This window comes from Mesoplodon bidens, assembly GCF_964165515.1.
Source record: "Mesoplodon bidens genome assembly, chromosome: 18".
Classification (NCBI taxonomy): Eukaryota; Metazoa; Chordata; class Mammalia; order Artiodactyla; family Ziphiidae; genus Mesoplodon; species Mesoplodon bidens.
The window spans coordinates 53,181,671-53,320,467 of NC_138175.1; the positions used below are offsets into that span (position 1 = coordinate 53,181,671).

At 52.9% G+C, this 138,797-nt stretch overlaps 9 protein-coding genes across 22 annotated transcripts in view; 3 read left to right on the forward strand and 6 right to left on the reverse strand.

Moving 5' to 3' along the window:
- Positions 1–7,225, reverse strand: part of LMTK3 (lemur tyrosine kinase 3) — a gene marked incomplete at its 5' end in the record, with an annotated part of 18,181 nt that extends 10,956 nt beyond the window's left edge. Inside the window, 11 exons of the mRNA XM_081216823.1 lie at positions 1–389; positions 901–1,050; positions 1,206–1,327; positions 1,412–1,496; positions 1,888–2,036; positions 2,368–2,455; positions 4,525–4,643; positions 5,128–5,204; positions 5,714–5,864; positions 6,128–6,261; positions 7,150–7,225. The exon at positions 1–389 is cut by the window's left edge and continues 2,133 nt beyond it. Coding sequence (XP_081072949.1) covers positions 1–389; positions 901–1,050; positions 1,206–1,327; positions 1,412–1,496; positions 1,888–2,036; positions 2,368–2,455; positions 4,525–4,643; positions 5,128–5,204; positions 5,714–5,864; positions 6,128–6,261; positions 7,150–7,225 — 1,540 coding nt within the window. The remainder of the gene's footprint in view (positions 390–900; positions 1,051–1,205; positions 1,328–1,411; positions 1,497–1,887; positions 2,037–2,367; positions 2,456–4,524; positions 4,644–5,127; positions 5,205–5,713; positions 5,865–6,127; positions 6,262–7,149) is intronic.
- A 26,527-nt stretch (positions 7,226–33,752) lies between these two features.
- Positions 33,753–67,905, forward strand: SULT2B1 (sulfotransferase family 2B member 1; the record flags this gene model as incomplete). Its single annotated transcript, XM_081216805.1, has 7 exons — positions 33,753–33,823; positions 53,348–53,487; positions 59,737–59,945; positions 62,239–62,365; positions 62,589–62,683; positions 65,526–65,706; positions 67,712–67,905. 7 exons carry the CDS (start codon positions 33,753–33,755, stop codon positions 67,903–67,905), a joined length of 1,017 nt encoding a protein of 338 aa, XP_081072931.1.
- Positions 67,906–68,960: 1,055 nt separating this feature from the next.
- On the reverse strand, positions 68,961–77,376 carry FAM83E (family with sequence similarity 83 member E; the record flags this gene model as incomplete). The annotated part of the gene is made up of 5 exons (XM_081215207.1): positions 68,961–69,236; positions 70,697–71,144; positions 74,817–74,941; positions 75,296–75,463; positions 76,903–77,376. The coding sequence occupies 5 exons, from the start codon at positions 77,374–77,376 to the stop codon at positions 68,961–68,963; spliced, it is 1,491 nt and encodes a 496-aa protein (XP_081071333.1).
- Positions 72,394–72,774, forward strand: SPACA4 (sperm acrosome associated 4; the record flags this gene model as incomplete). The annotated part of the gene is made up of 1 exon (XM_081216849.1): positions 72,394–72,774. The coding sequence occupies one exon, from the start codon at positions 72,394–72,396 to the stop codon at positions 72,772–72,774; it is 381 nt and encodes a 126-aa protein (XP_081072975.1).
- Positions 77,377–79,385: 2,009 nt separating the features above from the next.
- On the reverse strand, positions 79,386–83,442 carry RPL18 (ribosomal protein L18). Its single transcript, XM_081217922.1, has 7 exons — positions 83,350–83,442; positions 82,065–82,151; positions 81,578–81,685; positions 80,947–81,045; positions 80,287–80,410; positions 80,056–80,125; positions 79,386–79,503 (listed from the first exon to the last, which is right to left on the reverse strand). Exons 1-7 carry the CDS (start codon positions 83,350–83,352, stop codon positions 79,428–79,430), a joined length of 567 nt encoding a protein of 188 aa, XP_081074048.1. The 5' UTR covers positions 83,353–83,442; the 3' UTR covers positions 79,386–79,427.
- A 91-nt stretch (positions 83,443–83,533) lies between these two features.
- Positions 83,534–91,820, forward strand: SPHK2 (sphingosine kinase 2). 9 transcript variants are annotated; one of them, XM_081217909.1, is made up of 8 exons: positions 83,534–83,766; positions 83,975–84,104; positions 84,648–84,794; positions 87,857–88,331; positions 89,168–89,317; positions 89,434–89,528; positions 89,620–89,735; positions 90,144–91,820. In XM_081217909.1, the coding sequence occupies exons 4-8, from the start codon at positions 87,926–87,928 to the stop codon at positions 91,234–91,236; spliced, it is 1,860 nt and encodes a 619-aa protein (XP_081074035.1). In that variant the 5' UTR covers positions 83,534–83,766; positions 83,975–84,104; positions 84,648–84,794; positions 87,857–87,925; the 3' UTR covers positions 91,237–91,820. The 9 variants fall into 9 exon arrangements, with proteins under 9 accessions (XP_081074035.1, XP_081074033.1, XP_081074034.1 ...); XM_081217907.1 differs by lacking the exon at positions 83,975–84,104; XM_081217908.1 differs by lacking the exons at positions 83,534–83,766; positions 83,975–84,104 and adding an exon at positions 83,799–83,880.
- Positions 91,821–92,038: 218 nt separating this feature from the next.
- DBP (D-box binding PAR bZIP transcription factor) lies at positions 92,039–97,343 on the reverse strand (the record flags this gene model as incomplete). 2 transcript variants are annotated; one of them, XM_081217920.1, is made up of 4 exons in its annotated part: positions 92,039–92,503; positions 94,093–94,304; positions 95,923–96,333; positions 97,205–97,343. In XM_081217920.1, the coding sequence occupies 4 exons, from the start codon at positions 97,341–97,343 to the stop codon at positions 92,288–92,290; spliced, it is 978 nt and encodes a 325-aa protein (XP_081074046.1). In that variant the 3' UTR covers positions 92,039–92,287. The 2 variants fall into 2 exon arrangements, with proteins under 2 accessions (XP_081074046.1, XP_081074047.1); XM_081217921.1 differs by lacking the exons at positions 95,923–96,333; positions 97,205–97,343 and adding an exon at positions 95,312–95,365.
- A 60-nt stretch (positions 97,344–97,403) lies between these two features.
- CA11 (carbonic anhydrase 11) lies at positions 97,404–104,022 on the reverse strand (the record flags this gene model as incomplete). 5 transcript variants are annotated; one of them, XM_081217918.1, is made up of 9 exons in its annotated part: positions 103,470–104,022; positions 103,308–103,382; positions 102,435–102,577; positions 100,475–100,660; positions 100,148–100,243; positions 99,919–99,991; positions 99,660–99,814; positions 99,237–99,402; positions 97,404–97,495 (listed from the first exon to the last, which is right to left on the reverse strand). In XM_081217918.1, the coding sequence occupies exons 1-9, from the start codon at positions 103,534–103,536 to the stop codon at positions 97,404–97,406; spliced, it is 1,053 nt and encodes a 350-aa protein (XP_081074044.1). In that variant the 5' UTR covers positions 103,537–104,022. The 5 variants fall into 5 exon arrangements, with proteins under 5 accessions (XP_081074044.1, XP_081074041.1, XP_081074043.1 ...); XM_081217915.1 differs by lacking the exon at positions 97,404–97,495 and adding an exon at positions 97,523–97,984; XM_081217919.1 differs by lacking the exon at positions 97,404–97,495 and adding an exon at positions 97,991–98,484.
- Positions 104,023–113,750: 9,728 nt separating this feature from the next.
- NTN5 (netrin 5) lies at positions 113,751–120,546 on the reverse strand (the record flags this gene model as incomplete). The annotated part of the gene is made up of 6 exons (XM_081215208.1): positions 113,751–114,115; positions 115,440–115,520; positions 115,739–115,792; positions 116,219–116,368; positions 116,770–116,958; positions 119,916–120,546. 6 exons carry the CDS (start codon positions 120,544–120,546, stop codon positions 113,751–113,753), a joined length of 1,470 nt encoding a protein of 489 aa, XP_081071334.1.
- Positions 120,547–138,797: the final 18,251 nt, after the last annotated feature.

Here is a 138,797-nt window from a genome sequence, read left to right on the forward strand (position 1 = left end):
AGGGGTTGGAGGGGTTGGCGTGGGGGGCCGGGGGTGCGGACGCTGGCTGCCAGGTTGGTGCCCCCCCGCCCCGACCGGCCCCCCGCCGCGCCTTCTCCCACAGGCACTCAAGGTTGAGGCCACGGCTACTCTCGGTGACCGTGAGCACGTCGTCCGGGTCAGCCCCAGGGAAGCCATCCAGAAGGGGGAACGGAGAGGACAGGGTCCCCGGGCGGGGCACGCTGTGCTGCGGGGGCCAGGGCCAGGGGAAGGGACCATCTCGAGGGGGCGGCGGCGGCGGCGGGGGCCTTGGGGGCCGCTCAGAGAGCAGGTAGGTGAGCTGCAGTTGCAGATCAGAGGCCGAGGGGCGCTGGGCAGGCGGCCGCCAGCAGGACTGCAGGATGTCGTACCTGGGGGAGGGGGAGGAGGCAAGAGTGAGGAGGGCAGAGTCCTGGGGGCAGGGGGGTCACCGGGGGTGGGCAGAGACCAGGAGAAAGTGGGGGGCAGAGACCCAGGGAGAAGAGGACCGAGACCCAGAGAGAGGGGGGGAACAGAAACCAGAGAGAGGGAGACAGACCTAGAAGAAGAGAGGACAGCAAGGCGCATGTGCGGAAATGACGGTTAAGGTGGCCTTCGCGTTTGGGTTACAAGTTTTGGAATCAGAGACAAGCAAGCAGCAGGGCTCTTCTAGGGCTGGAGAAACTAGGTTCAAACACCAGCTGTCACTCCATGCCTCAGTTTCCCTGCTCCAAGTAGCAGATGCTGGCGGAAGGGGTGGGGACGTCCCCACTCCATTCTAGCGCTGGCAGCAAGTGGTGCAGTTGTGGAGGGGGGAGAGTGTGAAATGAGGCGGGGGATTCTGGGATCATCCTGGGGTGGGAAGTGGAAGGTCAGGGGTCCGGGGTCAGGCCCCGCCCTCACCAGTAGTCCCCGTAGGGCAGCTTGAGCCTCGGCCTGGCCAGCTTGACGTGCTGCTGACGCACGACGAAGGCGAGGACCTCCTCGTCTGATAGGTGGCGGTAGGGCTGTGCCCCAAACTCAAACAGCTCCCATAGGGTCACCCCTAGGGACCTGAGGGGAGCAGAGGGCAGAGGAAGGTCAGAGCCCTGCCCTAACGGGCCAGGGGGCCCTTCCAGGCCTCAGTTTCCCCAACCGTAGAACCTGTGAGCCTTCCGCCTTCCTTGCCCTCCTCGGCCGCCACCCCCCCCCCGGCCCGGGCCCCTCACCAGATGTTGCTCTCGCGGCTCTGGTCCACCACCATGAAGGTCCCGTGCAGCTCCCCGAGGAGCTCGGGCGCTGCCCAGCGCAGCGGGATCCACAGGCGCTCGGGGGTCAGGTAGTAGTCCTCCTGGGTGTGGGCGGCACGGGGCGCGGTCAAGCAGGCCGGGGCGCCCCCCGCCCCCTCCCAGCTCTGATGGAGGCCAGCCCTCACCTTGTAGTTGCTGTGCGCCAGCCCATAGTCTCCGATGCGCACGGTGAGGTCAGAGGTCAGCAGGCAGTTGCGCAGGGCCAGGTCGCTGGGGGCGGGCGAGGGGGGCGAGGTAAGAAGCTGGTAGCTTGGGGAAGCCCGCCCCCCTTCCTAGACCCCGCCCACTTTCCCTCACTGCTCCCCTTCCCTCTTCTATTCCTCCCTCCTCCTCTCCTCCCTTGACTCCTCCCCCTCCACTGACTCCTCCCTCTCTTCTGTGACCCCTCCTCCCTTCCTGACTCCTCCCCTACTCTCCTGACTCCGCCTCTTCCCCCTGACCCTCCTGGGCTTTCCCCCCTTTTTGTGTCTCCCACTCAGGCCTCCTTCCATCCTTAAACCCCTCCCCTGTGGCCTCACCTCCCACCCCCGGAGCCTGGCCTCTTTCCCCTAAGTAGTCCCCTCTCCCCCGCAATTCCTCCCGGTGGCTCTCGGGCTGCCACCTGTGCACATAGTTGTGGGAGTGGAGATGTGCCAGCCCGCGGGCGATCTCCAGGCCCATCCTCTGCAGTGTCCGCAGGTCTCGAGGGGGCAGCTCAGGGGACAGGCCCTCGGGGGGCCTCTGGGCCCGGAGGTAACGCTTCAGGTCCCCCTGGGAGAGAGGGCAGGGAGGGGTCAGCACCACCGCCCCCTCCCAGGCACCCACACCAGGCAATCCGAGGCGAGGATGGGACGACCTCTGCCCTCAGTGGGCAGCCCCCTCTGGGCCTCAGTTTCCCCTGCTGCTGAGAAGCGCACAGGAACAGCACCCACCCACCTCATGCGCTAGTTCAGGGCGCACCACCTGGGGAGTGAGTGCTCATCTACAGAGATGGCAGTGCTTGTCACAGGTCTTGCTATGATGATGATGATGATGATGATGATGTCATTGCTGCAGATCCCTAGGAACTGCCCTGAGCCCTCACCCCGCCCCAGACCCTCACCAGTTGACAGAACTCCATAATCAGCAGAAAGGGCAGTGTCTCCACGCAGACGCCCAGGCACTGGAGGACGTTGGGGTGCTGCAGGCTCCTGCGAGGGGAAGGGGGTTGCCTGGGTCAGGAAACAGCCCCTTCCATCCCACCCCAGCCCTGTGTCCCACCCCAACCTCCCAGCAAAACCAACCTGTTGCTTCAACCTCTTTGGTCTCAGTTTCCTTACTCCTTCCCCACATCCCGACCTCAGGACCACCCCACTGTCTCCCAGTCCCTGAGCCAAACTCCCAGGCACCTCCTTGCCCCTCCTTCTGGCTCACCACCCCCTCAGCCTTTCTTCCTGCCCCCTGACTCTTCCCCCTCCCCTGCCCTCCCTACAGCCCCAGATCAAGCCTCCTCCTCACCTCCTGGACTCTTCTCAGCCTCCTGCCGGCCTCCCTGCCTCCAGTCTCTCCCTTCCAGTCTGTCCCTGACCTGATGCCCACCTGCTCACGACCCTCCATGGCTCCCCGGTACCCTGGGACAGAGCCTGGCTCACTCCTCGGTCTTTCCTGCCCCTCTGCCTTCCCCAGCATCATTCTTCATGCCCGTGTACCTCTCTCCAGACTCACAGGTGCCTGCTTAGGCTCCAAGCCTTTTGCATGTACACTTCTTTCTGTGGAGAACACTCTCCTCTCATCAAAGTCCTCCTCATCCCTTAGTTTCAACATCATTTCCTCAAGAAATGTCACTGTCCCCTCCAACACTGGGGGATGCCCCTCTTTTATCCTCACATTGTGGATGAGGGTCAGGCTTGGGGGTCTGAATCCTGTCTCCATCTTTCCCAAGTGTGTAACCTCACAGAAGTCATTTCACCTCTAGATCTGATCTAACACGGGAGCCACCGGCCATATGTGACAACTGAGCTCTCAAAATGTGGCAGAGGTAGCTGAGGAAAGACATTTTGAACTTGATTGCATTTTATTTAAGGTGAATTTAAATAGCCATATGTGGCTAGTGCTTGCCAGCACAGGCCTAGAGAGAGACAGGCAAGGAAGCAAGTAAAAGGATGAAATAATGACAAACTAGGATACGTGTTACTCAGAAAATACACAAGTTGATGTGATGGAGCATCCCAGGGTCCTCCTTAGGTGGGAGAGGGAGAGAGAAAGACAGAGAGAGAGAGTGTGTGTGTGTGTGTGTGTGTGTGAGTGTGTATGTGTGAGGGAAGGCCTTTCTGATCTGGGACCCAGGAAGGGCAAGGGTTCCCACCTGAAACTGGGGCTGGGTGAGGCAGGAGTGATATTCTAGACAGAGGGAACAGCAAGGACGGCGGTCCTGCGGCAGGAAAGAAGCCGGCGTGTGGGAGGGTCAGTGGGGAGACCGGGTGGCAGGGGCGAGAGGGCTGGTGGCAGGAAGGGAACAGGGCTTGTGGGCTGTAGGGACCACTGGGACTTTGTCCTCTGGGCCACAGAAAACCATGGGAGGTTTCAGAGGAAGGGGCTGATAAAATCTCTGGGCAAAGCTCACTTTTACAACCCTCTGACAAGAGGTCCCCGTGTATGCACCCTTTCCATGACAGGGCGCTCACTACCCCACAGGGCATTCATGGAACAAATGTTTATTTAATTCTTGTCTAGAAGCCCTTAGAGTGGAGGGGAGACCAGGCAGGGGAGGGACAGGGTCCTGCCTTCCCAGACTTCCCAGTCCAATGGGGGCAGTGGTGGGAGGACCCTGGTCTGTGATTCTGATTCTGTCCTTCCTCACGCACAAGCAGGGGCCTGAGGAAGGGAACCACCTTGAGGTACCCAGTGCCTGACACAGGGTCACCTCGCATCCTCTCAGCTGCCTTCTGCATGAGGCTGCTCAGACTTCCTGGACTCACTTTCCAGAGGAAGATACTGAGGTTCAGAGTGGAGAGGGGCAGGTCTCCGGCTCAGCTTCTATGCCGTCCCCTCGCCTTCATCACACTGCCTTCATTTCCCTGGCTCTGTCCCCAGGAAGAACCTGAGGCTCAGGGAGGGAAATTCTCTGGACTGAGGGGCACAGCCCGGAAAACGTAGATGGAGGATTCGAATCCAGATCTGACCCCACACTGCACTCCCACTTCCAACTGTTACCTCCCTGAGGCACAAACTCAGATATTTGGGCCTTCCGAGCCCCACGTCCACCGAGAAGCCCCCATACCTGTACGGCTGTGCTTCTGAGATGAACTTGCGCTGCTCCAGGGGCCCTGCGCTGGCTCGGAGCTCCTTTACCACCACCTGGGCTGGGGTGTAGTCCGAGAAAATCTCTCCCAGGATCACCTGATCAAGGGGGACCCAGGAGGCAGCGCCTGTGGTTTCCCCAGCCCCATCCCAGGGACCACCCTCCACCCCACCGTATGGCTCCCATCTTCCCCCTCTTTCCAGCCTCTTCCTTCCAATCCCACCACCCTCGTACTCCCACCAGACGCGGGGCTAGAGACTCACAGGCCCAGAGTCCGATGGACGCAGGGACGGGTGGAAGGATGGACAGACGGACGCGTGGAGAGCCGGATGGCGAGGCGGAGTGGTCAATGGAGTGAGGAGGGAGGCGCTGACCGACAGGTGGCGGGGGGATGGAGTGGACGGGAGTGGGTGAGAGGTGAACAGAGGGGAGGGCAATGGGTGGGCTGAGGGGGGCAGGGGGACGAGGCAGGGGGCAGATGAGAAGTGGTGTGGTGGGAGCAGGGGGGATGGACACAGAACAGGAGCATCGCCCTGGATTGTACGCACCCTCCACCGCCCACCCCCAGCCCCACTTACTTACCTTCCCGAACCAGCCACTCCCAATCTCCTGCAGGTAGCTGAGGTGCTGGCGGCTAAGGCCCAGGGGGGTGGTCATGTCTGGTGGGGGGGCAAAAGGGAGAGGCACCTGAGCCTCTCTGCCCTCCCAAGTGCCATCAACACCCCTTAATCCAGTGGGAACTGGGGTCAAAGCAGACACAGCAAATCTGTTTTCATTGGCTGCCCCAACATTCCACGATGGGATCTCTGCCTCCTCATTGGCCGCCCACAAGGTTCCAACGTCCAATCTGTTCTTCCCTTTGGCATCCCAAGATCCTATGACATGACTTCAGCATGCCATTGGCTACCTCTGACATTAAGATCTAGGCTGACGTTACCATTCAGTGCCCCACAAGAATCCCCAAATCTGGTTGTGGATGAAGCAATGGCTTCTACCAAGCTGTTCTCTGACTTCCTTCAAGCTGCTTCCAAGATTCCGGGGCTCCCACCTCCGCCTCTCCCCTTGGCTGCCTTGGGCCTCTGCGCCCTGTTCCCTGAGGGAAAACTCTCAGGGGCTTCCACCCTGTCCCGTGGGGCCACGAGGCCCTAGTCAGGGTGCGGGGCAGTACCTGAGTGTGATGGCTGCGGGGCAGGCATCGGCAGGGAGACCTCGGCCAGAGGGAGAATGTAGACATCAGGCAGCGACTGTGAAGAGGAGGTCTCTTCTGCGGGGGGAGTGTACTCCCCGGAGCAATCCTCCCCTTCTGGGTTCTCAAACTCCTGGGGCCGGGAGCGGGGAGGGGTGGGAGAACACAGGGCTGAGACATGCCATGGTCCTTCTCATCAATACTATCCCCGTCTTTCTCACAACTGTCCCCCAATCCCAGTCCAATTCCCATCCCAAGGCTCTAGACCTTGCCATAACTTCAGGCCTGAAGGGCTCTCAGACTCACTACGCCGCTCCCCCTCCTACCACCTGGACTGAGGGGAAAAGGACTTGCTGGCGTCTTCCTCCCGACCTTGAATCCCCTCATGCACCTCACCTTGAAGCCGACATCGCCCCGTTTGCAGCACAGACAGGTGAGGAGGAGGAAGATGAAGGCCAGCAGGCCAGAGCAGGAAATGAGGACCACGGCATAGGGAGGAGCCAGAGGGGCCCGGCCCTGGGCGAATCCATCTGTGGGCACAGGACTGGGCTGGGGTCCCGGCTTCAAGGCCCTGGCTCCCGGATTCCTTGCCCCTCCTCGTCCAGCTAGTCTTCACTACGACTCCCATGATGCTCTGCAACCAGGGGCCCCTTGGCAGAGGAGCCGGATGGCCCAGGGCATTGTGGGAGTTGTAGTTTGGGGCCTTCTCAAGTGGTTGGGTTGGGGGTGGGGTCCCTCCTCTCGCCCCAAGCTGGGACGCCCCCCATCACCTCACCCCCAGGCTTGGATGAATTTCAGTGAGGACTGAGGGAAGGAGGAGTAATAGTGGAGCCTGGAGCTCTCAGAATTTAAAATACGCTCCCACGACAGCCTTCTTACCCCCTGTTTGGGGAAGAGGATGAGCCCCCAAATGCAGGCTGGGAGAATATTCTTGCCCCATGCTGGAACCTCCTAGTTACGGGGGTTGAGGCTTGTTTCGTTTAGGGACGCTTGGGGCACACACATGTCCTCTGTTCCCAGCCCAAGTCCCTGAGAAGGCAGCTCCGCAAGCCATGGGTCTCCCCCAAAGCTAGAGACAGCCTCCAATGCTGTGTCCCCCTTAGAAACAGTATTCCTCTCCTCTGTCCCCAATTCTCCCAGAGGCCTTGTCCTTCCCCGGCTCCCTACACACACCTGCACACACACATGCGTGTGCACACACACATGTTGCCCGAACGGACCCCCTCCCCACCCAGCCCCCAGCCTTCCTCCCACAGGCCCTGCTAACACAGGCACCGTCCCCGCGGCTCCCCAGGCCCTGGCTCGCTGCGGGAAGACGCCACACAGGTGATGGAGCCAGAGCCCCGCAGACAGACCTCCAAGGCAGGCCGGGGTTGGGGTGGGGGCCGCTGGACAGCCGGATGGCCGGACAGACTTACCTGGGTGGGCCGGGGACGCCAGGCAGCCAGAGGTGGAGACGGCCGCAAGGAGGATGAGGGCGCCGGGGGCAGGCATCTTGTCGAGGATGGAAGGGAGGTGGAGGTGGTGGCGGCTGGGGAGGAGGGGGGGGCGGGCCCTCAGCCCCCAGCCATGGGGACCCGCGCGACCCTGGCCTCCCCCCAGCCCAGGAGAGGGGCAGGAGACTCAGGACAGGGGGAGGGAGGGGCTGCTTACTGGCTCAGGTACCCCCCTCCCCCTCCTTGAAGGGACAGACAGATGAAGGGATGGAGAGGCGGACAGAGGAGAGGAGCTGGGGAGCCGGGGTTGCTGGGGGGGGAGAGGGTAGGATGGGGGGGAGAATGAGGGCCCCGCCCCCGAGGGCAGCCGGGATTGGGGGAGCAGAGAGCCTGTCAGAGGAAGGGTGGGAGGAGGGAGGATGGAGGGAGGATGGAGCGTCGTCATGGCAACTGGCTCCCCAGTAGCATTGGCTGCCAGGAGGGAGGGGAGGGGGAGGGACAGACAGGGACCAGCAGACCCTTGTGGGGGGGGGGGACACAGGGCCCACAGTGCCTGGCCTGGACACTGCTGTGACATGCTACCAGCAGGGACACGTGTGCTCCGCGCCACGATGCAGATGTCAGGCAGGCACACGCAACCCACACATGGCTGACACATGTCGCAGAGACCCTCATAGACAAGCACATCACATACAAAGGTGGACAGCTATCGGCAGACGGGGACACGTACACGTCACACACAAAGACGCAGGGATGATAGGCTGCAGTAAGAACGCACAGGCAGGCCGGCCCCCTGCACAGATGCACCCGGCCACGCAGGAACGTCAAATGCATCACAAAGACCCACACATGCCACAGACAAAGTAAAGCCCCAAATCCACAGACACACACGCCACAGACAAAGATCCACACAGACATCACGGTGACGTGTCAAGGTACAAAGTCTCGAACACAGACATTCCTCAGACAAATGGGCAAAAAAGAAGACCCACAGACACACGCATCACATACACAGATAAACACAGACATGCACATCATACAGATATGCAGACATCACTTGCACAGAGACATACACATGACACACACTAACACAGACACAAGTATACCATGCACGAATATACACAGACACACAGCGGATACATGGAGAGACCAGCACATCACACATGCAACTACATACACACAACACACACACATATGTAGATACAGATACATCAAAGGTACACACGTCTCACACAGACCCATTTCACTCACATGAATACACAGAGACACATGTCACACACCCAGATACACATGTACAAGCACAACTCACACATGGATATAGATGCACGGCACATTCAAAGACTATACAAAGCTACAAAAGTCACCTACAAAAATACACATAAATATATTACACTGATACATACACATATACACAGTCACACACATTTTACATACAAGAAACACGCAGACACACACAACACAGCACACACATTGAACACACAGATACACCATTGCATACCTAAACATACCTGGGCACACACATCACAGATGTACGTACACACATTTCACACAAGGTTACAAAGACACAGTACCCCACCGTAGTCACATATCACATACACAAATACACACAGGCATACAGAACACATACAAAGATACACACGGACACACGCATCACAAATACCCACATTTGCTATGAGGTTACATAGCCATTACACAACATAGGCACTTGCCTCATACAAAAGATACATGATCATAGTTTATTTATTTATTTTATGAGCATATACTGCGCGCCAGGCATTGTTCTCAGCGTTTCACACATATTACTTTTAAATCCTGACATCTGCCTCAGAGACAGGTTCTTTTATCGTTCCCATCGTACAGATGAGGAAACAGGCACAGCCGAGGAGCAGACATCTGCCCCAAGGCACACAGCCGGGAAGTGGCAGACTGGGGACTGGAACTCGGTCCGTCAGGGACACAGACAAAACAGACAAGGACGCACACATCACGTGCCAGGCCGCCGCCGTCTCGGGGTCACCCTCCCCCACCCCCGCCCCCGCAGAGCACCCCGAGCTGCAGACACACCGGAAGTACGGACGCCCACCCTGCGCGCGGACGTCTCTGTAGTCAGTGAGCCCCTGCGATGCGTCCCTCCCGGCTGAGGCTGGGCGGGAGCTGCGCATCTCAGGCGCAGTCTCACTACACACAGCGGAGGCGACCCAGACACCCCCTCCCCAGAAGGCCCACCCCCGCCCCCCAGTAGGGGTCGAGGACCCACCGGGTCCAAAACGCGCAGCCGGCGCGCTCAGAACAGGCGACCCGAGGGGAGGGGGAGGGAGAGAGGTTCAGTGAGGCTCATTGGAGAAACTGAGGCAGGTTCATCAAGCCAGGAGGGGTGGTAGGGAGGGGGTGCCGGCACCAGGGCTGCAGGGTGGACTGACCATATGCAGGTAGAGAGTACGGAAGTGGGGGCTGGGGGATAAGGAAAGATGCAATTATCTGCCAGGGTGGCTGAAGGGCACAGACCCTGGAGAAAGCAGAGACTCATGGGAAATGTAGTCCCATCCCTGAGACTTGTGGGAAATGGAGTTCTGGTTCATCCAGAAGGGAGGCTCGGGTTAATCGTCACCTTCCCCCGCCCGCGCCCCCACCCCGAGGAAGCGGAGGGTGGGTGAAGGTAGCAGGAGGCGGGGCACAGCTGCCTGAGTCTTTGGAAATGACGTGGGCAGAACTCTTGAGTCCTAGGGAACGGCACAGGTGGGGTTGCGGTCCTAACTCTGTCCCTGGTTTGCTGTTAGTTCATTTATTCACTCAACAGACGTTCATTAAACCCACTGTGCTCAGCCAGGCCCTATGCCAGAATTTGGGGGTGCAGCACAGAACAAGTCAACCCCTTCCCTGCGTTGACTTTGGGTGTGGGTAGGTGCATGTCACAGGGACTTGTAGAAAGTCCTCTAGAGTTTTTCAAACTAAGAACAGTGAGCCATTACCGAGGGCTGGCATCAAGTTTGGGGGTTGTGACCAGAGTTTATGAAAAATAAGATAGAATAATCTAGAACATCCGGAGGAAATATATATATATTCCTCCCGCCCCCCTTCCACCCGCCCCTCCATGGGTCACAGTAAAAGAAACAAGAGAGTACACGGTAATAGCTGAAATACCATCTGAGAGAAAGTGACATGAAACTGAGGCCCGTGGGAATGAGCCAGAGAACAGGAGAGGGAACAGTGTGTTTGGGCAGAGGGAACTGCACGTGCAAAGAGGAAGGTAGGAGGTGGCTGTTGGGGAGGGGGAGGAATGAGCACAAATATTTAGTTAGTTCTCATCGCAGGCCAGGCACTGACGCACACCCACCCTCACCGGCCCCTTCCTAAGATGGAGGCAGCCACTGGGCAAACTGGAACACAGACATGCAACTTCTAACAGTGCTAAATGCAATAAGAAAGAGGATGGGAGGGGTGTAATTTAGGTTGGGGGAGGAGTCAGGGGAGGCTTTCCTTGAAAGGTGACAGTAAAGCCCAGATCTGTGAGGGGAAGGAAAGAGGTAGGAGGAGAGCAAGGCGAAGAGTACTAGGGCAGAGGGAATAGCACTGGGGGTGGCTCTGAGGCTGGACAGCCCTTGGGGCCTCAAGAAGTGAATAGGAGGCTGGTGTGTTTGGGTCTGAATGGGCAGGAAGTGGGGACATGAGTAATGTCACTGGAGAGAGAGATGGGCCGAGCCTGATGAGGAATTTGAATTTATTCTCAGCCATTGAGGAGCTATCCAAGAGTTCTAAGCTGGGGAGGGATGGGATCTGCCCTTGGTGCTAACAGGCTCTCTCTGCCTGTGGTGTGGGCAGAGACTGAGTGCAGAAGCTGGGAGTCCAGGGAGGAGGTGACTTCCATGGTCCAGGTAAGAGATGGAGGTGGAGGCAGAGAGGAGCAAATCGCTTCAGGACAATAACAAGTGTTGACAAGGATGTGGGGAACTTAGAACCGTTATACACTTCTGGTGGGAAAAGTGCGGGCACCTTAGAAAACGGTCTGGCACTTCCTTAAACAGGTAAACACAGAATTACCATGTGGCTCAGGAATTCTGCTGCTAGGCATCTCCTCAAAGAAATGAAAACACATGTTCACACAAACATTTGTATGTGAATGTGCATAGCAGCCTTGTTCATAATAACCAAAACGCGGGAGCAACCCAAATGTCCGTCAACTGATGAATGGATAAACAAAACAGGTGACATTCATACAGTGGAATATTATTCAGCCACCAAAAGGAATGAATTAGTGGTAGATGCCACAACATGGATGAACTCAGCTTGTGGGATCTTAGTTCCCTGAACCCTAACCCTAATCCGACCAGGGATTGAACCCGGGCCCTTGCAGTGAGAGTGCAGAGTCCTAACCACTGGACCACCAGAGAATTCCCTGAACTGTACAATTTATTTACTTATTTTTATTTTTTTAATTTTAAAATTTTTTATAAATTTATTTATTTATTTTTGGCTGCATTGTGTCTTCGCTGCTGTGTGCGGGCTTTCTCTAGTTGTGGCGAGCGGGGGCTACTCTTCGTTGTAGTTCACGGGCTTCTCATTGCGGTGGCTTCTCTTGTTGCTGAGCACGGGCTCTAGGCGCACAGGCTTCAGTAGTTGTGGCGTGCAGCCTTCAGTAGTTGTGGCACGCGGACTTAGTTGCTCCGCAGCATGTGGGATCTTCCCGCACCAGGGCTCGTGATTCTTAATCACTGCACCACCAGGGAAGTCCATGAACTGTACAATTTAAATGGGTGATTGCATGGTATGTGAATTTTGTCTCAATAAAGCTGTTGAAAATTGCTTCAGAGGGCTTCCCTGGTGGCGCAGTGGTTGAGAATCTGCCTGCTAATGCAGGGGACATGGGTTCGAGCCCTGGTCTGGGAAGATCCCACATGCCGCGGAGCAACTAGGCCCGTGAGCCACAACTACTGAGCCTGCGCATCCGGAGCCTGTGCTCCTCAACGGGAGAGGCCACAACAGCAAGAGGTCCGCGTACCGCAAAAAAAAAAAAAAAAAAAAAAATGTATTTGGCTGCATGGGGTCTTAGTTGCGGCACGCAGGATCTTTGCTGAGGCACGGGGGATCTTTCCACGGGGGATATTTCATTGTGGCGGGCACGAGGGTTCTTCCTTGCAGCGGGTAGGCTAGGCTTCTCTCTAGTTGTGGCGCATGGGCTCTAGAGCGTGGGCTCAGTAGTTGTGGCATGCAAGCTTAGTTGCCCCCCACAGCCCAACCCCAGCATGTGGGATCCTAGTTTCCCGAACAGGGATCGAACCAGCGTCCCCTGCATTGGAAGGCAAATTCTTAACCACTGGACCACCAGGGAAGGCCTTTTTTATAAATAAAGTTTTATTGAAACACAGCCACGTCAATTCCTTTATGTATCGTCTATGGCTCTTTTTTTTCTTTTTTTTTAAATAGAAATATAGTTAATTTACAATGTTGTGTAACTATATGCATATATATATATATTTTTTGTACATATGTACATATATATATTCTTTTTCAGATTCTTTTCCATGACAGGTTACAAGATATTGAGTATAGTTCCCTGTGCTATACAGTAGTTCCTTGTTGTTTATCTATTTTACATACAGTAGTGTGTATATGTTAATCCCAAACTCCTAATTTATCTCCCCCCCGCCCCATGGCTCTTCATGCACTTCAAGAACAGAGTTGAGTGGTAATACAGACCATATGGCCACGAAACCTAAAATATTTATCTGACCCTTTACAGAAAAAAATTTGCCTCCCTACCCCTGGAATGTCAGGAGACCCTTACGTGGGCTTCTTAGTGCCCTAGGGCTGCACTGTCCACTATGGTTACCTCCAGTCGCTTAGTCATTTAAATGTAATGTAGTTGTGTAGGAACACTAGGGACAGGGATTCTTGGGGGCCGTCTTGGAGGCTGCCTGCTGCAATCTGGGACCAATATCACATAGGGTGCAAATGACTGAATACTATCCAGCCCTGTTTGTCTGTGACACTCAGCTTTCAGACCTATGGCTGAAATGTTCCCAGTGGCCAGTGACACTCCTGACAACCCCTGGGGGACCTGCTCTTTTCCCGTGACCTTGATGCCCTTTCTACATCCATCTGGCTGTCCCCATGTCATCTGGCTTTGAGCTTGTGTGTTTTCACGTCTGCTATTAATTTACATGAGGCAGAGTCTACCCTCTGAATGCAGAGAATGAAAAGTTGTGGGGTTTATCGTACCTTTAGCATAAAGGGAAAAGAGTGACTGCCTACGATGCTCCATTGGTCTGACAAAGGCATCTCATCAAGTATGCCTTTGAGGAATTCAGAGCTAGCAGTTAAAACATGATTAGCAGCAGAGAGGAGACTTCATAGGCATGATTACATTGCTGGGTGGGGCTGCAGGGCAAAAGGGCCGGGGTTTTGTTTTGTTCTGTTTAAACCTGGTGCTGGCTAATTGGTGTGTGTACTTAGAATTAAGTCATGAAACTGTTCACTTCTGAAATGTGCTCTCTTAACATATGTACTTGGTAGTCCAAACTTTATAAAAAATTTTATTGCCAGGGAAGCAAATTATCGAATAAGATAACTCATTAGTGTCTCAAGCTTTTTAGAAACAGAAGTGCCTGGTGGATATGTGAAGCAATGATACTCCAGTAAGGATGTTTAAAAAAAAAAAGAAGTGTCTGGTGGTTAAGAGCCTGGGCTGTCTGCCTTTGGATCCCTGCTGTGCCACCAAGGCTGTGTGGCTTTGGGCAAGTTACTTAACCTCTCTGACCCTTAATTTGTACATCTATAAAATGAAGATAATGCCTTTCAGGCAAAATTGCCTGAGATAAAGAGAGGAAAGCATTTAGTAGAATAGCTGTCACAGAGCAGATGTTGAATACACGATACCACTGTTGTGTTTGTCATAGTTGTGATAAGCGGGTAAAGAGATGGAAAATGCAGAACCACTATGCCAATCAAAAATGGTCAAAGGACATGAACGGAAAAGTCACAAGGCAGAAATACAGTGGATTACAAGCCTGTGGAAAAGCATTTACCCTCGGTATTCATTGTCTTAATGGTACGTATTGCTTTCTGAAATGCCCTATCCACTTAGTTATTTACTTATTTACTGTTCATTCATCTCCCCTCACTTCATCCACTAGAACGAGTCTGTTTTGTTCATTGCTGCCTCTCCAATGCCCAGAACTCTGCCAGCCTTGTAGCAAGTGGTCAATAAATATTTACTGACTCAATGAATGAATATAGAAATGAAAGCAAGATTTAACTTTCTCTGACCAATAGTCAAACTCTAATAAAATTATAACATTCAATAGGGAGGATGTGGTGACACAGACTCTGCCTTACTGTGCTTATTGTAAACAAGTGGAAATTATTTTAATCTTTCTAGAAACTGAGTTGGCACTCGTACCCAGTAATTCCATTTCTGGGTCTCTGTGGGAAGGAAATAATGTAAGATCTGCACAAGAGTTTGTGCACAAAGATTTTCTCTGTTGCATTATTTGTATCAGTAAAAAAAATGAGGTACAAAAGATATGTATAATAAGTTTATATATTTATAATAGAGGAAAGGCTGTAAATCATGGAATAGCAATGTTATGGAATATTATGCAATCATTTTAAATGAAAGGGAAACATGTTTTGTGATATATTAAGTAAAAATAAGCAGAAAGTGGAAGTGCTGTGTAATGTATTCTCAACAAGAAATGGAAGAAAATGTTTCAATTTTAAATTATTGGAAGTCTCCATAGCCAATAATGGGGTCAGAATCACCAGTGGTTTTGCTTTTCCATCTTTCGCTTATCTGTAGTTTCCAAATTTTCTACACAAACATGGATGCGATTTTTTTGGTAGCCACAAAGAAAGAAAATCATTTTCAGAGAGACGTCTTTACTTCCTCTGACCAGTCAGGGATTCAGTTCTGGTGATGGTGGAAGGAATCCAAAATGCAGAAACAGCGCTGGACACAAACATAATTATCCCAGAGAAAACTTGGCAAGGAACCAAATGTCCAACAAGAGGGAGTTGAGGAAGTAAATCATAATCCACCCAGAGAAACCTAGGCAGGCATTAAAAGTTATGTTTATGAAGAGCCTGAAGCTCCATGGCAAATATTTGTGTTGAAAACCGTGTGTAAAATAGCAAGATATAAAATGACACATGCAAAAAAGAAAAAAATGACATATGTAGTATCATCCTCTCTGTGTGTTTGTATATACACTTATGTGTGTATATATATATATATATGTATATATATATACACATATATATATATATATATATACACATATATATATATACACATACCCACACACATGTATACATACATAGAGAGTATTTTTTATATATATACGCACACATACATAACATAGAGGCACAGAGGGGATTTTATATATACACATACAGAGGGGAATGAACATATATATATAATGTAAACATAAATGTATATACATTTATATTATAAATTTATATTATATTATTATCATACAAATTTATATTATAAGTTTATATTAAATGTTTGTAAATTTATATTAAATTATATTATAAATTTTATATTTATATAAAATATTCATATGTATATATGAAATTAGGAGACAAAAACATGATGTTAACAATATAATTTTACAAAGATAAAAGCTTTAAAAATAAATATGTCAGAAAACGACTCCTGGTTATTTCTTGGTGGAGGACCCCTGGGGGTTAATCTTGCCTCTTCAACTTTATAGAGTAAGTCCCTTGGCCACTCCACGTCTGTCCTGTCTTTCCTGGGGGACCAACACTTTTTTCAAAAAATAAATTTATTTATTTATTTATGGCTGCGTTGGGTCTTTGTTGCTGCCCCCGGGCTTTCTCTAGTTGTGGAGAGCGGGGGCCACTCTCCGTTGTGGCGCGTGGGCTTCTCATTGCAGTGGCTTCTCTTGTCGCAGAGCATGAGCTCTAGGCGCACAAGCTTCAGTAGTTGTGGTGCACGGGCTTGGTTGCTCCGCAGCACATGGGGTCTTCCCGGACCAGGGCTTGAACCCAAGTTCCCTGCACTGGCAGGCAGATTCTTAACCACTGCGCCACCAGGGAAGTCCCTCCAGGGGGACCAATTCTTGGCTGTAGGATCAACCGTCTCCTCACGGTTTTTTTCCCCCCAGGTACTTCCCACATGTTTAAATCTTCATAAATATACGTTTTTGTAGGTTTTTTTCCACCTAAACATTGTATAGCGTCCTGGATGAATTGTCCTGCAACTTGCTTTTATCACTTAATAAGCCTCAGAGAACTTAATCTATCACCAGCACCATCTTGTGATTTTAACCTGCTGCATCGCATTTCATAGAAGGGCGAGTATCGGTTTATTTGATTATTCCCTTATCGGCAGCACCTGGGCGGTTTCAAATGCTTTTGCTGTGACCCGGCAACGGCACAGTTAACATACTTGCACATCCTGCCGTGGGTTAATGTTCAAGTAGGTCTCTAGGGAGGTTCCAAGAAATGAAAATGCAGGTTGGAGGGGCATGAAACATGAAAAGGTTCAGGGGCCATACCAGCGGCCCTCCAGAAACACTGCCCTTTCCTCTTCCTCCTTTTTTGTAATGGTCCGATTTTCCATTTCGAGCCTGTGTCTTCATGAAAACGAAAATAAGGTGTGATTGGGAAGAATGCAATTTGCACTCCATTTTCTGGGAACCAGTCGAGGACATCCCTAGGCTGATGGACAAAGTTCCTCTATCCCCCTCTGGTGAGGCCCCAGTGTGTTCAGTGTGATCTGGTCCTGTCTCAGGTCTGAGGAGGGGGATTCAGGTCCCAGACACGCTGCCCCTACACCACCCACAGAGAGGCTCAGAGCAGAGTCTCAGGAAGCTGAGATGCGGCTGGGGCTGTGTCTCTCCTTAGGTTCCAGGACTGGAGTCCCTCAACCACATTGCAGAGGGCAGTAGATGAGGGGACAGGATATTTGATTCTAGAGTCTGGGAATATCATAATGAAGCCTGGTCTCCCCAACCCATTGCTGGTTCCCTGCTTCTCACTCAGTCCTGAAAAAGACCAGCTGTATTAGTTTCCTATTCCTGCTGTGACAAATCATCTCACACTAAGTGACTTAAAACAACACACATCTATTCTCTTAAGAGTTCTGGAGGCCAGAACCTGAGGAGAGGGTCATGGGAACCCCTGATTTATAGCTGGCTGGTCGGAAGTACAGGTGACTTGGAATTGGTGTCTGAAGTCAGGCCAGTCTTGTGGGACTGAGCCCTTAACCTGTGGGGTCTGTGCTGACTCTGCGTAGTTGGTGTCAGAATTGAATTGAATTGTTGAACACCCAGTTGGTGTCTGTAGAACTGGTTGGTGTGGGGGTGGGGGTAGGAATATATATTTGGTTCAGAAGTATGAGTAGAGAACGTTTTCCCTTACCCCTTTTTTACTCACATTAATATAAAATATTTCAAAGTCAGAAAAATCAAAAGGATTATACACTGAATATTCCATACCCACCCTTTATATTCATTGTAGAATTTTCACTCCATTTGCTTTATGGCTTATCTTTCCACCCACTTTTTTTTTTTTAATTTATTTTTGGCTGCATTGGGTTCTTCATTGCTGTGCGCGGGCTTTCTCTAGTTGCAGTGAGCGGGGGCTACCCTTTGCTGCAGTGCATGGGCTTCTCATTGCGGTGTCTTCTCTTGTTGTGGAGCATGGGCTGTAGGCACGTGGGCTTCAGTAGTTGTAGCTCTTGGGCTCTAGAGCTCAGGCTCAGTAGTTGTGGAGCATGGGCTTTGTTGCTCCGTAGCATGTGGGACCTTCCCAGACCAGGGCTCGAACCTGTGTCCCCTGCATTGGCAGGTGGATTCTTAACCACTACACCACCAGGAAAGTCCCTCCATCCACTTTTTTAAAAAATTAATTAGTTTATTTATTTATTTATTTATTTTTGGCTGTGTTGGGTCTTCATTGCTGGGTGCGGGCTTCCTCTAGTTGCGGCAAGCGGGGGCTACTCTTGGTTGCGGTGCACTGGCTTCTCATTGTCTGTGGCTTCTCTTGTTGCGCAACACGGGCTCTAGGCGTGCAGCCTTCAGTAGTTGTGGCGCACGGGCTCACTAGTTGTGGCTTGCGGGCTCTAGAGCTCAGGCTCAGTAGCTGTGGTGTACGGGCTTAGTTGCTCCGCGGCATGTGGGATCTTCCCAGGCCAGGGCTCGAACCCGTGTCCCCTGCATTGGCAGGCAGATTCTTTTTTTTTTTTTTTTTTTTGCGGTATGTGGGGCTTTCACTGTTGTGGCCTCTCCCGTTGCCAAGTACAGGCTCCGGACACGCAGGCTCAGCGGCCATGGCTCACATGCCCAGCCGCTCCGCGGCATGTGGGATCTTCCCGGACCGGGGCACGAATCCATGTCCCCTGCATCGGCAGGTGGATTCTTAACCACTGCGCCACCAGGGAGGCCCCCTCCATCCACTTTTTAAACTGAGATATAATTGACATATAACATTGTGTAAGTTAAGGTGTACAATATGATGATTTGATACATTTATATGTTGCAATATGATTACCACTGTAGCGCTAGCTAACATCTCTATCATGCCACTTGATTATCATTTCTTTTTTGTGGTGGGAACAATTAAAATCCAGTCTCTTAGGAGCTTTGAAGTTGATAATCCAGTATCTTTGTCTGTAATCACTATGCTCTACATTAGAGCTCCAGGACTTATTTATCTACTAGTTGCAATCATTTGTTTCAAGTCAGATTTACTGAGGTATAATTTATGTAATAATCATACAATTCCATACAATAAAACACGCCCTCTTAAATTACATGGTTAAACATTTAAAGTATACAGTTGAATGAGTTTGTTCCCATTTATTTACTTACAGCTTAATTGATGTATAACTAACATACAGTAAACTGCACATATTTGAAAATGCACAATTTGGTAAGTTTTGACATACGTGTACCCCTGTGAAGCCATCACCACAGGCAAGATAGTGAACACATCATCACCCCAAAAGTTTCCTGTGCCCCTCTGGAATTCCTCCTTCCTACCCCACACCCCCATCCCCAGGCACCCATTGACCCGCTTCCTGTCACTGTAGATTAGTCTGCATTTTCTAGACTTCTATATAAATGGAATCATACAGAATGTTCTATTTTTCGTCTGGCTGTTTTCACTCAGCAGAATTATTTTGAGATTTGTCCACATTTTTGTGTGCTTCAGAAGTTCATTCCTTTTTATTGTTGAGCAGTGTTCCATGGTCTGGCTGTGCTACACTTTGCTTGTTCATTTGCCTGTTGATGAACATTTGGATTGCTTCTCGTATTTGCTTATAATAAATAAAGCTGCTATGACCATTCATGTCTGGGTCTTCCTATGGACATGTGCTTTTATTTCTCTTGGGTAAAGACCTAGGAGTGTAACTGCTGGGTCATGTGATAAATGTAAATTTAACTTAATAAGAGCAGGAAGGAAAAAAAGTTCCTCTATCCTAGGTTCTTTTGGCTGGTCCAATAATTAAATTCAATTAACACAAATCAACAGGAGAAAAACAAATTTAATTCTGTGTGTACGGGAGCCTCACATAGACAGGACAGGCTCAAAAGCAGTCAGGCAATTGAAGCTTATGTGCCATCCGGAGCTAAGGAGAAGGGGTAGGGGCCTGAGGCTTCAAAGGGAAGGAAAACAATTCACGGGAAGATGGGAGATGTTTGGTTAACATGTTTGGAAAGACAATGGGATACAGAGAGGAATTTGAACAAACAGGCCCTGGCCAGCTCCCCACAGCTTCCATACTTACTCTTACTTTTTGTAGTTATCTCTGGTGATAGTTTTCTTCCTGGACCAGGCTCCCTATCTGAATTCTTTTAGACAGTTAAGGAAGAGGTAAAAAGCATTTCTTGGGTCTGTTGGGCCTTGATTTTCTTCAGCTGAAAATAATCTACATACCTAAGTGGCACATTCTGGGGCAGCCTGCCCTGAAACCCAGCAGTCCCCTCCTCTGAAACTTCCTTGGAAATTTCACATACAAAAAGCTGCACTGGTAGATCATTCCATGATTTCATTGAATTAATCTTTTAGTCTTGAAAACAGGTCAGTTCAGTTAAACAGTTGTATCTCGTTTTTAGGAGGTGGTGGTACAGCTGGGCTCCCGAAGTTAGGCCTCTACTGCATGAGAAATTGGGTATTTAATAAGGTGTTTCTATGGAAACAAAAGAAAAACCATGGTTAATGATTGGAGAAGATTATAATCCCTGTTTCTGAGTTCTGAAGTCAGACAGTTGAGAAGATCTCTACACGTTGGGCTCAAAGTATCTTCAGTTGGAGTGGGGACAGGCCGTGGCAATCTGACAGGTTTTCTGGTTTGTAGTTTGAATGTCTCTGGTGATCTTTCTGTGTGGTCACATTGCAACAGGCCTGAAGAGTGTCCATACATGAGCTGTTGTGGTTTTTATATCAAGTTGTCCAACTGTAGTTTGCATGGCTTTGGGAAGAGGACAGTTTTAGTCTTCAGTGATTCCAAGTCAGAAGGGTGGGAAGAAAATTGGAAATGTTAGTGTGGAGAGTAGTCAAATATTGGAGGAAACTAGATGAGTTCAGGCTCTAGTTCAGTGTACAGGTAGAAAACAAAATATCAAAGACAATTAACAGAGCTAGAATCTAATATCTACACTTGTGTATTATAGTGTCTACTGAAATATAATTTTTCTCTCTACAATCTCTCTCATTTCTATCAAAGATAACCATAGTGAGGCCTTCCCTGGTGGTCCAATGGCTAAGACTCCCAATGCTCCCAATGCAGGGGATCTGGGTTCAATCCCTGGTCAGGGAATTAGATCCCACATGTTGCAACTAAGAGTTTGCATGCCACAACTAAATGATCCCTCATGCAGCACCTAAAGATCCCGCATGCCGCAACTAAGACCCAGTGCAGCCAAATAAATAAATAAACAAACAAATAAATATTTACCAAAAAAATAACCATAGTGAGACAAATTAAGTCTAGTTTAAAAAAACTTGGCTTACTTACATAAGTGCAGCAAGAACAGCGATTGACCCTATAGAATCTTTTAATCTGCTTTGCTTGAACTTTTTCTAAGGAATCTCATATTGGACTTTTAAAAGCCTCTCAAGGCTAGGAAGTCAAGCCAAAGACTTACCATCAGACTTTGCCTGCCAAACTTATAGGGTCCCCAGAATATCCTGAGGTTCCTGCCCTTGCCAGGAAGTGACCTTCCTTACTCAAGGCAATACCAGCTAGAGGTAGAAAATACCACACTTTTACAACACATATATATAGACACACATGACCATGCAGACAGATGCAGAGACCTCATAGTTTCTATTTTAAAGTTTTAATCCTGAGATGGGTATTTGTGGAGAAGATATTTAAGGTTTTGTTACCAAACCAGGTTTGTCTGCCTGACGCAGAGCAAGACAAAATGCTGAGATGCTGAGACTTCCATCAGAGAAAGAATTTATTCACGAGGCAGCCAAGCGAGGAGACAGGAGAACAAGTCTCAGACCCACCTCCCCAAAGGTGAGGGGCTTGAGATATTTATGGAATAAAGGAGCAGGGTGGTCTTGGGAGTGGGGAAGTTTACTGGAGATAGAGAAGAGGTGAGATAACTGGTGTTCTGTGCAGGCATATCTGAGTCACACGCTCCTTCATGGGATGTATGTTAAAAAATGGAAGTGCTTAGCACGATCTGAGGGTGGAGTTTTTGGCTCTCTGATGCCAAAAAGTCATTCATCAGACACCTGCATAGGCCCAGTTTTAGGGTCAATGGTCCCAACCAGCTGGCTCCAGGTCGAACTAGACACAGTTGACTCCAAGTTACTGGAAAACAACTCCAACAAACATCTTATTGTTTAAGCTACGTGAAGCTTAGAGGGTATGTAATTTGTAACAAAATAATTAAGGCAAGCTTGCTCAGTGAAGGTGGGCTACAAGCAAAGGGGTGTTTAGCAAGCTGTAAGAAAATCTCAAGAATGTCTGCTAATACCTAACTGTGTTAGCACACATGTTCAGGATGGATTATTTAACTCTATGGGGCATGGGTTTAGTTTGGCTTTTTGTTTGCTTGTTTTTGTTTTGAATCCTAGGTAAGAATTCCTGGAGAAGACTGGGTAAGACATTTACATCTCAAAGGCACAGAGGGGGAATGCAAGCACTTCCTAGAAGGGCTCTTGTTCCCTTAAGGCCAGAATTTTTACAATATTTATAAGCCTATTGAGATAAATGGGGAGACTTGGGGAGTGATAAAATGGGTAAGTGGTCTTTGAGTTGTGCCTGGAGCCTCACCTCTGATACCGTAAAGACTAGATTTGTAAAACATGGACAGTTTTTTTTAAATCCCTTGAAGAATTCTGTTGCTGCCAAAATGACATCAAAGAACTGATAAACCCCTTCACCTATGTTGGAATGTCTTTCTCTCTGGAAACATTTAGCTTAGGGGAAATGGCCTAAAAAGATTCTATCAGGTACTGAATGGCAGCTTCCAATTTGACCAAATTTCTGATCATAGAGTTATTAAATCCTTGTCAGGTTTCATCTGGGACAAACAGTAAATAATTGTGGCAGTATTTTTATTTATTTATTTATTTATTTAATTTATTTTTGTCTGCACTGGGTCTTTGTTGCTGTGCGTGGGCTTTCTCTAGTTGTGGTGGGGGGGCTGCTCTTCGCTGCAGTGCGCGGGCTTCTCATTGCAGTGGCTTCTCATTGCAGTGGCTTCTCTTGTTGCAGAGCTTGGGCTCTAGGCGCAGGCTCAGGAGTTGTGGTGCACGGGGCTATGTGCTCCACGGCATGTGGGATCTTCCCGGACCAGGGCTCAAACCCGTGTCCCCTGCATTGGCAGGCGGATTCTTAACCACTGTGGCACCAAGGAAGCCCCTCTGTGGCAGTATTGAAACTGTGCAACTCAGGTGGGACTCGAACCCAGCCAAAACCCAGATTGGGACTTGAACCCATGGTTTTCTTAATTGAAATCACACACCTGGTCTCAAGACTTAAAATGAAGCTCAGGTTCTTGATGTCTCCTTGCAGAAAGAATTCAGTGAGAGACAAAGTGATAGGCAAGAAGTGGATTTATTTAGAGAGATACACATTTTATAGACAGAATGTGGTCCATCTCAAAAGGCAAGAGGCCCCGAAATATGGGGTGGTTAGTTTTTACGTGCTGGGTAATTTCATAGGCTAATGAGTGGGAGGATTATTTAAGCTATTTCAGGGAAGGGGTGGGTCACCACCCATTTTTTGGCCTTTTATGATTAACCTCTGAACTGTCATGGTGCTGGTGGGTGTGTCATTCAGCATATGCTAATGTATTACAATGAGCATATAATGAGGCTCAAGGTGTACTGGAAGTTGAATCTTCCTCCATCTTGGACCTAGTTGGTTCTAACCAGTTTACATCATGTCCTATGGCTATGTCATTCATTTAAAGGTTGTGCCCTGCCCCCTTCCCTCCTGTTTCAGTATAAAACAACCCATGGACTCAAGAGGCATCCTCAAAGAGTATGTAAAAGGTAATACCTTCGGGGCTTCCCTGGTGGCACAGTGGTTGAGAGTCTGCCTGCTGATGAGGGGGACACGGGTTCGTGCCGCGGTCCGGGAAGATCCCACATGCCACGGAGCGGCTAGGCCCATGAGCCATGGCCGCTGAGCCTGCGTGTCCGGAGCCTGTGCTCCACAACGGGAGAGGTCTGGAGCCTGTGCTCCACAACGGGAGAGGCCACAACAGTGAGAGGCCCGCATACCGCAAAAAAAAAAAAAAAAAAGAATGTAACTCAGGAAGAGCCACATGGAAGAGATGCATCAGGCAAGGTATGGGAAAAGGGCATGAGGCTTCCAAACTCTCTGTGAGTGCATCACTCTTCACAAACCTCCGTGTATTCACCAACCCTGAAGTTCTCCAAAGTCCATCCTTTTGGGTTTTTATGGAGGCTTCTTTACATAGGGGTGATTGATTCAACCATTGGCCACTGGTCATTGAACTCAACCTCCAGCCGCTGTCTCCTCCCACGAGGTAAGGGCTTGGATGAAAGTTCCAACCTTTCAGTCACATGATTGGTTGCCCTGGCAACCAGCCTCCATCCTTAGGTGCTTTCCAAAAGTCACCTTATTAACATAAACTCTGGTGTGGTAGAAAGAGGTTTCTTATGAGTATCAAGACAACTTTATCATTCTTATCACTTAGGAAATTCCAAGGGTTTTGGGAGCTCTGTGCTGGTAACAGGGACAAAGTGCATATTTCTTATTATAAATCATAATATCAAGGTATATGATAATTTTTTTTTTTTTTTTTTTTTTTTTTTTGCGGTACGCGGGCCTCTCACTGTCGTGGCCTCTCCCATTGCGGAGCACAGGCTCCGGACGCGCAGGCTCAGTGGCCATGGCTCACGGACCCTGCCGCTCCGCGGCACGTGGGATCCTCCCGGACCGGGGCACGAACCTGCGTCCCCTGCATCGGCAGGCGGACTCTCAACCACTGCGCCACCAGGGAAGCCCTATGATAATTTTTTGATGCATTTCAGAGTTGCAGAAAAGAGTACACTCACATCTAACCCTTCAACAAGTATATCATTAACTAGGGCTCAGTGTTCACAGTTGTTATTTTTCAGAACAGGGTGAAATTTACATAATATGAAATGGACAAAACTTAACTGGAGTTTCAAGAAAAATTTAACTTGTGTGACTCTTCCTTTTTGCCGATCCCGATCTGAGGCACTGAAGAGCCTGGCATATTGTCCTGTTTGGGACATCCCACCTCCCGGATTTATCTCTCTCCTTGTAGATTTCTTTAGCTTGGACCCTCCCACTACCGCCACCAGTTTTGGGGGGAAAACTGGAAGTTGTGTCTGGAGCAGGGCTTCTCACCTTGACACTGCTGACATTTGGAGCTGGATGATTCCTTGTTGCAGGGCCACATGTGCACTGTTGAATGTTTAGCAGCATCCTTGGCCTTGACCCGTTAATCCCAGTAGTATCTCCTTCTCCAGTTGTGACAACCAAAAATATCTCCAGACGTTGCCAAATGTCCTCTGGAGGGAACAAAATTGTCCCCGGTTGAGCACCACCGGGCTCAACATTTGTGCTGTGAATTCTTCCTAGTTTGTTCTGAGAAGAGCTGTGGGTTCCTGGTGGTGAGGGCGGTGGACAGATTCCCTCCTGCAGGGACCGCCAACCAGCCAACAGGAGAGACAGACAGTTACACTAGGATTCTGGATCTTCTGACTTAGCCTGGGGAGTGGCTTTTAAAAAGTGTCCAGAGGATTTTGATGGGCAGCCAGGAGGAGAACTGGTGACCCCGAGCTACTATTGATTCAGCATTGATTGTGGGCCAGGAAATGTACAAAAACGTTTTTCTCCTCCAGCCCCGTTCATGCCTTAAGGTAACAGCACGCGCTGCCAGATTCGAATCCAAGCTGGACAAGTGATGTTAGCCCTCTGTGTCTCGGTTTCCTCATCTGTAAAATGGGCTTAATAATAATGCCGGCCGGGGGACTTCCCTGGTGGTCCAGTGGGTAAGACTCTGCACTCCCAATGCAGGGGACCCAGGTTCGATCCCTGGTCATGTAACTAGATCCCACATGCCTGCCACAACTAAGAGGTCACATGCTGCAACGAAGATCCTGCATGCCGCAACTAAGACCCCGCACAACCTAAATAAATAAGTAAATAAAGAAATATTGGCTTGGCCAAAACGTTCGTTTGGGTTTTTCTGTAACATCTTACGGAAAAAACCCAAACAAATGTTTTGGCCAACCCAATAAATAAAAGTGCCGGCCACCTAAGTCATCACGAGGATTAAATGAGAAGCTGTGTAGATCTCTTGGCTCTGCGCCAGGCACTAAGTGCCACAGAAGGGTTTGACAGATACATTAAAACTATGACTGTGTATCTTGGTATCACAAGGGTGTCCTTGTGCCTTGGCAAGGTGTGTTGGTTTCCCTGAGCTGGGAGAGAACCTGCCACATCACAGGGGACCCAGCTCCCTCCATCTCTCCATTCTGCTTGAGGGGCACTGTCCCACCTCCGAAGCTTTGCCCTTGCTGTCCTCTTCGTCTTTTCTTCCCTTTTCTCTTCTAAGTGCTTGCTCAGATGTCACCATCTGGGTTTAAAATTGCAATTCAACTCAATGCCCACCCCCGGTCTCCTAGCCCCCCCCACCCCCGCTTTCGTTTCTTCCATAGCACTCTACTGACATGTTTATTGGACAGCTCTCCTTGCAGGGCAACCACATACCATTATTAAGACTGTTCAGTAATATATTAATATTCTTAAAAATTCATTTGAGAAAGGGAGATGTGTCTTTTTCTAATTGACACAAATAGAAATTAGATGCAGGGGACACAGGTTCGAGCCCTGGTCTGGGCAGATCCCACATGCCGCAGAGCAACTAAGCCCGTGTGCCACAACTACTGAGCCTGCTCTCTAGAGCCCACGAGCCACAACTACTGAGCCCGCACGCCACAACTACTGAAGCCGGCACGCCTCGAGCCCGTGTTCTGCAACAAGAGAAGCCATTGCAATGAGAAGCCCGCACACCGCAACGAAGAGTAGCCCCCGCTCGCCACAACTAGAGAAAGCTCCCACACATCAACGAAGACCCAACGCAGCCAAATATAAATAAATAAATGTATTTTTAAAAATGGGTCTTCCTAAGCTAAAATCAAGGTTGTTTTTTTCTGGAGGCCCTAGAGGAGAATACGTTCCTTTGCCTTTTCCAAATTCCTGAGGCCGCCTGCATTGCTTGGCTTGTGGCCCCTTCCTCCATCTCCAAAGCCAGAAGCATAGTGACTTCAGTCTTTCTCTAACTCTGACCCTCCTGCCTCTCTCTGTCACTTGTAAAGACCCTTGTGATTACACTGGGCCCACCCAAATTACCCAGGGCCGTCTCCCCATCTCAAGACCCTTAACTTGATCACACCTGAAAAGTGCCTTTTGCTGTCTGAGGTCACATATTTTGGGTTTTGTTTTGTTTTGGCCATGCTGGGTGGCTTGGGCTTGTGGGATCTTAGTTCCCTGACCAGGGATGGAACCCAGGCCCCTGGCAGTGAAACCGCCAAGTCCTAACCATGGGACCGCCAGGGAATTCCCGACATATTCTGGGATTAGGAGGTAGGGTCACTGTTCAGTTTTTGTTCCCACTGTATCCCCAGTGCCTGGAACAGCACCTGGCACAGAATAGGCCTCTGTAGGAACTGCTGAATGAATGAATGGGACAGAAAGAGCAGGAAGGGCAGGACGGATGTTTGGTGGAGCGGGTTTTGTGGGGACTGAGGGTCAAGGAGGAGGTGCCAACCTCAGAAGGGAGTAGGGGCAGTGCCTGTTGCCCAGAGCAGGATGGTGGAAGGAGCAGGGATAAGCTGGACAAGCAGGGCAGGCAGGGCAGGAAGGAGGCGGAGAAATGAAACAGCCACTGGGGCGTCCTGTTCTCCAGGACTTGAGCCTGCCTTCCATCCACCTACCCACCATCCTCTCCCTGGAGCTGGGCCCAGGCCTCCCTGGGGCCATCTTAGGGAAGGGAGAGAATGTGGGGAGTGGGTCACGGGGATGCCCAACTGGCACAGCTGGTTTGGCCGGTCCTGGCATCTCAGCAGAAGAGAGCCCTGGGGACAGGGGAGGATGTTGCTAGGAGCGTCCACCAAAAGTCGCGGGGGAGGGGCCGCTCCTTTGTTCTTGGATCCATCCCTGTGGACCCCAGACTCCTATACCTAACACCCCCACCCCAGGAGGCTCACTTGGCACTGTCCCCGTCCCAGCCTCAAGGACCAGGAACCTAACCTCTCCATCCCTAAACTCCTCCTCCCCCAGACCCAGGAGTCCAGACCCCCGGCCCCTTCCCCCTCAGACCCAGGAGTCCAGACCCCCGGCCCCTCCTCCCTCAGACCCAGGAGTCCAGGCCCCCGGCCCCTCCCCCCTCAGACCCAGAAGTCCAGGCCCCCGGCCCCTCCCCCCTCAGACCCAGGAGTCCAGACCCCCGGCCCCTTCCCCCTCAGACCCAGGAGTCCAGACCCCAGCCCGAGCATCCTCCCCAGTCTCTGTCCACCTCCAGGACCTCAAAGTCAGGGTCCCCAGCCGTCTACTCCCCGGAGAAGGCCAGGTGTGACTCCGCCCCCGCCAGTCCGGGCTCCAGGAGCAGGGTGGGCGGGGCGCCTGCGTGCGTGCGTGGGGTGGAGCTGGGTCTACGGTATCTACCCCGGGGCAGGCTCCTCCACCGGGATGGAGTAATCGGGGTGCGGAGCAGAGAAGGAGGTTTCTGCAACGCTGCACACCCCTAGATGGAGCCACTGATTAGAGGGCTGGGGGGAGGGAGCCGTGCCGGCTTTGAGGTGTCAGCTGCCCTCTTCCCACCCCACCCAGCATGATGCTTCGTTTCCTTCTCAGAGGGGCCCTTGGTAGCCCTGGGGACAAGGGCACCCCCCGCCATCCATGACCCACCCCTCCCCCAGGTCCAGATGTCTAGGTGTCCCAGTTTCATCTCGGTCTGGGTCACAGGAATCCCAGCCCCCATCCCTTCCTCCTCCAGGACCCAGGAGTCCAGGCCCCCAGCCCCTGTACTGTCCTCCTTCCTCATCCCATTCAAAGTCCTTGTTCCCAGCTCCAGGATTTGGGGGCCCTACCTCCAGCCTCTACCTTCTGGGGAACCCAGCCTATAAGCGCCCTCGCTGGCCTGTCCTCAGCTTTCCCAGAATTCCCAGCAATTACTAGCTTTTCAAGGAAAGGTCGAGCTCTGGAGGTGACAATGGCCCCGACTCTGTGGAAACATGACCTCGTGACCCAGTGACCTCGCTTTGCCCATGTCTGAGCTCCAGGAGCAAAACGACACATCTTGGGGCTTCCTGGAGCGCAAGTGGGAAGCTTGGGGGGAGGCCAGGGAATTGGCATGGGGGGCCCAGGACTGGGGTAGTGGTGGCACACTTGAGAGCTCCCCATCTCTGCTCTCGGCTCTCAGCCCCAGCGGGGGGAGACCAGTTTCTGCTACCCTTTCACGTTCAGTCCCTGAGGCTGCGGCAGAAGGGGGCCTACGTGTTCAGTGACACATGCGGATGACGTGTTCATCTTCCTGGGGGCTCCCAGGAGCGGAGGGCATGTCCTGACCAGCCCAGCCCAGCCCTACCTGGCGTTGCTCCCTGCGCCCTTAAGCCCCCAGGGATGGGTGTGAGTTCCCACCCATGGACCCAGGAATGCGTCCTATCCCCGGATGTCCCCTCTTTGGACTAGAAGGAATACCTCCCATCTGTCTTCCCAGCCTCTATGCCTTTGCCCCACCAGGCCCTCCATCTGGATGCTTTCTTCACTCAGGTCACTCACCTGGTGTGTTCCCCTACTGGGGCAGCCTTGCCCCTGGGAAACCATCCTCTTCCTCCCCAAGAGACCCGTATCTACAGGCAAGATACCAAGCAGACAATGTCCCCCAGGCCAGCAGAATCAATTCAACTATTATGCTAGCCACGTGTGTCATTTTAAACTTTCCAGTAACCTCATTAAAAAAAAAAAAAGAGATTAATTTTAGAAATATGTTTCATTTGATCCAATATATCCAAAATATCATCATTTCAACGTCATCAATACAGAAATTACCTGTGAGGTATTTTACATGCTTCATCTCAATTCCGACGCTCCGTTTCCAAGGGTTAAGTGAAATACAGTCTTCCCAAAGCATTCATGTTGTATTTAAGAGGAATTACATTGCTTCTGTTTTTAAAGTTAAATTTAAGTTGATTAAAATGAAATGAAATTGGAAATGTTCATTTCCTCAGTTACAGGTGTCACATTTCTAGTGCTCAATGGCCACATGTGGCCAGTGGCTTCTGTGTTGGACAGCACAGCTCTAAGCTGTTTCCACCTACCTGTCTCATTTGTGGATGCAGTGCTAGGTCCTGACCTAGAGGAGGCTTCTCCAAATATTAGTCAGAGGGGTGGATGGATGGATGTTTGGAGGACAGACAGACAAATGGATGCTGAGTGGAGGGAGAGATGGATGGAAGGAAGGACAGCTGGATGAATGGATAGATGGATGGATGATGACTGGATAGAGGGTGGATGGTCAGGTGGATGGTCAGATTGATGGATGGACAGCTGGATGGATGGATGGGTGGATGCATGGAGTGATAGATGGACAGTTGGGTGGACAGTTGGATAGATGGATGGATAGATAGACAGAGGGATGGATAGACAGGGGAATGGATGATTGTACAATCCCTGCTCCTCCCAGAACCTACCCACCCCCGTGGCGGCTGGCACTGGGTTTCCCACTCTCTCCTTCCCAACCCTTCTAATTCTCTTCCCTGTCCCCAGATGCCTAGGTTCCCCCCGCCAGATCCATTTCTGTGGGGTCAGTGGTCTCCATTACTGTCCCTCCCCTCCTGTCTCCGGGTAAGATGCTACTCTGGTGCCTTCTGGTTCCTCTTGCCACCTCCTTAGGAGTCTGGGCCCCTTTCCATCTATAATCAGGCTTTGCATCTCCCCATCCCCACCCCCATGTTCTGAAGAGACTCAGCCAACTCCTCCATCACCACTGCTACCTGTCACTCATTCCCCATCACCTGTGACGATTCACGCATTCTGTCAGCAGTGTTTATGGAACAGCTACCACATTCCAGGAGCTCCGCCAGGCACTTCCCTTGGGATACAATGGGAGACAAACAGATAACAAGCCCTGTCTTCATGGGGTTGACAGTCTGATGAGGAGACAGTCAACAAGACCAAAGATTAAAACATTGAGAATGTCAGATGGTGATGAGCGCTACTGGAAAAAACACAACAGGAAAGGTGGGAGGAGAGGTTGGTGGGCAAGCTCAGAGGAGGTGAGACAGGGTAGACTTGGATAAGGGGAGACAGTGAAGCTCACAGGTGTCTGGGAAGAGCATGTCAGACAGGGGGACAGCAAGTGCGAAGGCCCTGGGGTGGGAGCATTTTGTATCTGGGCCCCCTTGTTTTCTGGTCCCTTGCCCACTCTGGCACAGCCTCCAGGCCTGCCTTCTCCCTTAAACATCTTCCGTAAAATTCTCATTGGGTCTCCCTGGATCTCCTTGTTCCCCAGGGCTGCATCCCCAAGTTCCCCCCCACCCCCAGTCTCCCTCAAGGATCTAGGCATTCTCTTCCCCCTAGACTCTCCCTCTCCTCTGGAACTTGAGGCTTCTGGCTGGCACACGTGCTCTTCCCCTCTGGTTCTGTGGGGCCCCTGGGGACGGGGTTCAGGAGAGGTTCACAGGAGGGACAGGGCAAGGTTGTCACCTCCTCAGAGCTAGGAACAAAGGGTCACTGAAGGCAGAACAAAGGCCAGGCAGTCCAGGACGGAAGGCCAGGCGGGGTGTCTCGCTCAACCTCCCACAACCCCAACCTGGGAAATCCACTCAGCCCCAGACAGAGAGAGCTGGCCCTCTTGATTTTCCCCCTCCCTGTGAGGGAGCCCTTTTCACAGATGGGAACATCAAGGCTAATACTGAAAGTGGCTGAGGCATGGGAACTCCCTCGCGGTCCAGCGGTTAGGACTCTGCGCTTTCACTGCCGAGGGCACGGGTTCCGTACCTGGTGGAGAACTAAGATCGCACAAGTCATGCAGTGTGGTCTGCCCCCAACCCCGCCAAAAAAAAGTGGCCAAGGCAGAATTCGAACTCAGTTGTGGTGGTGTGAGGTACGGGGGGGCTCCTCATATCACAACATCCTAGAGAAGGGCCTTTGGGCGGATAAACTGAGGGAGCGTGACACCCCAGGACATTTGTCTTCTGCCTGTTTTCAGAGTGAGGGTGGGCAATGCTCTGTGACCTTGGGCAAGTCACTCTACGTCTCTGAGCCCCCTTCTGCATTGATTACGTGAGTCTGACATGCCCCACCCCCCTCACCTACACAACATGGCAAACTGTTAATTGGTCAGTAAATAAGGGTTTTTTTTTTTTCTTTTTAAACAAACTTTTAATTTTAGAGTAGTTTTGTTTGTTTGTTTGTTTTTGTATAAGCCCATTTATATGAAGATCAAAAGCCAGCAAAACTAATTTGTGGTTATAAAGGTCAGGATAGTATTAGCTTTGGGGGAAATATTGATTAGGAGGGCGTAACGGAGCCTCCTAAATAGAGGTGGTTTTTAAAAATTTAATTTTATTTATTTTTTATGCAGCAGGTTCTTAGTAGTTATCTATTTTATACATATTAGTGTATACATGTCAATCCCGATCTCCCAATTCATCCCACCACCACCACCCCCCGCCACTTCCCCCCCGCTTTTTGTGTCCATACATTTGTTCTCTACATCTGTGTCTCTACTAAATAGAGTTTTAAATGATGATATTTTTGCATTTATTTATCCAACCGAAATTTCTCTGGCACATAGTAGAAAGATGAGAAGTTTCTAGAAAGAGTCTGCCAAAGCGTGTGTTTATCTCTGTGGGTAGAAGGCGGGTCCCAGGGATGCTTATTTCCTTTCTGGACTTATCAGCTCAGATAATTTTTTTTTTAAAACAAGGTACGCACATTCTTTGTCCTATAAAAAGCAGTCATTTCTGGTGAGGAGATTGGGTATGGGGACCAGATGCCAAGTGTCTGAAGGATCAGGAGACCAGCAGGTGGGGAGGAGCTGGGTTTGGGTGGGGGAGAGAGCAGAAGGGGACGTGGGCTTTGCGGAGCCTCCTGTGTGTCAGATTCTCCGCCAAGCATCTGAGAAACGTCTCATCCGGTCCTCACAACAGCCCGATGACGTGGGTACCATTTACAAGAGGAACTGAGGCCCGGGGGCTGATGGGACTAGTTTCAGGCCGCACAGCTGGGAGGTGCCGGAGCTGGGACTCAGACCAGGCACTGTGAGCTTCAAAGTCCCACACCAACCAGCTCTGGCCCTTATCAATTGCATCTCTGTATTTCTTTGTGTCTCTCAATGTCTCTCACTGTCTCTGACCCTCAGTGTTTCTCGCATTCCCTCAGCTTCTCCGCGTCTCTGTCGCTCTGCATGTTTCTCTGTCTCTTCCGCGTTCTCTCTGTGTTTCTTGCTGTCTCTGACCCTCTCTCAGTGGCCCCCTCTCTCCTGTTTGTGTCCCTGTGCCCCTGGCTGCGTCTGTCCCCGTCTCTCAATCTGTTTCGACGCGTGCCCCTTACAAGTGTCAGCCCGCCAGGGCAGTTTCTGTCGGTCTGGTTCCCAGCAGCGTTCCAACCCTTAGAACAGCGCCTGGCAGACAGGAGGCGCTCAATCAATATTTCTTGAATGGATAAAGGCATGAATGAATGAATGAATGAACTCTCTGAGACGGGACTAGCTCCTTGATCAGATGAGCAAACTGAGGCTCCAGATGGGCACAGACATGCCCACAGCCACCCACACGGAACGTTCCGGTGTGGGATTGTCTCCGACCCCCTGGACTGTGTCCCCAGCCACTGGCAAGATGCCCAGGAGGTGCCCATCACCCCTCTTCTACACCCTCAGAGAAGGGTGGCTCCCTCCTGGCCTCTCCCCACTGTCGGAGGCGTGGGTAGCAGCTGGGAGAACCGGCTGGATGCTGCCCCTCCCCTTGGGCGTGGAGGTAGGCACCTGGCGGGCTCCCTGCGTGGTAGACGCCACCGCCACACACACCTGCTCCCTGTGCCATCTGCTCCCAGCGCGTCCTCCTCTCCCCACCCTCGCCCTCCTGCCATGGATGAGCCTGCCGAGCGCGGAAACCAGGCTGCGTGGGACCCCTATGAGAAAAACATCTCGGAGATCAGGTGAGGCCCAGACCTGGGCACGTGCCGGCAGCGCCCCTGGAGGAGGTGGCCTGGGGGAAGAGCCAGGGGCCTCTGCAAAGGTGGCCCCCGGCCTCCTGCAGCCTCAGAACTGGCTGGGCTGGGCTGGCTCGTCCACCCTGGAGTGCAGATCCTTCCTGCGAAGGGATTCGAGGACCCGGGCTGTGCTGAGTCACCAGTTGGGATGCTTGGCGTGTCTTGTCCGTCTCAGGGCCTTAGTCTCTCTGTCCATCTAAGGGGTCCAGAAGCAGTTTGTCTGCCTGATGTAGGACTGGATGAGAGCAGGGGCTTGGTGCATGGTAGTTGCCCGGGAAACAGGAGGGCCTTTTGTACCCTCTTTCCTCCCAGACACGACCAAAAGCCCTACAGATGGGGGTGCTTGCCCTCAAGGGGCTTCTGTTCTGTTTGGGGTGGGGGAGGATGGGAGAGCAGAGGTGGACTGGGTTTGGGATACAGATGAGTCTCAGAGTCAGAGTCTGTGGCCCTGGAGGACTTGGGGACCCAAAGTATGGGTCCCCAAGACAGAGCTTTCCCCGCCTCAGAAGTGTGACTCCTTTGTTCCTAGGAATGAGTCAGGCACTTTTATAGTACCCACTTTCCAGATGGGGAAACTGAGACTGAGAGGAAAAGTGATGGGACCATGATTACACAGCCAGAAGCAAATCTGAACCCTGTCCACCTGACCCCAAAGTCTGTGTTTACCCCTCTCTTCAGTGATACCCTCTCCCCACGGCTCCATTTCTCAGAGGAGAAAGTGCAGGCTCAGAGAGAGCAGGCAGCCTGCCCAAGATCACACAGTGAGCTGTTTAGATGATCCCAACCCTCCATATCTTGCATTCTGCCAGGCAAGTCTCTCCTGGCTTCCTGAGCTCTTCCAGCCACCCCTGACTGTACTGTTTCAGGCTCACCCCTCCCCTCCCTCACCCTCATGCCCCAGACTCCAGAGACGAGCAGTTGAATTCTGAGTGCTGTGTGACATAGACAAGCCTCCTGGGTCTCTGGGCCTCTCAGGATGAGGGTGGCTACCAGGCCGATCCCAGCTCTGTTTGAAGAAACTCCCAGCATTCTCTCTTTAGCATTCTTTTCTCTGGGCCTCTGGGTTCTGCCATTTCTCCCTCCTGAGATAACCTGGTTCCCTTCCTGGGTTCCCACATCTAGGAAGACTTTTCTTCCCACCAGGCCCTGGGAGCCTCCCTCTTCTTTGCTCCCGCACAGCCAGTTGGCCATAAAATCCCCAGCCCTTGCTCAGTGCGTGACCTTGATTCAGTCATTTGTCCTCTCCCAGCCTCAGTTTCCTCATCTGAAAAATGGGAGTAAATAACCCTCACCTATAAGACACTTCTGGACAGAAATTCTGCAGCCCCCGGGGAGGTGGCTTAAAATCTTTTCCATGAGCTTCTGGAATCCCCTGGACCCAGAAGGATGCCTCTCATGAGGGCCCTTAACATCCCTTTTGGACTCTCTGCTGCAGGCCCCTCAGACACATAATGTCCCCAGCGCTGTGTGGGAACTCATTGGCTCCCCAGAATTATTCCTCCTCCCAGGTTACCATCTCAGGGATGGCCCCATCAGTCACCAGGTCAGAACCCACCCCCCGCAATTGTCTTTGTCCCTTCCTTCCTCTCCCTCCACTGTCACTCCTTCCACTGTCACTCCCCAACCCCACTCTCCTGACCCCTGACTCTCTCCATTCTCATGGTCTCAGCTCAGGCTTCATCTTTGCCCTTGGAGCCTCTCCCTGGCCTCCACGCCTCCAGTCTTTCCCAGAGCTGCCCCTGCCCTCCTCCCAATCCAGAGGCCCTCCAGGCCCTGGCACCCTGGCTTCTCCAGGTCAATCCCCTCCCTTACCTGCATTCCATCTACCCCAGCACTTCAAATTCCCTGGTTATACCTCACTATTCCCTGCCTCAGTGCCTTTGCATACATGGTTTCCTCTGAAGGGATTCCCAGAGAAGTCTTTTCTAAATCTTTAAATCTGTCCCTGGCCACCCCCATGCTCAAGTCCCTTCCATGGCTCCCCAGCACCCACAGCAGTGGTTTCCAAAACGTTTTTAAGACACAGATTCCTTTGTCCAGGAGAAATCTTACATCCAAACAGAAATACATAATAGAGATCAAAACAGAGCTGCTCTGGTTTAAAATGGGGGAGCGGGCCTAGGGTCCTGCTGCTGGCCCTGCTCCCTCTGTGGGAGCACCTCTCTGCCCCCCAAGCCCCCTCCCCACCTTCCTTGCTCCATGGGCCCCACCTGGCTGCTTCCGCATCCCCTCCAGCCCAGATCTCACACCTTGAAGGCTTTGCACCTGGAATGACCTCTCTCCTTCACCTGGAGAACTCCTTCTCACACAATTTAAGATTCTTGGCCACCACAGGTAGGTCCCTGATCACACTTCTGCCTTCAAACCTGTGCCGTGGTACCAGAAGGCGGAACCATTCACAGACAGGGACAGAGTCGGGACCACCTCTGCAGTCCTCGGCTCGGGGAACCTGTGAAGGCTCTGAGAATGATGTCAAGGAATGAATGGAGGAGAGATTAGGCAAGCTTTGAGCTGGAACTTGCAGGGTGAGTCAGGGCTGGAAGACAAGTGAGGAGGGGCAGGGCATGCAGGGGAGGAGCCAGTAGAGGAAAAGGACAGCGGCTGCTGGAAGTGACATGAATGAGTCCTAATGTCAAGGGCAAGAAGTGATTCCCAGGACACTAATTGCAGCCCGATTCCATTTTTAAGCTCCCCGCCTCCCCCAAAACAAGAAAAGCTAAGCAATATATCATTTTTAAAATACAAGCATAGGGACCTCCCTGGCGGTCCAGTGGTTAAAACTTCGCCTTCCAATGCAGGGGGTGCAGGTGAGCTAAGATCCCACACGCCTCAGGGCCAAAAAACCAAAAAAAAGCAATACTGTAACAAGTTCAAAAAAGACTTTAAAAATGGTCCACATCCAAAAAAAATCTTAAAAAATTTTTTAAAAACAACAAACTGTCTTTTTAAAAAAACAAGTGACTGACAGGGATTTAATTTGGATGGTGGGGAGGGGGAGAGACCAATGGGACAAGAAGGAACCCAGAGGCACCCGAGAGACATATCGCTTAGGAATGTTCTAGTTCATTAGCTCATAATTTGTTACAAATTATGGTTTCGAAATGTTAAATGTGTTCCATGGAGACTTGTATGTATCCAAAGGACTAAAAAGGGATCTTAAGGGCAAAACCAAAATTTTAAGAGGAAAAAGTTAGAAGCAGGAGGTAAGCAGGACCCAGGCAGTTATACTAAGTTTCAGGAGGCAGAGGTGACACAGAGACAAGCCCAGAAGATGTTAATCCCTAGAGAATCTTTTTAATGCTCACCTTGATTAGCGTCTTCCACCTATTACCTCATTTAATCCTCACAACAACTGTTCGAGATTAAGCCACGAGAATGATTAACTATTATCATTCTACTTATGACGAAAGCCACTGAGGCCCAGAGAGGTTGAGTGAGTTGTCCAAAGTCACACAGCTGTCAAGTGAGCTGTAGTCAGGATGTGAACCAGGACAGCCTGACTCTATCATAGCCTGGAAAGGGTGGGCAGATGTGGAAGGAATTTGGGGATAAGCAAGATGAGGGGTAGGAGGATCAGGAGGGAACCCTGCCCAGACAGGAGGCTTAGTAGGTATCTTGTGTTCTGCCGCATTTCCTGGAATACCCCGTGCACTGGGCTGCGCCTTGACCAGCCCTTTCTGGAGAAGGTCAAGGCCAGGAGAAGCCTAGCCAGCATTTGGACCTGTGGTTGCTCCTCCTCCCCTACCTCTGATCTTGGACAACCCCAAACAAGGTCTTTTCAGATCTCACCGTTTTTATGGCTGAAGTCACCGACCCTGGTTTTACAGCCCTGGCTCCTCCTTCCCTGGGGAGGCCAAGCTACTTGGATGATTTTGTGGCTATAGTCCTGCCAGTCACAGAGCTGCTTTTCCCAAGGGGAAGGGGGCTGCTAATAAAAAGGCAATAAATAAATAATTAGACCTTGGACCTCTTGCCTGCGTGGAATTTGGGCAGGCAGAGAGGAGGTGGGGCTCTGGACCTCTACTGATAAATCAGGTGCCCTGGTGAGGATTAGAAACAGATGCTCCCAGCCCCACCTTCCCTTCTCCCCACCACTGGTCTCCCTGCAAGGGACCCAGGCTTGGAGAGTGAAGGGAAGGATGTGTTTTGGTTCCCTCGCTCTCTAGAGGCCGGTGGGGGGCGCGGTAGGATGTGTGCCCACATCCCACTTATGCCTGCGGCCCTGCATAGGGATCAGGAAGTGGGAACATCCAGGACACACTTGGAAAGAACCAGAGCAGCCCAGTTTGCCGAAGGCAGGCTCTGGGGGATGCAGAGCGGGACCCAGCGGACCATCAGTGGCATCGAATGCTGAGGCAAGAAGGGAGACCCTGGTCTCGCTGGGAGGCCTGAACCAGAGACCCCAAGAGTGGCGTGGCCTGCTACTCGCAGGGGGACCTGGACCAGAGCCCCCGAGGTCTCTGCCACTGCAGACAAGAAGGCCCACATCACGAGTCAAGAAACCCACAGGAAGTCAACCCTGTGTTCAAATCCCACCCATGTCACCGGCCAAATGGGACCCGCCAACTGGGGCCTGCCGAGCAGACAGGGTCCGGCAGATAGCTGTGCATCAGTGAAATGGGTGTGGTGGGTGATGCCCCAGGACATGTCAGACTTGCTGTTCTCTGCTGAGTCAGGGATCACACAGTTTTCCTTCCTCCTTCTCTAATTCCCGTGACCACTCCTGAGCCAGGAACCCAGGTGCCAGGAAGGGTGGGGACGGGGTGAAAGATGGTAATAATTACGACTTTCCTGAGCGTTGGCCACGCACCAGGCTTGTGCTCGGAGCTTTGTGTGGCTGAACCCCTTCCGTCTCCACAACAGTCCTGTGAGGGTGATGATGTTAGGATTCCCATTTTACAGACGGGAAAGCTGAGGCCCAGAGAGGACTCGTACACCTGGGATTTGCTCCAGAGACCCCTCTCTTTACCTCCATGCTAGAGAAAGGGATCAGATAGGGGCCTGGAGCTACAGGGAGGGGCTGCCCCTCTGTGGCCCCATCACCTTCATGGAGGGGGGGTGGGAGCTGGTCACCCCAAATGGGATCAATGAGTCTGTGGCCTGTCCACCCTCCAGACCAACAATGCCCCATAGATACATAACCCGAGCCCCCTAGGTAAACATTTTCTTAGTCCCATTAAACAAAAAGTAAAAGAAACAGTTGAAATTAATTTTAATTAGATGTTTTATTTAACCCGTTATATCTGAAATATTCTTTCAACCTATAATCGATAGAAAAAAATTATTAATAAGATATTTTAGTCTTTTCATACTAAGGCTCTGAACACAGTGTGCACTTTCTCAAATCAGGTGCTAACCTTACATCAGAAAGATCTGATTTGGGGCTTCCCTGGTGGCGCAGTGGTTGAGAGTCCACCTGCCGATGCAGGGGACACAGGTTAGTGCCCCGGTCCGGGAGGATCCCACATGCTGCAGAGCGGCTGGGCCCGTGAGCCATGGCCACTGAGCTTGCGCGTCCGGAGCCTGTGCTTCGCAGCGGGAGGGGCCACAGCAGTGAGAGGCCCGTGTACTGCAAGAAAAAAAAAAGAAAGAAAAAGAAAGGTCTGATTTGCATTCAGTTCTCATCACCGTTACAGCTGACAAAAGTTGATTCTCAGGCCTGAGCTTTTCCAAACCTGCATAAAAAAGTATTCCAATAATTGAATTGAGTATCAGTGTTTCAGTTGAAATCAATAATAATTCAATAAAATTAAAAGTTGTGCCCTGCTCCAGGTTGCATGGGTCACATTTCAAGGACTCAGTAGCTACATGAGGCCAGTGGCCGCCATGGTACAGAATGGTACATTTCCATCATCAGAGGAAGTTCTATTGGATGACATGGCTCCAGGCTGCAAAGGCCTCAAGGGTGGGGAGAGGTACATAGTACGGGCTTAATAAATATATGTTGGAAGGGAGAGAGAGAGAGAGCGTAAGGGAAGAGAGAAAAGTCGAGAAGAGCCTTCAGGCTAAAGGCACAGCGCATGCAGAGTTCCAAAGGTGTGGTGGAGCATGGTGTGTGCAGGGAACAAGTTGAACTTGACAGTGGGAACGGAACAACACTGGCTGTACTAGCATGGGGATCAAGGGGAGGTGGGGCAGTGCAGGCCACTGGGCCCACAAAGAATCTGCTGGGCTTTGAGGGACAGAGCCAGGGGCGCAGTACAAAGAACCCTGAGAATTTGAAGAGAGTGATTCATTTCTTTAGCTAGATTGTTCTCTATCATCATCATCATCATCATCAAACTAATAAATCAAAAAATCATTTAAAAGTGTGTATAGATTTTAAATGTGCAAGAATAGCCAGGGAAGAAAAAAAAATGGGGAGGGAGAATTGACCCTATCAGAACTTAAAATCTATAAAGTTACTATAATCCAAACAGTATGACATCCTACCCTATGACCCTGCAATTCCAATGCTACTTATTTGTCCAAGAGAAATGATCATGTAGTTTCCACACGAAGACAAGTATGGTCACAGTGGGTTTATGCATATTAGCGGCACCCGGAAACAGCCATGAACAGGACAATGGGTCAACACACCGTAATCTATTCATACAGTCGAATTCTACTCAGACATAAAAAGGAACAAACTCTATAATGCACACACAAACGTGGGTGCATGTCAAGAGTATTATGCTAAGCAAACGAAGGCAGATGCCAAAGAGTACCTTCTATAAGTTGACAGCTCTAGAAGGCCCAAGACCAGCCAAGTCAATTTATGATGGAAAAACTCAGAACAGTGGTAGCCTCAGGGTGGAGGTGGGAGCTAATTGGGAAGAAGCACCAGGAAATGTTCTGGGGTGATCGACTATTTTATATTATGATAGGGGTTTGGATTGCATGGAGGTATTATGCATTTGTCAAAATTCACTTAAAATTAGGAGGCTTTGAGAAATAAAGTTCTAGCTGGCTATCCACCTATCTCTATATCATGGTCATTTCTATGTGGGGGAATTGCAGGTGATATTTATTATCTTCTCTATTATTTTTTGTATCTTCCAAATGTTCTATATGTAATTTTTCATAAGCAGAAAAATAATGATTCTAAAACTTTAGGTGATAATAATTTCCATCTGTTATTAAAATAATTGAAAACACGAAAAAAAAAATGAGGACGTTTCCTCAACAGGAAAATAATGTTCAAGATGGAAATGGGATATCTCGCAGCTATTAAAAAAATTTTTTTATTGAATGAAAGATTCTTTAAATTCTATAGTGCTTTAAAGTTTTCAAAAATTTCACACACATGATTTCATATAATCCCATAATAACCCTTTTAAAAAATCCCCTACCCCTATGTTGTTCCTCCCCCCTTCCCTCTCCCCACTGGTAACCACTAGTTTGTTCTCTATATCTGTGAGTCTGCTTCTTTTTTGTTTTATTCACTAGTTTGTTGTGTTTTGGGGATTACACATATAAGAGATATCATGCAGTATTTGTCTTTCTCTGTCTGACTTATTTCACTTAGCATAATGCCCTCCAAGTCCATCCATGTTGCTGCAAATGGAAAAATTTCCTTCCTTTTTATGACTGAGTAATATTCTATTATATATATGTATATATATCACTTTTTTTTTTTAAGTTGCAGCATGCGGGATCTTTTAGTTGCAGCATGCGGACTTTTTAGTTGCGGCATACAGGCGGGCTCTAGTTCCCCGAGCAGGGACCGAGCCCCAGCCCCCTGCACTGGGAGTGCAGAGCCTTACCCTCTGGACCACCACGGAAGTCCTTATCACATCTTCTTTAGCCATTCATCTGTTAATGGACACTTAGGTTTCTTCCATACCATGGCAATTGTCAATAACGCTCTGGCAGCTTTTTTTAAAAACCAGGATTGTAAATCAACTATACTCTAATAAAAATTAATTTAAAAAATAAATAAGATAAGATAAAAACAAGGAGACAGCTGCAGATTTGAAAAGACTGCCATAGTAGAGTAACTAAAAAATAAGCAAGATGCAGAGTAAGGTCTGATATCAATATTGCTTAGAAGGAGGATGGGGACTTCCCTGGTGGTCCAGTGGGTAAGACTCCGCACTCCCAATGCAGGGGCCCAGGCTCCATCCCTGGTCGGGGAACTAGATCCCACATGCATGTGGCAACTAGCTTGGAGCAGCCTAAATAAATAAATAAATAATAATTAAAAAAAAAAAAAAGCCGGACATGCAGGAGTAGAGAAGGAAGCTGAGTGCCCACACTGTGCTCGCATGTACTTCTACAAGTGCGGTTAAGGTACGCACCAAGCTGGTAGTTTGGGCATCCCCAGAAGCTGGCATGGCCGTGCTGGGGGAGACCATTAACCTGTTAACAAGCCCAGATGATAATAAATACATATAACATTAATAAACCCAGATGATTAATAGATACAGAGATACAATCCAATAATTTGTTATTTTCCCTTTTTAAAAAAAATATTTTTTGGTCCTGCCGTGCAGCTTGTTGGATCTTAGTTCCCCAACCAGGGATTGAACCTGGGTCACGGCAGTGAAAGCACCGAGTCCTAACCAATGGACCTCCAGGGAATCCCTGTTATTTTCTTAATTAGATTTTCTAAAAAGAAGGAAAGGTACACATGTCCCGTATTAAGGCAGTCTAGCAGGTGTAAAAAACATCCCCTCACTTCTGGATCTTAACACGGTAGAGGTTCATTTCAAACTCACATCCCAGCCCCACGTGGGCTCTCCTGGTGATGTGATGCCAGGCCCGGCTCTGCCATCCTCCACCCGTGACTCCCAAGTCCCCAGAGAAACCTCTCTGGTCCCACCAGCAATGGGGGCAAAGGGTGAGCACATGGCAGTCACTGCCACTGTGTTCACAATTCAGAATTCAAGATGTGCAGAAGGGCATAAAATGGAAAATTCTGGTTCTCACAAACACCCCAGACCCATCCCCAGAGTAACCACTTCTAATGCTTGCCTGCCAGAAAATTTTTCTCTATGTGTGTATCTTGTTTTTACTTACTTATTTTTTAAACATAAGTAAGATACTACTTTATATCTGGCTCTGCCCCTTGTCTTTTCGCTCTCTGTAATATCTCAGACATCTTCCCAAATAAATGCTACCTCCTTACCCCTCCGACCTTTTCGAATTTTCATAATGAAAATTCCAAGACACAGAAAAACGTTGGAGGAATTATTCAGCACGCACCCCCTCTATACCCACTACTCCTAAAATTTTATTATACTTGTTTTATCGTATATCTGTACATCTTTCTATCCATCCAGCGATCTGTATTGGTGATGCATTTCAAAGGAGTGATTTGCAACCATCAGAACATTTCACCTTAAACATTCCAGGCTGCATATTATGAAATAGACTTCAACACTTGTTTATGGGCTTTTTTTTTTAATAGATGATGTTTATGTACAGGGCACTGCCCAAACTTATTAAGTGTGCCATTTTGAGAAATACATGTGTAACCCCAATCCCTATCAAACATAAACGCCTCCTTTTGAATGGCTGGATTCCAAGGTTTGCAGGCGGTGTTTTATTCTTCCAGTCCTGATTTATTTAACCAGTTCTCTGTTGTTCAGGTCCCTCTTACGATGTTGCAATTAGCATGGTGGTACATATATCACCGGGCACTTCCTCAAGGGCACCCATCCCATAAATTTCTGGAGGTCAAGTTCATTTGTGCCTCCAGCAGATATAATGGACTGCTGCTGCCTGCCTGTCTGATGCTGGTTCTTGGAGGTGGGACATGGGAGAAGCAGAATTTCTGTTCCCTTGTAGCTACTACTAGTGGGGAAGATTGATTTCAAGAAGTCAATAGACAAAGAAAGTAGTTACTAAGTATCAAAAGGGCTATAAAAGAAAAGAACAGAATGCTGAGAGGGGTAAAAATGTGCATGGACCGGGTGTCCTCTGCTTGAGTGGAGGTGGCCTGTATAACTTAAAATGTTGCCAAGTGATCTCCCAAAGAGGTTATTCTAATCAGTCTCCTTGGCCGGCGCAGATGAGAGCAGGAGAGTGAACGAGTCCAATTCTCTGCGCTCTGGCCAAGGCGTGAGTCATTCCACTGAGGTGGAGGTGGCCAGAGGAGGTAGGGACGCTTGAGGAGATGGGGACGCTTGCCCAGATGGGCTCCAGGCGGAGGAATTTCAGGAGGTGAAGGAAGGCACTCCTGCAGGTGAGAGCAGCTCAGGCAAAGGAGGGCGGCCGCCACTGCACAAGGTGCCCTGGGAATAAGGCGCACTGAACCCAGCTCAGGCTTGAGGAGCCTTGAAAATGCGCTCCTGAGAAAGGCAGGCGAGTTGACCACAGGCACCCGCTGTGAGTCAGCAGGACAGCGGGGCTGCAGAAAAACTCCTCATGCGGCCGGATCACATGCATGGACAGGCGGAGCCCTCTCAGAGGAGTGGGGGTCAGTAGTTTCAGTCCCACAAGACCCCTGAATGCCAGCAGCCTGCCCTCTCCCCCTCCTTTGTACACACTATTCCCTCTGATACGCACACACGGCTCTTCCCTCACCTCCTTCCGGTCTGCTCAAATATCACCTCCTCGGAGGGCCCTCCCCTGACTCCATCGATCTCAAATTGCAAACCCTCCCAACCCCAGCTTCATTTTTTCTATCACCATCCAATACACTACATTTTAAACATTCTGTGTTAATTTTATTGTTCATTCAAACATAAACTGCAATAGGGTTTTTTGTTTTGTTCTGTTGTTTTTTTGTTTTGTTGTGTTTTTTGTCAGTTGCACTCACTTTCCTATCCCCCAGGGCCTGGGACATAGTAGGGGCTCAATAAATATCTGTGGGCCAAATGAATGAATTTGCCCCATCTCAGGCAAGATGGCCCAAAGCTCCTGGAATGGGGAGCTCTCTTTGAACAGCAGACTGGCAGGTCCCTGGAAAAGAGGTCCCTGGTCCCTGCCCGCCCATCACTGCTCGTTCATCACATGAGACCAGAGAGGTTTTGAGAGTGACCTCAGGTTACACGGCAAATCAAAGGCAGGCCTGTAATACAGGCAGGTGTTGCTTCTCTGCACAACCCTGGGTAGCCAAGAGGGACGCTGGCCAATAGGATGTCTTGTTATAATAATGGTTAATGGGCGTTAAGTATTGACATTTATACGAATGAGGTGTTTTTTTTTTAAATCAATCAGTAAAATTGATTTGTGTGTGGGGGGTGTGTGTATAGCTTTATGAATTCTAGCACATGTATAGATTTGTGTAACCATCACCACAATCAGAATACAAAACTGCACCATCAGCCCTTTGTAGTCACACCCTCCCCCATCCCTAGCTGCCCTCTCCCCTCCCACCCCTCATCCCCACAGCTACTGATCTATCCTCCGTCCATATACTTTTGTCTTTTGCCAAAAATGACATATTAGTTTCCTATTGCTGCTGCAGCAAATGACCACAAACTGAGTGGCTTAATGCAATACAAATTTGTGCTCATACGTTTCTGGAGGTCAGAAGTCTGAAATCAGTGTTGCTGGGCTAAAATCAAAGTGTCATCAGGGAGGCACTCTTCCCGCTCCCTTCTGTGCCTTTTCCAGCTCCTAGAGGCCCTGCATCCTTTGGCCCGTGGCCCCTTCTTCTATCTCTTCAAAGCCAGCTGCATAGCCTCTTCCGACCTCTCTCCTCTCTGACCTCTGCTTCCATTATTATATCTTCTCTCTCTGATTCTAACCCTCCTGTCTCCCTTTTACAAGGACCCTTGTGGTTGCATTTAGGGCCCACTGAGTTCTCTCCCCATCTCAAAATCCCTTTTATGGTGCAATGGATCATATTCACAGTTTCTGGAGATTGAGACATGGACATCTTTGGGGGGTGGTCATCATTCCACCCACCACAGTCATTCAGTGGAATTGTATAGACGGTGATCTCCTGATTCACTCCACCCAATGCCTTTGGGACCCATCTGTGCAGTGGTGGGTATCAAAGGTTTGCTTCTTGTCCTTGCTGAGTAGTACCGTGTGGTGTACATGTCCCACTGTTTATCCACGCACCTGCTGACGGACGTTTGCGTTGTTCCCAGTTTGGGGCGATTATGAATAGGGCAGCTATAAACATGCGAGTACAGACGTTGGTGTGAAAAGGAGTTTTTGTTTCTCTTGGGTGAACTCCCAGGAGAAGGAGAAACTCTGCTTTAAAATCTGTGCTTATCTTAAGATATTTCATTGAGGTCTATCAATATACAATATAGAATATAATACAATATAATGATAATAATTATAATACACACCTAGGAGTTGAATATTCCTGTGACCAAGGGGAAGGAGGTGGACACTGAGACTCAGAGAGGTCATGTAAGCTGCCTGAGGTCAAACCTATGTCTTCCTGACTGCCCCCCACCCCCAAGACCCCAGAGCCCCTGCCCAGAATGAGCACACCTGAGGACAACGGTATGACGATTGGCAAGGCGCTACCCCATGGCACTGGGTGGCTAGGGGTGCAAACTCTGGGGCTACACTGCCTGGGTTCAAACCCCAGCTCTGCCGTCTGCCGCTGTGTGATATTAGCCAAGTGACTTTGCCTCTCTGTGCCTCTACTTCCTCATTTGTAACGCGGGGATAGAAATACTATAGCGTGTGGCCTCCTAGGGTTGTTGAGGAAATAAACGAACTAAGGCACATAATGTAGTGAGGAGTGGGCACTGTGAGTGTTATTTATATTTCTTCATAAATGTGGATGGAGGCCCTCCGTGTTTCGATATGCTGGCAATCCAGACAGAACACCCCCGCAACCCCGCCCAGGCTACGGAGGGCCTTGAGCTCTGGGGCATGTGGGGGATGAACAGGAAGGAGAAACTGGAGGCCAAGAGACTGGGGAGGAGGCTGCGTTGAGGGTCCAGGGGGGCGAGGAGGAGACCTGAGCTGGACAGGGGTAGTGGGGACAGAGAAGAAGAGCTAAGGCCTGGTGGACTGGGGGGCGGGGGATGGGAGGAAGGAGGGTCACCAGGTTGGGCCATTCTTAGAGTTTCATGTCCTGGGGTCTCCCTAGCAGGGCAGGCCAGGCCCCTTCGAGGAGGCTAAGTACGTCCTTGGCCCGTTGCCCATCATGTGGGCTGTAGCTCTGTCTGCTGTTCCTCCTGCGGCTGGTCTCTGCCCCAGCCCAATTGTCACCTTCATTCCTCTGCTCTAACCAAGCAAAATAGCTGCATGCCAGGCCCTGGACCTGGCATGGGAAAAGAATGGGCTTGGAGCCCAGGGAGAGGAAAGGTCACTCCGGGGCCAGATTTAATTTACAAGGTGGGGAGAGAAGACGCACAGCACCTGTTTGGGGACACACAGTAAGATTCAGCCAAGCAGGAATCCAAGTGGGGTCCCCCCTCTCCAGCCTCCTGGCAGGAGGAACAGCTGATACAAGGCCAGAGGCTGGAATAGTGCTCGGTGCTCTGGGGGGTTTTGACTGGAGTGGGGGGACGTGGGGAAGGAGGGCCTGGAACAGAACTGTCTACGGGGCTGAGGTTCAAATCTCAGCTCTGCTCGGTACTTGCCGCATGGCCTTGGCCAAATCGCTTCCCCTCCCTCAACCTCCATTTTCTCACCTGTCGCCTCATAACATGCAGGGAGATCCCAGCTCTCCCCCAGTCATGTCTCGATTATTTATTAAACATTGATGCTCAGTCATTTACTGAGCAAATAGTTGTTCTGGGCCCAGAGGGCGCATGACAAGGTCTGGACACTGTTGACCTGGAATGAGGCCAGGCTGTGGAAGTTTCTAAAGTCCCCAGAGGGGATTCTAAAATGCCCAGGGCTGAGAACCACGGAGGCAGGTGAAAGGAGGTAACAAGTGCTCTTTGCGTTTCCTTAACGTTTTTCCTGGTAACCCCCTTCATTCATTCGCCCATTTATTCATTCAAACGTTCATTCATCACACATTCGTTCAACCACACATTCATTCATCACACATTCATTTATTCACAATTCATTCAACGTTCATTCATTCACACGTTCATTCCTTCAGTCAAATACTGGTTGGGCACCAACAACGTGTCAGCACCGTGGATTCCACCCTGGCCTCCACCCTGGACCCCCAGTTTGGAGACTGTAAGTGCTGAGGGGGGTGGCGGGACACCCTCATATTTATTCATGTACGCATTCAGTGACTATTTCAGGGACTCCTGAAGGGCACAGTATCTTTTCCTGGTTGGCAACTCCGTTTTCCTCTCCGGTAAGCTGGGGAGGACATTTCTCCTTCAAGGACCTGTTGGTGAGATCAAAGACAAAAATAGCGCTGTACGCTCAAGGGAGCTTCAGTGTCCTGAGCATTTATTAGGAGCCGGGGGCTTAATGTATATTATCCCTTTTAATCTTTAGGTAGGATTAAAACCTTGAGGTTGAGATTACTGTTATCTTCATGTGTCAGAAGAGGAAACTGAGGCTCAAAGAGGTGAGATCTGCTGCCCAGGGCACAGAGAGAGCACATGTGACCCACCAGAGCCAAGACCCAGGCACTTAGCAGCTAATCTGCCTAGTGACTGATGGCCTCACAGCCCCGCCCACTGGCCTCAATCCGCCTGGCAACTAGTGACATCACTAATTCTGCTGCCTGCGCTCAACCTATGACATCACTGAACAATAAAGTAATTACAATAAGCTGAGGGCCTACTGTGTGCCAAAGGAGGTGCCAAGCAGCCCCTCCTCTGGGCTCACACGATGCCCGGTGTTGCCTCTATTACTAAGTGTAATAATAATAATTTTAGCCTGGATTTATCGAATGCAGACCACAAGCCAGGCTCTATTTTAATCACCTTTATTTCTATGTGTGCGGTAAACCCTCCCACTATCTCTATTTTTAAAAAATTAAGAAACAGGGCTTCCCTGGTGGTGCAGTGGTTGAGGGTCCGCCTGCCGATGCAGGGGACACGGGTTCGTGCCCCGGTCCAGGAAGATCCCACGTGCCGTGGAGCGGCTGGGCCCGTGAGCCATGGCCGCTGAGCCTGTGTGTCCGGAGCCTGTGCTCCGCAACGGGAGAGGCCACAACAGTGAGAGGCCCGCGTACCGCAAAAAAAAAAAAATTAAGAAATATTTATATAGTGCATATTCCTATGTCAGGCCCAGTTCTAAGCACTTTTTACATGCTCACGACCATCCTATGAGGTAATGTTTACTTATTATCCCCATTTTATGGATGAAAGGACTGAAGCACAGAGAGGGTGAATGACTTGCCCACAGCCACATGACTGGAGAGAGGTAGGATTCAGACTCATGTATTCTAGCTCCAGGGTTTATGCCGTTAACCAAGACACCATGCTACTTCTCCTATCCCCATTTTACAGTTGAGGAAACTGAGGCCTAGAGAGATTAAGCCCCAGGCCTCAGCTCGGCTAGAGAGTGCCAAAGCCAGACTCTGTGCCTGCAATGTCCAGCTCCAGAACCACACTCTTTCTCACATCTGTCCTACTTAGGTTACTTAGAAGCAGGGCCTGCAAAGCCCCTGCTACCACCCCTCTGAGGTGACCAGCCCTTCCTTCCTGGTCCCCTCGGGAACACCCCCCAGCCAGGAACAAAGGGGGCCTTTTCCAATAGACCCTAGCCCACGTGCCAGCTTCCTCCATAGCCTCCTCCCGGCCCTGCCTTGGGACACTGCCCTTTGGAAACCCTGGCTGGGCTGAGCCTTACCCGGGCTCCCCAGAGCCCTCCTTCGACCCCAGGCAGAGGAAACAATTCTCTAGCTTTTGTCCTTCTCCTGCAAGCCTGAGCCTGGTGCCAAGCCTTGGAGAAATTCCCCATCCCTCAAATCTCTGAAGCTGGTGGAGGCCTTCAGGAAAGACACTGGGAGATCCCTGGGCAAGTCACAGCCTTCAATGGGCCTCAGTTTCCTCATCTGTCAACTGGGCGCACGAGGGAAAACTATCAGAAAAGGCCTGTGCAAGACAGCTGGGGTTTCACCTTCACTGGGCCCAGCACCTCGTCTCCATTTTTTTTTCCCCTCACCTCATTTTTATTAAAAACAATTGTTTTAGTGGGAAGCGTAATTTTTTCCCTTTAATGTTTTATTCATTCATTCATTCATTGCAAGTTTTTTTTTTTTTAACATCTTTACTGGGGTATAATTGCTTTACAATGGTGTGTTAGTTTCTGCTTTATAACAAAGTGAATCAGCTATACATATACATATTTCTCCATATCTCTTCCCTCTTGCGTCTCCCTCCCTCCCACCCTCCCTATCCCACCCCTCTAGGTGGTCACAAAGCACCGAGCCGATCTCCCTGTGCTTCCCACTAGCTATCTATTTTACTCTGCCACTCTCTCACTTTGTCCCAGCTTACCCTTCCCCCTCCCTGTGTCCTCAAGTCCATTCTCTAGTAGGTCCGCGTCTTTATTCCCGTCCTGCCCCTAGGTTCTTCATGACCTTTTTTTTTTTTTTTTAGATTCTATATATATGTGTTAGCATACAGTATTTGTTTTTCTCTTTCTGACTTACTTCATTCTGTATGACAGACTCTAGGTCCATCCACCTCACTACAAATAACTCAATTTCATTTCTTTTTATGGCTGAGTAATATTCCATTGTATATATGTGCCACATCTTCTTTATCCATTCATCTGTCGATGGACACTTAGGTTGCTTCCATGTCCTGGCTATTGTAGATAGAGCTGCAATGAACATTTTGGTACATGACTCTTTTTGAATTATGGTTTTCTCAGAGTATATGCCAAGTAGTGGGATTGCTGGGTCATATGGTAGTTCTATTTTTAGTTTTTTAAGGAACCTCCATACTGTTCTCCATAGTGGCTGTATCAATTTACATTCCCACCAACAGTGCAAGAGGGTTCCTTTTTTCTCCACACCCTCTCCAGCATTTATTGTTTGTAGATTTTTTGATGATGGCCATTCTGACTGGTGTGAGATGATATCTCATGGTAGTTTTGACTTGCATTTCTCTAATGATTAATGATGTTGAGCATTCTTCCATGTGTTTGTTGGCAGTCTGTATATCTTCTTTGGAGAAATGTCTATTTAGGTCTTCTGCCCATTTTTGGATTGGGTTGTTTGTTTTTTTGATATTGAGCTGCATGAGCTGCTTATAAATTTTGGAGATTAATCCTTCGTCAGTTGCTTCATTTGCAAATATTTTCTCCCATTCTAAGGGCTGTCTTTTCGTCTTGTTTATGGTTTCCTTTGCTGTGCAAAAGCTTTTAAGCTTCATTAGGTCCATTTTTTTATTTTTGTTTTTATTTCCACTTCTCTAGGAGGTGGGTCAAAAAGGATCTTGCTGTGATTTATGTCATAGAGTGTTCTGCCTATGTTTTCGTCTAAGAGTTTGATAGTGTCTGGCCTTACATTTAGGTCTCTAATCCATTTAGAGTTTATTTTTGTGTATGGTGTTAGGGAGTGTTCTAATTTCATTCTTTTACATGTAGCTAGCTGTCCAGTTTTCCCAGCACGACTTATTGAAGAGGCTGTCTTTTCTCCATTGTATATTTTTGCCTCCTTTATCAAAGATAAGGTGACCATATGTGCACTGTAAGTTTTATTAAAGTAAAACACAAGTGCTGTGAACAGAGCTTCAGTCAATTGACCAAGGAATTTTGCAGAGGGCACGCCTTGTAACCAGCTCCGCCCCCATCTGCCCCCACTTCCCAAGGATAAGCATCATCCTGCCTTCTATCATCTTAGGTGATTTGTCCCTGTGTTTGAACTTCCCCTAATTCGAATCATATCATCTAGACTCTCTTGTGTCCTTCATCTTCCGTTCACCATTTTGTTTCTGAGTTTTACCTGTGTGGTCGGACCCTAGCCCTCTTTATAAGTCCTCACAATATCTATAAATCCTCTTCACTATTCTGACATGAAATCCACAGACAGTATAACCCACTTACACACATAATTTTCCCCCCAGTTCGATGTATTGTCCTAAGTGTACCGGAAAGGACCACAAATGGGAATTAGCGCCGAGTAACGGCTAAGAATGGGCAAATCCGTGTTTCGTGGGGCCTGAAGCTTATACTGTTTTGAGGGGATTCCCCTTAAGAAAAAGAATCAGGGGTATTCCTTGGCGGTCCAGTGGTTAGGACACTGCGCTTCCACTGCAGGGGGCCCGTGTTCAATCCCTGGCCTGGGAACTAGGATCCCACAAGCCACCTGGCGTGGCCAAAATAATAAATAAATAATTTTTTTAAAAAAAGAAAGAAAGAATCAGTACCTGTGACTGCAACATAAGGAAGAAGGAATGTTTGTTTAGAATGAGAAAAGAAATTACAGTGACTTGTCTCATTCTGAAAGCTGGCAAACACTCCAAACACTCCAGAAAAATAATACACCAGCTTCTGGCTTCAAACCTGAGTCTCCTCCTCCACCCCATACTTTTGGTGCCAAGCGCCCCTGGGCATGTGATAGCGTGATCCGACTTCCGTGTCCCCAGCCTTCCTGTCATTACTTGCACCCAACAAGTGCTCCCGGAAGCAAATCCTGCACTCGCCATCCCATAACTATACACAGACATGAACGCAAACCTTGTAAATATCCTAGGAAAGTCCAGTGAAATGTATCCCCAACTCAGCTCTACCTTAGCCAGGTCCCCAAAACACCTACCGCTTTCCCACCCCAGGGTCAGGAGATCTGGAGGGAGGCTGTAAAGTCAAGGGTGATCGAACTAAACGGATTTCTCTCAATACATCTCGCTTTGGAAAACTGTACTTCCTTGTATGGTTATGTGAACACATTACAGCGTTTTGGGAAAAGCAGCTTGAGTGAGGGGCTTGGAGCTTAAGACTGCCCCAGCTTCCCAGGGACTCCACATCTGGTTTTCGCAGGTGGCCCTGCAGCTCTGTGGCCGCTTAGGAAAGGGCAGGGCACCTGATTCTTTGGCCTATGTTTGTAAAATGGGGGTGGTGCCTTTCTGAGGTTTGGGGTGAAGAGTAAACATGTGGAAAGCGCTTAGTCCCACTTTGCAGAGGTGAAGCGCTGCTTGTCCCGCCAGCTGTGTGGCTTTGGGCAAGTCACTCAACCTCTCTGTGCCTCGCTTTCTTCATCCAGAAAATGGGGATAATAATCATTGTCACCGCATAGGATTGTTATGGGGTGTTAGTAAATCATCCTCACTTTGCAGATGAGGAAAAGGGCACAGAGAAAATTCCTTGCCAGAATTCCACCAGCGAGCGGGGTGCACCTCGCCCATCTCCTTGCACGCCCTCCGTCACATGCCCCGAGATCCCTCAGCCACTTTCTGCTGCCGTCTTTCCTGGAGGCCTCAGCTGTAAAGCTGGACCCCTGTGCAGGTTCCTGGGACCTCGAAGGACACTCAAATGCAGGACCCGTGGGACTTCCCTGGCGGTCCAGTGGTTAAGACTCCGCGCTTCCACTGCAGGGGGCACGGGATCGATCCCTGGTCGGAGAACTAAGATCCCGCCTGCAGCCGACCTAAAAAAAAAAAAAAAAAAAAAGCCCCTGGCCTCCCACTCTCCCAGGGGTGACCCCTGTCCTCGCCTCCTCCCCGGTCCTTACGGTGTCTCTCCCCCATCTTCCTACAGCCTGAATTTGTCAGGCGAATACTTCAGGTATAAAGGCATCCTCTTCCCCGTCGGCATCTACTCACCTGAGAGCATCAGCATCGCAGAGAACTCGGACGTGCAAGACGATGACATCTTCATCATCACCTACCCCAAGTCAGGTACCCGCTGGGCCGGGGCAGGGGTGCTACGGAGAGTGTTGTGGGTGGTGAGGAGGGTACACTAGGGAGAATGGAAGAGGAAAGCGGGAGGGGGTGGGGCGGACGGGGGACGCCGTGGTCCGTTCAGAACCGAGGTGAGCTTGGCCTTTGCACTGACCGGTCCCTCCGCCAGGGGGCACCCTTCCCCCAGATCCCTGTGTGCCTCGCTCCCTCCCTTCCACCAGGCTGGCTCTCACACCCACTGGGAGGCCTTCCCGGACCTCCCTGGCTAAAATAGCGTCCCCATCCTGTCCCTCTCTATCCCTTAACGCCCCTCATATTTTTCTTCACTGCCGGCCACTATATCATATTTTCATTTGTTGATTTAGTCTCTGGTTTCCTCACTAGAACATGGCTCAGTGAGTGCAGATATTCCGGTTTGTCTTGATCGCGGCTGTGTTCTTTGAACCTAAAACAGTGCCTGGAACTTATTCAATAAATATTTCAGGAAGGAAGGAAGGAGGGAAGGAAGGAAGGAAAGAAAGATCTTAATTTTCTCCATTCGGTTACTGAAATGCTACTTACTGATTGTCTACCACGTGCAGAGACACAGCTCTGAAGAAAGGAGACATTTGCTGGGAGATACAGGCTTCATTTAAACATGCAGTCGCCTATATTACTATCTAATGAGGGTTAGGGTGGGTCACCCTCCACCCAGGGAAAGGTGAAGAGAACATTAAGTGTAGGTCATAAGAAGGTCTGCGGGATAAGGGCAGGCTTCCTGGGGAGAAGATGTTCATGCAGAGAGTTGGAATCTGCAGAGCAGTTTGAGTGGGAAAGGGTATCCTAGACAGAGGGACAGTATGTGCAAAGGCCCTGAGGTGGGAGGTGGCTCGGTGAGTTTGAGGAAGCAAGAGAAGGTCAGTGGGACTGCGGTGGAGGGAGTGACAGGAGAGGCCTGGTGGCAGGGGGTGGGGGGGTTCTTCTCTAAAATGTTGGAGCTGCCTTCTTAATTTTTTTCAAAATATTTTTGAAAAATTTCAAAATATTATATTCACCTTTTCCAGCATAGAGTGCGATGAGGGTTTTTTTTTTTTTTTTGCTTTTTGGTAACATTAAAAAAAAATAATTCACATACCATACAATTCACCCATTTGAAAGTGTAAAAATCTATGGCTGTAGTATATTCACCAAGTTGTGCAACCATCACTATAGTCAACTTTAGAACATTTTCATCACCCCTAACAAGAAACTCCGTACCCATTAGCCATCACCTCCCAATCCCCACATCCACATCCCTAAGTCTTAGGTATCTGCTTTCTCATTGTGTGGATTTGCCCGTTCTGGACGTTTCAGATAAATGGAATGATACACTACACGGTCTTTTGTGTCTGGTATCTTTCATTTAGAGTAATGTTTTTGAGGTTCATCCAAGTTGTTGTCAGTGCTTCATTCCTTTTTATGGCTGAATAATATTCCATGATATGGTTATACTATATTCTGCTTATTCACTTATCAGTTGATAAACAATCAGTTGGGTTGTATTCACTCTTTGATTCATGAATAATGCTTATAGGAACATTGATATACAAATCTGTCTGTGGACATGTTTTCATTTCTCTGGGAGTTCTATGAGGTTTTTTTTTTTTTTTTAATAAATTTATTTATTTATTTATGGCTGTGCTGGGTCTTCGTTTCTGTGCATGGGCTTTCTCTAGCTGCGCGAGCGGGGGCCACTCTTCATTGCAGTGCGCGGGCCTCTCACTGTCACGGCCTTCTCTTGTTGCGGAGCACAGGCTCCAGACGCGCAGGCTCAGTAGCTGTGGCGCACAGGTTTAGTTGCTCCATGGCATGTGGGATCTTCCCAGACCAGGGCTCGAACCCGTGTCCCCTGCATTGGCAGGCAGATTCTCAACCACTGCCTCACCAGGGAAGCCCGAGTTCTATGAGTTTTGAGAGACATATACAAGATACACTACAATCAAGATATAGAGTAGTTCAGGGACTTCCCTGGTGGTCCAGTGGTTAGGACTTGGCACTTCCACTTCAGGAGGCCTGAGTTCAATCCCTGTTGGGGCAACTAGGATCCTGCAAGCCGTGTGTCATGGCCAAAAAAACCCATATAGAACAGTTCCATCACCCACCTAAAACAAACAAAAAAACCCTTCACACCCTTTTGTGTTCAGCTCTCTCCTCAACCCAGCCCCAGGCAGCCACTGATCTGTTTGCTGCCCCAATAGTTTTGCCTTTTCCAAAATGTCATATACATGGAATCGTACCCTATGTAGCCTTTGAGACTGACTTCTTTCACTCAGCGTAATGTATTTTAGATCCATCCAAATTGTATTTTTTTATTGTTGAGGAGTATTCCATCAGCTGGATGGACCACGATGGGTTTATCTATTCATCTGTTGAAGGACACTTGGGATTTTTTCCAGTTTGGGATGAGTATGAATACAGCTGCTATGAAGCTTTGTGTACAAGTCTCTGCATGGAAATATGTTTTCATTTATCTTGGGTACATACTTAGACGTGGGATTGCTGAGTTTATGGGAATTATGTATGCTTAACTTTATGAGAAACTGCCAAACTGGTTTCCATAGTGAAAATCATCCTGCACTTTTTGGCAAGCTGGTTTACCATCTTGCATTCTCTCCAACAACATAGGTGGGTTCCAGATGCTCTGCTTCCTTGTCAGCACTTGATATTGTCAAGTTTTTTAAAAAGTCATTCTAACAGATGTGTTCTAGTATCTCATTGTGGTTCGAATTTGCATGTCTCTAATGGCTAATGATGTTGAGCATCTTTTCAGGGACTTACTAGCCATCATTATCTTTCTTGGTAATGTGTCTGTTCCTTTTTTTTGCTCCTTTTAACTGGGTTGTTTGTTTTCTAATTATTGAGTTTTGAGAGTTCTTTACATAATCTGAGTACACATCCTTTACCAGATATGCCTTTTGCAAATATTTTCTCCGAGTCTGTGGCTTGTCTTTTCACTTTCTTTTCAGTGTCTTCTCAGAGCAAAAGTTTAAATTTTGATGAGCTCCAATTGTCAATTTTTTCTTTAATGGATCAGACTTTTGATGTCACAGCTATGAAATCTTTTCCTAAACCAAAGTCATAAAGACGGCCTTTATGTTTTCTTCTAGAAGCTTTACAGTTTTCGATTTTACACTAAAGTCTATGATCTATTTTAAGATAATTTGTGTATGTGGTATGAGGTATAGATCAAGGTTCTTTGTTTGCATATGGTTGTCCAGTTATTCTAGCTATTTTTTAGTTTAAAATATCTTAATTTCTCTCTTAGAAAGTAATGCATTCATAGTTCAAAATTCAAGAGGTACAAAGAGGTTTACACTGTAAGATCTCTCTTCTCTCACAGTCACCAGTAGTCTCTGTGTATCTTTCCAGAATTTGCATGTACAAGAAAAAATGTACATAATTTTTTTTTTACTTTTTTCCCACAAAAGTTAACACGTGATACATGCCATTTTGCCCCATGTTTTTGTTTTGTTTTGTTTTATGGTTGTGCCTTCTTTTTCCTTGTATTTTGACATCATCCCATCTTAGAACTGTAAACAAAGAGCTTCCTGGTTTTGGGGTTTTCTTACAGTTCCATAGTATTGCGTAACATTAGATGTACAAGAATTCTAGTTTAACTAGTTCCTTATGATTAGCTTTTCCTGATTTCCAATCTTTTGCATTTATTTATTTTTTTAAATTTATTTATTTATTTTTGGCTGCGTTGGGGTCTTCCTTGCTGCGCGCAGGCTGGGCTTTCTCTAGTTGCCGTGAGCAGGGGCTACTCTTCACTGCAGTGCACGTGCTTCTCCTTGTGGTGGCTTCTCTTGTTGCAGAGAAGGGGCTCTAGGCACACGGGCTTCAGTAGCTGTGGCGGGCTTAGTTGCTCTGCAGCATGTGGGATCTTCGCGGACCAGGGCTTGAACTCATGTCCCCTGCATTGGCAGGCGGATTCTTAACCACTGCACTACCAGGGAAGTCCCCAGTCTTTTGCATATATACACCATATAAACTTTACACACAATGCCACATCTTGTGCAAGTGTCACTTGCACACGTATGCGTTTACCTGTAGAACTCCTAGATACAGAATTGCTTGGTCAGAGCCTCTGTGCGTTTGCAATTTTGATGAATACAGCCAAATTTCCCTCCACGGAAGTTGTGGAAATCTGTTCCCCAAACAGCAGGCTTTGTTTGAAACAGCTTTGGTGATAGACGGTAGTGATGTTTGCACAACAATGTGAATGTACTTAATGCCTCAGAACCGTACTTTTTTTTTTTTTTTTTTTTTTTTTTGCGGTACACGGGCCTCTCCCGTTGCGGAGCACAGGCTCCGGACGCGCAGGCTCAGCAGCTATGGCTCACGGGCCCAGCTGCTTCGCAGCATGTGGGATCTTCCCGGACCGGGGCACGAACCCGTGTCCCCTGCATCGGCAGGCGGACTCTCAACCACTGCGCCACCAGGGAAGCCCAGAACAGTACTCTTAAAAATGGTTAAATTGGTAAATTTCATGTTAGGTATCTTTTGCCACATACCCACAAAAAAAGAATTATTAAGTGGTAACAGGGGATTAAAACATCAAGGGGTAAAGAGAACCCTAATCAATACAGGAAGAGCCAATACAGGGAGAAGCCCCTCCCTCTAGGACTGAAGCAGAGAGCACCCAAGGAAATTTGCTTTGGGATGAGGGGCGGGGTGAGAGGGAGTAAGTGTCACTGGGGTCTACTGCACTGCTGGCCTCTGTCCATCACAAGAGCTGGCTGGGAGAAGCCCAGGAGAACCAGGAAGAGAAACCCCATCCTTCTGCAGGGTTCCTCTGCGCCCTCTACTGACAAAGCTTCACATTGCGCTAGGTGGCAAAGGAGATCCGTTTACACAGCTCCAATGGCACAAAGCAGGGCAACCAAGACTGGATGTAGTGCTGAGAGGCAATACAGTGGGAACTGGCACAGGGTAGTTCTCAGAATCCAGGACAATATAATACTAATGCCAGGTGATTGTTCACAGTACTATTATTTCTCATCTGACCTCCCTGTAATCTCCTGGAATCCAGACCTGTGAACTGGGTCATGGATGAGATCCCTTCCTACTATGTGATGTTTGTGGCTCCCTCAAGAAATCAAGGGCTTACTCCCATGAAAAGGCAGTGAAAAGAGCTGAGATTGTAAGTCTAGCCACCTGAATTCAGTTCCAGCTTCCTCTATGCATTAATGGAGTGCTTCAGAATCTCAGAATCTGGACCCAAGAGCAATTTATTTCTTGGGAATTCCCTGGCAGTCCAGTGGTTAGGACTCCATGCTTTCACTGCCGAGGGCCGGGCTCAATCCCTGGTCGGGGAACTAAGATCCCACAAGCTGCGTGGCGCCGCCGAAAAAAAAAGAAATTTATTTCTCATTCCTGTAAATTCTACCTAGTGCAGGATAGATGGAGGGAAGTGGGGGGGAAATCCATGCAGTCTCCAGCATCCTGGCTCCTTCCATCTTATGGCTCTGCCATCCCTAGGAGCCCCAGTTTCCACTGGCATCTCTGCACTCAGCCAGCAGGGGACGGGAGTGGGGGTGGGGGTGGAGAGGAGGTGTCACGTGGCCAGTGTTTATGGGCCAAGTCTGGAAATGGCTGCACATGGCTGCCACTGCACTTCCTTGACCAGAACTCAGTCACACGGTCCCACACGTAGCTTCAGGGGAGGCTGGAAAAATGTCGTCCTGTTATATTCCCAGTAGAGAAACGAAATGGGGTTGGGTGGACAGTTAGCCAAACCTGGCCACGTGCCATTTCCAAGCTTTGTCGCCTTAGTTAGCAACTCTGTTTCTTTGAGCTTCAATTTCCTGCTTTGAAAATAAAGATAACCAACCCTAAGTGGGAAGAGGGAGGGATAAATTAGGAGTTTGGGATTAACAGATACACACTACTATATATAAAAGAGATAAACAACAAGGACCTACTGTATAGCACAGGGAACTATATTCAATATCTTGTAATAACCTACAATGGAAAATAGTCTGAAAAAGATATATATATATAATATCTGAATCACTTTGCTGTACACCTGAAACTAACACAAGATTGTAAATCAACTATATTTCAATTTTAAAGAAAGATAACCATCCTAACTTCTGTGCTGTGTGAGGAATCCATGCAATAAACATATGTAGCAAATTGTGCAATAAATGCAGCCATTATGAATTTGATCATATCCCCCCTTCACCCCTCCCCACCTCTGATTAATTTGCCCAATTCTTCCAACAGGCACAAACTGGATGATTGAGATCCTCAGCTTAATCCTAAAGGACGGGGACCCCTCCTGGATCCGCTCAGTACCCATTTGGAAGCGGTCGCCCTGGTGTGAGGCCATCATGGGTGCCTTCAGCCTCCCCGACCCGCCCAGCCCTCGCCTCATGAGTTCTCACCTCCCCATCCAGCTCTTCACCAAGGCCTTCTTCAACTCCAAGGCCAAGGTGTGGGAGGATGGAGGGGAGTGTGTGTTGGTGGGGCAAAGTTTAGCTAACTGATGAACTCAGCACATATTTATTGAGGACCTACTGTGTGCCCGGCCCTGATCTAGAACAGCAGCAAATACACACACAAGGAACACCTGCCTTATGAGCCCACATTCTAAAGGGGACAGACAAAGAATAGATGGAGTAATTAAGGAAAAGATTGAATACATCCATGGTGATCAGTTCACATCGAGGAGGAGGGGAAGCTGGGGGTTAGAGTTAGGGGTAGGGGTTGCAATTATAAATAGGGTGGTCAAAGGAGGCCTCAGTAAGAAGGCATGGTTTGAGTAAAGACCTGGGAAGTGAGGGAAGGAAGCCAAAGGGGGGGGGGTCTGGGGGAAGAACATTCCCGGCAGAGGCACGAACAGGTGCAAAGGCCCTGGGGTCGATGTGGCATGCCTGAGGTCCAGCAAGGAGGACTGTGTGGTTGCATCTAAGTGAGCAAGGGGGAGAGGAAGAGAGATGAGGTCAGAGAGGTAACAGGGACCAAAATGTGCAGGGCTGTGTGGACTTTGGTGGGGCGTTTGCTTGTCGCTGATTGAGACAGGAACCGGGGAAGGCTCAGAGCCAAGGAGAAACAGGATCCAACTTAGGTTTTCACAGGCGCCCTCTGGCTGCAAGTCAGGGAACAGACCATCAGGGTGAGGGCAGAAGCCAGGTGCCAGGGAGGAGGTGACAATGGAGGCAAACAGGGTGGTGGCCACAGGGAGGTGAAGAAAAAGGGTTTGGAGTGTATTTGGAAGATGGAACCAGGAAGAGTGGCTGGCAGGTTGGATGCGGGTGTGAGAGAAACAGATGAGTCAAGGGTGACTGCAGGGGGTTTGGTTTAAGCAGCTGAGAGGATGGGGCTGCCGTGAACTGAGATGGGGACATTGGGGAGGAGAGGTTTGGGGGGAAGATGGATCTGCCGTGACCCATCGACACCCAGGTGGATGATGCCAGTGGGCCGTGAGATAAACAAATCTGGATTTGACAGGAGAGATGTGGGCTGGACACATCTATTTGCAACCTATTGAGATGTGTATATATATATATATATATATATATATATATATATGGAGAGAGACAGAGACAGAGAGAAACAGAGACAGACAGAGAGACAGAGACAGAGAAATTAAAGCCAGGAGACTGGTGGGATCACCAAGGAAGGAAGTGAGTATAGACAGAGAAGAGATCAAATTGCAATCTAGGGGTCCCCAAGACCACCTTCAGGCTCAGTGATTCACTAGAAGGATTCCAGAACTCAGCAAAGCTGTTATACTCATGGTTATAGCTTATTACAGAGGAAGGATAGAGATTAAGGTCAATGAAAGGAAGAGGTGGGAATTCCCTGGTGGTCCAGTGGTTAGGACTTTGCGCTCACACTGCCGAGGGCCTGGGTTCAATCCCCAGTCAGGGAACTAAAATCCCACAAGCCGTGTGGCGAGGCAAAAAAAAAAAAAAAGATGAAGGGAAGAGGTGCCTGGGGGAGCACCCAGGTGAGACCAGCCACCAGCTTCAAGTTATCTCTCTCCCAGTGGAGTTGCATGGACAGTGCTCAGTCCTCCAGCAGTGACATGTGACAACACACATGGAGTATCACCAAGGAAGCTCACCCGAGCCTCGGCATCCAGGGTTTTTTTTGGAGGTTGGCCACATAGCCATGGCTGACCACCTGGGTGGCTGACCTTGGTCCTGGGGAAGGACAGATCTGATGCGGCTGGAGTGGGGTTAGTTGTGGACTATCACACTCGTAAACAGATTGGAACCAGGTCCTCAGGGCCTTGAATGCCAGACCCAGGGTCTGGGGCTCCACTCTGGGGCGCTGGAGAGCCAAGGAGGGCACGGTCAGCTCTGGGTACAGAAAGACCCTCTGGGGCTGTGTGGAGGCTGAGAGGCTGGGGAGGAGGCTGGGACCTCCTCTGCAGGAATAGGAAGGAAGGGTGGCTGTCCTTCTCTTGGTCAACACCCCTCACCATGAGCTCCCCTTCCCTGAGCCCCATGCCTTCCTCCTCCACTCTTTATTTCCTGAAGCCAAACTGTCCCTCCACCTGGTCTTGAAACAGTCCCTCTCTTTTCCTAGAATGTGGTTGGAGGGAGCTCTCCCCTCCTGTGGATTGAGGTGAACTGGTCTAAACTCCCATTAGCTAGGAAGTCCCTTGAGAAGTCTACCCCGAGTCCGTCCTGCTGCAGGATCAGACGAGAGAGGTCTCGAGGGCACGAAACCTCGGGGTCTGACATCTTCTCCCCTCTTCCCAACACCCATACACAGGTGATCTACATGGGCCGGAACCCCCGGGACGTGGTGGTCTCACTCTATCACTACTCCAAGATCGCCAGGCAATTGAAGGACCCTGGCACGCCTGACCAGTTCCTGAAGAACTTCCTCAAAGGCGAAGGTGAGGCCTGGGGCAGAGTGAGGTGGGGGGAGCCCCTAGTGGACAGAGGAGGGATAAGATGGAGCTGGGGAGAGGCAGGGAGGGGGGGCTTGGAGGGAGGCCTCCAGCTCTAAGGGGCCAAAGCCTGGGGCCATGTGGGGCTAGTTGGGCCCCTCTGAGGGGCCAACTGAGGGGGGGTGGCCCAGCTGCCCATCCCTCACCCTGCCTGTCTCTCTGCCCTCAGTGCAGTTCGGCTCCTGGTTCGACCACATTAAGGGCTGGATTCGGATGCAGGGCAAAGAGAACTTCTTGTTTATCACCTACGAGGAGCTGCAACAGGTGATTCCCCCTCCCGCACCTCGACCCAGCGCCCCCTCACTCCTCCCTTCCTCACGCCCTCCAGCTCCCCTTCCCAGACGGCAGAGAGCTAAGGAGAAAAGGCAAGTGGGGAAGGAGGATCCGGAATGTGTGTGGGCACGATTTTCAGAACCGTGGTCAGGGGAGAGCCATGGAGCTATCTGGGGAAATGCGTCTCGGGCAGAGGGAAGAGCCAGTGCAAAGGCCCTGGGGTGAGAGTGTGATGGATGTGCTCCAAGGAGAGCAAAGAGGCTGGAGTGGCCAGAGCTGAGAGGGGGTGGGGTGGGAAATGAAGGCACAGAGGGGATGGGACCCCCAGTGAGGATTTTGGCTTTTCTCTGAGTAGGTGGGAGCTACAGGTGGCCTCTGAGCAGGGGAGGTGATAGGGTAAATGAGACGATACAAAACTGTGACCCATGGGAAATGATGATGGTTTCACTATGGTTGTGACCTGAAAGGCAGAGGGAAGCAGTGGAAGGAGACAGCCTTTGGAGGCAGACGGGGAGCCTGTCTGGACCCCATCAAACATCCCTGGGGCAGGCACCTGGGAGAGAGAGGCCTTCTGGCTGGGGCAATCAGGGAGGGCTGCCTGGAAGAAGGGACCATGCAGAATGACTACGACTTTGCCCGCTGTAAGGAGGACGCTGGGCTTCCAGATGGACCAATCCACAGTGAACGTGTCCAACTCTTCTGTGTTCTTAACAAAGATCTGTTCTGAGAGGCTGGGAATCTAAGCGGTTCCCAATACATGTTCCTTCACCAACGGCACGTTCTCTTCCCGTGTGCGCATTTCATGTATTTTTCGTATCCTCCTTTTTGTTGGTACTTTGTGTAGCAGAAAGAGCCTGGATTTTGGTGTTCAAAAAGCCGATAAGGGGCTTCCCTGGTGGCGCAGTGGTTGAGAGTCCGCCTGCCGATGCAGGGGACACGGGTTCGTGCCCCGGTTCGGGAAGATCCCACATGCCGCGGAGCGGCTGGGCCCGTGAGCCATGGCCGCTGAGCCTGCGTGTCCAGAGCCTGTGCTCCGCAACGGGAGAGGCCACAACAGTGAGAGGCCCGCATGCCGCAAAAAAAAAAAAAAGCCGTTAAAATCCTCTTTAAAATCTCAGAGCCTCAGAGGTCTTATCCTTAGAATGGGTGGAAAATGCTGGCTCAGAGGGTTGTTGTGAGGACCACAGTACCTGGCTGTGGCATATTGTAACTGTCTGACAAGGTACAGCAACGTGTTAGTATAGTGTGTCAAAGTAAGAGTAATTAGGTTCTGAGCAAGGGCCTATCTGATTAATAATAACCATAATAGCCAATGTTTCTGCCTCTCAAGCTGCAAAATATGGTAATTTTTAAATGGTTCGCCCCAATATTATTATTGCCCCCATTTTATAGAGGAGGAAAGGGGGGGCTTATAACCTTGAGAGAGTTGAGAACCTGCCTGAGGCACATAGTTCTTCACTGCAGACCCCATGGGTTTGGTTTTTTTTTTTTCCACCCTGGTAAATCTCTTTTGGTGGAAAGATCTAGAACAGATTTCGGCATCACCCCTCCCCTCTGTTTTCCATCAAGCTTTGTTCTCTGAACCAAAAACTGGGCCACGCAGCCTGACCGAGCTTCTGGGCCGCCCCTGAGTGTGAGGAACTGCCAACATCTTAGAATTTCTGGGACACGTCAGTGGTTCAAGAGGATAAAGGGATGGAGGCTTATGAAACCAAGAATGACCTGGAAAATCAGGGCCGTGGGGTCGGTGGAACCGACCAGAAGGATGACTGTGCCAGGCGCTGCATATCAGGGAAGTCAGGGAGATAGAAGAGAGGATTGTGGGCTTCAGGGACTCAAATCTGAGCTCCTCCTTGGCTGTGTGACCCTGGAAAGTGTCTTCCCCTCTCTGGGCCTCCATTTACTGATGGGGGTAATGACACCTCTCTGCCAGGCTATTGGGAGAATTGGCAAAATACACATGAGGGGCTCGGTACACAGTAGGTGCTTAATCCACAGTGACTTGAACCATCAGTCATGAGGGAGGTGATACTTGAGCTGCATCTGGATGGGTAAGTTTGCCAGGTGGAGAAGGGCGGTGCAGGGCATTCCTGGCAGCCCCGGGCCAAGGCCTGCAGGGAGGAAAGCGCAGGGAAGGAGAGGAAAGACCAGGCCATGCCTGTCCTTAAAAGCCAGGCCTGGGGACTGGGGCCCTGGGAAGCCACAGGAGGACTGGGAGCAGCTCTGGGTGTGAGGGACTGGAGGCAGGGAGGCCGGGGAGGAGGGTAAGGCGAGGGTCCAGAGGGAGAGGACAAGGCCTGGCCAGTGCTAGCGGCTGTGGGGACACAGAGGAGGGGATACGGCAGAGAGTTGAAGCAGGAGGGACGGGGCTGATGACTGACAGGGGCAAGAGGGGGAAGGGGCAAGGGGTGGTTAGGCCGGGCCAGGAGTCAGGCTCTGGGTGAATGATGGGGCTGCTCTGGGATGGGGACCTGGGGTGGGGGGCAGGTTTGGGGCACAGACCAGTTGACACCTGTTTCAAAGCTGAAAGAGGGTGACTCTCCATAAGATGCTGGACTGACCTCTGCCCCCTGCTGTGACCTCTGACCCAGGCCCACCCCTTCCCTCCCACCCACAGAACCCTCCAAAACCCCAAACTGTCAAAAACCTTCAGAGGCCATAGCCCAACCCTTCGGCTTGGAGGTGAGGAAGCTGAGGCAAAGAGGCAGAATCACCCAGATTCCAGGTCTGGGTTGGGAGACAGGCAACCAAACTCTGGGACTGGTGCTCCCTCCTGGTCTGGGGTCCCCTCCCTCCGCTGACTCATCCCCTGCCCCCTCTCCTCTGCCCCCAGGATCTCCACAGTTCCGTGCAGCGCATCTGCCAGTTCCTGGGACGGCCGCTGGGCGAGGAGGCGCTGGAGTCCGTCGTGGCGCACTCGGCCTTCAAAGCCATGAAGGCCAACACCATGTCCAACTTCTCCCTGCTGCCCCCCAGCCTGCTGGACCAGCGCCACGGTACCTTCCTCCGGAAAGGTGAGGGGACTCTGGGGTTCCAAGCCCCATTAGGCCACTGCCTGGCTGTGTGTCTTGGGCAAGTTATTTAACCTCTCTGGGCCTGTTTCCCCAGCTGCTACATGGGGGTGCTCCAATAGAACTGCCTTCATGGGCTCACTGTGGACCCATGAATCCACACACAGGGCTTAGGGCGGGGCCTGGCACACAGCTGGTGCTGCGGATGTGCCTGCCGTCTCAGATCCACCACTCCCAGAGAGCTCCCCATGGGGAGAAAACGCATCAAGGCGTTGCCATAGCCAGCTCTGAATGCTATGAGGCTATTTGGAGTCCTTGTGAATTCTTCTTGGCATTAATGCTCACCCCAGAAATATTCAAGTGTTGGATTACAGGCTGAGGGTGGGAGTGTATTCGCTTTCTATTCCTGCTGGAACCAAATACCACAAACTTTGTGCCTTAAAACAACACACATTCAGGGCATTTCCTGGCAGTCCAGTGGTTAGGACTCACTGCCGTGGCCCAGGGCTTGGGGAACTAAGATCTCACACGGCACAGCCAAAAAAAGAAAAGATTAAAAAAAAAAAAAAAAACCCACACACATTCACTCCCTTACCATTCTGGATGTCAGAAGTCCAAACTCAGCCTCAATGGGCTAAAAGTAAAGTGTCAGCACCGTGTTCTTTCTGGAGACTCTAGGGGAGAATCGGTTCCCTGCCTTTACGGCTTCCAGACCCGCCTGCATCCCTTGGCTCGTGGCCCCTTCCTCCACCTTCAAAAACATCTTCTACTGTCTGACGCTGACCCTCCTGCATCCTCTTATAAGGATGTTTGCCAATAAGCATCAAGATCTTTAACTTAATCACATCTGCAAAGTCCCTTTTGCCATGTCAGGTCACATATTCATAGGTTCTAAGGGTTAGGTCGTGGACATCTTGGTGGGAGCTCATTATTCAGCCCACCACAGGGAGCCCCCCAGACCTCACCAGGGGTGTCATGTAATGTGGTCTATTTGCTAAAATTCAAAATACTGTGATCCACAGGGAGGGGGAAGGGTAAGCTGGGACGAAGTGAGAGAGTGGCATGGACATATATACACTACCAAACGTAAAATAGATAGCTAGTGGGAAGCAGCTGCATCGCACAGGGAGATCAGTTCTGTGCTTTGTGACCACCTAGAGGGGTGGGATAGGGAGGGTGAGGGGGAGGGGATATGGGGATATATGTATACATATAGCTGATTCACTTTGTCATACAGCAGAAACCAACACACCATTGTAAAGCATTTATACTCCAATAAAGATGTTAAAAAAAAAATACTGTGATCCAAATGACTTTGGCCCCAGGATTCCAGGTAAAGGCTGGTGGCCCTGGTTATCCCATGCGATAAGAAACTTGAGGGATCTGAGTGCTCACAGAGAACTAGCAAAGTCACGCCCCTTACCTGCTCAGTTGCTGTGAGGGGCTAAGGAGTAAATCCTGGCAAACCGTCAGCATGATGCCTGGCACCCACTAAGTGCAGGGAAAGCACTGGTTCCCAGTGTCAGAGCAATACTGAAGGTAGTGGAGGGCGTTGTAGGAGCACTGGAGCGAGGAAGCCCTGTTCTAGCAAGGGAGGTGAGGCACAGGGCACAGGGCAGGTGATACAGGGGCTGGGAAGGATGTGCAGGAATGCTAGGTGAGGAAGCAGATGTTCTGGGTAGAGATTTAAGAGGTCGGTGGAGGAAGGTAGGAGGTCTGCTGGAGGGAGGAGTAGGGCAGGAGGAAGCTGAGGGAGGGAGGGGGCAAGAATGGCGCCCAGGGCTCTGGCCAGGCGACTGGTGGCCAGTGTAAGTAAGTGTCAGCCATCATCACAGGAGGAAAAGGGGCAAAAATGGAGATGGAGATGGGCGGGGGAAGGACAGCGCTTCTTGCAAAGGGAACGCCATAGGCCAAAGCCAGGAGGTGGGAAAGAAGGTGCTGGGATCTTGGGGACGGGGGACGATGCTCTGGATACTCCTCACCTCGGCCGTCCCTCCCTTCCCTCCAGGGATCTGCGGTGACTGGAAGAACCACTTCACGGTGGCGCAGAGCGAAGCCTTCGACCGGGTCTACCGCGAGCGGATGCGGGGGCTGCCGACCTTCCCCTGGGACGTGGACCCCGAGGACGCCGGTCCGGACCCCGACCCCAGTCCCGACACGAGTCCCAGCCCAGACCAGGCCTCCGAGCCACCCCACCCGTGACCCTGAGAATAAACGCATCGCTACTGCCCCGGCTCCTCGATGCGCCGTGGAGGTGGCGTGCCGCAGGCGGGCGGCAGGGGGCGCGCGAGGGCGGACGGGGCGCCTCCGCCGGTCACCGAGGCCGGGGTGGGGACCCGAGCAGGGCACCCAAGGCCTGGGGAGGGCGAGGTCCTCTAACCCACCTGACACGCCAGTGGGGTCGGTGACTCAGAAGCCTCTCCCAGAGGCAAGAGTGGGGGCAGGGAGGCCAGCACTGGGCACCTGACTCCCCCAGGGTCAGGGTGCTGCGACCCAGACTCCTGGATTCTTGGGAAGCAGAGTGATGCGGACCAGGACCCCTGGGTCCTTGGGGAGGAGGGTGCTGGGGCCCCGGACTCCTGGGTCTGAGGGAGTAGGGGGCCAGGTCTGGACTCCTGGGTCTCCCATGAGACTGTGGAAATGCAAGTTTCTGCCATGAAGCAGCTTTATTCTGAGCAGAGGTAAAAGGCAGCCCTAACAGCTCACCCCTTAGCGCCCACAAAACAGTTCCAGCACCTGCTGGGTCCCTCTCCATGGCCCTGACCTGTTCCCCAACAGGTGTGTCCTCACCAATTTCCAGTCCCTCATGATTCAGCTGGGCTCCCCTGGTCGGGTTCTCTCCTCTCCTCGGCCAAGCTCAGTTTACCCACAGCTCCTGAGCATGGCGGGTGCAGGAAGCCTCCCCTCAGCCCCAGGGACGCCCCATCTTCACCCCACACAATTCCAGCATGGGGGCCACTCAGCCAGGCCTCTCCTCAGAGTTCTGACCTGGCCGGAACAGGATGTGTGCTGTTCTAGGATCCCAGCTAGTGGAGACCTTATGCCCATTTTCTAGGCTGTGACAATGAGATCTAGAGTGAGCACTGGGCTTGCCCAAGTTCTAGAACAAGTGAAAAGAAAAAAAAAAATCCCTTCCACTTCCCAGACACTGAGGCCCGAAGCCTTGTTCAAGGTACAACAGTGAGGCAGGGAGGCTTTGAGCAACAGTTGTCCGACTGTCTTGGGACGGGGACAGCCCCATTTGGCTTTGGCTCCTGTCAGCGCCGCCCCCTGAGTCCTGGCTGGGCGGCCTGGTCTGGCGGCCGGATGCCTCTGGGTTCTGGGAGTTTGGAGGCAGCATCTTCACCAAACCGCCTTCGGGTTGGGGACGGATAGTGGAGGCGGCGGGCAGGGATGAGGGGCAAGGGGCCGCCCCAGGGCTGAGACCGGGCCAGCAGACCGGAGTCCGCCTCACCACCAGGGACCCCTCCAGCACCCCGCTGCCTCATCAGGGCCTTGGCTGGGGTGTCCTTGGAGCCCCAGGACTTCTTGAGCTGTGGAGGGAAAGAGAGGGAGGTGAGAGGAGGCTTTCGGGAGCCCAGAGGAGGAAGGAGGTGAGACCGGAGGGAGGTGATGATGGAGGGGAGGGTGTGAAACTCTGAGGGGCCTCCAGAACCAGGAGGGAAGTGAGTGGGGAGGCTGGGGACGCCCAGACCTACAGAAGGGGCAAGGAGCTGCATCCCCACGTGCAGCTTTGCAGTGGGGGAGGAACAGGAAGCAGCCGGCAGCTTTATGGGGGGAGCAAATATTTGCCAAGGGAGTTGATGCTGGGGGAGGGCGGCTCAGGACTGGGGAGAAGTGAGGACCTGGCCCTTGCCCATCCCTCTTCTCCCCTTGACCCGGGTGGAGGGAGGTGATTCCTGGGACTTTCTCCCTCACCCTCCAGAGAGTCCTTGAGCTCTCACTTAGCAGATGGGGAAACTGCGGCTCAGAGGGGGCACGGCTCAGAGGGGGCACCACTCACAGAGGAACTGACCTCAGGTCTGTCTGGATCCAAGGGGAATCCACCGGTTTCTCCCATGTGGCTCTGCTCTTACCCTCTCCATAGCCCACTTCACATCTGAGGACACTGAGGCCCCGCCCAGGGTTCCCCAGAGAACTGGGGCAGGCTCTGCTGGAACCCCAGTGTCTAAGCAGCTGGAGGAAGGGAGGGGAGACCGCCCTGACCTTCCCTCATCCCCTCCCCAATACCCCTAGCACACTCGAATCCAGGAAGCCAGCAAGCAGAGCATTTAAAAGTCTTGCCTGGGAGGCAACCAGGGCTCAGGTCCAATTCCTCCCTCGTGCCTCAGTTTCCCCATCTGTGAAATGGGTGGGTGGAGAGCTGTAATCACATCCACCTCATAGGGTTACATTTAACCACCTCTGTGAAAGCGCTTGGCACGGGTCCTGGCACGTGGCTGCCCGCAAAAGATCGTTGCTTTGACTTGGGCAAGTTAAACACAACCTCTCTGAGCCTCAGCTTTCCCATCCATAAAAGTGAGCATAATAAGAGTATCGCTTCATTGCCCTGGGAGGATATCAGGAAATCAAAATAACTTCCATTTTGGGAATTTATTGTAATGATGGTGATTATTCTATTTCTTTCGATTTCATTGACTCCTCCTCCCAAGCAAACTGAGGATGGGGACACTAGCTCAGCCCATTTCCTTGATGAGAACACTGAGGTTCAGAGAAGGCATTTCTCCCCCTCCCACCCCCGGGCTCTCACAGTTGGTGTATCTTGCCAGGTTTCACACCCAGGGCTCTCAGGGTCTCTGCCCAGTGTTACCCGGCGCTCCCCTGCCGAGCATACAGTAGGGATACAGGAAGTGGACGATGCAATTATGAACGCAGGGGAGCAGTTTTGCTTTTCCCCGCCCCACCCCACCCCCGGGGCCAGGCACATCGCAGGCCCTCACATGCCTCTATCCTCTTCCAGCTATTCTCTCTCAGGCCAGCCACCAGGTCTCACCTCGTTGTCACCATCACTAGAGCCTGACAGCTGGGACAGGCGGCTCAGGTCCCATAGGGAGCGGCTGTGCTGGGCCAGGGGGCCACTGGGGGTCCGGGCACGCTGTACACTCCTCAGGATATCGCTAAGAGCTGGCCCTGGCTTGGCCAGGGTCTCCTGCCTGTCCCTCTTGAAGACTCGGCAGGCGGCCAGGCGTTGGGCCAGCGAGCCATCAGGCAGTGGTGGCGGCGACAGGGGGGCCATGGAGCAGCGGTGGGCCACGCGATGCAGGCTGTAGGCCAGCTGCAACCCCCCCAGGGCTCTGACAAAGGGACCCGGGGTGGGCGCGAGTGGGAGCGGCCAGGAGGCCGCATAGAGTGTCCGGAACTCTCGGCTGAAGGCATCGGTGATCTCACCGGTCAGCAGGGTCACCAGACCACGGTGCAGGCGTGAGTCACTCCATGTGAAGCTGGGGGGCACAGAGGTGGGGGTCAGGATCTCCAAGCAGCCCCAGAAGCCTGGTCTGGCCCCCACCACCAGGCCCCAACCTGGTCCCAGGGCGGGCTCTGTGACCTCCGCCAAGTCTTGCCATCCCTGTGGCCTCAACAGGCACCTCTGTAGAATGGGAACAATGAAGTACCTACCTCAGAGGGCTGATGTGAAGACAACATCAGTTAACATAGTTAAATGATCATCTGGAATCAGACTCGAGTTTAAACCTGGCCTCTGCCCTGTTCCCATGGAGGGATGCCTCAGTTTCCCCCCTCCGGAGAGAGATGGGATTCTGACACCCTCAGGGACTGAAGACTCAGCTGCTTCCTACAATGATTGCCATTGATTAAGTGCTTGCTGTGTGCCAGGCTCTAGGGGTGCCTGCTCCCTGCCTCAGTTTGCTCATCTGTAATATGGAGCTAAAACGTAGGAAGATTAGAATCAGAGAACATGGGTCAGGCCTCCTGCCCGGAGCCTGGTAGGTGCCCAGCATTAAAAGCCTGCAAGCCGTGGTGAGCTGTGCCCTTACTATCCCTGTGATCACAGTGGTTGTGATTTAAAGCATTGAGCACAGGTCTTGGTACACAGCAGGTGCTCAGTAAATGCTCTCTTATGAATTAAATGAACCTGGACTCTTGTCCTGGCTCAGGGGGACCTTGGACATATCAATTTTCCTTCCTGAGCTCCATTCGGTTTGCCCATCGGAAAAAGAGGCTCGCCCTGGGCTGTGTATCTTGCACTTGGCGGGACAGCACCCAGCGCCCAGCAGAGCGGATGAGTTCGCAGTCGAGATGATGAAAGTTGGTCTGAGCTTCCTTACCTAGGCGGAGTGGCAGTGTCCTTGCTCCCGGGCCAGCCTGCCCCTCAGATTGTGACACCCCTCCCCCACCTATGACCTCACCCCCAGAGCAGCCAGAGGGAACCCTGGGTGGGGTCTGTGAGGTCACCCCATTCCGCTCCACGAAGTCTCTTGTCAGGCAGCAGCCACTGGCTCATCTCCGTCCCGGGGGAGTTTCTGAGACCCAAGGACCGGAGAGCCGTGGTCACATCGGAGCTTCCAAGAGGGACGTGGAGCATTGGGAACCGAGCACACACCAGGTGCTGATCCTGGGAGACCAGAACCAGGGGTACAAGCCTTGCGGGCGTGAGGAGTGTCATTCAGCAGTTCCGGGAGGCCCAGGAAGCCTACGGCCTGGCTTGGGCACCGTCACCGCCGCCAGGCCACCATGGTCCTCGGCTGGCTGCTGCTTCTGGTGATGGCTCTGTTCCCAGGCACGACGGGCACCAAGGACTGCGTCTTCTGTGAGCTGACCGACTCCACCATCTGTCCCGGCACGCACATGCGCTGTGGCGAGGACGAGGACTGCTTCACGGGCCACGGGGTGGCCCCCGGCATCAGCCCCATCATCAACAAAGGCTGCGTGCAGGCCACCTTGTGTGGCCACGAGGAGCCCGTCAGCTACATGGGTGTCAACTACAGCCTCACCACCGACTGTTGCACCGGCCCCCTGTGTAATAGGGCCCCCCACCCTACAGGCGGCCAGATGGCAGGGGCCACCACCGGCCTGGCGCTGGGCGTGCTGCTATTGCTCCGATATTTGCTGTGACCAACCTGGAGGGCAGGGCCCAGGACTGCTCTCCCGCCTGCACTGCCCGCCGTGCCCCCTGCCTCCATCCCCTTCCCCTATCCAATGGCCAGAGGCCCTGGACAACCCCTGTGGCCCTGGCCTCCTCCATTCTAGGGCTGTCACCAGAGCCCAGTGCTCGGCGAAGCATCCTCAGGCCTGATTTGGTGGTGGGAACCATGCCCGATGGGTCTGACTGTACTACTGTATTTCACTGGTTCTAAGACGCGTATCTTTTCACATTTTGATCAGGATGCTTCTTTGCTTTGGTGGCACCTTAGAGTCTATGAAATATGGTAAAAAAACAAATAATAATAAACGACAGCTGATGTTTATGGAGCACTTCTTATGTTCCGTGCCAGGCATCATTATCTCATTGAATCCCCAAGTGAAGCTGGGAACGTGGATTCTCTTCAAAACCTCCCAGTCTCGGGAATTCCCTGGTGGTCCAGTGGTTAGGACTCTGCGCTTTCACTGCCGAGGGGGCGGGGCTCAATCCCTGGTTGGGGAACTAAGATCCCGCAAGCTGTGTGTTGCAGACACAAAAAGGGCTTCCCTGGTGATGCAGTGGTTGAGAATCTGCCTACTAATGTAGGGGACATGGGTTCGAGCCCTGGTCTGGGAAGATCCCACATGCCACGGAGCAACTAGGCCCGTGAGCCACAACTACTGAGCCTGCGCGTCTGGAGCCTGTGTTCCGCAACAAGAGAGGCCGCGACAGTGAGAGGCCCGCGCACCGCGATGAAGAGTGCCCCCTGCTTGCCACCACTAGAGAAAGCCCTCGCACAGAAACGAAGGCCCAACACAGCCAAAAAAAAAAAAAAAAAAAGATAGATAGATAGATAGATAAAACAGCCAAGCATTTGACGCCCTTAAAAAAAACAACAAAAACCTCCCAGTCTCGATGCTAGTGGTTCTCAAAGTGTGGTCCCTGGACTAGCAGCATCAGTATCATCAACTGGGAACTTGCTAGAAATGCCAATTCTCGGGCCCCATCCCAGCCCGGCTGAAAAGGAGCAGGGCTCAGAAGTCTGTTTGCTTTTTTTTTAACAAGTCGTCCAGGTGATTCTGAGGCCTGCTCAAGGTTCAAAGCCACCAGCCTAGAGTAAAGGTAATCAAGTGGGCACTTCTGCCCCTTGGGGGGCACCGGGCAAAGTCTGGAGATGGTTTGCATAGTCGTACTTGGGGAAGGGGAAACGCTACCAGCATCTCCTGGGTAGAGGGCAGTTCACCCAGGAAAGCCCCCCCCACAGCACAGAGTCATCCGGCCCCAAATGTGAGTAGTACCTCTGTTGAGAAACCTTGCTGTAGACGCACTAACTGAACCATCCCATTGTCTAGAGGGCGAAACTGGGGCACAAAGAGGGGAAGTCAGTTATGCAAAGTCACACAGCCAGTAACTGTCCGAGCTAGGATTTGACCACAGGCCATCTGACCCGGAGTCCACGTGCCCCGTGACATGCTGTTCCCAGGAAGTAAATGCTGCTATTTTCACATTTTTCAGATGGGAAAACTGAGGTTCAGAGTGGGGAAGGCATCAGCCCAATGTCACAGAACTAAGAAGTCATGGAGCCAGGTTCCAGGGTCAATCAGACCCCAAGGAGAGCAGAGGAGGGACATGAGATGGTCTGAGGGCCGGGCCATCTGCATACCAGCTCTGATTTTTGTACAGATGCTCAGAGGGGTGGAGTTACTCAGCCAAGGCAGAGCTCAGACTTCAAGCCAGGTCCCCCTGGTTTGGAAACTCCCACACACCAAGTGAGAGCCCAGTTTTCCAGATGAGGAAACACAGGGGTCACAGAGATGAAGACTTACCCCCAGGCCACTAAACAGCCCAGCAGCAGGGCCAGTGCCAGCCTGTTCTGCTACAGGACACCTCCTCTCCCGAGCAGGGGGTTTAGACCCATTTTACAGATGAGGAAAGAGAGTCTGGGAAAGGGGATGTCAACTGCTGTCTCAAGTCACTGAGGGAGAGTTGGGGACAGGAGACCGGGCAGTGTGGTGAGGGGTGGGGGTAGCCGCACCTGTAGGATCCTGAGATGACCCTCTCGCCGTCCAGCAGCACAAACTTTTCCCGCACGTTGCCGCTCACCTGCCGACGCCAACGGCTCTGGAAACTGCAGCCCCGCACGACTCGGATGTCCAGGTTCTGGGGTGGGGGAGGCACGCCTTTGCTCAGGCCAACCCCCCAGACCTCCACCCAGTGCCGAGGGCTCAGGATCCCTACAGGTTGGTCCTACCTAAGTGGCCCATGACTCTTCTGGAAGGTTCTGTCCCAGCTTCCCCAGGACCTCAGGGGTCTGTTGCAGATATTCCTGACTCAGAGGGACCCCATGAGAAGGCTGACCCCAGTTTCCCCCCCCCGTCATGGGCATCACATCTCAGGGGACCCTCTCAGCTGGCATCCACCTCGATGACCCAGGACCCCATGGACGGGTCTTCACCTGATGCTCCCAGTGCCAGGGGATTGGGGACTCAGGGGTCCCTCCTGCCAGGCCCCTACCTCAGTGGCCCAGGGGTTCACCCCCAGTTGCTCGGCCAGAATCAGGAAGGCAGGCAGCTGCTGATGGTCCAGGAGCAGGTAGACGGGCACCCAGCGGCGTGTGGCAGCACCCACCAGGTCCGAAAGCAGGTCTGGGTCAGTGAAGACGTCCATGACCACGGCCACCAGCTGAGGGTGGGAGAGGGGCTGTGGGTGGAGCCTAGGGCTTAGGGGGACATTCAGAGGGTGAGGTGCTCTGGAGAGTTTAAGGGCCCAGTCTCCATGGGATGTTCAGGGAGCCCGAGGGGGAGACCCCCCAGACATGCACTATGCTCACGCAGCGCCTATGTGTGAATGAGAAGAAAACAGCCGTTCCTCGAGACCCACACCTTTAACTGCTTGAAAACTGTTATCATAAATCACATGTCTGCAACCGTATCCCTTGAGCTGTGACACTATTACATGGCTGCCCTGCTCCAGGGGTCAGTGGGCTGGAGGCCCTTGCAGGGCACTGTGGGCAGCTGCCCACCTGGGTCCTCGGGAAGGATGACCTGTCAGGCCACCAAGGCGAGCTCTGGGGACTGGGGGGTGCTGAAGGCCTGGATCTCGCAGGCAGAAAAAGGTAGTGGTGATGAACCCTGACTCACTGACCAGACAGCCTTGGTTCAGATCCCCACTCGGCCACGTACGGGCAAGAGACAACCTGCCATGCCTCAGTTTCCCTATCTCTTCAATGGGTACATTAAGCCTCAACCTCACAGGGTCCTCCTGAGGATTAGGCAGGTTAACTCCTATAAAGCACTTAGCATTGGAGCAGTAACAGAAAAATTGTTAAAGAATGGGGGGACTTCCCTGGTGGCGCAGTGGTTAAGAATCGCCTGCCAATGCAGGGGACACGGGTTCGAGCCCTGGTCTGGGAAGGGCCCACATGCCGCAGAGCAACTAAGCCCGTGCACCACAACTACTGAGCCTGTGTTCTAGGGCCCGAGAGCCACAACTGCTGAGCTCACGTGCCACAACTACTGAAGCCCGTGCGCCTAGAGCCCGCGCTCCGCAACAAGAGAAGCCACCGCAATGAGAAGCCCACACACCACAACAAAGAGTCGCCGCAACTAGAGAAAGCCCACACGCAGCAACGAAGACCCAATGCAGCCGAAAATAAAATTAAATAAATAAATAAATAAAATATGTAACTAAATAAACTGTTAAAAAAAAAGAAAAGTGCTGTCCAGGGGGTGCTGCAGGGGAGACATCTGGGCCCTCCCCGAAAGGAGGATGGAGACCTCCACCCTGGTGGCGGAAGTGGTAGAGGAGATGATCGAGACCAGGGGGGTCAAAAGTAGGTCCAAGGGCCATGGATGCCTAAGGCACCCAGGTCCTGGGGAGAAGGTGGGCGCCCCCCATATATAAGAGGGAGAGGATGAGATCTGGGGGGTGTGGATGCCCAAGTCCTGGGGGCTGGGAGGTGTGAATTCCTGGGTTCCAGGGGTGTGGACACACAAGTTCCAGGAGGGCTCAGCTCAGAATGTCTGGCTCCCAAGTGATGCGTACTCACTCCCACATCTGGGGGCTGGCATGTGAGGATGACCGGGTCTGGGGAAGGGGCACTAGGCCCTTGAGGCCCTCACCTTGTGGGCGGCCTGGATTTCCTGGCGCACCAGCTCCTTGAGGGACGGTTGGCCCTCGCCAGGTGGCTGGGTGTACAGCTGTGCCCGGGTGATACCCTTCCAGGCTGAGTCCTCCGGCCAGCCCAGCCGCAGCATGGGCACTGGCTCCTCTGACTGTCCAGGCCAGTAGGTCAGGCTGCCCAAGTCCCCATCGGTGGCGGTGGCTCCCTCTGCTGCCCTGCTAGGCTCCTGCTTCACTGCTGTCCAGTCCTCAGCCGCTGCCACCAGGCCCCGGAGCTCATCTCCACTCAGGAAGGGCCGCAGCCCCTCGCGCTGCACGCAGGCCTCAAACGCCTCTGCGCCCTGGCTCAGCAGAGCCTCCAGCGCCAGCCTCTGGCCCTCGGAATACAGGAAGCTGGGAGTGGCCTCGGTCAGGGGCAGCTGCCCGGCCCCTGACTCCATTCCTTCCAGTGTCGCCAGCTGGGAGGCTGCCATCAGGCCGTGCAGGTGGGAGGATGGAGAGGCTGGATGTCCAAGGGCTTGGCCGTCTCTGGGCACTGAGCATCTGGGGGTCTCCCGACAGAGTCTGTGTGGCCGTGCAAGGCAGGACAGCCCTAAGTCCAAATGGCTCCCTGCACTGTCCCTGGCTTGCCGTCCTGATAATCAGACTGCCCAAGTGACTAACCACCGGGTGCGTGGCACTGCTCAGACCAACAGCCCACCGGCCATCTGAGCTTCCTGCCAGCCTCTGATGGTCTGGCTGAGCCTATGACCAGCCCTGCGTGTTGATCAGGCTGACCACCTGACACTGTCTCCAACTGTGCGATCCATCAGCTGCCCATCTCTGCTCCCCGACACACCAGCCACCTCCAGCCCGCTGGCTACATGATGCCCCAACTGACCCTTCGGCTGGCTCAGGCTGACCTCCCCATCTTCAGGCAACAAGCTGTCTGCCCGTCTCTGAGCACCCAAGTGTCCCCAACTAAAGGCAGAGCGAGATGCCTGTTTGTCCCTGGCAGACAGCACATCTAACTGACCCTCTCTGGCTGTCTCTGTGTCTAGAAGACACTGATTGCTTCCAACTGACACTCTCAGTATCTGACCGCCCAGTGGGGCACCCGGCTGGCTCCGTTAGAACCGGTTTCTCCCGACAACCAGCTGGCTGGCTCACCAGCTCTCACTGGCTGACCATCCCGGAAGCCTTCTCTTTGAATCTCCCCTCTCAGCCTTGGAAGAATGCACTCCAGCCCTAAACCTCGGCATCACCTTCCCCAGCTGGGGAACTAGGTCTGTCTCCTCTGCCGGTTGAGGACTCTGCCCCCTGAGCATTCACACCCACTCAGGCTGCTGCAGTGGTGGATGCCCTCTACAGGGGGTTTGATTATCATGGAACCAGCCCATCTAGATTGAGGGGCCGACTCACTAGCCACAGTTCCTCAGACTGCTGCCCCTGCCTGTCTCCTGGGCCACCGGGTTGTTTCTGGCTGTCCTCTAATCAATGCTGACTCCAGCCTGGATTTCTGCCTTAATCCCACTATCTCCTGCTGTCGGACCATCCACTTATTCCTGGACAAGGAACACCCTGCGTCTCTCCCTCCCAAGCTGCTCCTTTGAGGATCCTGACCCTGCCTCTGGTGAGTGGACCCCTGATCCCTGCAACAAGCAGCCCTCCTTCCAATCCCAGCACCCAGTCTGCTCCCTTCCTCCAGTCCGCAGCGACCAACCCTGCAAAGAGAAGGAAGGGGAATAAAGCCAGGCCACTCCCTCTCCCTCCTGCCCTCCCCAGACTCCCCCATTGCGTCCAGGTCTCCAACCCCTACCCGTCCTCCTCTTGCCTTTACAGAGAACAGTCGGATCAAGAGCCTGGAGACCTCCTTTTATTTCTGCGGCTCTTTCGGCCACCTCGCCTTATCCGCCGGGTTTCTTCCTGGGATCCGGGGAACCCAGCCCCTTGTGCAAACACAGGGGTAGGGCTGACACAGGCCCCTAGAGGCAGAGGACAGTAAGGTCCCAGCACCAGGAACACACTCAACGGGCTTCGCCCAGGGACTGGCAGCCGGCCTGACTCAGGTTTCGGGGGAGGGGGAGCGCATCACCTATTCCCACGCACCCCCTCCCCCACGGCGGCCCGCCCCATTTATACTTCCCGGTCCAAGCCCCGCCTGCCATCCCGAGCACAGAGATCCGGGAGGGGAGCGCAGTTCCTTTAAGAGCAGGCGCGTCAACACCACACACCTGGGAAAGAGGTGGGGCTTCGGCCTTAGAAGGCCGCGGGGTCCCAAAGGTGCAGCGAGGTCCTAGGGCGCCAACAGGCTTAGGGCAGTCACCACGCACACCTGGGACGGTAGGCTCCGTCCCCCAGCACAGCGGAAGGGGCTCATTCCAAAGGCTGGTCTCCCCAGAAAGGGGCGTGGCAAACACTCCCCAAAACAAAGGCATTCTCACCGCCGGTTCCGACCCTCTCCCTCCCCCCACCCCGTTCCCCAATAATACACAAAAGGCCATTAGCATCCAAAATCTTTTTAATAACAAGGTAGGATCTGGGGTTAGTTCTTGTAGCCACGGCTGGCCCTTCGGCCTCTGGCGCGCTCGAACTTCCGGCCCTTGGAGCGTACGTAGGGTCTGCAGGGAGAGAAGGGAGGGTGAGAAGAGGCACACGTTACAGACAAGTGAGGGAGGACGCCACCGCCACCGCCACCGGCTGTCAGGGCCGGCTTGCTGGCTGGGAGCTCAGAGGAGAGCTGCTTTTGCTCTAACAGAGAAGCACAGGGACCCCAGAAGGGGGCCTCACTCAACCCAAGCAGCATCAGTGGTGACACCAAGTCCGCTACCGGAAAAGCCTGGCAGCGCAGGAAGCAAAACTGGCAGGAGTGGCTGCAGAAGCACCTGCACTAGGCCCTGGGGCCATCCGCCTGGGCGCCCCAGCGCTGGACAGAACGCAGGCCCCACCAGAGACGTGGACAGGCCCTGGGAAGCCTGCATCTGTGGTGCTGGCTGTGCAGGGAGCTCAACACCCGGAGGAACAGAACTTGAGGCAGTCTTGAAGGAAAAGCGGTAAGAGGGTGGGGGGATTCCAGAGAGACCTGAGGCTGGACTAGTGGGAGAAACAGAAGCATCTGAAAGCGTGGCAAGGCCTAGACCTGCAGGCTGGGGTCCAGGGCTAGGTATACTCACTTGGTGTGGCTATGCGGGGTTCCTGGGGCCTTGCCGAAATGCCTGTACACCTCTCGGCCCTTGCGCGGACCTGGGGAAGGGAAGGAAGCAGTGGCTCAGGCTGATCTGGGGTGGGGTGGGAGTGTCACTGACCTCCCAGGCCTGGGAAGGTAAAGGCTGCTAGCAGTCCCACAGCTCATGACAGACCCCTCACACACCCCTACCCCCCTCAAGCCACTAAGCACCACTCACCAGACAGGAGGACAGTGCCACAGCCCTTGGGGGAGTCCAGGGCCAACTGGTCGAAGGTGAGGATCTTGCCCCCGGCCTTGAGGATGCGGCTCCGGGCGCGGCTGCTCACTCGAAGAGCACACACCTGGGGGACACAGAGGACAGGTACGGTCAGAGCCCCCTGGATGGCGACCCAGGGACTGCTGGGGCTTCCTGTCCACTACCCAGGCCCAGCAGAGGAGTCCTAGCTGCTTCCTCGGCCTGATCACCAACACCACCAACTACTGGAGGCAGCTTCCTGAGTTCACGACAGCCATTCTTACCACTTTACTTCTAGAAACCCCCTTAACACCGCAACCTGAAGCTACTACGTGTAAGGAAACTGAGGCACAAAGAAATCCAAGACCTTGTCCAGAGATAACAAAGTGGCAGAGAAATCCAGGTCTGAACTCTGGCTGCCTGGATCCAGAGCGAGCACCATCAGCCGGGCCCCAGGAGGGGCTTGTCCAGGGATACCCGCCATCAACAATGTGAGGGACAACCCCCCCCCTTCAACCCAGGCACGATGCCTGCCTCACCCAGAGGTGAGATGAGCCTGCCGGCACCACGAGAAATTGAGCCAGGTCCGCAGGACCTCACCTTGACCCACCCAACACGCTCCAGAGCCCCCTCCCCACTCACCTTCAGTTTGGGAACCTCCTGGATACGAACGTCATCCGTTATAGTCCCCACCACCACAGCCGTTTTGCCTTCCCGGCCAGGAAGCTTCATCTTCCGAATCTGGGGGTGGGGGTGGGGATGAAATGCACATTAAACAAGTCCCTTCTGGTGGTAAAATCCAATCCCACCCATTCAGGCATCCCGAGGACCAAGAGTTGTGTCCCGTTTGGGCTAAACCTACCCATGCCACACCTCTCAAGCTAGCACAAGCCTAATCTCAGGTCCAGTCTGGGAAAATCTCCAAAGAAAATACAGATTCTTCCATGGTTCTCTCCTACAGAAAGCTTCTAACACAGAAGACGCTCTATAACTTGAAACCTCAGGAAGATCTCATAAAGCCGCCGTAACCCGCCCCCAGACACACACAATGAGAAGGAAAATGAGACCAAGAGGCCAAGCCTGTCCAATGCCCCCACTATTCAGCTACAATCATAGGGTCAGAGCTCTGCACCCACCACTGGATGAGGTTAAGCCAGCTGATAGCCAGGCTGCTACCAGAGAGCTCCAAGCCCGCCCTTCCACCCGAAGTCCAGCTCCAGACACGATCCAGTCGCTCCCCAGGCTGGCTATGCCCTCCGCCTCAGCCCCTCACCATCCGGGAAAGGGAAAGAGGTGGCCGGTTGCTGCGACTCATGAACAACCTCTTCAGCACAACTTGATTGAAGGTGGAGTTGGTTCGCCTGGCCAGAAACCTGTACAGCTGGAGGGGAAGGAAAACGAAAATGAAACCCGGGGCAGCCCACCTGCCCCCCACCCTCCCTCCCTCCCAGCTTTCTAACGAAGGGGCAAAGAAGTGACTTAGGGCTTTGCCCCATCCCGTTAAGCCCACGGGAGAGAGCTGGCCTAGGTCCCTCCTGGCCAGGGACCCAGAAAATCCCCCTCCCCACTCCCCAGCGCTAAACCAGCCCAGAGGCTGAAAACACTGGAATCTCAAGAAGCTAAGGGAAAGCAGCAGAGATTCAAGCCTGCCCTGAAGGCCCCTGCACGGAGCCCAGGACCAATACCAGCATGGAGGCTCTAGAACTCGTATTGATATTTCCAGGGTGGCCTTGCCTAGGGGTCTTAGGCCCCAACCTCACCTTGACCAACAGCCTTAAGTAGATGTCCTGGCTCTTGGGCTCCTTGCGTCGAACCTTTCGGTCCTTGTTGTGGCGGATGTCAACTCCCTGCAGGGGTGAAGGGAAGACCATGAACCCAACTCTGATCTGGCAGACTCCTCACCTCTAAGAAACAGCTAAAGCCCCAGTCTCCGGAGACAACAAATCCCAGACCACCACTGGGAGCCCTCTGGGAAAATACTTAAAACTCCCTGGGCCTCAAGTGACTTTGTTTAAAAAAAAAAAAAAAAAGGAGGGGGAAGCCTAATTCTACACAAAAAGCCTTCAACACATGACACACAGCACCGTGAAAGACCTTAACACAGCAGCCGCGTTAACCCAAGTTTTTACTTCTTTAGAAGCTGTATTTTTCAACAATGTAAGTATTATTGAAGCTCCCAAACCTTGCTCCCATGCGTGGAGCGTTATCAAAAACATTTAAACCAAGGGCATACTTCAAGTTCTTATAAAGGAAAGGGCCCTTTTTTCTAGAACTTACTCTGCACTGACCAACCCTAGAACGACCTCCTTATGAAGTATAGTTTCCCACAGTAGTGCTAAAACTGAAGGGAGCCAACGAATACCACTACACCCCCTGCCTGCTTTCCTCCAAGGTTTTCAGGCTGTGTCATGAGTTATAAAGAACTACTAATTATTAATAGTTCTCGTTTATCCAGCACTTAATGTACGCAGGGACGCGTGGTGAGCACTTCCTCTGACTTATTTCTTCTCGAACTCACATCTCTGAGGCATAATTACTGGGTCTCCAATGAACAGATGCTTTCTGGGCACAGGAATGATGATACGGTGGGTAGGGAATTGAGACTCGAACGGAAGCCTGCCTGGCCCCCAAACCCGGGCACCGGACGCTTGACACCCCCCCACCTTGCCCCAGAACCCAGCTTTTCAGGCTGGGGAGTGACGGATCCGGGGACAGCACAGGCAAGAGTGGCTGTGGGACCAGCGCCTGTGCCCGAATCCTGGCTCCGCCACTTACTGGCACTGTGACCCCGGTCATATTACTTAACCTCCTTGCCCCTCAACTTGGTCATCTATTCGATGGGACCTATAATACAGGATTATGGGAGGGGCGGGAGGTTGAGAACGCCCATCCCTGGTCTTCGGGCTCCCAAAATAGCTCCCCACAGCGGGAGTCGCCTCTTTCGAACACCCCGGAACCCCTGCCTCACTCTGGAACGTCCCCAGCGCGAGACCGCGTTGGATGGCAGCGGATGATCAAGCCCCGAACGCCGCAAAACGCGCTTACCATGATGGCGCCTCCTCCTTAGCCAGGTCCGGAAAGAGAGAACAGAACCAGGATGGGCGGGGAAAGCCTTCAGCGAGTGGCGCCTACGTGACGTCACAGGGCGCGACGCGGCGCTCTACCTTGACTCGTGTCTCTCTATGGTGAGTCGGATGACCAGCTAGATGGGCGATTCCGGAATTGGGTGGAGGAACATCTAAAGGGGAACAATCGCTACGCCAAGGAGGGAAGGGCCAGCACGTCGGAGGCCTCTCTGGCCCTATCCAGTCCCTGTTCTTGATAGTCTTCCGGCAGAAGAGGATCTCGGAGCCAGAGAGATGTCGCGCGGAGATAGGAAGACGCGTCGTGCGGTGACGCTCTGGCCCGACGCCGAAGACCTCTCTGTGGCTCCCGGAGGACCTAGAGGGCCGAGTATTGGAGGTGAGGAGGCGGGGCTGGCGGGGCTAGTCGGGACCTCGGGAAACCTCTGACCTCAGGCTTTGGGCGTTTCCTTGTCAGGCTCACATCTGCCTTATCTCGTGCTGCGCTTCCCAGGTGCGGCCGCAGCTCGGGAAGTCTTACTTGAGGTCTAACCCGAGATCTTCTTGCTGCAGCCCAGTCTATGGCATTCTGTATTTCCACCTTTTAGGTTCAGCTTCTCCCTCTGCCCCCAGATGGCCCTTCCCTGAACCCTACTCAGCCCCTGCCATCTGGAGGCTGCTTTTCCCAGCCGAGAGATTCGAGTGGCCCAGCGGGTTCGGTTTGAGGGATCGTGCAAGGTACTGGAGCACAGAGGAGGCAAGCTGAGGCCCCCGGGGCTTGGGGGATGGGGTGGAGAGAGGGATGAGCAAAAAACTCCTGAAAGAGAGGGGAGGAGAGACTCAGAGAGAGGGAGACAGAGATTCAAAGAGGAGGAGGAATGGAGACCCAGAAGGGGAGTGGAGAGAGACCAAGGGTGGCGAAATGGTGACCTGGGGAGTTAGAAGACCTAGAAAGAGAGGGAACGTGGAGATACAAGGAGGAGAAGAGACAGAAAGATGGTGATACCATCTGTAACCGAATTCATTTCTTGGCTTTGCTACTTACTAATGGTGTGACCTTGGGCAACCTCTCTGTGATTTGGGGCAAGTCGTGTAACTTCTCTGTGCCTTACTTTCCTTATCTGCAAAAAGGGGCGTCTATTGCTGTTATTAGCCTTTACTGGATGGGACCAGATGGACTGGTTGGGGCAGTGATGAAGCTGACTTGTCCACTTGTTTTCATGGAAGCCCTGCAGCACTGCTAGCTTGGCCTCCTTTCCTCTGCCCTTCATGCTCCTACAGGCCAGGCCTGCACCATGAGGCCCGACTCCTTGTCCATACCACCTTCCCATGGCCTCCGACCCAGGGCCAGGGTCTTACTGATGTGATACCACAGCAGAGGGCCTGCAGGTGAATGGACACCTTGATGCAGAGGAGCAGCAGGACCAGGTAAGGGTCCATATGAAAGTCCAGATCACCATACGGTGGAACACAGTTTCCTTCTCTCCTCCTTGTCCCTGTTCCTTGGTCTTTGAGTCCCAGCCTCTTTGATTACTGTATCTGTCTTTCTTTCCCCTGGAGCCCTAAGCACACGCACTGTGTTTCCCTGTCTCTCCATCTTTCTGGGTTTCTGTCCCTCTCTCTCTCTGGGTTATTTTTTGGTACATGTTATCTGGTGCTGTTGCTGTTCTCAGTTGAACACGAGGTACATTGATTGGCAATAAATGAACTTCATCCTCCATTTATCTTTTTCTAGCGAGCTTAGTCCCTGTCTCCTTCAGCATGTGTCTTTGTCTCTACAATTCTGTTTCTAGGTCACCTGATATTATTCTAGCCTTGATTTCTTTCAATTTCATCGTGTCTTTGCCTCTCTGTATCTCTGTCAACATATTTGCTTTCTGTCTCTTGGCTTCAGTTCCTCTCAGCCTCTAACTTTCTCTCTGTCCCTCACCCCTGACCTAGAGGTCTCTCTCAGATACTCCCAGTCTCTCTCCTGAGTCTCTGTCTTACCATGTAACTGGGTCATTCACTGGGCAGATATTTATGTCATGCTGCCCCCACGCTAGCTTTTGCCCAAGGTAAATAGTTTGTGAATGAATGAGCCTCTCCTCCCTGGTTTTCATTCTGAAAGTGTCTGTCCCCATGTCTCGCTGTGTCCATCATTTTCTGGGTTTTCTTATGTCCTTACTTTGCACATTTTTTAAAATCTATTATTTATTTTATTTATTTATTATTTTTGGCTGCGTTGGGTCTTCGTTGCGTGGGTTTCTCTAGTTGCCGCGAGGCATGTGGAATCTTCCTAGACCGGGGGCTCGAACGCATATCCCCTGCATTGGCAGGCGGATTCTTAACCACTGCGCCACCAGGAAAGCCCACCTTGCACATTCTTAATTCCATTGTCTTTGTCTCTTTGTTTGTATCTCTGCTTTTCTTTATGTCTGTCTCTCTGACTCTCTGTAACTGTCTGAAAAAGAGACAACACTCTGTCTTCAGGTCCCTTATTGCCTCTGACTCTGGTTCATTGTTTCCTTTTACTGTTTTTGCATATCTCTGGGTCTTTGTTATCTGTGTTAGGGTCATCCTCTATCTGCAGTTAAAGACCTTCTCCCCCTTGCCCCTTCTCTTTATAAAGTCAAAGGATGGGAGAGGCCCACTTGCCCTCAATAAAGATGGCGACAGGGGCTCTGGCCGTGTTTCCGTGAAGCCGCCGCCTCTGCTGCGTGTGTGCCCTCACCTACAATGGCGGCTGATCTCGCGAAGCGCGATACCCCGCCCAGTTCTCCCACTCTCCCGCGGCAGGCCCCTGCGCCAAGCTCGCTAGTCTGCTGGCCCCGCCCCCGCACGCTCTTATTGGTGCAACTTAGGCCGGCCGCGCGGCCATTGGCTGAGCGGATGCACACCCTCCCCCCACCCCTGGGTCTGATGGGGGCAGTTGGTGCTGACTTGAGTGGCCGCCTGGACGAGGATCCGGCGTGTGAGGAGGGTCTGGGGTGTCGGGACAGGGACCCGAGTCAGGACGACTGAGGGAGCAAGAGGAACAGATACGCAGGCCCGGGACTTGGGTACTAGGGGTGTGGGATGGAGATGGAGAACCAGAACCAGGACTGAGGGATCCGGGAATGAAAACCCAGGTCTGGAACTGGGTTCTGGAAATGGGGTGGGGATGGAGGGCCGGGACCCGGGGAACCGCAGACAGAGACTCAGGCTTATGGATTGGGGGGACCTATGGATGGAGACCCAGGCCCTGGTCTGGGGTACATAGAGGGTGGAGAGAATGGAGACCAGGCCAGAGACCTGGGGACCTAGGGACCGAGACGCAGGCCCCAGGACTGGGGGAGATCTGGGGCTCTAAGTGTGTGTGTGGGGGAGTCAATGCAAGTTTAGGGGTGGGGCTTGAAGAGCTGCCCAGGGTAGGGGGCAGAGGTGGCTCCTGAGAGTGAGTCCACAGATGGGGGTGTGTCTGGGGCAGTTCTGAGCCTGGGGAAGGTGAGGCGCAGGACTGATAGGTGACTGGGTGGGCGGGGCAGTGGGGAACAAAGGTGAGCTGGAAGGAGGAGGCAGAAACTGGGCAGAGGGCAGGGGGAGGGGACCTCAGGCCCAGCTCCCACTCTCTCCCTGGAGAGCAGGCGGCCAGACACTCAGGTCAGTGCTTGAGGTCCAGCTCTTGGCTCCTGTCCCTTGCAGGTGCCTGCATGTGGCTCCTCTACCTCTCTGACCCCTTAGTTGCTCCATGTCACACCCCTTTCTCAGTTTCTCCAGCTACTACATCCCCTACCTCTTGCCTCTCCTGTCTGCTCTTTCTCTCCTAACTCTGTTGTCTGACTCTCAGAGGGCGTCTGGAGCCCCTAAATTCTCACTCTGCTCTCTAAGTATCTTTCATTATACTAGGTTTCATCTCACTGAAGCTGTTTGTCTCCTCTCAGTGTTTCTCTGGCTCTCAGACCTTTTTCTTTGTGTCTGAGTGCCTCTTCCTTGTTACTTTCTCCATCTGGAGTTGACTGTGTGTGTGTTGTGTTGTGTTTTTCTCTATCTTTCTATGTCTATTTATATGTCTCCACCATCCTGATCTCTCTCCTTTGCATTATTTTTCTCCAAAGTCCTTAATCGTCATCCAACACGATATGTATTTTATGTCTATCTTGTTTTCCTGTCTTCCGATTAGAATATAAACTCCACGAAGGCAGGGATTTTTGTCTGTTTTATTCCCTAATCTGTTTGCTGGGCCTGGCACCATGATTGGCATATAGTACTGAATAATTATTTGGGGAATAAAGGAATGAATATTTGCATGCCTGGGTGTGGACCCTCCAGGATGCTGGCCTTCCTGTCCATCTGACCTCTGCCCTGTGCCCTCAGTCTTCCCACACTTTGTCTGGGCCTGTCTCTGGTGCTCCCACCTTGCCTGTCAGCATCCCTCATTGTCTCCTCTTATCCACAGGCCCTGCCCCTGCTTCCCTCTGCCCACCATGGGGGTCCTGGACTCTGACTCCTACCCTCCTTCCTCCCCACAGAGGCCAGAGCAGGAGCTGAGCTGGAGCTGGGGCCACAGGCCTAGGAGCGCCCTGGACAGGGTCAAGGCCATGGCCCCCCCACCGCCACCGCCATTGACCCCCAGCACCCCACTCCTGCATGGCGAGTTTGGCTCCTACCCAGCCCGAGGCTCTCGCTTTGCCCTCACTCTCACACCACAAGCCCTGCACGTACAACGGCTGCGGCCAAAGCCTGAAGCCCGGCCCCGGGGTGGCCTGGTCCTGCTGGCTGAGGTCTCAGGCTGCTGCACCCTGCGGAGCCGAAGCCCCTCGGACTCAGCAGCCTACTTCTGCATCTACACCTACCCGAGGGGCCGGCGTGGGGGCCGGCGCAGAGCTGCACGCACCTTCCGGGCCGACGGGGCGGCCACCTACGAGGAGAACCGTGCTGAGGCCCAGCGCTGGGCCACTGCCCTCACGTGTCTGCTCCGCGGACTGCCACTACCTGGGGACGGGGGTGAGGCACTGGGCGGCCTCTCTGTCCTAAGGCCACCTTGGTGTCTCCACAGATCTCCCTCTGTGGGCATCTCTGTCTCTACTTTTCTGTGTGTCTGTCTGTGTGATGTGTCTCTCTGGGTTCATACTGAAAGAGTGATGCACAGACAGGGATGGGCACAGAAGGCAAAATCCCAGGCAGAGGAGGATTTGTGTCTGTTGCTCTCACGAGATTTCTGTCTCCTTCCCCTCCCCCCTTCCATGGGTCCTGACCACAGATGAGTCAGAGGCTCCCGGGCTGGTGAGAGCAGCCGAGTGAGACATGCTCAGTCACCACCCTGGATGACAGGCACTCGCAGAGGTCCCCTGGGGCGTCTCAGGAACCCAGAGATGGCATCTAATCCAGCTGTGGGGATTCAGAGGAGGCTTTCAGGCAGAGGCCCCCACCTAGGGTACTCAGTTGGCACAGGAAGGTAAAGGTTCCAGGGTCCCCAGCTGGTGGGCCTTCCTTGGTCCTGGCTGGCTGGGGGTGAGGCCCGCACAGTGGAGTAAACTGTTCCTGGGTTCCAGGTGTTTGGGGGTGTCGAAGGTGGAAACTACAGCTCTCCTCCCACCCGTGAGTCCAAAGGGCACTGGGATTAGACACCGGATCCCTGCCTTTGTCTCAGCACCTGGGAGAGGGGCGGGCTGTACACCTGGGCCTGAGCTGGTGAGGCCAGGGAGAAAAAACTTTCAACTCCCAGCAGGTTTTGATGCCAGCCCTCCACCACCTCCACTGGAGGCTATTTGCAGTTACTGTTTCTGAGGTGAGGGGCTTGGTGCCCTGACCTATGTAGACTCCTTCTCCTCTCTCTGCAGAAATCACCCCCGACCTTCTGCCGAGGCCTCCCCGATTGCTCCTATTGGTCAATCCCTTTGGGGGGCGGGGCCTGGCCTGGCAGTGGTGTAAGAACCATGTGCTGCCCATGATCTCTGAAGCGGGGCTGTCCTTCAACCTCATCCAGACAGGTAAGGGCAGTGTCATGATGGAGGCGGGAGCTGGGGGCTAGGACTCCTGAGTCCTGGGAAGTGGTGGTGGGTCAGGGGTGGAACAGCCTGCCTCACTTCCTGGTTCCCCACCTTAGAACGACATAACCACGCCCGGGAGCTGGTCCAGGGCTTGAGCCTGAGCGAGTGGGATGGCATCGTCACCGTCTCTGGAGATGGGCTGCTGTATGAGGTAGGGTAGGACCACCCTGCCCCAAGCCTGAGCCCTGGGGGACTGCGGAGGCCAGGGCCAACACGCAGGTGTCTGGTCGCCCACCCTCCAGGTCCTGAATGGACTCCTAGAACGCCCCGACTGGGAAGAGGCCGTGAAGACCCCCGTGGGCATCCTCCCCTGTGGCTCAGGCAACGCGCTGGCAGGAGCCGTGAACCAGCACGGGGGGTAGGTGGGAGGAGCCCTCCTGGGATAACGGGGACCTGGCACATCTGTGCCACATCTTCCCCTCAGCCAGATCAGTCTGGCTGAGGGACGCTCCCCACAGCCCCCAGACATTTTTGCCTGTCTTGTTCCTAGCTGTCTCCCTAGTGCCTAGAACTGTGCCTGGCACACAGGAGGCACTCAGTGAATGCTTATGGAATGAAAGAACTGACAGGGAACCTGGCTCAGTAAGAAGAGTCCGTCTGGAGGTGGCCAAATGGCTGCGGGCAGGCCCCGGGACATGCCCGGCCTCCTCTCCCCATTGTCTGCTGCCCCACCCATCTGTGTGTTTCTCCTCCCCACCTGGCACTGTGTATCTCACCTGGCCTGTTTGCTCTTTCCTACCGTATCTGTCCATGTCTGACTGTGAAGGTTTGAGCCGGCCCTGGGCATTGACCTGCTGCTCAACTGCTCCTTGCTGCTCTGCCGGGGTGGCAGCCACCCACTGGACCTGCTCTCCGTCACTCTGGCCTCCGGCTCCCGCTGTTTCTCCTTCCTGTCTGTGGCCTGGGGCTTTGTGTCAGATGTGGACATCCAGAGCGAGCGCTTCAGGGCCCTGGGCAGTGCTCGCTTCACGCTGGGCACGGTCCTGGGCCTCGCCACACTGCACACCTACCGCGGCCGCCTCTCCTACCTCCCTGCCACGGTGGAGTCCGCCTCACCCGCCTCTGCCCATGGCCTGCCACGTGCCAAGTCAGAGCTGACCCTAGCCCCCGGCCCAGCCCCGCCCGTGGCCCACTCACCCCTGCACCGCTCAGTGTCTGACCTGCCCCTGCCCCTGCCTCAGCCTGCCCTGACCTCCCCTGGCTCACCTGAACCCCTGCCCATCCTGTCCCTCAACGGTGGGGGTCCAGAGCTGGCCGGGGACTGGGGTGGGGCCGGGGATGCTCCACTGTCCCCAGACCCACTGCTGCCCTCGCCCCCTGGCTCCCCCAAGGCAGCTCAACTCTCACCCATCACCGAGGGGGCCTCAGAAATACCAGTATCCTCTGGGCTCCCACCTCCCACGCCTGATGCCCGGGTAGCCATCTCTGCTGGGGGCCCACCTGACCACCTGCTCCCTCCTCTAGGCACTCCACTACCCCCAGGCTGGGTGACAGTGGAGGGGGACTTTGTGCTTATTTTGGCCATCTCACCCAGTCACCTGGGGGCTGACCTAGTGGCAGCGCCCCACGCGCGCTTTGACGACGGCCTGGTGCACCTGTGCTGGGTGCGCGGTGGCATCTCACGGGCGGCGCTCCTGCGCCTGTTTCTGGCCATGGAGCGCGGTAGCCACTTCAGCCTGGGCTGTCCGCAGCTGGGCTACGCTGCGGCTCGTGCCTTCCGCCTTGAGCCGCTCACGCCCCGCGGCGTGCTCACGGTGGACGGGGAGCAGGTGGAGTATGGGCCATTGCAGGCGCAGGTGCATCCCGGCCTCGGTACTCTGCTCACGGGGCCTTCAGGCTGCCCTGGGCGGGAGCCTTAACTCCAACCAAGCTTGGAGCTCTCCCGGAGCGGGGCTTACATTCCTGAGGGGGCGGAGCCTGAGCTAGGGGGCGTGGCGTGGCTGCTAGAGTCAGGGCGGAGGCTACAGTGGTCCTGCCTGGTCTCAGGATTGCGCCCTACCCTAGGGGACCAGAGGTGATGCTGGAGGATGTCCCGAATTCCGGGGGTTGGGGTCCTGACGGTCACGGAGAAGTGGGCTCGCCCCAAGGGTAGTGCCTGATCAACGAGGGTGGGTTCACTCCAGACCCTCGAGAACGGCTCGTAGAAAGCCAGGTCGGCTGAGGGCGGAGCCTGTCTTAACGCGTAGTCCAGTGACGTGACCTGGAATGTACGGGCTGGGGAGGCCTTAGATAACCGGCCCCGTCTACTCCGGTGCCTCCACCAAGCTGGCCAATCAGCCCAGGAGGGGCAAGTTCCCCGGGCGGCGCTCCGATTTGCACTAATGTCCCTCCCCCGCGTGGGTGGGGGCGGGGAAGTTCGTTTCCTCTGTCTTCTGTGCGTCCCCCAGCCCCAATCTTCAAAGCAATTGAAAAGGTCTATGCAATAAAGGTAGTGGCTTCATTCCTCTCAGGCCCTCGCCCCTTCCTCCATCCAGCAGCCCGTGGGAGGGAACAGACTCTAGGCACTTCCAGCAGCTCCTGCCTTTTATGGACCGAAGCCCAGACCTGCCCATGGACTGCGGCCAGCGTGACCCGCTGGCCTTGAACTGGGGCCAGGGAGCTGCCTCCTCCCCCACGACAGCTGGCTCTGGGGTTCTCAAGATTTATTCAGGATCGTGTTAACGGAGGCGGTGGGAGGATGGGGTCCCCGACGTGCCGGGGGGCACACACTGAGGACCTTCCCCGCCCCCGCGAGGGAGCGGGGAGGCTCACTTTTTCTTAAAAATATAAATGTATTTATCTGCATCATCACATCCCTGGGGCACCCAGCTGGCCGGCCCGTGGGCCACAGGGCGGGGAGGGAAAAGGGTGTCAGGGCGCAAGTCTGAGCGAGGCGGAGGAGCGCTCCGCCCGTTGGGGTGGGGGGCGGCCTCACAGGGCTCCGTGCTGGGCCTGGTAGCGGGACAGCACGGCGCGGTAGTGGGACAGCTCCTGGCGCACGGCCACCACCTCCTGCCGTAGCAGGGCGTTCTCCTTCTCCAGGAAGGCCGCCCGCACTGATATCTGGTTCTCCTTGAGCCTCCGGGCGTCGCGGGACCGCTTGGCTGCCTCGTTATTCTTGTATCGCCGGCTCCAATACTTCTCGTCCTGGATGGGTGGGAAAGCACTGAGGTCCAGAGGGGCCCCGGCCCAGCGAGAGAAGGGAGGAACAGCTTTGCTTCTGACTTCAAGAACCAGAGTGCACCTAAGAAACCTCCCCACCACACCCCGGGCTGCTTCTCACCCAGCAGTGGGGCCTAAAGGATACCCGATCTCCCCTGAATGGGTACCCAAGGGTCTGGCCTTCTAGGGCCCCGGTTGCTATGCACAGCAGGCCCCTAGCAACAGCTAAGGCGTGAGATAGCCTCCCACCCCAAGCAACTGAGCTTCAAGTCTCCACTGTGCAGAGCAGGCCCAAGCTCTTCTCACTTGACAAAAGGCCTGCAGTTAGCTCCTGGTTTGCTAAGGATTCTTGTTCCCTAGCAACAAGACCTTCAGGGTCTGAAGACTTCTCCCATTGAAAAGCACTGCCCTATACATCACCTTTCCAGATCCTGGTTGCTAAGGAAAGCCTAGGTTCCCTAGTGATGGGGTTTGGTGTCCCATAAAATCCTCTCAGAGCTGGGCTCTTTTGACCTTGCTGCCAAGGCAACCTCACCCCTCCTCAGCAAACAAAAGTGAGGTGTAAGTGGTCCCAATGACCACGGCCAGTCTCTGACCCACTGGCTTTGAATAGAGGCCAGGGAGCTGCCTCCTCCCCAACAGTCCCTGGTTGCAAAGGGGTCTATCCTGAGACCTCCCCACACCATTATGTTTAGAGTTCTCCAGTCCTGGAATTTGGCTGTGGAGGAGGACCACTCCTTAGTACAAGGACCACCCAGAGCTCTGGAAGATGCCCCTCCATCCCCATTTCATTAAAGCCTAGTCCCTGCTTGCTAGGGTAAACCCACTCCCTAGCAACAGGGCTTCATCGCAAGAGAAACCACTGGTCTAGATTTGGTTTACAGGCCAGTACTCACTGCTTCAAGTAGTTGTGTCTTACACAAGGACATGCCAAAGTCTTGTGAGACAAACCCAGGTACTTCTTGTTAGGGAAGAACCCAGAACTGACAAAGACAGAATGCTAGAGAGATGCAGTCACTGCCCAAAGCACCCCAAATCAGAATGTGGCCCTGGCCGCTAATGAGAACCTGAGGCCTCTTAACAGTAAGTCCAGAAAACAAGGCCTAGAGGGGCTGGCAAAGTCTTCATCCTAGGCAGATGCAATTGCCCTGAAGGATGCCCCAGATCAGAGATTAAAGGACCAACCCCTGCCTAGTTGGCTGCTCAGAAGAAACAAGCTGATATCACATTCCTAAAGGATGCTATCCTTAGCAACTGGGCCTGGTAGAGCCTGAAGCCTGCCCCAATGAGGGTGTTGGGTCCAACCGATAGGAGAAGCTCCAAGCCTGTAAAACTGGTCCCAGCAGTGCCGGCTGAGTCTGAATCCCACAGTGATATGGTTTTTCACAAATCTCAAGCCCAAACCTCTGTCCCTGTGCAGCCCCTGGCCAAGGAGGACTGGTCCTTGGCTGTAGGTTAGGAGAATGGGAGAGCTAATCCCAAGTGAGAAACCCAGGTCTGACTAAAGAGAGGGCCACCCCTGGCCGTGGAGCCAGCACCCACGAAGCCTGTGTCCTACACCCAGCAATGCTCACCTTCTGCTCCTCTGGCACCTGGATCTTCCGCGCCTTCTTCATGATTGGCTGGGGCTTAAGTTCCTCCTCTGAGAAGCGATGTCTCCGAGGGTCAAAGGTCTCATGGCCGGGAATGCTTGACAGGGCTAAATCAGCTGGGTCAGGTTCGAAGGTCATCAGCACCTCCACCGTGTCTGGGTCCACAGGGCTGGGTGTATCCCGAGAGGTCAGGCCTTGGGGAAATAGAATGTGCCGCCTGAGTGCGTATTTATTTTGGGGAGGGGGTTCCCAGAGGCTACCCCCTGCTCAGGTATCATATCCACCACAAGGAAGGCCCTTATGGGGTTTAACATAAAGCCCGCCAGGGATCAACCTCCCTAATATAAAATATGAAGGTTCCTTAAGCCACAAAGATGCTTAGAAATCATGAAACCAGCTCCACTTTTACACACAGGAAAACTGAGGCCCAATCATACGTGACTTGCCCTAAGTAGCACAGGAACCTGAATTATTGCTTCTAAAACCTCAGGACTTCAGAGTTACAGTGTTAGCTTCCTTCCCTATAGTCCTACCCTTCTTAACTGAATCCCCAACCAAAGCCTAGACCCCCGGCTGTTCAGGGAAAAGGAATTTAATGCACCGAAAAGACCTCAAGTTAGCTCCTTAAGAGCTAATAAGTCCAAAGAGTTAGGGACAAGAAGCATACAGGGCTCTGAGGTTCCAGGTTGGTTCAAGCGTAAGAGCGGCCTGTACCTTTAAGAGAGAGCCAGCTGGGGCCAATTGAGGACACAGGTTCAGGGCCGAGTCACGTGCTGGCGCCTGCTTTCCCGCCCCGCCCCCCTGCCGCCACGGGCGCCCTCCTGTTCCCCAGTCCCGCCCCCTCCCGCGTGACCGCGCGTGCGCGAAGCACGAAGCACGGAGGAGGGAGGAGAGGACTCACGTGGCGCGGGAATGTGCGACTGGGAAGGGGAGGGCCCTGGTCCTGCCCGGAGGTCGGACCAGGAGCAGGTATGTCCAGGAATCCCCGACCTGCAGTCCGCCCTGGCTACCCCAAGGTGCCAGAGGGAGCACACCTTCCCTCTTGCTCCCTGGGGTCTCCCAGCTCGAACCTCTCAAGCGCCAAGGATCCAGACCCCTCTGCTCTCTAGGGAACACTCGAGAACCGACCCCCTCGATATTCTCAGGCTCCAAACGTCCTCGCCACTAGGATATACACGATTCTGGGACCCCAAGCCCCTACCACAGGAATATAGAAAGCTCGGTCCTTGCCCCAATGGAAGACCCAGGATGAAGGTCCCTTCTGAAGGATGCCGGGACCCGGGGTGCCAGACCCTCTCCACTGGGGGGTGGGGCCGAGGAGGCAGGGCTGCCAGTCCCTTTTGTCCTGGGGAAACAGAAGTCTGTGTCCGCTCCTCGTCTTCCTCCCTCGTAGAGGGCCTAGGATTTCCGGTCCTACCCCAGTTCCACCGCTTCCGGGTCCAGATTCTGGGGTGCAGTCCACTCCCCAGTAAATAACTCCAGTGTTCTGGGATCCCAATCCCTACTCCTCGAGTATCCAGAGCCTTTGTCCTCACGTCCCACGTAAAAATTCACACGACCTCACCACTGGGCAGGCTTCCTGGAACTTGGGGTCCCAAGTCCCTCATCTCCTATAGATCCAGGATACACAGTCCCTGACCCATTAGGGGACACAGAATCCGGACTCCTCTCCCGACATCTCCCGATTAGGGGACCCGGAATTCGGGCATGCAGCCCCAGTCCCACCGTCCTGACCCCCAGATTCTCACAGCCCCGCCCTCTGGAGTCCAAGCCCCGCCCAACCAGGGCCCTGTCCCGCCCCAGCCGTCGCACCTGCGCGGTGGCCGCCGGCGGCCCCGAGGGCAGCCCGGGCGGGGGCGTGCCCGGGCGAGGAGCGAGGGGAAGCCGAGCCGCAGGAGCCGGGCCCCGGGGAGGGTGCAGGTGTGCGCACGGGCGAGGGCGCTGGCGACGGGCCGCCGGGGGGCGGCGGGCTGGGAGGGAGCCCATGCTCCAGCAGGAAGGCGTCCAGGTCCACGTACTCCACGTCGCCGAACGGCAGCGTCCGCTCCCACAGTAGCGGCGCCAACAGACCCGGGCCGGGCGCAGCCCCCGGGCGTCCCCGTGGGGACCCGCCGCCCACTACCGCCCCAGCTGAAGCATCCGCCGGTCCCGCTGGCTCCAGGCCCGGCCCGGGGACCGTGGCTGCCGGCGGGGCCGCCTTGCGCTCCTTTTCCTTCAGCAGACCTGCGGGCCAGGGAAAGAGCGGGCAGGGTGGGGAGGAGGAGAAAGACGGAGATGAAGAAGCGACTCCGAGAGGAGAGAGACACGAGGAACGAGGGGATGGAGCCCCACACCGCAGAGATCCAGAGGGGGGGGGACCCGGGAGGGAGGGCAAAGACCCAGAGAGAGGAGGGGACAGAGGCTCAGAGAGGGAGAGAGACCCAGAGAGAAAAGACAGAGACGGGGGCGGCGGACCGAGAAAGGGATAGAGAGGAAGAGAGACTCAGGAAGAGGGGATGACAGGGACGCAAAGAGAGAGATGGGGACAGAGACCCAGGAAGGGATAGAGACACAGAAGGGGGATGGAAGTTCAGACAGAGGTAGGTGGAGGGTTGGGCAGGAGAGATTTAAAAAATGACAGCTCTGTTAATTCCTCTGTAATCTACAACCCCCCCACTCTCTGCTCACTGTACCCCCTCCTCCCTGCCCCCACACTCTAAGGGGCAGGAAGGGGCTCTATTCCTGGGGCACATTCCTCATCCCTAGACTCCATGTGACCCCAGGAGGCCCCGCCCAAGCCCGTGTAACAACCGTGTGAGCATCCGACACACCCCCCCTCCCTTCTCCCTGGACCCCAGGGGTCCAGACTCTCGGAACCAAAAGGAAGAGGGGGCTGGGGCCTAGAGTCTTGAGTCCTGGGAGTGGACAGGCATGAGAACCGGTACTTTTGGGTCCTGGGTGCTGAGGGATCTAGGGGCCTAAACACCTAAGTACAATATTTGGGTAGATAAAGGTTGGGAGGATGGGCTCTTGGCACGTAGGAGGTAGCTGTGGACCCTCCCGGCACTAAGGGAGCAGGGTGTCTGAGTTGGGCGAGATGGGGGCTAGAACTCACAGCTGGCTGGCTCTTTGGGCTTGCTGGTCCCCTGCAGAAGGCTCCGCAGCCCAAGCAGCGCTCCCCCGCCAGGGGGGGCCCCGGTCGGGCTGCCCAGCAGCAGGGGGGCCGGAGTCCTGTCGCTCACGGGCCGCGCCATCGCCCGGCACCTGCCCGCAGGCTCACGGGTTCATGGAGAGGCGAACAGCTGGCTTGCCAGTCAGCAGCACACTCCTGTGGTTCGAGCGAGTGTCTGCCCAGGGGCGGGCGAGCGTAGCTTGCAAGCCTCCAGTATCCAGAACACTGCAAATCCTAGGAACGACGGGGATTTGCAGTCCTCGGTGCAGAAACGTGCAACTCAAGAGGGTCCCAGGAGACCATACAGTCTGGGTGAGGGGCTGATCAAATCAGGCAGCCGGCTCTTTGCAACCGAGGGTTCAAGGGGACACAAGGCGCTCCTTCTACAAGGTGGGTGAGCCTGGCTCTTGCAAAATCTGCAGCCCTCTCCAAGCAAGGAGCTTTGCAATCTGCACCAAGAGGTGTGCGCGGAGGGCCGGGGAGAGGGCAGGAGGAGGCGGCTGCCTTGAGGCGTGGCCAAAGCAAACTTCTTTCGCGGAAAAAAAAAAAAAAAAAAGCCAAACCAAAACACCCGACGCCACAGAGCGCACCCCTCCTCTCGGCCCCCGCCCGACTCCGGCCTTGCACCCCAGCCGCGTGCCTCCCTCCGGCTGAAAGCGCGGGCCAATGGCGTCTTGACCCCTCGAGACGCACAGCCAATGGGACCCCTGGATCCGCCAAGTCCTGGGAGTGCGAGAGAGGGTCTCAGTGCGTGAAGTTACCTTGCCTTTTGGAGGGAGGCGGGACCCTGACCTACATTCACCCAATGGGAGACGGCACTGGGGGCGGGACCGTGACCCAGTTTGGGCCAATGAGGCAGACGGAAGGGGGAAGCACATGGCTTTGCGCGTGCTGCCTGACTGGGAGGGTGGGTAAAGGGGTGGGAGGGGAGAAGAGCCGCTTAAAGGAGCCGCGAATCCACATGACTGGGGAAACGGGAAGCCAAAAAACCGAGTAGTGGGGTTTAGGAAGAGGGAGATTGGTTTCTAGAAGAAGGCTGCTATTCTTTAATACCCAAATATTTCCTCGCCGCCCCTAGAATCAGACCACTGAGATACAGGAAGTATTCTGTCCCTTTAATAGCTTTGTTTTGGGGGTGACTCCCCTCCCCTTGTGGGGAGGCTTGGGAAAGGCAGGCGCAATCCTCGATGGGGAGTCTCAGCGACCATGGGGGGTACCATCCACTGTAAGATGACACGGGTGGGGGGCGTTAGTTTAGGGCACGATAGGATGGACCCTGAAGGGAGCATGCAGGGGGCGGGGATGGGGGGGGCCGCCCGGGGCTCTACCACAGGGAGGGCTGCGAAGGGGGAACCGGAATGTACCAGGTTGAGAAGCTGGGGGAACTGGTCAGTTATACTGCACTGGGCTGAACCATAGGGAGGCAGCAGGAGGGTGGAATAGGGACATCCGGTTTCAGCATTAGGTGGAACTACGGGAAGGTATTCATGGTTGGGGGGTATGGGCTGTACCATGTTGAGAAGCCAGAGAGGTAGACGTTAGATCACTGGGCTGAACCACAAGGAGGCAGTGGGGGGAAAGGGGATTGTACCATGCTGTTCCTCAGTAAGGGAGGTGGGTTGTACCACATGAAAACAGGGAAAAGGATTCGGGCTGTACCATTTCGGAAAGCCATAGTAATAGGCACCACGGACCAGTACTTGATCGTACCATAAGGAAACCAGGGGGCTCGGGTTATACACCAAGTTGCAAGCAGCGAAGAAGACAAATCATGGACCAGCAATGGTCAATGACCGGGAGGTGGGCTGTACCACTTTGACACAAAGGGGGAAGGGAGAAAGAGCGAGTGAGAGCTCAAGAAGCTGGATCATACAGAGCAGCAGAGGGGGGTAGGACTGTATCATATTGAGACACCAAGGGGAGACACATAGGCGGGTTAGACCAAGACGTGGAGGGGGTGCAGACTGGATCATACCATGCAGGCGGTAGTTGGGGCCTCGGCAGCGCCTCTCGGGGTGCCGGGGGTCCCTGTTGCCCCTCAAGGCCCTGTGGGCCAAGGGCTGCAGGGGCCGGCCGTTACCGCTGAGGCTCTGGAAGATCTGGGACGGAGGATTCTGGCTCAGGAGTCTCAGGGAGTGCATCTGCCGTGGAAGGGGGGTGGGAAACTGGGAGTGAATAATGAATGGATCTGGTGGCGTCACGCAGGAAGCCCCGCCCCCGAGAGCGGGTGGGCGGGGTCTTGCTCGGCCCCCACCAGACGCTCCAGGGTTGTCAGATTCTCGAATCCCTTCCAGTTCCCTGTCAACCGGGGGTAGGAGGGTAGGTGAGGCAAGGGGACACCCAGGCCAAGGAACGGGTTGGGGGTGGCAGGGAGGGGGCAATGGGCTGCCAGGGTCACCTGGAGGGAGGTGATATTTAGGGCCCTGTCAATGAGGATCCAGGTAACAGTCTCCGAGCAGGGTGGGGTGCTGAGAGAGCCCTGATAGGTGATGAAGCCAAAGGATTCGGGGAACAGGAGCTCCAGGCTCAGGTCTTGAAGAAAGTAGGCATCATCTGCGGGAATATCAGGTCAGAGCGAAGAGGGGTGCCCCTGCTCAACTCCCCTATGTGCACACCCCACCCCCACCCTCTCCACCCTCCAATGCCCAGGGACTTACTCTTGTAGGAGATGCGGGTGATGGTGTCACGGTTAAGGAGGCGGCTAAGGAATGGGTTTGAGCTACCGGCCACCTGTGTGGAGGTATGAGGTGAGGAGATAGGAACCCGGAAGTCCAAGCCCCCAACCCCTTCCTCCCCTAGGACCCTGGAGTCTGGGCCTTCCAGCCTCCCTCTTCTCAGACCCCAGGTTCCAGCACCTCCCTCCCTCCGAATCTTGCCTGGGCTCACATTGACAAAGAGGCTGAGAATGGCCAGGCCATTGGGGCCCCGGGAGGCGGTGCTGAGGTTCCCGTAGAGTTCTTGGTTGAAGTGGATGAGCTGCACCTGCGAGGGGAGCACAGAGAGTGGGGTCCCCTGGCAGACAGGGGGGACAGAATGGGCAATGGGTGCAGTTCTGGGCCTTTGGGGTCCCAAGTCAGGTTAAGGATTAGTGTTCAGGGTTGGGGGGGTAGTTCTGTGGAGGAGGATGGGATGAGGCGTTAAGAGGAGGGTGAGGTGGGAGGAATTGGGTCGACTCAGGGTGAAGGTCAAGGGTCAGAGGTTAGCAGGCATCACCTCAGCAGAGAAACCCTGGTGGTTGATCTGGTGTTCAGAGCCAGCTCCATCACGCGCTCCAAATAGCAGCCGCAGTTCACTGAGTCGGTGGCTATAAAGGAGGGGCCCCCCAGACACATTGACCACAGGCCGGGGCGCAGGCAGGAAGGAGACATGGCGACCGGTGTTGTACAGGGTTCCCCGGAGCTGTGGGAGAGGTGGAGGCCTTCATAGGGATGCAGAGAGAAGACCTTTTCCCTACTGTTTTCCATTCGTACATTTCCCTCTGCCAACAAACATTTAATCATTCAGCATAGTCTGAACACTAATGTCTTTCCAGACTCTGGGCTGGTCCATGGTAGGTGCTCAATAGTGGTGAATTTAATTAACAAATATTTATTGAGCTGCTACTATGTGCCATGGATGCCAGGAAGAGAGCAATGAGCAAGTAGACAAAAATTCTGGGCCTCATGGAGCTTCTGCTCCAGTGGAGGAGAGACAGACAATAAATTCTGAATCATATAAGTAAATGCTTAGTTAATTACATCCTGTGCTCACGCTGGGGAGAACTGGGAGTTCTGATAAAGTATAATAGGAAACCCAGGGAATTCCTTGGGAGTCTAGTGGTTAGGACTCTGCACTTTCAGTGCCAGGGTTTGGGTTCAATCCCTGCTCGGGGAACTGAGATCCTGCAAGCAGCACAGCCAAAAAATGGGGGAGGGCGACCCATAGATTGGGATGGGAGTGGGGTGTCAAGAAAGGCTTCCATGAGGAAGTGACATTTGAATGGAGACCTGAAGGATAAGGAGGGGTTAGTTGCAAGGAGCAGGGAGAATGGCATTCCAGAAAGGAGAACAGTCAGTGCAAAGCCCTGAGATGGCCTATTTTAGTGACAGTGAAGAAGCCAGTGGGACCAGAGCCCAGTGAGCAAAGGAGAGAGTGGTGATGGGAGCCAGATGGTGCACAGCCTTGTGGGCAATGATGGGGTATTTTGTATTTTTATTTAAATAACTGAATGTATATAACACACTTGGCACAGTGCCAGGCACATGCTAAGTACCGTATAAGTGTGTGCTATTATTACTTGTCCTAATAGAAGAGTTTTGAGTAGGAGAGAGTGGTATGATCTGGTCTGTGTTTTTAAACGTCTCTCTAGCAGTGGGATGGAGAAAGGATTGCAGGAGGCAGAGAAGCAGGCCAGCAAGGAGGCTATGGCACCAGTCCAGGTGCAAGATGATGGTGGGAGCAGTAGAGGGACAAGAAGTGAAATGCTGTTTAGCAAGGAGACTAGAAAGGACATGGATGGGAAATGGGAGTGAGGGAGGAAATGGGATGGGAAATAGCTCTGAGACTTTTGGCTGAGTGAAAGGTAGTGCCACCTCTTATAAGAAATGGTATTGTGGGACTTCCCTGGTGGTCCAGTGGTTAAGACTCTGTGCTTCCAGTGCAGGGGGTGCAGGTTCGATCCCTGGTCGGGGAAGCAAGATCCCACGTGCCGCGGGGCGCGGCCAAAAAAAAAAAAAAAAAGAAAGAAATGGTATTGCAAAGCAGGCAAGAGCATGGATTCTGGGACCACACTGCCTAGGTTTGAATCCCAGCCCTGACACTCTGTAGCTGTTTGACCTCAGGTAAGTAACTTAACCTCTCTGTGCCTGAGTTTCCACATCCATAAGATAAGGATAATAACTGTACCTATTTCATGGGGTTGTTGTGAAAATTAGAGGATTTATCAAGTTTGAAAACAGTGCCTGGCACACTGAGTCTGTTTTAACACTGATTCTAAGAGATGGGAAGACCAGGAGCCATGTTTGAGGAGGGAACAATTGGTGATCCACTGTGGAGTGTAAGTAGCCTCCTCTCCACCCATTGTGTTGTAGGCCTCCTTCCCCAAGGCTAGCGTCCCAACTGAAAGCCCTACCCCCCACCTCCACTCAGGCCCAGCCCCAGTGGATTCGGTAACCCCGCCCTCCAGGCCCCTTACCTTCTCTCCCCCAGTGCTGAGTCGCAGCGGGGGCAGAAAGGGGTCATAAAGGACCCTCTTCAGCTCCACATCCACGGGGCTCTGTCGCTTCCCCACAGCACACAGACTCCAGGCTGCGTTCACCAGGCCCCAGAAGGGAGGCCCTGGGAGCAGGAGTGGGGCAGGGAGGAAAGGGAGTCAGAAATATGGACTGGATCCCAAGGCTGGGATCTGCTGGGAAGGCTGTGGTCTGGACTCCTTGGATCCCAGGAGACGAAGCGCTGGGAATCTGGACTCCTGGCTTTGAGGGAGGAGGGGGCTGGGATCCAGAATCCTGGGTCCTAAAAGAATCTTAGAGGAGTTTCCTAAGGACCGCCCCGCCCCCCAACACCTCCAAGTCTCTTTGATCGAACCTATCTTAAATTGTCATTGGGGGAGGAACTACAACTCCCAGCAGGCCCTGAGACTGCCAGCCTACCCATCCAGTGCCTGCCTACCCCAGAGCCCATGGGAATTGTAGTTCTTTTGGTCTCGTCCCACAGCCGGATAATGAATGTAATGGGGAGAAGGAATTGCAAGAGAGGGCTGGACGAGGTGGGCAACGGGGCCACTGAACCTCTGGTTCTCAGTAGGAGCCAGGACCTACCTGCCTCTTTCCCAGGAAACACACACGCACTTCTCCAGCCCCAAGCTCCCTTACCTTCCACTCCCTCCCACTCACTACTTGCAATGCTAATGTATAATGTCCCATGCTGAGCCCCTCGGGTTCAGAAGCTGGGTCTCCCGAGGGAGGGAGGAAGGGGATGGGACTTCTGCTTCTTGGGGGGAGGGGGCTGGGTCTCAGGAAGAAAGCGCCCGGCAGCCCAGACTCCTGGGTCCCCGCCCTGGCTGCACCTGGCACGAAGTTTCCCTGGAGATTATCCTTGTAGCTCCACCAGTCCTCGGGGTCAGGTGCGGGTCCGATGTGAGCTGGAGAGAGAGCAGCCTGAACCCCTCTCCTTGGCACCCCTCCCCCACCCCAGTCAGGGGCTTCTGCCCCAACCCCCCAGGCCTTACCTGCCGCCCCCAGTGCGGCCCAGAGTAGCAGCGCTCGAGGGGCGTTCAGACGAGCTGCACCCCCCATCCCCGGGAGGCCTCGGGGCGACCCCTTCCCAATGCCCTGGCCCGCCCTCTCTCAGCTTCTTCCTCTCTTTGTGGAACCCCGACCCCTCCGGACTTCCAGCCTTCCTCTCCTACCCACAGGGAGTCCCAGTTCCCCAGTTACTGAGGCAGCCGGGGACTGAGAGGCCCCCACGCCCCTGCTCCGCTCTCCTCTCCTCCCTCTCTATGCCTCCCCTTCCTCTCCTCTTTTCCCGAAGCCTCCTTCTCCCTCTACCTCCCGATCTTCCTACTCCTCTCTCTGCCTTCTGCTTCTCCCTCGGGTTACCTCTGGGTTTCTAATCCACACCCCCCTCTTCATTACGCTCTCGCAAGCCACCTAACTCCATACCTCCATCCCGCTTCTCTCCCCTCCTTCTCCTCCTCCCTCGCTCCCTCTCGGCCTCCAGCTCCTCTCCCTCTCCCCACCTCCTCCTCTCCTGCCTCTTCTGTTTCTCCGTCTCTCTCTCCTCTCTCCTCCCTTCCTCCCTCCTCCCCCTCCCTCTCTTCTCTCTCTTGCTGTTATTTAATTTTTCTGTCGTTGTTTGGGGCTGGGGGGAGCTCTCACAGCAGAGAACCCTCCTCCTCGGGCTGGCATGGGTGTGTGTGGGGGGGGTGCCCCAGGGGCAGGATGGAGGGGTCGTTGGGGGGATGGTCCCCAGCTCCCGGCCGCGCTGGGGCCATGGGGGCGGGGGTGGCCCGGACACCTGGGGCCCAAGAGCCTGCAGTTTCCATCCTCCGCAGAAGGGGGAAGGGGGGCGTTTAAGGTGGAGCTGGGAGAGTCCTCGGATGTCTTCCCGCTCAGGGCCGCTGGCCCCGGAGGATCCGCCGTCTCCCAGCTCGCGGGGACCCAGGTGGGAGCCTGCAGTGCCTGCAGCCCCCCGCCCAATGCATCACTCCAGCCTCCTCCAGGGGCTCCCTTAACCCGGCTGGGGGATCCCCTGGGAGACTGGCGCGCGATGTGGGCGGCTGACCAGGAGGGGGAGGCAGAGACTTGGAGAGGGAGAGAGAGGCTGGAGGAGCCGGGAAGGCAGAGAAGAGAGAGCAGAGGTGAGGTCAGCGAAGAGTGGAGGAGGTTTGGGAAGGGAAGGGGAGCCTGAGATGGGTACGGAGAGCCGTGGTGGAGGGAGATGCAGGGTAGAGATGAGAGGGGAGGCTGGGGCTGTTGGGGGGTTGCTGGGGGGGGGGTGGCGGCGGCAGGAGAGAGAGAGAGACAGAGAGACTTACATACATTGAATGAAGATACAGAAACAAATACACACCGAGAAGAGAGAGAGATACAGAGAGAGGGAGACCCCCCCAGAATGACAGGGAAAAAAATGCAAAAGGAGACAGATGCAGATGGAGGCAGAGAAAGAGATACAGAGACCCACAGAGAGACAGATGTAGACACACGAACTTGGAGATAGAAGCAGAGAGACCTAGAGAGAGAGAGAGAGGAGAGAGAGAGTCCCACATACCAGGTTAAAGATGGAAGAGCAAGATGCCAGGCAGGAGGTGTGTGGGGAGAGACAGAAACAGAAAAAGAGATCTAAAGACAGAGCGACAGAGAATCACACACCCAGAGCAAGGGGCAGAGAGAGGAGGAGACAGAGAACGAGGCAGACACACATGCACATCTATAAAGAGACGCACTCATGCAGAGAAAGAGGTATGAACAGAGACAGATGGACAGAGACAGAGAGACCCAGATAGGGGGAAAGAGTCCCAGAAACAGGTCAGCTGACATGAAGGATGAGACTAAAGAGGATTCAGAAACACAGAGGCATTCAGGGATAGAGAATTGGAGATGGACATTCAAGGACCTGTGATGGAGGGAGATGGAGACACCCCCGAGAGTCAGAAGTGCAGAGAGACAGAGAAAACACGAGAAAAAAAGGTATATTCATTATCCCTTGTCACATAACAAATTATCTTAAAACTCAGTGGCTTAAAGCTACAAATATTTATTATCTCATGGTTTCTGAGGGGTAGGAATTTTGGAGCAGTTTAGTTGGGTGGCTCTGGCTCAGATAACAACAGAGAACTCAGAGTCTCTCAGGAAGGTGCAGTAAGCTATTGGCCAGGGCTGCAGTCATCTGAAGGCTTGAATGGGGCTGGAAGATTACTTCCAAGCTCACGTACATGGTGCTTGACAAGAGGCCTCAGCTACTCACCAGGTGAGCCCCTCCATAGGGCTGCTTGAGTGTCCTCACAGCATGGCCGCTGGCTTCCCCCTCAGAGCGAGTGATTGGAGAGAGAGAGGGAGAGAGAGAGAGAGAAAGAGAGAGAGAGAGAGAGCAGTATCTTATATGACCTATGTCCAAAGTCACACACCATCCCTTTTTTTTTTTTTTTTGGCTGCATTGCATAGCCTGCAGGATCCCAGTTCCCTGACCAGGGATTGAACCCAGGCCCCAGCAGAAAGCGCCGAGTCCTAACCACTGGACCGCCAGGGAATTCCTGACACCATCACTTCTTTATTCTATTCATTGGAGGTGAAACACTAAGTCTAGCCCACATTCAAAGAGAAAGAGATTAAGCTCCTCCTCTTGAACAGAGGAGTATCAAAGAATGTGGGCTTATTTTAAAACCATCACAGGTGGGGAGAGGAAGAGAGAGAGGAATGGAGAGAGACAGACTCTTTTTCTTTTTTTGTGGTACATGGGGCCTCTCACTGTTGTGGCCTCTCCCGTTGCGGAGCACAGGCTCTGGACGCACAGGCTCAGCGGCCATGGCTCACGGGCCCAGCCGCTCCATGGCATGTGGGATCTTCCCAGACCGGGGCACGAACCCGTGTCCCCTGCATCAGCAGGTGGACTCTCAACCACTGTGCCACCAGGGAAGCCCAGGAGACAGACTCTTAAAGGCCCGTGAGGCTTAGAGGTTGGTGAGACACTTATTCAGAACGGCAGGAATGTGTCAAGAGAGACTCTTGAAGACAGAGGGAGCTGCGGAGACAGGGAAAAGAGTCAAGACAAAGGAAACCAAAGCAGTAGTAGTAAAAATAATAATTACAGTAATAGCAGCCAGCACATAAAGTACCTACTACATACCAGGCAAAGTTCTGAGCACTTTCTATGAACTGACTCATGTAATCATCACAGCCTCTCTATGAAAGAGAAGATGTTATTATCCCATTTTACAGATGAGTAAGCCAAGTCTCAAAGGGCTTGCCCAGAGTTATACAGGAAGGAAGCAAAGAAGGATGGAGAAAATATAATGGAGACATATGTGCAGAGACTATGGGGAAGTGGCAGGAAAAGACTAGCAGAAGAACCCAGCTCTGACAGACAAATAAATCAGTAAGAAATGGAAGCCAGGGACTTCCCTGGTGGTGCAGCGGTTAAGACTCATGCTCCCAATACAGGGGGCCTGGGTTCGATCCCTGGTCAGGGAACTAGATCCACATGCATGCCACAACTAAAGAGCCTGCGAGCTGCAACTAAGGAGCCTGCCTGCCGCAACTAAGACCCGGCACAACCAAATAAATAAATGGAAGACACTCTGACTGAGAGTTTTCTAGACACTGGGGCTGTACCATGCACTCTTTAGGTTTTGTTAACCCTCAAAGTTGCCCCATCAGGTGGGGGTTAGTATTAACCCCATTATACAGATAGAACCCCGAGGCTCAGAGAAGGAAGTAACTCACCCAACATGTCATGCGTTGACTGATGCCTCCCTCCCCGCAAAAAGAGACATGCCCACTCAGAACCTGTGAATAGGGCCTTATTTGGCAAAAGGGTCTTTGGAGATGTAATTAAGATAATGATCTTGACATCAGATCATCCCACATTGTCTGGGTGAACCCTAAATCCAATGATAAGTTCTTATAAAATAAAGGCATAGATAAACAACGGGGATTTACTGTATAGCACAGGGAACTACATTCCACATCTTCTAATAAACAATAATGGAAAAGAATCAGGAGAAAAGAATATAGATATATATACATATGTATATATCTACATAGATATATACATTTGTATATATCTAACTGAATCATTTTGTGCACACCTGAAACTAACAGAATATTGTAAATCAACTATACTTCAACTTAAAAAAAAGAAAAAGGGAAAAGAAAGGCAGGGGGAGATTTGAGACAGAGGAGAAGGTGATGTGAAGACAGAAGCAGAGATTGGGGTGATGCAACCACAAGCCAAGGATCTTGAGGAGCCACCAGAAGCTGTAAGAGGCAAGGATGGATCCTCCCCTAGAGCCTTCGGAGGGACTGTGGCCCTGCCCACACCTTGATGTCAGACTTCTGGCCTCCAGAACTGTGAGAGAATAAATTTCTGGTATTTTTAGCCCCGCAGTTTGTGGTAATTTTTTATAGCCGCCTACCCCAGGGGTTGGGAGACATCATGAGAAAGACATGGAACTCATCAAAGGGAGAGCCAATGAAGGAACCAGAGATACACGGAGGGAGAGAAGACAGACTGACATGACAGGAAGAGTGGCTCTCCCCACACTTTGACTCTCCTCCTCCAGGAAGCCCTCCCTGACCTTCAGGCTAGGTCTGTGTCTTCTGTGGACCTTCCCAATGTCCTGGGTACCTCCATTAGAGCACAGATCTCATTAGGAGAGGGACTGTGTCCCTGTGTGCCCTTCCTCCAGGGCCCAGGCCTGACTCATCTCTGGGTCCCCAGCATCACCCTACATAAAGGACATGAGCGTCCTCAGGAGAGAAGTCGGGCATGATTGAATGAGACGATGCTCCTGATGTCTCTCCCTAGAGATTCTCACCCCTCCCATCAGCCTGGGAGACACTTGGGTTTCCTTCAAGGCCCAGGGAGGGCCTCACCTCCTCCAAGAAGTCTTCCCTGACCTCTCAGGCTGGGCCCTGTGCTGCCCCCATTATTACACATCACACCAATGTGACTGTACCCAGGTCTCTCTCCTACCTCACCCTCCCAGACTGGGAGCTCCTCCAGGGCAAATCCGGGGACTGACTCAAGTCCTGGTCCCAGCATTTCCCAGGGAGAACTTGGGAGAATATGTTGAATGAATGAATAAGTGAGTGAATGAAGTAAAATATAGGGACTGTGGCATTGCATTCAGAAATGGCTAAGAAAAAGATTTTCTTACATGGGGGTAAGAGGAAGTCTTCCAGTGTAGGTAACATTTTCCTGACCCTCTTTCTGTTCCCATAACCCCAGCCCTGGCTCAGAACTCATCTTCTCCCACCAGGATCCTCCCTCCAGCCCCTCCCCCACCGCAGTCTCCCTCCCCCTCCAGTCTACCCTCCAGGGACCCCGGAGGGGTCTTCTACATCCAGAGTTGACCTCGCCTCTCCCCTAGTTATAGCCTTCCCATAGCTCCCCAGCACCTCTGGACAAAGTCCCCACCTCTTCACCTTTCTTGTCATGTCCAAATCCTTCCTCTGTCCTTCAAGACCTACCTCAGATGTCACATCTTCTGAGAGCTCATATGCATTTCAGGAGTCTGCTCTTTCAGGAAGCCATCAGTGATGCTGTGGTGAGCAGGGGCCTCTTCTGAGTTCTGGAAGCCACCTGTGCTGCTTCCATTATAGCAGCAAGACAGACTGGGCTCAATGCCCAGAGGCGGGAGGGAATGGCCAGGCCGGAGGTGGGTCCCAGATGTGAATTTCACGCCTATTCGTCTCAGGCACTGGGAACAAAGTTTGGGTCAAAAAGAACATATGCGGCTTGCCCCGCTCCTCACTTTTGTCTCCTACGTCCCCAACCCCTGCGTAGCAGGCAGCAGGGCCAGGACTCTCCAGGCCGGGTGGTTCCCACAGGCCCTCTTGGCCTCCTCACCTCCTTCCCTGCTCTTAACTCTCTGGGGGAGCCTGGGAAAAATCCTCCCGATCTGGGTTCGCCTCTCCTGGGGGATGTGTGGCCACCAGTGTTTAAATAATAAAAACAAACTCCAATGGCTCTTACTCTGTGCCAGACACTGTTCTAAGCCCATTACCTACACATGTTAATTTATTTAATCCTCATAATATGCCCTGTGGGTTACTTCCTATTATCATCATCACCACCACCCCCATTTCACAGATGAGAAAACTGAGGAACAGAGAGGGATTTGAACCCAGGCGGTCTGGCTCCAGAGTCCATGCACTTCATGAAAATCGTCTCTAGAGCAGTGCCATCCAATAGAAGTTTCTGCGATGACAGAAATGTTCTTTATCTGCTCTGTCGGATATGTTTTCCACCCACCACCAATGTGGCAGTGGCTACTGATTGGATAGCTCAGCTCTGGAGAACTAAGTTTGAATGCCGGCTACTTGCCAGCTACTTGTGTGATGGATGCTAAGTCTCCTTGCCTCTACCATTGCTTCTTTCTTTTTTTAAGATTTAGATTTGTGGGCTTCCCTGGTGGCGCAGTGGTTGAGAGTCCGCCTGCCGATGCAGGGAACATGGGTTTGTGTCCCGGTCTGGGAAGATCCCACATGCCGCGGAGCGGCTGGGCCCGTGAGCCATGGCCGCTGAGCCTGCACGTCCGGAGCCTGTGCTCCGCAACGGGAGAGGCCACAACAGTGAGAGGCCTGTGTACCTCAAAAAAAAATAATAATAATAATAAAAGAGAGGAAGAAGAAGAAGGAGGAAGAGGAGGAGGAGAAAGAGAAGAAGAGGTAGGAGAAATCTGAAGTGTAAAAGGGACTCGACTTACCATTATTGGCTTTGAAGATAGAGGAAGGGGCCATGAGCCAAGGAATGCAAGTGGCCTCTAGGAGCAGGGAATGGAAAGGAAACATTCTTCCCTAGAGGTTCCAGAAGGAATGCAGCTTTGTTGACACCTTGATTTCAGCCCAGTAAAATCCATGTTGGGCTTTGGACCTCTAGAATTGTCAGAGAATAACTCTGTGTTGTTTTAGCAGTTGAATTTGTGTTACTTTGTTATGGCAGCAATAGAAAACTAATACACTGGTTCTTCTCTCTTTCTGGGCACATAGGAGAATTCTGCTTTCCTGCCTTTGTGCAACTGTAATACTGACTAATGAGCTGTGAGTGGAAGGGCTAGAGTCGTTCCTGGGCCAAAGCATCTATTTCTTTTTTTTTTTTTTTAATTTATTTTTGGCTGTGTTGGGTCTTCGTTTCTGTGCGTGGGCTTTCTCTAGTTGCGGCGAGCGGGGGCCACTCTCCGTCGCGGTGCGCGGGCCTCTCACTGTCGCGGCCTCTCTTATTGCAGAGCACAGGCTCCAGACGCGCAGGCTCAGTAGTTGTGGCTCACGGGCCCAGTTGCTCCGCGGCATGTGGGATCTTCCCAGACCAGGGCTCGAACCCGTGTCCCCTGCATTGGCAGGCAGATTCTCAACCACTGCGCTACCAGGGAAGCCCAAAAGCATCTATTTCTTGTGTGGGACCATTCAATACCCTCTGTCTGTCTGTCTGTCTCTCTCTCCCCCCTCCCCAGTGATCAAGGATACCATGGGTTGCAGCTGGTGCAGTGACAAGACGGTGGATGCCTCTCAGCCTTGGCGCTTCAATGATTGTGTGGAAAATCGCCCCTTGCTGACTGGCATGGGACAGGACATGAGAAAGAAGTCAACTCTTATTGTGTCAAGCCAACAGGGCTAGCCTAACCTGACTAATGGAAGTCCTTAATGAAGTACAGGAACTAGCTTGCTGCTATACAAATACAAGGCACTGTGTCCCAGGAAGAGAGAAGGGCAAGTGCAAAGGCCCTGAAGCAGAGTGTTCTTGGTTTTTAAAGGAACAGGAAGGAGACCAGTGTAGCTGCAGAGGGGTGAATGAGGGAGAGTCCTAAGAGGTGAGGTCAGGTATGGGGTGGGAGTGGATCAAGTAAGGCTTTGTAGGGCAGGGCAAGGACTTTGGATCTTATTCTGAGCAAGATGGGAAGACAATCAAGAGTTTTGGGCATAGTAACAGCACGGTCCGACTTAGGTTTTAAATCATTATCCTAGCTTCTGTGTGAAGAAGACTCTAAGAGGGTAGTGGGGAGACCAGTATGGAGACTACCTGTAATTCGGGCAAAGAGTGGTGATGGCTTGGATCAAGGTGGTAGCAGTGGAAATGGTAAAAAAAAAAAAAAAAAAAAAAAAGGCTGAATTATGAACATATTTAGTATGTGTAACTGAAGAAACCTCAGGTAGAGTTGGAGTTGGGACAGGCCTGTAGGGGGAGCTCTCAGATCCCGCCAGGAGACCTCAATTAACAGGAGAGAAGCAAACCTACATCTGTGATAGGAAAGTACCTCTAGGTTACTATCAGAAGGAAGAAGAAAACTTCTCTTCATCCAGGGAAGCTCAGCCAGTCAGACTGTAGCAGGCCAACCAATGCAAAGCCTCCATACTTTGGACTCCCAGTTTCCTCCAATGGACTCTTTGGTTATTGCAGCCCCTCCCAACTCTCCTCTTTTCCCTATAAAAGCATGTTCCCCTTGCTTGTTCTCTGTATTTGCTTATGGTCACCCATCTTTGCATATCGCTGATTGTGATTTCTCTGCTAGTCCCTAATAAACTCAGTTTTGTTGGTAAAAGAGCTGACCAATATATTTTTTTGAATAAATTTATTTATTTTATTTATTTATTTTTGGCAGCATTGGGTCTTCATTGTGTGCAGGCTTTCTCTAGTTGCAGTGAGAGGGGGCTACTCTTGGTTGTGGTGCGTGTGCTTCTCATTGCGTTGGCTTCTCTTGTTGCAGAGCATAGGCTCTAGGCACGCGTGGGCTTCAGTAGTTGTGGCACGAGGGCTCAGTAGTTGTGGCTTGCGGGCTCTAGAGCACAGGCTCAGTAGTTGTGGCGCACGGGCTCCACGGCATGTGGGGTCTTCCCGGACCAGGGCTCGAACCCGTGTCCCCTGCATTGGCAGGCGGATTCTTAACCACTGCACCACGAGGGAAGTCCCTGGCCAACATATTATTAAAGGTGTAAGTAGATGTGAGGGTGAAGTAGTGGGGTAAGTGCCTGATTGAACTGATTTTGAGAAAGGATGGAAAGAGCAAGATAAGGTCTAGAACTTTTCTGAAACACAGAACTCTTCTTAGAAAACCCCTTAAAGACTCCTAACTCCTGCTTCAGATATGCCCGCACCCAGGGCCCAGTTGGAAGCCAAAGGCAAGCCTCCCCATATATAGGATAGTATTGGTAGCTTGGGGGTCAGTCACCTCCTGAAGGCTATTTCCTGCCTTTCTTAGTCTCCTCAGGAGCATACCCAGAACATTGGTGGGAGGGTCTGTTCTCTCTGCCTAGCACCCAATGACATCATGGCCCAGCCTGACTCCCCACTGGCTAAGAGGCCTGCTTTTCTCTCAGGGAAAGAATAGGTTGCTCTCTAGGCCCCAGTGGACCTTAAGTCATATCACTTTGTCTGAGATTCCTTCAAAGTACTAGCTCACTTTCTCTCCTACCAAGGTCACCCAAATTTGAAATTTTTTTGTTGATTGTGGGGGCAGAGGCCAGGGTGACAAGGAAGATCATAGGCCCTGACGGCCTTCCATTCCATAGTACTTGAGCTTCCTGCCTTTTTCACCCCATCCCTCTGGCCTGTAGGTACCTAGCTGTTGGGTGGAATCGAATTCTACTTAGCACCAAGTGACGTCACATCACTCTGTGGCTCCCAATTGGCTAATCCCTCAGGAAAGGGTTTAGGCTGTGCTTCAAGACCAGGTGAACCCATGAGAACCCTCTTCAGATAGTCACTCAAAGTTCCATTATTCTTTTCTCAGAGACCATCCTGGGGCCATCAGAAACCAAGTGTTTCTCAATCTGGAACTTTCTGGAAATCTGACACTGCTGTGCTTTCCTCACGTGTATTTCCCGCCTTTTCTAGCCACCATCCCCTCCCACCGGCTTTAACCAATCGTCAGGCAACATAAATAGGACTAGCACCCAGTGACATCATACCAGCTTTTTCATTGGATTGGCTATTCTGTCAGAGAGCTGTAGCCATATTCGGCTCCACAGATTCCTCGTGGCCTTCTTCGTTTGCCCCTCAGATACCCTCCCAGCACAGGTCAGGGGTCTGTAGCCTACTTTCCCCATGAGTTGAGACTTTATTGAGGGGACTAGATGCGTAGGTCACAGGTCGAGTGTCCTAGCCAGAGACCAAGAGGTTTGCCGCCTTTATTTAAAAGTCCCTCATGCCTCCTCGGTGCTGGCACATGCAAGTGACGTCAGGGGTTCCACGGCGTCTGATTGGCTTGCTGGGGGACGCACCGTCGAGGTAGAAGACTCCTCTCGCGGTTGCTTCCAGTTCCTTCCTTGGAGTTCGAGGCTGCCCGGCTCCGGCTCTAGATCCTGGGTTCGGGGCTGGGGGTCGAAGGCCGCAGGCCGTGGCAGCCTCCGGCGTACTCCTCCTGCTGCAGCCGCCGCAGCGGCCGGGCCCAGCGCGGCCTCCAGGGCAGCGCGAGGCCATGGCGGTCGAGGACTAGGCGCGCGGGGTCAGGGCCGGTGGCCGCGCTGCCCAGCAGCAGGTAGTGGGTGGCGGGCCGCAGGCGCAAGCAGCCACAGGCCAGGTCGGCGCGGGGCACCCAGGCGTCCTGGCCGCCGCGGCGCACAGGCCGCGCCGGCTGCTTGTATACAGCCAGGACGCGCACGGCCAGCCGCTGCCACGCCGGGCCCGCCGCCTCGGACGCCAGCACCTGCGCGCGGAGCACTGCGGGGAGGGGAGATGTCAGGCCTGGGGGGTGGGGAGCCTCCGGGTCCCGTGGGGTCAGTCCTGGTGGGGAGGGACCCGGGACCCGAGAGTGGGCTTCCGGGATCGCATCAGTAGGGAGAGACCTTGAACCTTTGAGGGTGAGACGTCTGGGGGTCGGGCCGTGTGCTGTGAGGAGTGAGATCTTTCTGGGGAGATGGGTCAAAGCAAGGAGAGCGGGGCTTATGGAGCGAGAGGTTGGGTCACAGGATTGTGATTGGGAAGGCGGGGGGGGGTCCCTCTGGAGAGGAGGCCAGACAGGGCGAGGAACCCAGGGGCCCACCAGGAATATGCCAGATGGGGCGCTTTGGGGGTCATATTAGAAGCAGCGGGTACAGGGATTACTTAAAGGGTTAGAGGTCCCAGGAGGACCCTGCAGTGGGTGGGGCTGGGAACAAGGTCCAAGAGGCAAGTCCAGATCTCTAATGCCAAGGGGTCAGAAGGTATTAGAAGCAGACAGAGCCCTTGGAAAACAGGGGTATTGCCATGGGAGGGATCTGCATTTAGGATTAATTTGGGGGCCACAAGGAGATCAGTCCTTGGAAGCTGAGGGTCGAGGTCATACTAGTGGTGATTCAGAGACGTGTCCTCTCTGAGGGGGTGAGGTGAGACATGCTGGGAGCAGGACTCTGGCAGACAAGCTGGGTCTTTGGGGCAGAAGATCCCTGTGGGAGGTGGGGGGAGAAGCCTCCACCTTTGAAGTTCAAGGACACTAGTGGCCAGATGCTGAGCCTCAGGGAGGAGAGGTCTGGGATCCTATACCATTGAGGGAAGTAACTGGGACTGGGCTGAACTGATTGTCCAAGAGAGCCTGCAGCCACAGGCCCTGGGGTCGGGGGCTGGTGTGGACTGGTGGATTAGGGAACTGTGGGGTGAGTCTGTGGGAGTGGGGCTCCGATATCTCAGACCCTGATAGGAGGCAGAGGGTCTGAGACAGACAAGACGGTGCAAGGATCCCTTCCATTCAACCAGTTCCCCTTTCTCCTTCCATCCTCAGGAGGCCACCTCCCTCCCTCAGAGATGTCAGGCTGAAGGAGATCGTGAAATTCTGCAAGGCCAATAACACGGGGAGAGAGGAGACTAGGAACGTGGGGAGCACCCCCTCCCCACTGCCCCTTCTGCCCGTTGTCTGCTGTCCTGTTAGGTTCTAGATCAGGAAAGGCCCTGCAGAGTCCAACACCCCTTCCCATTTAAGCTGAGGAAACTGAAGGCCAGAGAAGGGGGTGGCTTGCAGCAGATCAGAGCCCCTGTGCCGCTGCTGGCCCTTTTCCTCCCCAGCACTCACCGTACTCCTGCTGGCAGTACCTCCGAAGGCTCATGTGTACCCTGGTGTCCGAGACATTGCAGTAGTTTTGACACTGAGGGTCTGGGGAGGGTCAGGCTGTCTGCAGTGGGCTCCTGAGGCCTGGACTACAGCGTTCTGCTCCTGCCCATCCCCTGCATTTCATCTTGACGGACAGCTGGGGTGCCTGAACCCTTGGGGACTGGGCTCGGTGGAACACCCCTGGATCCCCACCTGGCGGCCCAGTCAGCCCATCCCTGATCCCTCTTGCTGCCAGGGGTTTCTAGGCCAGCCAGTCTTACCCGAGCTGTAAGCATGAGCGGTTGTAGCAAGGGTGGTGGTTGCCTCTGGAATTCCTGTGAAAGAGCAGAGGAGAGACAGGGCCTTAGTGCCTCCCATCCGCAGCCCGCTCCCCCCGAGGAAGCCAGGCATCCAGACCCCAAATGTCTATTCCCCTGAGGCCCAAGAGTGGAAGCACACTTTGCCTTTCTCCCCCCAGGACCTGGAGTCCTGGTCCCTAGCCACTTTCTTAAGACTCAGAAGTCCAGGTCCCCAGCCCCTTCCTCCCTCAGACCCAGGACTCCAGGCTCCCACCCTCTTCGTCCCCAAGATGGAGGAGACTGGACTTTCAGTCTTCACCTCCCTAAGGACTCAGAGTCCGGCCTCCACTCTCTAGCGTCCGTCTCCTATGGACCAGGTCCTCACAACACCTGCCCCCTGGAGATCTGGGATGTCTCCTTCCCACCCCCCTTCAGACTTGGGCCCTGTCCCTCAGGACTCACGCTGGCAGGGCATCCTTGGGGAGCGGCTCTGCTGGTAGCCGGGACCACAGCGGCTGCATGTCAGGCCAGTGACCCCTAACTTGCAGGAGCACTGCCCACTGGTCTGGTTGCAGGTACCACCTGTCGCCCCGATAGGATGGCACTGGCAGGCTACATGAGGAGAGGAGCTGGGGATGTGCGGTGCAGGCTCCCAGCCTCTTCCTCCTCAAGGACTGAGGAGACTGGAATTCCCTGGCCACTCCTCCTCAGACCCAGGATCCAGGCCCCCAGCCCCTCGCTCCTCAGACCCAGGAGTCCAGACCCCTGTCCCCTCCTCCTTCAGACCCAGGATCCAGGCCTCCAGCCCCTCCCCCCTCAGACCCAGGATCCAGACCCCCAGCCCCTCCTCCCTCAGAACCAGGATCCAGGCCCCCGGCCCCTCCTCCCTCAGACCCAGGAGTCCAGACCCCCGGACCCTCCTCCCTCAGACCCAGGATCCAGGCCCCCGGCCCCTCCCGGCTCAGACCTGCCGGCCTCCTTTCCCTCCAGGCTGGGCTTCAGGCTGCACTCACCCCTGCAGGCCTTGCGGCTGCTGATAGGCTGGCTAGGGTCCCTCCAGAACCCCGGCTGGCAGTAGTGGCAGTGCCGCCCGGCTGTGTGGTGGCGGCACCGCTCACAAACACCCCCACTCCGGCCGCCCGACAGCCTGAACAGCTCAGAGTTGAACCTACAGCGTCGCGCGTGCTGGTTGCAGGAACAGGCTAGGAACAGGATGGAGTCACAGCACATCAGGCCCGGCTCTCTGTTCCCCTTTCCCAGCTTTCTCCCCACTGCCCTCAGGAAAGAGACTGCCCAGGGGTCCCTAGGTAAGTGTGGGTCCTAGAAGCTCTTCACTGTCATCTTTAAAATGGGTGCACTGGACTGGAGCTGGATGAGCCCGAGAGGAGTGATGAATATGCTGGATGTCTGTGTAAAACCAGGGGGTGTAAAGAAGAGTGGCGGCTCTGGGCCTAGGCTGTGGAATCAGAGCCCCGCGTGTAAGTGTCTCACTGTTTCCGTGGGCAAGTGACGACTCCTTTCTGTAGCTCAGTCTCCTTTGCTGTAAAATAGCATTTATAGTGTCTACTTCATGATCTTTAAATGCAACCACCTACGTAAAAAGTGCTTACTTAACTCCGTACCTGACACAGAGCATGCCCTTGCCCATTTAGCACATCCACGTGCCAGGTGCCATGTGCTGAGTGCTTGGCATGTTTCCTTCTCACAGCAGCTCTGTGAGACTGGGGCTGTCATCATCCCCATTTTACAGATGTGAACACTGAGGCAGAGAGGCGCGGTCACCTGCCCAAAGAAACTCAGCTGAGGGGTGGTCAGAGGCAGGATTGCAACCCAGGCTCACTCCAGTGCTTCTCATACAGCTCACATGAGGACCACTTACCATGTACATTTTGCTGGGGAGTGTTGATCAGATTTTCAAAAGCAGTGGCTCTCAAACCTTACCGCTTATCCAGATTACGTGGGAAATGTTTAAAAAGAGCAACACAGATTCCAGGGCCCATCCCAGGGCTTCTGTGGGTCCAGGGGCCTGTATGTCTAGCAGGCATCCCAAAGTGAGATGCTGATGCAGGGAGTTCATGGACCACTCTTTGGAGAGATGTAAGGAGTTTTTGACTCCAAGAGGTTTGAGAGGCCTGGACTAGCAGGTCCTGAGGGCCCCAAGGAGCAGCGGGAAGGTCAGGGAGCTGAGACAGCTGTGTGTTCTTGGGAAAATGACTCCCCCTCTCTGAGCCTCAGTTTCCTCCCATCCAGTGGGGATCTCAGTTCCTCTCTCAAGGGTTTTTGTAGGCGTTAGGGATGGCAGCGCTCTTGAGATTATCAGTCGGTAGAGTTGGGCTTTGGATTCTTTCTGACCTGAGAATGACCACTTCACCTCACTCCCCACTAGAAAACTTGGATTGGGGGAAGGGTTCAGGCCACTGTGTCTATAAAGCCCACAGCTCCGCCACAGGAGTTAGTCTCGCCCTGTCTGCCCAGACCCTTCTCCATCACAACACTGTTGGTCTGTTACCCAGGTTCGGAGGGTCGGCTGCTCAGCTCAGCCTGAGGGGATGTGGTGACCCACAGAGGGACAGCCTCCCCAGCTCCCAGGCCCTGTCCTCCCCCAGGATGGACCCCACCCCACCCTCAGGCCACGTGATTCTCCCCTCCCTCACTCCCCTGTAGGGGCATCAGATCTTACTGGTAGGAATGGGCCAACTGGACAGAGGCCTGGGATGATGAGAACAGCGGGTCAAAGGGGACCCAAGTGTGATGAGGACAGAGTGGGGAGCAGGGGACAGCTGGATGGTCTGTGAGTTCGTCCACTTGACGTTGCAGGAAGACGGAGAGGGGGAGGGGCCAAGGATGTGCGAGGTGGAGAGAGAGGGAGGTCCAGGAGCGAGAGAATGGAGGGTGTGTGTGTGTGTGTGCGTGTGTGTGTGGTGTGTATCTATCCATGGAGTGGAGTTAGCAAGGCCATGTAACACACTCAGACCCTCTAGCAAGGCTGCAGGCTGGAGGTGGGATGAGGAGGGCTGTCTCTGAGGAGAGCCGCTGGAGGGATGGGGAAGGGCCCAGACTCTGGAGGCCAGTTCGGAAGCCCTGAGGATGGGGGAGGGCATTGAGTGGGGCCTGGGGAGCTCTGGTCCAACTGGAAGGCTGGTGGATGGCCCAGCCTCTCGGAAGACTCCTCTGAGTCCAGTCCCAGCACTGCCCCTTGCTGACAGTGAGACGTAGGGCAAGTGACACGTCCCCTTGGGCCTCACCCTCCTCGTCTGGGCAATGGTAACATTGGCGGAATCAGATAACTCTTCCTCCGTGCCAGGTCCTGTATCAGGCTTTATTCTCAGGACTTTATGTATTTTAATGTATTGAATTTTCACTACAGCCTGTAAAGGAAGGGCTGTTACTATCCTCACATTACAGGTGAGCCAGTGGAGGCAAAGAGAGGTTTGGTCATTTGTTAGGGGTCACACAGCCAGGAAGCAGAGAAGCTGGGATTTGAGCCCAGGCAGTGTGGCTGGCTGCTGAGGCCATGCCCGTGTCTGCTGCCCGAGAACGTCTAGTGTGACAGTACGTAAAGGTGGCTGACAAGGACGAGCTAAGACCCTTGGGCTTGTCCTCCTGAGCTCAGATTCCAGCCCCGCCACCTTCCAGCTGCATGTCCTTGCCCAAGGGACTTCCCAGCTCTCGCCTCAGTCTCCCCATCTGTAAAATGGGCCTGATGCAATACCTGCCCTGCACATAGTAGTTGCTGGATAAATGTGTGTCTAATGAATAAATCCTTACCCCCTGTGGTTGATTTGATGGTTCCAAAAATGTCCAGTTGCCCTGTTTTCCTACAGCCACTCAGTAAATACCACCTGAGCACCTGCACCAAGCCAGGCCCTGGGCTGGGAGCTCAGGAAATGTTATCCGTATCACCATCACCATGATCAAGTGTCAGGGAGACGCTGGAGCCCCCTAATGGGCATGTAAGCAGCTGGAAGTCTGGGGGCAGCACAGGTGGTGGGGAGGGAGTGGGCGGAAGTGAAGAGGGGGCCTGGCTGGAGGACAGTATGGGGAGAAGCAAGGAGCATGCAGCTCTGGGGAGGGGAGAACATCCTGCCCCTCGGGGAGAAGGGCCCAGCTGCTTGAGCCGTGTGGCCAGCTGGCGGGTCAGGGTGGGCCCAGGACTCACGCAAGCAAGGGTGAGGGTGCCGGGGCGTGGCAGGCCGCCAGGGCCAGTCGCGGTGGGATGGGCGGCAGCTCTCACAGCCTGGGCCGGTGGTGTGGTGGCGGCAGCGGCAGCGGGGCGGCCGGTCACGGGCAGCGCAGCGGGCTGCGTGGCCATGGCACTGGCAGCGGCCTCTCACTCCTGCTGCTGCCAGCTCTGCCTGGCCCCCGAGCTCCACACGGAGGTGACTGGCCACCACCCTGGCCTTAGGGCCCGGTGGGGCTCGGAAGGTCACCGTCTCAGGGCCTCCCAAGGCCCCCGGCCAGGCGGGTCTGCGCCACAGTGATCTCCAGGGCCCTCCGGTGGCCCAGGCGGCAGACAGGACCAGGGCTGGGGGTCCCGGGGTGCAGAAGCGCAGGCTGACGGACGTCAGGAGGAAGGGGCCACCCAAAGCTAGGGTCAGACTGCCATTGCAGGTGGCCCGGGGGCCGAGATCCGCCCCCGGGGAGGGGATGCAGGCCTGGGGACAGGAGGCAGCCATGCCGGCCAGCTGGGTCACTGGTGGGAGGCAGAAGCGGGGGCGGCCCCCGGGATGGTAGCATGGGTCTGCGCTGGCCTGGCTCAGGAGGAGCAAGAGGGCAAAGGTCACTGGCATGGTTCTGGCAGAGGCACGTACCTGGAGAGGAGACGAGTGTCTGGGCGGGGGGCCTCAGGCCGCCCTCGGGGGTCAGCCTCCAGCCCGCTCCCCAGGCTCCCGGAGGAACCCCGGCATTCCACCCTCAGCCCTGCCCCAGACCCCTCCCGGCTGCTTCGGAGCGAGGAGAATAGTTCCATCTGGGGAGAATTACTGTTTACATAACCCAAAGGGGAAAGAACGCAAGCAAAATCGAGAATTTTGCCTGAACTAATCCGTAGCTTAACACCCCAGAGCTCCCCGTCAGTGTGTCAGTGTCGAGGGGCCGGGGGCCCTGGGGAGAGGGCAGGGAGGGGGGACAGATGGGGAAACCCAAAGAGGGGGCAAGGGGGAGAAAGGAAGAGCCGGGTGGGCAGGGGAGGGGGAGTTAGAGACAGATGAAGACTTAGTGGCAAAGAAATGGAGAAAGGGGCCGACAGAGGCACAGACGGCAAAGACAGAGTCGGGGGCAGAGGCCAGCGAAGGGCAAGGGCCAGGCAGGGAGAAGGAACTGCGAGGAGAGAGAGAGGACGGACACAAGGGGAGACCAGGAGGCACCCAGAGTCCACAGGGTGGGGGGCACCGGGTCCCAGGGAGCCTGGGGGCTGAGACAGACAGGTGCGCAGGGGGCTCAGAGACACCTGTGAAGCAGGAGGAGCACAGGCAGGCCGGGGGGCCTGACCCGGGGGAGGCGGAAGGGGGCGGGGAGCAGAAGCAGGAGGCCAGGCCCATGGGGACTGGGGATCAGAGTGGAGGCCCTTTCCCACGTGGGGCCCTAACCGTGTTCTCCACGCCCAGGGCACGGAGGGGGATTATCACCAAACAACCCAAACAACTAGGCCTCCCTGCCACCCAGCCCTAGCCTCCACCCGCCCTTAACCCTTTCTCACCCAGGTTCAAAGCCCCAAGAGCTGTGCTGAGGGACCTGATGGGGACGGGGATGCCTGGGGGCTGGAAGCCTGGGCTGGGAAGGCAGACCCCTGGTTTCCCCTTGGGACTCACGATGGGAGGACCCTGTGCTTGCATTTCTGATAACCTCTGCCCACCCCACCCTCCACTGCCATCCTAGGCCTCAGGGTCCGGGAATCAGAGGCCCCGCATTCCCCTCCAGTCCTAAGGTCCCCAGAGCAGAAGGGAGAACAGATGTTGGGGGTGGCGGGTACTAAGGAGAAGAGAGGGAGACAGGGCCGGGCCAGATGCTAGGGCGCCCGCAGGGACCACAAGTCCAGAGCCGGGGATGGCAGGATCGAGGACGGACCTGGAGCGGAAATGCGCGCCCCCACCCCACCCCACCCCACCCCGATCTGGCAGCCCCTGATGAGGAGCCCACTCGGGTCTGGAGGCCTTGGAGCCCTGCTGGGCCCCAATGTCCAGGCCCCTGGCTCTAAATCTGGACCCGGGTTTGTGCCCCAGCTGGAAGTCGAAGAGGTAGCAGTGGGTGCGGGTGGGTCCCGTCCTCCCAGCCTGATTTCACAGCCCGCAGCGTTCCCACCGCAGTCGCCCGGTGCGGAGGCCGCCTCCCCCGCCCCAGACGAGGCCCAGACAACGGGCGTGGCCCTCCGCACCTCCCGAGGAGGAGCCTGGCGCCATTTTGAGCTCTTGCGCCGGGCATTTGCCCCCGTCCCCCGGCACCGGTCTTGTTAAGGGGCTCTCCCCATCTCCCACCTCCTCTCTTGCCTGGGCGGTTCACGGGGTACCGCTTTCTGGCCTTTAGTACCCCGGGCAACCGGCTGAGTCCCACGGTGTTCCTGGGGGATCCAGACGCCACCGCCTGCCACTGGGGAGCCCCGATATCCGACCTCCAGTCCCTGTCCCTCTGGAGACTGTAGCCCACCCTGGCCCCCACTTTAAGGGGCAGAGTCTAGCCGTGTACCCACCAGGTCCAGGGTCAGGCCTCTTGCCTGGGCAGTGTGGGGTTCCACCTGGGACCCAGGCCCCTTTCCCCGGCTTCTTTTGCACACACCCCACCCTTCACCCCTGTCGTCGTCCAAACCTGTTCCCTGGAAGAGACTGTCCTCTGCAGTCAGCCGCTCACGGCCCTTCCCTCCCGCAGGAGCTTGGCGGCCAGCGTGGGCTCTCGGGAGTGAGTGCAGAGTGGCTGTTCTCAGCCCCCGGGCTAGTAGGGGTTCTGGGCGGGAGCTCAGAGCAGAGCCTAAGAATCCAACACCACCCCGCCCCAGTCCCCTCGCCAAGGCAGCCACGCTCTCCCCGCAGGGACCCCTGGCAGCCACGCCACCCGGCGCTGTGTGGGACATGAGCGCTGTCGCCCCCCGGGGCCCGCAGCTGGACAGCCCCGAGCAGGCTGGCCCAGAAGGCTCAATGCAGGTAGGAGGGGACGGCGGCCAGATGGCCTTCCGGGGTCTGGGGTCCGTGCTCCCCTCACACACCCGCCCCCCCCCTGCCCCGCGACTCCTGACTCCTCGGTGCAGGCAGGCTCGGGCTCAGCCCCAGCACGTGGTGGCTGTGATCAGGAAGGGGCTGGCCTGCTGGGGAGCACGGCGCTGTCAGGGCCGCTGACGCTGGGGCGGGACGTGGGCCTCTGGCTGTGTGACCCCAAGCCAGCCCCTCCTGCCCTCTGGAACCTTCTGTCAGCTGTGGGTCAACTGAGCATGAAGGTCAGTCGCTTTCAAGCCTTAAAAAATCAGCGCTCTTTGAAGGGTGGCACCACCCACCCGGAAACCCAAAGACTTGGGCTTCTTTCTAAGGTGGTGGGGAAGGAGGAGGGGGAGATATGAATGCCTGGGACCTTGGTGGTTCTAGCGGCTGGAGGGGAGAAATCAGGGATCCCCGGGGGGGGGGACTGAGCTCAAAGCGGATCCGTCCATGGCCAGTTTACTGTGAGGCCTCAACACTTCATTCATGAACCTTTCATGCAAATGTCCCCCTCAACTCCATTACATATCTGAATGGTTTTGACTAGAAAAATAACATTTTTCTTCACTTCCCCCTGAGAAAAGCAAGGGCCTCAGGAGGATGGGGCACCACATTTGCTGCTGTGGCCTTGAGTGCATTGATTGTGGCACAGCGCGGGCCCGACCCTGACAGGGATTTGGGGACCCAGTGTCTGGGGCGGGAGGGCGCAGCCAAGGCTACCCGTGATTCTGGTTCTGGGTGACCCTCACACCGGACAGTGGAGAGGCAGCCCCGGTGGCAGGAGGCAGGGTGGGGACATGGGTAAGGCGCGAGGAGGAGGAGTTAGCTGCCCGAGAAGGAGACGCCACCAAGTCAGAGGGGGACATGTGAGATCCCGGGCGGCGGCGTGATGGACAGGGTAACTCGCTGCGCTGATCCATTCAGCTGGTGCCCACTGACTTCCTACTGTGTGTCTGACGCTCTGCTGACCGCACGAACACACGCAGCAGCCTGTCCTTGTCAGGCTCACAGTCCAGAGAGCAAGATCGCGACCAAAAAGTAGTAAGTCATTATGTTCTAGAGAAAGATGGAAGGTGACAAATGCTTTGGAGCAAAAGCAAGTAGGGAAGTAGTTTGGGGGGTGGGGGTCAGGGGGACATTTGGGCTGAGACCTGGAGGAGGTGAGGGCAAGATGCCCACGTGGGCATCGGGGCAGGAGGACCCAGGCACAGGGAGTGGCCAGTGCAAAGGCTAATTTTGCTGTCAGAGAAAACTCAGGAAGAAGGTTTAGGTCTCACTTTATCCACCCCCCTCCCCCGCCCCAGGGACTAGAAGTTTCTTAAGCTAATGTTCCCTGGAGGGAAGCTTGCTTTCTCACTTTTGCTTTTAATAGTCTGAGCTGCCTGAGGCGATTATCACCCCTGAAGGGGCCTGGGGTAGGGAGTAGAAGCAGAGAGCAGAGAGGAAACAACTCCCCAAGTTGGGGAGGAGACTTTGGGGGGAAGGGGCAGTTCCTCAAGTATGGGGCACCTTTACCCTCACAGCACCCCAGAGGCAGGACCTCCCAGGGCCACAGCTCTGAGGTGGGCTCAGCAGGGTGGGACCCACACCTCTGGGCTTCCAGAGACATCTTTTCATCCCTATCTCTGTGACGCAGAAATCACAGAGGCCCCAGGAGGCAGGGCATGTCAAAGCCCCTGAGTCACTGCACTGGGAGTGTGCAGCTGAGTACCCCTTTCTCAGGACACAGTGGAAAAATCCAGGATCGTAATTATGAGTACAGATTCCTGAACCACACCGGTTTCAAATCCAGGCTCCACATCTTTCCTAGCTGCGTGACCCAAAGCAAGTTTCTTAACCTCTTCTGTTAAATTGGCATCAAAAAGTACCTTCCTCATGGGAGATCACAAGGACCAAATGAGTGAAGATAGGCCTACAGTCTAATATCTGAAACTCTGCGGACCAGACATGCCGCAGAACCGGTGTTTTGACACCATCATGCGGTGCACAGGTTATATTATATATTATACAACTCCCCCGGCGGGGTCTGGGCAGCATCCCATCATCAAACATTATTGTTTCTGCAAGCAGAACACATGGGCGTTTGCTCCAAAATAAGTCAGGTCTGCGAATAGCTGCACGTTGGTTCAGATTTTGTCCCCAAGTGAATTCAACTCAGGTTGGGGTTTGCCAGCAATCTTCATGAAAATGGTCAGTAAGGAATTGTGGACCAGGATATAAGCGCTGAAACCAGTGCCTGGCTTGAGTCGGGAACCACAGAAGCACCAGCTTTGGTTCATTATTTCCTGTGGCTTTTCGGTTGTGTAGGCTCATGAGAGGCCAGGAGAGGGAGCTCTTGAGACTGGAGGACAGAGGTGGCAGCCAGACTAGGCTACCTGATTGGCAGAGCCCAGTGCAAAATGAAAACCCGGGCTGCCTTGCACTCGCTTCTGGAGACTTTCTAGACGGCTAGAGCAGAGCAGGGACCCTGTGCACCTGCACGAGTCACACACCGTGGAGGTGACCCTGGGTGGGTACCTCTGTCCTCAGCTGGTTTCTCCTCCCCAGTAGCCCTGGCTCCAGTCCCTGCGCAGCTTGCCTGCTGGCTTTGAGACCGGCCTGGGGCTCTGGCTGAGCTGCCTGAGCTGACCAGAGGCGGAAGCTTGAGTCCTCCTCTGCGCAGGACCCCAGGCAGGGCCTGAGCTGGACAGGCTGTGTGATAAGGATTGGGACAGAGTTGTCACCAGCCCAGCGAGAAGAGGGGCTCAGGGGCAGCTTTAGTTTGCTTTTTGGAGACTAAAGCAGCGAGCAAGGCATTTCTTGTACATCTCAGGGGAGGGAACGTAATACATGTTTCAGGTGGTAAGAGTCAGCTGACCTCACTGGGAACCCACGTTGAATGTGAGACCCTTGAGGAGGGCCCAAGAGTGTTCGGATTTCCCATAGGGGTCAGATTAATAAAGTGAGGGGCCCTGGAATATAGGAAGAAGAGGAGGCGGAGAGTGGAGGAGAGGCCCACAGAGCCCTGACATTTAAGGGGGCCAGTGGAGGGAGAGATAGGGAGCCTGAGGGGGTGAGATGGAAGCCAGATGAGGAAGAGCGGGGGCCTCACAATCCAGGGCTTCTGTAGGGGCCTTGGGGGTCTCCTGAGCTGCAGGCAGTGGGACAGCCACAGGGAAACCACAGGTGCCTGGTCAGGGGAACAGAGGAGGGGAGAGGACACAGCGGGTCAGGACGCACTGGAGACCCAGCATGAAAAGACCGTTTCTGGGAGCCCAGGGGAGACCTGGAGGAGAGATGGACTGAAAAAGAAGCAACCCCTGAAGAAGGGATTCTCCACCCCATTACAAGGATGGGAAAACTGAGGTTCATGGAGCCCAGTCAGAGGCAGGAGCTGGAGGGAGTCTGGGTAGGTTCAAAAGTGTAGGCTTCACTGAGCTAGCATGGCACGCCCACTGCGGTCAACAAGACAGACAGTAGTGAGTGTTGGGGTGGATGTGGAGAAATCAAAGGGCTCATACGCTGCTGGTGGGAGTGGAAAATGAGGCAGCTGCTTGGAAGCCAGTCTGCAGTTCCTCAAAGTGTTAAACACAGAGTTAGTTATCACATGACCCAGCGATTCCACTCCTAGGAAATACCAGAGGGAAGTGAAAACTTAGGTCCACACAGGGATTTGGACGTGCATGTTCATAGCAGCATTCTTCATAATTCCCCAAAGTGGAAACAACCCAAATGTCTAGCAACTGATGAACTGATAAATAAAACGAGGCATATCCATGCCGTGGAATATGAGTCGGCTGTAAAAAGAAATCAGTGACATACTAACACACGCTGCAACATGGATGAGCCTTGAAACTATGACACTGAATGAAAGAAGCCAGTCACAAAGAGCTACTTACTGTGTGATTCATTTATATGCAACATGCAGAGTAGGTAAATCCACTGAGACGGAAAGTAGATGAGTGGGAGGGAGGGGGCGGGGAGGGTGGGAAGACGGGGGGTGGGGATGGCTAAGGGGTGCAGGGTTTCTTTTGGGGGGTGATAAAACTTTTCTAAATTAATTGTGATGGTTGCCCAACTCTGTGAATATACTAAAAGCTGCTGTACACTTTAAATGGGAGAACTGTATGGTATTTGAATATTATCTCAATAAAGTGCTTGCCAACAAGAAAGAAGAAGAAGGGCTCTAGGGGGCTTCCCTGGTGGCGCAGTGGTTGAGAGTCCGCCTGCCGATGCAGGGGACACGGGTTCGTGCCCTGGTCCGGGAGGATCCCACATACCACGGAGCGGCTGGGCCCGTGAGCCATGGCTGCCGAGCCTGCGCGTCCGGAGCCTGTGCTCCGCAACAGGAGAAGACACAGCAGTGAGAGGCCCGCATACCGCAAAAATGATAATAATAATAAAAATAAAAAAAGAAGAAGGGCTCATCGGAGACCTAAATATAAAAATAGGTAAATCTAGACAGCTAGAGGTGGCAATGCGGAGAGAATGTTACAGAGGCAGGAGGTGGGAACTGGCGGACCCTTAAGTCCTGGTCCAGAAATGACACAGTGTCACTTCTGCCATATGTGATTGGCCAAGGCAGTCACAGGCCCACCCAGAGTCAGGGAAGGAGCGTCAAAGACTCTGCAGCAGCTTGAATCCACCAGATCCACTGACAGTAGTGGGAGGCACTTAGCGCTTACCATGGCAGGGGCCCTTCCAGGCGCCCGTCATGCAGGGGCTATGGTTAGCCCCATTTTATGGAGAAGACTGAGCCCTAGGGAGTTAACTAACATGCTCCGGGTTGGCCAGCAGGAGGCAGAGTCTGCATGTGAACCTGAGCTCGTCTAGCCTCACAGTCTAGGTAGGCTCTGCACCTCTGTATATGCAGCCTTAATAGATTCGTGAGCTCCCAGGGATGCACGTAGTAAATACTCTAGAAGTCTTTGTTTTCCAAGACTTACAGAGTGCCTTCTGTATGCTAGGCGCTGTTCTAAAAATGTTACCGATGAGGTAGTTCTGTTAGGTGGGACCATATGAAACAGCTGTTTGTGTAGGAAAAATATGGTTGAATATTGGCACTCTCAAATGGTTCAACTCAGTCATCGCTTTTTTTTTTTTTTTTTTTTTTTTGCGGTACGCAGGTCTCTCACTGCTGTGGCCTCTCCCGTTGCGGAGCACAGGCTCTGGATGCGCAGGCTCGGCAGCCATGGCTCACGGGCCCAGCCACTCTGCGGCATGTGGGATCTTCCCGGACCAGGGCACAAACCCGTGTCCCCTGCATCGGCAGGCAGACTCTCAACCACTGTGCCACCAGGGAAGCCCAGTCACATTCTCTTGATGTGGATCTCTTTGGGGCTGCTTGAGTGTCCTTACAATGCTTGAGTGTCCTTACAGCATGGCGGCTGGATTCCTCCAGAGAGAGAAACCCAAGAGACCAAGGTGGAAACTGCAATGCCCTTTACGACGGAGCCTTACCTTGTCTCACAATGTTGCTTCTGTCATATCCTGTCCATCACACAGAGCAGCTTGACTGAATGTGGGAGGGAACTACACAAGGGTATGATACCAGGAGGTGAAGATTATTTCAGGCCATATTGGAAGCTGCTGTATTAATTTGCTAGAGCTGCTATAGATGGGGTGGCTTAAACCACAGACCTTTATCACCTCATAGTTCTAGAGGTTTGAACTTTGAGATCAAGGTGTCGGCAGGGCTGGTTCCTTCCGAGTGCTCCTAGGGGATGATCTGCTCCGAGCCTCTCTCCTTGGCTGGCAGGTGACCACTTCTCTCTGTGACTCCACATCCTCCCTCTGTACGTGTATGTGTCCAGAATTCCTCTTCTTGTAAGGACACCAGTCATAATGAATTAGGGCCCACATAATGATTGCATTTTAATTTAATTACATCTGTAAACATCCTGTCTCAAAATACAATCACATTCTGAGATTCTGGGGGGTTAGGACCTCAACCTAGGAATTTTTGTGGAGACACAGTTCAGCCCATAACAGCTCCCAGCCTCCATTCCCAGCCCTACCCCCTAGAATCAGACGGCTTTTACTCCCTTTCCTTTTTTTCCTCCATTCTCTCAGGGCCAGCCCCTTCTCAGGATAATTTACCTTAGCCAGGATCTTTTCCTAAATTAACTCTTTGGGAGAGATTCAAGCCAGAAGGATAGAGGAACCTCAGACCTGACCCCTGGCTCTCTGTCGAGTGTAACAACACCATCCGGGACTTCCCAGGCAGTCCAGTGGTTAAGACTCTGTGCTTCCAATACAGCAGGTGCTGATTCAATCCCTGGTTGGGGACCTAAGATCCCACATGCCATGGAGCGTGGCCAAAAAAAAAAAAAGAAAAAGTGTAACAACATCAGAGTATAGAAGTGGATGGCAACTGCATCTCACATTTCAATAAAATACTCATGTGCTAGGTCTCTTCCTGTTGCCCCTCCAAATCTCATCTCCAATGTTCTCCCCCTGTTCTGTGCCCTGGGAGGCTGTCTGATGTTATCTGCTGTGGCCCGAATATTTGTGTCCCCTACAAATTCATATGTTGAAGTTATTAATCTTCAACGTGTTGGTATTTGGAGGTGGGGCCTTTGGGAGGGATTAGGTTGTAACGGTGGGGCCTTCGTAAATGGGATTGGTGCCCTTATAAGGACATGAGAGAGATGTCTTCTCTCTGCCAACGTTTTATTTTTATAAAGGCAAAAGTGCAAGTTGGGGCTTCCCTGGTGGCGCAGTGGTTGAGAGTCCGCCTGCCGATGCAGGGGATGTGGGATCGTGCCCCGGTCTGGGAAGATCCCACATGCCGCGGAGCGGCTGGGCCCGTGAGCCATGGCCGCTGAGCCTGCGCGTCCGGAGCCTGTGCTCCGCAATGGGAGAGGCCACAACAGTGAGAGGCCCGCGTACCACAAAAAAAAAAAAAGTGCAAGTTGACCCGCCATCAAAATAAATTGCACTAATTCCTTTAACAAACTTTTATTGATCTGCAAACCAGGAAGTGGGCTCTCACCAGGAACTGAATCAGCAGGTCTTGGGCTTCTCAGCCTTCAGAACTGGGAGGAGGAAATTTCTGTTGTTTAAGCCACCCAGGCGGGGGTATTTTTGTGACGGCAGCCCAAAGTGACCAACACAGTATCTGTGAGCTCCCCTGTCCTATGCCTTCCTGTTGGCTTGGGTCAGTGGGATCACAGTCCAGAAATCGGAAGAGGAGGGAGAGTGAAGCTGGGCCATTTATTGTCCCAGATCCATCCCGGCTCATCTAGCGGTGGTCGCAGCTCCCCACAGTTGCCAGCCCCTGGGAGCTGTATTGTCTCTCATTGTTTTCCCTACACCCTACCCGCATCTTGGTAAATTATCCTATTTAACTCCTCTCATGTCACTTCCTATGAGTGTTCCATCTCCTGCTGGGAGTCTGAGTGATGCCTCCAGGATTTTGGTACTACACACGGAAGTTCCCACGTTGAATCTGAAATGCCCACATCGCTCTGACGTTGAAACCACTAGCTGAATTTCTGGCCAGATTAGTGGAATGAGGACTTGTTCTCAGTCAACATCAGACTGGCTCACAGAAAGTAATGAAGAGAGGTGACATTTCTCACAGACCTGACTTGGAGGATGAAGGTGAAACCTGTGGAGCTGTCACAACGCCCACGGGTGGGAAGCTGCGCGCTAGTTTCTTGCACATCTTTTCTTGCACATCCTGGGGACCTTTAGGTGCTGGGGGAAGATTCAGAAGACCCGTGCTCACAACCACCCTCTCTTGTTACCTCCCAGGAGGTCTCCACCCAGAAAGGGCCCTGCCGGTGGACAGAACAGGCACCAGCTGCCTCCGGGAGCTGAATGGAGTAGCTCGATATACTCTATTGAGCTCTGTTTAATCTAGAAGCTCGGGTGACCCAGCTCTGTTCCCTGTGTTTGAAGGGCCTTGGTGGACAAGGAACTTTACAACTTTTGTTTTATCAGGGTCAAAGCAGGAACTGGCCAGCTGCCGACAATGAATCACACTAATTCATTCAAGAAATGTTTACTAAGCTCCTTCCTGGATTTGCAAACCCAAACCAGAAGGTAGCAAGCCCTTCAACACCTTCCCCCTGCTACTCACCAGAGGGGATACAAGGACGCCCAGGGGCTTCCCTGGTGGCCCAGTGGTTGAGAGTCCGCCTGCCGATGCAGGGGACACGGGTTCGTGCCCCAGTCTGGGAGGATCCCACATGCCGCGGAGCAGCTGGGCCCGTGAGCCATGGCCACTGAGCCTGCACGTCCGGAGCCTGTGCTCTGCAACGGGAGAGGCCACAACAGTGAGAGGCCCGCGTCCCACAAAAAAAAAAAAAAAAAAAAAAAAAAAAAGGACGCCCAGGACAGGGACTACTTAGGGTCTCTGAAGACAGAGCTCTCATAGCCCAGCGCTCCAGAGAGCATCAGCACATCGTGTGTGTTTGTTATGAGTTGAATTGTGAATTGTGTCCCCCTAAAAGAGATGTTGAAATCCTAATTCCCAGTACCTCAGGATGTGACATCTGGGAAAAGGGTCTTTACAGATGTAATTAGTTAAGATGAGGTCACACTGGAATAGGGTGGGCCCTACTCCAGCACAGGTGGCACACAGAACGCCCATATTGACTGAGGCAGAGATTGGCATCCGGCCTCCAGGAAGGTGAGAGAATAATTTCCTATTGTTTGAAGCCACCCAGTTTGCGGTATGTGGTTATAGCAGCCCTACAGAATGAATACAGCATTTAATGCGTATTTACTGAATGGACTGAACAATCTCCTGGTCAGTGCTTCTGGCTTAGCACACAGACAGGTTACAGCCAGCATGTGCACAGATGTCTTGGCCCAGGATCTGTGTTCCTGGTCAGAGCCTGGAACCCAGGGGCCATTAAGAGAACAATGGGGCTGAGTCAAGCAGGGTGGGGCCTGCTTGAACCTGGGAAGCTGCCAGAAGCTATACAGATGTGGCACAGGAGTAACCTACAGCAACATCCTTGCTTTGGATTTATAAGTCCCTGAAACGCTCAGAGCCCATTAAGATCGCATGAGCATTATCTTTCCAGAAGAGGCTCAGGCTTGTCCAACTATATGCCTGGACTGAACCAACCCAGATGGGGCTGGGTCCCTTGGATCGCCTCCATGTGTTTATTTGAGCCCAGCCAGAAATAGACGCCTGGATGGGACAACCCTCTTGGGTCGGGGAGGCTGGGTTTGCTGAATAAGGTTCATTTTGCAGCTCAGCTAGAGCAGGAGATCCACAGTCTTATCGCCCACAAGCTCCAGATAAGGCCCCTTCCTCATGGCCACTGAAAGAAAAGCCTCCGCATTCCCTTTTAAGCGCCACAGCCCTTGGCAACCACCAATCTGCTTTCTGTCTCTATGGACTTGCCTTTTCTGGACATTTCCTACAATATGTGGTTCTTTGGCCAGGCGTTGTTTTAACCCTCAGAGAGGTGAAGTCACTTGCCCAGGATCACACAGCTATTGAGTGTGGGAAGCTGAAATCAGCAGCCCGTGGCCAGAGGGTGTGCACTTACCCACAGAGTCATGTGTCCTCTGAGTCATCGGGTGAAGTACATTCCATACAGGGCTGAGTGAGTGGAGACCTTCCTTGCAGTGATTGCTTAACTGGGTGATGAAAATATTCTAAACTGACAGTAGGGATGGGCGCAGAGCTCTGAATCCATTCCAATTTGGAAGTCACTGATCTCCAAGCCACTCAAAACCATTGAGTTGTGTACTTTATTTTTCTTCGAGTTTTATTGGGATATAATTGACATGCAGCCCTGTATAAACTGAAGATGTACACCAGAATGATTGGATTTACATACATCATGAAGTGACTGTCACAATAAGTTTAGTGAACATCCAGCATCTCACAGACATACAAAATTAAAGAAATAGAAAAAAAAATTTCTTTTTCCTATGATGAGAATGCTTAGGATTTACTCTCTTTGAACTGTATACTTTAAATGGGTGAATTTTATAGTATGCGATTTATAGCTCAGTAAAGCTGTTATTTAAAAAACGTAGCTCCTGGCACACATACATACGTAGTGAGTATTAGCCATCATCACGCACAAAGCAAAAGGTGCTGGGAATTCCCTGGCGGTCCAGTGGTTAGCACTCTGAGCTTCCACTGCAGGGGACACGGGTTCAATCCCTGGTCGGGGAACTAAGATCCTGCGTGCCACGTGGTGTGTCCAGAAAAAAAAAAACAACCCACAGCAAAGGGTGCTGTTATGTGTGGGCTCTGGGGCACGGACCAGTGGATTTTCACCTTTACATGAGGATGTGTTGGTCGTGGTTCAAAGAGAAAACACAGCTTTAAGACTCTCCAGGAAATTATAATTTAGGCTGGGTATTATGTAATATTCAGAGATTACTGTTAATATTTAGATCTAGTAACAGCATGGGGTTTGTTATCTATTTTTAAATATTCTCATCAGTCGGAGGAGCACCATGAAATGTTTACAGATTTAATGAGGAAGACTGGATGAGGTATAGATGCCCAAGACTGGTAAAGCATTGAAAACAACAATGGGTATGTGGGCCTTTATTGTACTAGTCTGTCTACTTTTCTGCATGTTGTTAAATTTAAATTCCATAATACAGTTTTTAAAAATTTACCAAGGCTCCTTTTTTTGTGCCAGGGGACCAGCTTAGGAGTGGCCCGGCCTCAGTCCCCACCCCATAGGGCTCTCAGTCTGATGGCAGAGGCCACAGGTAACCTTGGTGATAGAGGCTGGAAGGATGTTGGAAGTGGTCCTTTAGTTTACGCTATCTCCTGCCCAATGCACAGCCCGTGGATGGGGGGGCATCCAGGGAGTTTCCAGCGTTTCACCCTCAGCTCTGGATACCCATGCACCTTCCCTGTGGTCACAAGGGAGCATCCTGTCCACATACCAATATGCAGCCTTGGGCTCCACGTGCAACCTCCAACTCCACGGTTAATAAACAAAACATGTCCTGGGCTCAGCTACCTATAAACATGTTTTACAGCTACATGCGTGTCTGGCAAAATGTTCAAAAGTCATGGGGTTGCAGGACAATCCTCCATCAAGAAACTTCTGGCATCCCACGCCCTGGTTATGAAACAAGATAGCAGTATCTACAGGCAGACCTCGTTTTATTGTGCTTTGCTTTATTGCACTTCAGCAGATACTGTGATTTTTACAAGTGTGGCAACTCTGCATCCAGCAAGTCCATCAGCGCCATTTTTCCGATCGCATTTGCTCACTTCATGTCTCTGTGTCACATGTTGGTAGTTCGCGCCACATTTCAAACTTTTTCATTATTATTATATTTGTTATGGTGATCTGTGATCACTGATCTTTGATGTTATTATTACAAAAGTTTATAACTAGCTGAAGGCTCAGATGATGGGCAACATCGTTTAGCACTAAAGTTTTTTCTTTTTTAATATTTATTTAATTTATTTATTTGGCTGTGCCAGGTCTTAGTTGCGGCAAGCCGGATCATCATTGCGGCATGCGGGACCTTTTCTAGCTGCAGCATATGGACTTCTTAGTTGCGGCATGTGGACTTTTAGTTGTAGCATGCATGCGGGATCTAGTCCCCTGACCACAGATCAAACCTGGGCCCCCTGCATTGGGAGCGTGGAGTCTTGGCCACTGGACCACCAGGAAAGCCCCAGCACTAAAGTATTTTTAATTGAGCTATGTACATTTTTTAAGACATAATGCTATTGCACACTTAATAAATAGACTACAGTATAGTGTAAACATGATTTTACATGCACTTGGAAACCAAAAAACTTGTGTGACTTGACTTACTGCAATATTCGTTTTACTTCAGTGGTCTCGAACCAAACCCTCCATATTTCCAAGGGGTGTCTGTATACATATGTACAGCCGCCACCTGAACACACGCTATAGATACATACATAGAGGCTGGTGGGTAGTTACTGGCTTCCCTTACATTTCATGGACATCAGTCCAGGACACGAAGTTCTGAAAATCCTTTCCTTCCTCCCTCCCTCCCTCCCTCCCTTCCTTCAGCAAATATGTATAGAGCACCTACTATCTACCAAGAAATGTCCTTGGCAGTGAGGACACTGTAGGGGGCAAAACAGACATGCTTCCACCTCTCAGGAAACTGCCACCTTAATGCTGTGTAACAAACCACCCTGAAACAGAATGGCTTCAACCCCAGAATGTATTGTTTCTAAGTTATAGGGATTGACTGGGTGGTTCTTCTCTCCATGTGAGGTCATCTGAGGTCTCTCATGCAGCTGCCTTCAATGGGGAGCTTGGTTGGGACACTTGGGTCCCCTCCATGTGGCCTCTCTCCTGAAGGATAGGTGGGCTTCCTCACAGCATGGCAGCTGCATTTCAAGAGAACATGGATCAGTGTTTGAGGAAATGCAGAAGGTGTCTGTGCAGGACCTTGTTTAGGGTCAGTACCATTGCAGAGGGAGTTAGACTCACAGTCACTGCTTACTAGTAATGGTCCACCTGCTGGTACCTCTCCCATGGGGCCTCACTGCTTATCCACAGCAATCTTCTGAAGCAGGTGCCAGGCTATTTTACAGGCTGGGGAAAGTCAGTCTCTCACCCAGAGTCCCCAAGCTTACATGTGGCACAGTCAGGATTCCAACCTGGGCCCGTGACACCCAGCATACCCCTCTTCTGTACTGCTTCCCACTTCTGTGCAGCTAGCCCCACACAGGTGACGGCCACTTTCAGGTTTGTTAATTAGGGGTTGGATTGAAGGATGGCAAGGAGCCAGGGTCCCCAAACATCACGTCCTGGGTTCCAATCCCCCTCTGCCCACCTCAGCTGTGGGCTCCCAGGAAGGGCGTGAATTCTCTACCTCGGTTTCTCCATCTCTAAGGGCAAGAGGTTCACAAGAGCACTTGCTCTGTAGGTGTTGGGCGCCCCTGTATTTATTCAACACAAACTTTGTTTTTTGAGTTTTATTTTATTTTATTTTTTCACATCCTTATTGGAGTATAATTGCTTTACAATGTTGTGTTAGTTTCTGCTTTATAACAAAGTGAATCAGCTATACATAAGCATATATCCCCATATCTCCTCCCTCTTGCATCTCCTTCCCACCCTCCCTGTCCCACCCCTCTAGGTGGTCACAAAGCACTGAGCTGATCTCCCTGTGCTGTGTGGCTGCTTCTCACTAGCTGTCTGTTTTACAGTTGGTCGTGTGTATATGTCATCGTTACTCTCTCACTTCATTCCAGCTTCCCCTCCCTCCCTACCCTGCCTTGCCCCCAAGTCTGTTCTCTATGTCTGTGTGTGTCTTTATTCCTGCCCTGCCACTGGGTTCATCAGTACCGCTTTTTAAAATTCCATATATATGCTTTAGCATACGGTATTTGTTTTTCTCTTTCTGACTTACTTCACTCTGTTTGACAGATTCTAGGTCCATCCACCTCACAGCAGATAACTCAGTTTCTTTCCATTTTATGGCTGAGTAATATTCCATTGTATATATGTGCCACATCTTCTTTACCCATTCATCTGTCGATGGACATTTAGGTCGCTTCCATGTCCTGGCTATTGTAAATAGTGCTGCAATGAACACTGTCAACACAAACTTCTGAGCATTTATTATCAGCAGAAATGGTTCTGGGTGCTGAAGAAGCAGTGAGTGTTCCTTTTAAAAATACCGACTAGGGACTTCCCTGGTGGCGCAGTGGTTAAGAATCCACCTGCCAACGCAGGGGACACAGGTTTGAGCCCTGGCCCAGGAAGATCCCACATGCCGCGGAGCAACTAAGCCCGTGCACCACGACTACTGAGCCCACGAGCCACAACTACTGAAGCCCACGTGCCTAGAGTCCATGCTCCACAACAAGAGAAGCCACCGCAGTGAGAAGCCCACGCACCGCAAGGAAGAGTAGCCCCCGCTCACCGCAACGAGAGAAAGGCCATGTGCAGCAAGGTAGACCCAATGCAGCCAAAAAATAAATAACTAAATTTATATATATAAAAAATAGTTCTTAAGTTAAAAAAAAATACAGAGGGCTTCCCTGGTGGCGCAGTGGTTGAGAGTCCGCCTGCCAATGCAGGGGACACGGGTTCGTGCTCCGGTCCAGGAAGATCCCACATGCCACAGAGCAGCTGGGCCCCTGAGCCATGGCCGCTGAGCCTGCGCGTCTGGAGCCTGTGCTCTGCAATGGGAGAGGCCACAACAGTGAGAGGCCCGCGTACCGCAAAAAACAAACAAACAAAAACTGTGTGTCCCAACGGGGGGGGGGGGGGATTTGGGTGAGGAGTTTTATAGCAATGGTTCAAGGGCAAGGTTGTTGATAAGGATTAGGGTGCGTGTAGGGCCTGCACTCCTTTGATCTGGTCTCAGGTGGTCTCCTGATGAGCTTTTCTGGTTCTTTTAATCTGGCCTCAGGTGGTCTTCTCTGGAATGAAGAATGCTAACATCTTCCATTTGGGGTGGGTTTTAGTTCTGTAAACAGCTCAAAGATATTGTTATGTGTATCCCTTGAGGGGGAACCAGGGCCCTGCCCCAAGGCTGCACCATTGTTTCTTGACTGCTCCTCCCTTGTCTCTGCATCCCCTCCCTTCCCTGATTAGCAACTGTTTGAACCTGCCCTTTGGAACTCAGGGAAGGGGACACAGAAAGGCTTTTGTGCCCAGGAGCCCCACAGGGTCCTGCTTGGTTTCAATATCACAACTCATGATGGCAATAATCAACTTGCCACTTTAAAGTGTATGATACAGTGATTTTTAGCACACTCATAGTCTTGTACAAGCATCACCACAATCAAATTCCAGAACATCCCCATTCCCTCAAAAAGAAACCGGTACCCAGAGCAGTCATTCCCTATTCCCTGCCTTCCCCAGCCGCTGACAACCACTAACCTACTTTCTATCCCTCTTGATTTGCCTATTCTGGACATTTCATATAGATATTCATACACTATGAAGCCACTGGTCATGGTGGGAGTTTTTACACTGTGGAAATTGACAATTGCTACCAAGAAGGGTTTTCTTCTGCAGGAAGTTGGTGCTGCTAAGACAGGAGAGCAGAAGGGTTAAAGACAACAGTTCTCACATGAGGAGTACTGTCCCCCAGGGGGCATTCTGGGAATCCATGGGGGCATTTTTTAGTTGTCACAATGGTTTTCCGACACTGGCACAGCACTTAGGGACTGAGGGCCAGGACTACTGAAAGTTACAAGGGGAAGAATCATCCCGCATCCCCATGACTTTTGAACAACGTGTTAGACATTCGTACAGTTGAAAAATCTGTTTATACGTTTCTGAGCCCTGAATCTGCTTTGCATGTATTATAGGTAACTCCACCCACCCTGCTTCTTTTTTCCACCTCATTGAATCGTTGGGGAAACCGGGTCATTTGTCCTGTAGACTGTGTCCCACTTTCTGGACTTGGTCGATTTCATCCTCATGGTGTTGATTCACTGGCAACTTTATCCTCCTTCCTCCTATTTTCTGAAAACTGGCGATTACAGTGAGAGGCTTGATAGGATTCAGGTTCTTTTTTTTTTTTTTTTTGGCAAGGGAAGGCTGAGGGGGGGCATTTTTAGATGGTGCAGGGACCTCCTGTCACTTCACGGGGTAGAGGTGCTGCTTGTCCCTCTTTCTGTGTTAGGACTGCTGGGGGCCGTGCTGATGCCCGCCTCACCCCTCCCCAGTAAAACTCTTCAACAGTCTTGCGCCTGAGTTTGGCAGCCATAGACAAGCATTGCCTGGACCCATGATACACCATTAATGTTATCGAGTGAATTGGGTCCCGCTGCTTGCCGCTTACAAAATCAATACAAACGTTGACAGCAAAGGAGAGGTGCCTTTAATCAGAGTGCTGGCAACCCGGGGAGATGGTGGACTCAGTGTCCCCCCAAAAACCACCTCTGAAGATTCTGCCATGAAACTTGTAAGGGAAAGAGGGAA

Excerpts from the sequence above, each read along its gene's own strand:
- RPL18 (XM_081217922.1), bottom strand. Across the intron at positions 81,686-82,064 it reads ACTTAAGGCTGTTGGTCAAG|CTGTACAGGTTTCTGGCCAG; the intron begins GTGAGGTTGGGG and ends CTTCCCCTCCAG. Across the intron at positions 80,126-80,286 it reads TGGCACTGTCCTCCTGTCTG|GTCCGCGCAAGGGCCGAGAG; the intron begins GTGAGTGGTGCT and ends TCCCTTCCCCAG.
- SPHK2 (XM_081217906.1), top strand. Across the intron at positions 88,332-89,167 it reads GCCACTACCTGGGGACGGGG|AAATCACCCCCGACCTTCTG; the intron begins GTGAGGCACTGG and ends CTCTCTCTGCAG. Across the intron at positions 89,736-90,143 it reads GCCGTGAACCAGCACGGGGG|GTTTGAGCCGGCCCTGGGCA; the intron begins GTAGGTGGGAGG and ends CTGACTGTGAAG.